General features: G+C 43.9%; 12 protein-coding genes, 1 long non-coding RNA gene, 1 other non-coding gene and 1 pseudogene across 17 annotated transcripts; 8 read left to right on the top strand and 7 right to left on the bottom strand.

Annotated features, from left to right (window-relative positions):
- Positions 1-30,961: 30,961 nt before the first annotated feature.
- On the bottom strand, positions 30,962-31,639 carry LOC136355406 (uncharacterized). Its single transcript, XM_066307964.1, has one exon. It carries the CDS (start codon positions 31,637-31,639, stop codon positions 30,962-30,964), a length of 678 nt encoding a protein of 225 aa, XP_066164061.1.
- A 994-nt stretch (positions 31,640-32,633) lies between these two features.
- Positions 32,634-32,740, top strand: LOC112937671 (small nucleolar RNA R71). The gene has a single exon (XR_003240334.1). It is a non-coding gene; the product is annotated as a small nucleolar RNA R71 (small nucleolar RNA).
- A 2,236-nt stretch (positions 32,741-34,976) lies between these two features.
- LOC9272094 (uncharacterized) lies at positions 34,977-35,792 on the bottom strand. Its single transcript, XM_015788889.3, has one exon. The coding sequence runs from the start codon at positions 35,667-35,669 to the stop codon at positions 35,187-35,189; it is 483 nt and encodes a 160-aa protein (XP_015644375.1). The 5' UTR covers positions 35,670-35,792; the 3' UTR covers positions 34,977-35,186.
- A 4,131-nt stretch (positions 35,793-39,923) lies between these two features.
- On the top strand, positions 39,924-42,859 carry LOC4324455 (uncharacterized). The gene is made up of 6 exons (XM_015772533.3): positions 39,924-40,044; positions 40,157-40,371; positions 40,632-40,691; positions 40,774-41,010; positions 41,129-41,310; positions 42,025-42,859. The coding sequence occupies exons 2-6, from the start codon at positions 40,203-40,205 to the stop codon at positions 42,559-42,561; spliced, it is 1,185 nt and encodes a 394-aa protein (XP_015628019.1). The 5' UTR covers positions 39,924-40,044; positions 40,157-40,202; the 3' UTR covers positions 42,562-42,859.
- Positions 42,860-48,910: 6,051 nt separating this feature from the next.
- On the top strand, positions 48,911-52,686 carry LOC107276616 (uncharacterized; annotated as a pseudogene).
- Positions 52,687-57,069: 4,383 nt separating this feature from the next.
- LOC107277967 (putative pentatricopeptide repeat-containing protein At5g09950) lies at positions 57,070-62,339 on the top strand. 2 transcript variants are annotated; one of them, XM_015766800.3, is made up of 2 exons: positions 57,070-60,396; positions 61,796-62,339. In XM_015766800.3, exon 1 carries the CDS (start codon positions 57,099-57,101, stop codon positions 60,285-60,287), a length of 3,189 nt encoding a protein of 1,062 aa, XP_015622286.1. In that variant the 5' UTR covers positions 57,070-57,098; the 3' UTR covers positions 60,288-60,396; positions 61,796-62,339. The 2 variants fall into 2 exon arrangements, with proteins under 2 accessions (XP_015622286.1, XP_015622285.1); XM_015766799.3 differs by having other exon boundaries at positions 57,070-60,417.
- LOC4324453 (light-harvesting complex-like protein OHP2, chloroplastic) lies at positions 61,107-62,369 on the bottom strand. Its single transcript, XM_015766802.3, has 2 exons — positions 61,818-62,369; positions 61,107-61,316 (listed from the first exon to the last, which is right to left on the bottom strand). The coding sequence occupies exons 1-2, from the start codon at positions 62,273-62,275 to the stop codon at positions 61,202-61,204; spliced, it is 573 nt and encodes a 190-aa protein (XP_015622288.1). The 5' UTR covers positions 62,276-62,369; the 3' UTR covers positions 61,107-61,201.
- A 1,259-nt stretch (positions 62,370-63,628) lies between these two features.
- Positions 63,629-65,956, bottom strand: LOC4324452 (uncharacterized). The gene is made up of 3 exons (XM_015767527.3): positions 65,710-65,956; positions 64,468-65,089; positions 63,629-64,127 (listed from the first exon to the last, which is right to left on the bottom strand). Exons 2-3 carry the CDS (start codon positions 65,010-65,012, stop codon positions 64,058-64,060), a joined length of 615 nt encoding a protein of 204 aa, XP_015623013.1. The 5' UTR covers positions 65,013-65,089; positions 65,710-65,956; the 3' UTR covers positions 63,629-64,057.
- Positions 65,957-67,668: 1,712 nt separating this feature from the next.
- On the top strand, positions 67,669-69,988 carry LOC4324451 (uncharacterized). Its single transcript, XM_015766975.3, has 3 exons — positions 67,669-68,011; positions 68,748-68,828; positions 69,272-69,988. The coding sequence occupies exons 1-3, from the start codon at positions 67,850-67,852 to the stop codon at positions 69,629-69,631; spliced, it is 603 nt and encodes a 200-aa protein (XP_015622461.1). The 5' UTR covers positions 67,669-67,849; the 3' UTR covers positions 69,632-69,988.
- A 1,880-nt stretch (positions 69,989-71,868) lies between these two features.
- On the top strand, positions 71,869-73,488 carry LOC4324450 (pentatricopeptide repeat-containing protein At4g02750). The gene has a single exon (XM_015782975.3). It carries the CDS (start codon positions 71,869-71,871, stop codon positions 73,486-73,488), a length of 1,620 nt encoding a protein of 539 aa, XP_015638461.1.
- An 814-nt stretch (positions 73,489-74,302) lies between these two features.
- Positions 74,303-77,777, bottom strand: LOC4324449 (single myb histone 2). Its single transcript, XM_015757571.3, has 6 exons — positions 77,330-77,777; positions 76,475-76,707; positions 75,408-75,492; positions 75,115-75,198; positions 74,705-75,037; positions 74,303-74,617 (listed from the first exon to the last, which is right to left on the bottom strand). Exons 1-6 carry the CDS (start codon positions 77,477-77,479, stop codon positions 74,600-74,602), a joined length of 903 nt encoding a protein of 300 aa, XP_015613057.1. The 5' UTR covers positions 77,480-77,777; the 3' UTR covers positions 74,303-74,599.
- A 354-nt stretch (positions 77,778-78,131) lies between these two features.
- On the bottom strand, positions 78,132-79,463 carry LOC4324448 (uncharacterized). 2 transcript variants are annotated; one of them, XM_026026795.2, is made up of 4 exons: positions 79,446-79,463; positions 79,110-79,319; positions 78,659-79,005; positions 78,132-78,553 (listed from the first exon to the last, which is right to left on the bottom strand). In XM_026026795.2, the coding sequence occupies exons 2-4, from the start codon at positions 79,290-79,292 to the stop codon at positions 78,259-78,261; spliced, it is 825 nt and encodes a 274-aa protein (XP_025882580.1). In that variant the 5' UTR covers positions 79,293-79,319; positions 79,446-79,463; the 3' UTR covers positions 78,132-78,258. The 2 variants fall into 2 exon arrangements, with proteins under 2 accessions (XP_025882580.1, XP_015613063.1); XM_015757577.3 differs by lacking the exon at positions 79,446-79,463 and having other exon boundaries at positions 79,110-79,411.
- Positions 79,464-80,251: 788 nt separating this feature from the next.
- On the bottom strand, positions 80,252-82,654 carry LOC9267489 (uncharacterized). The gene is made up of 2 exons (XM_015757597.3): positions 82,438-82,654; positions 80,252-80,567 (listed from the first exon to the last, which is right to left on the bottom strand). The coding sequence occupies exons 1-2, from the start codon at positions 82,558-82,560 to the stop codon at positions 80,457-80,459; spliced, it is 234 nt and encodes a 77-aa protein (XP_015613083.1). The 5' UTR covers positions 82,561-82,654; the 3' UTR covers positions 80,252-80,456.
- A 209-nt stretch (positions 82,655-82,863) lies between these two features.
- Positions 82,864-86,009, top strand: LOC4324446 (protein PIGMENT DEFECTIVE 338, chloroplastic). 2 transcript variants are annotated; one of them, XR_001540309.3, is made up of 8 exons: positions 82,864-83,513; positions 83,657-83,731; positions 83,836-83,907; positions 84,085-84,165; positions 84,622-84,719; positions 84,875-85,000; positions 85,116-85,207; positions 85,318-86,009. XR_001540309.3 is itself a non-coding variant. In XM_015757558.3 (8 exons), exons 1-8 carry the CDS (start codon positions 82,905-82,907, stop codon positions 85,522-85,524), a joined length of 1,317 nt encoding a protein of 438 aa, XP_015613044.1. In that variant the 5' UTR covers positions 82,864-82,904; the 3' UTR covers positions 85,525-86,009. The 2 variants fall into 2 exon arrangements, 1 of the variants encoding a protein (XP_015613044.1); XM_015757558.3 differs by having other exon boundaries at positions 85,159-85,207.
- Positions 86,010-88,345: 2,336 nt separating this feature from the next.
- Positions 88,346-89,185, top strand: LOC136354964 (uncharacterized). The gene is made up of 2 exons (XR_010738908.1): positions 88,346-88,623; positions 88,752-89,185. It is a non-coding gene; the product is annotated as an uncharacterized lncRNA (long non-coding RNA).
- The last annotated feature ends 17,163 nt before the right edge of the window (positions 89,186-106,348 follow it).

Here is a 106,348-nt window from a genome sequence, read left to right as displayed (position 1 = left end):
GTGTTTGTTAGATGCGTCTGCTATGTCAGGAATCAAGACCACCACTACAGATTTTTTAAGTAGTAGAGATTTATTAAATTTATCTTGCAGAGACACTCTTTTGGCACTTTAAAATTTCAATCTCTATAGAGACACTTATAGAAATTTTAATCTAAGCTGATTAACTAGATAAAAGTAACATTGGGCTCATATGTAAGAGTGTAACATGAGGTTGAGATGGTAAGACCATTCTAGTTAAAAATGGTATATTCAAGATGCCTTGAGTTCAAAGATTGGCAGTTGCAAGGAAAGTGATATTGTTTTTTTTATTATTTTTTTACATTGGTTTGATATGGTTCTGGTAGGTTAATGCCTTTAGAAAATGCCTATACTCCCTTATAGACATAAAAAATTCCTATATGAATGTGCTAGAAAGCATAGAGATATTTTCTAAAGTATCTGTCACGCCCAGAAATTTAGCCCAAAATTTTCAGACTATTTTGTGTATTAAATCTCTATCCGGGAATCAAGTCAGGGTACACAAAACGACAAATTAATATACATATACAAACGAAAATAAAGCGTAAATTATTTACAGACAAGGCACTTAGTCCTCACACCGAAAAGAAAGCAGCAGCAACCGAAAAATACGATCCTAGCGGGGCTTCAGCTCCACCCCACATCAAAAACTCAACTGAGGTATAAGCCTTGGTCCTCTAACTTCGTCTTCAGCTCAGAAGCACTACACTTCTGAAAAGGGAGAATAATAGCAAGGTTGAGTACAACCACCGTACTCAACAAGTCGCACCAATGATGTAGACGTGCAATGGGAGTCAAGGACGGTTTTATAAAGGCGGTTTGTAAATATTTTGTAGCTGGAAACAGTAAAACAATTGGTTAATTAAGACAAGATTATATATCCACTGAACAAGGCTACACCACGTTGAACATGCCAACCAAACCACCTGAACCACATCAGTTCATTATGTCAAGTTAATTAATAGAGTGGGACTAATCACGGTGAAGCTAGTTGATTGCCCATAACCGCGGACACGGCTATTCGAATAATTTTACTTTGATCAAAGGTGTACAATTGTACCTACAAGACATAGCCCCACGACATGTTTCCGTGCGCCGACATGTCAGCAGGATACACCGGAAAGAGACTGTGATAAGACCCTTCGCATAACCCCCTTTAACCAAGTGTACCACACCTCAGATTTCGCCCCCACTCCTCAGCAGGCAGCGGGCAACCCTTTCTTGTGCCTAGGTGAATCCGGCAGCCGTATAGGCCGTCACAGGGCCCATCCAAACTCCATCACGCTCGCCCTTGCCTGGAAATTTACACTACAAGCCTAGCCGTTGCCCACGCTAGCTTGTGGTAAGCACGGTAGTTCTTCGAGGGTTTCCCGCGAACCGATCCTTAATTGCCATGGGTGCGACTAGCAAAACCATGCACCCATAGCCCACCATTAAGCCACATTTTAGTTGGATAATTATGACAAAAAAAACATGGCCAGATGTCTCGAGCTCACAGCTCATCAAGATGCTAAGTGTAAATAATGTAATTATCCCATTATGTGAGCTAGTGGTAATTAAGCATGACTAAGCATACATAAATGATTCTTGCATACATAATTGACCATATTTATCATTTAAACTACTTACTGTCGACATTAATACGATGAAAAAAAAATTAGAAAAAACAAAATCTAAAAATAGCCAAAAAGGGTACGGTCAGAAACGGTACCCCTTATACGGAAGCAGCGCTCGGTTGATTGGGAATTTCCGTGACTGTTTTCACCCCTACGGTCAGACCATCGGGTCAGTCGGTCTGACAACCGCAACACCTGCGGTCTGACCGGCGGCACCCAGTCGGTCTGACCGCTAGGGTCAGCCGAAAACACCAAATTCACAAAATCAACCGTCTATTAAACTCCAAAATATCATCAACAAACAACCAATATTTTCATCACAAAATCTAAATTAGCTCCTTGATTTTACATTTTGCACGAGTGGATGTTGGTATTTCTTAACGACATTACTAAAAATATAATTCCCAGCAATGGCGCATAAATACTTCTGGTATATTATGGTTACAGAGTTCATCTGCAAGCGCACGGATATACCATTGTAGCATTTCACCCGAGAGTATTCCAAGTGTATCGTATTTATTTTATCCCCTGGGAAGATCATACAGAGAGAACTTGAGTAATAATTTATTTTACTTATGATAATCATATTCTAAGCAGGGGTTAAAATAATCCAAGGGTAGAGTGACACACAAGCATTAACTACTCATTCTCATAATATATCATCTAAGCTATGTGGAAAGAAAAGATAAAGAAAATATATTCTTATACTTCTAATATACATAGTATACATACTGTCGGTGACATGGGACCGGGAGTATCATGACTTAGAGACTTGAGGCAGACACGATCACCCACGTGGCCTAACCCCCTCGGGGGGGGGGGGTCGGGCCCGAGGGTGATACGGCCGCCCTTCTCTTTGTCTCCCCGAGGGGTCGGACCGCTCCCGTCTCGGCCCCGAGGGCCGAGGCGCCCCGACCCCTTGTGGGTTTTGCGCCGCGTATATGGGGTAGGTGAGCATAGCGGGGCTCACCTAACCGCATTTATTGCGGTTTGGACGAGCGCGTCACGCCACATGTAGCGCAGTATGGCACGCTCGTTTATCCGGTCTGTGACCGGTCACAGATCGGTCAGATTGCGGGTTAGGTGGCAACAGGCGATCTGACACACGCCTCGCCCCGTCCCGTCAGGATGAGAGTCTCTAGGCACTCGTCCCTAGCCGGAGCCAGCGTGCTAGCTCCTGGAGATGGCACGTTGGTCCTGGTCAGATATATGCCAGGCTTTATCCCAACCTTTATAAGCAAGACGTTGTATGAAGAAGGGCGAACATGCAGATTGCTAAACTGACACGTGGTGGACAAAGGTGTCCGGTCTGTGACTGGTCTGACACTGGTTATGTCGCCGGAAGACAACCGTGTTCCCACGTTGCACCTGCTTCCGGCGGAGTGGAGGTAGGTATGGGCCGTCCCATCAGAAGGGTCACTCGGGCAGCAGCCGTTGCAAATCTCCGCCCATTTATGAAGAGATGACAGGGTGATCCCCGAGGTCAGACGAACGAGGACGCGTGGCCACACTCAAAAACAGGCAGTGTTTCAGCTTCCAAAAGAAGGCAAGCCAAGTTTTACTATAGATAGGATGGGCCCCCACCCAAAAAAGGAGAGAGGGAGAAGTGGTGCATGTGGTATCCCCTTGAGATATAAAAGGAGGACCTTGCCCACTTAAGAGGGGAGGCTGGAAGGGGGGAGGATCTGGAGAGGAGATCCCACGAGAGAAAAAAAAAAGGAGAAGAGGGTTTTTAGAATAAGAGCTCTCTGGCTCTCCAGCTCTTTGTAGCTTCTTCATACACAGATCCACTAGAACACAGGAGTAGGGTATTACGCTTCTCAGCGGCCCGAACCTGTATACATCGCCCGTGTCTTGTGCTTTTTCCATTCTCGCGAACTTTCCACAGACTAGGAGCTTAGAATCTCACCCAGGGCCCCCGGCCGAACCGGCAAAGGGGGGCCTGCGCGGTCTCCCGGTGAGGAGCCCCACGCTCCGTCATCTGGCGCGCCAGGTAGGGGACTCTGCGTGTGTTTTTCTAAGCTCTCGCATTCTTTCGTGTGCGCCAAGCTTTTCCTGTTCAGCCCAATGGCTGAACAAGCAAAGGCGCACAACCTCTCTCCGAGTGTTAGCGGTGACGACGGGGAGCCGAACCCACGCCGTCGAGCTCGTACTCCACCGCCCCCTCCACGCCAAAGTCCTAGGCGGGAGGAGGCGCTCGAGAGGGTCGAAGGATCCGCGACTTCGACATCCACGGGTGATGGGGAAGGGCGGCGAGATGGGGAGCGTCGCCTCCTCGTCTACGGCGACGGCAGCACGCCCCAGGGCGCGCTCCAAGCTGCGGGCGCGCTCCTACGTCACCCGCCCATTGTCCCTGACCCAGAGTCTCCAGCCCAACGTTGGCTGGACGACGTGGCCAACTTGGTCATGACGGCACGGCAGCGCCTAGATGCTGGTGGGCGGTCCTCCGCCACCAAGACCTCTGGTACTGCTACCACCGGCTCCGCGTCGTCAAGACGGAGGGCGCGGCGAGCGGCGGCCGCTGTTCGCCATTCGGCCGCCACTCCTTCGTCAGCGCCTCCGACCCGGGAAGATCTGCGTGGGGGGCCGGATGCCTGCATCAGTATCGAGCGCCGGCGTAATGGCCGACGTGCTGCCCACGCAACGGAGGGCGCCTCCTCGTCCGGAGTGTCACCTCAACACGGACGCGGGGATCAGCCCTCCGTGCCCCCGGTTGGTGGTGTCGGCTGTAGAGCCTTTGTGGCGAGCCTTCGGAACGTCCGTTGGCCCCCAAGGTTCCGGCCCACCATCGCCGAAAAATATGACGGGAGCGTCAACCCCGCCGAGTTTCTCCAGGTCTACACGACCGGGATCGAGGCCGCCGGGGGTGACGACAGGGTCATGGCGAATTTCTTTCCCATGGCCCTGAAGGGACAGGCGCGGGGTTGGCTAATGAACTTGCCACCCGCGTCCGTCCACTCTTGGGAGGACTTGTGCCAACAGTTCACCATGAACTTTCAAGGCACATATCCACGTCCAGGTGAGGAAGCGGACTTGCACGCAGTACAGCGAAGGGATGATGAGTCACTTCGCTCATACATTCAGCGGTTCTGTCAAGTCCGCAACACCATACCATGCATCCTTGCACACGCGGTGATCTACGCGTTTAGGGGGGTGTGCGGCACAACCGCATGCTCGAAAAGATCGCCTCCAAGGAGCCCCAGACTACCGCGGAGCTTTTTCAGCTCGCGGACCGAGTGGCTCGTAAGGAGGAGTCATGGACCTGGAACCCCTCCGGTTCCGGTGTGGCAGCTTCGGCCGCCCCCGGATCCGCTGCTCGGACAGGGCGGCGTGACAGGAGGAGGAAGAAAAGGTCAGCCCATTCCGACGACGAGGGTCATGTCCTCGCCGTCGAGGGTGCTTCGCGGGCCACCCGAAAGGGGAGGCCTGCGAGCGACAAAAAGGAGGCCAGCGCTCCCAGCAGGGAGCGCCCAACCGGCAAGTGGTGCACCGTCCACAACACCTCCCTTCACGACCTCGCGGACTGCCGTGCAGTCAAAAGTTTGGCTGAGCGGACGAGGAAGTGGGAGGAGGAGAGGAGGCAGGAGCGCCGAGAGGGCAAGTCCCCGGCGGTTCCTTCCGGCAATCGGCGAAGAGAGGCCAAACAGAAGGCCCCCGCCGAGGACATCGATGACGGCGATGATGACCTGGGTTTCCAAGAGCCTGGGGCCACCATTGCCACTGTCGATGGGGGAGCGTGTGCTCACGTTTCTCGCCGGAGCCTCAAGGCCATGAAGCGAGAGCTTCTGGCCGCGGCCCCTACTCATGAGGCGACGCGCCGGGCGCGGTGGTCGGAGGTTGCCCTCACCTTCGACCAGACCGACCACCCACCGTGCGTTGCCCGGGGAGGACAGGTTGCAATGGTGGTTTCCCCCACTGTTTGCAACGTGAAGCTGGGGCGTGTCCTCATTGATGGGGGAGCAGCCCTCAACATCCTTTCCCCCGCAGCCTTTGACGCCATCAAGGCCCCGGGGATGGTGCTCCGGCCGTCCCAACCGATTATCGGTGTGACGCCGGGGCACACTTGGCCGCTAGGTCATATCGACCTCCCGGTCACCTTCGGTGGATCCGCCAACTTCCGCACGGAACGGGTAAACTTTGATGTGGCGGACCTCAGTCTGCCCTACAACGCGGTCCTAGGGAGGCCCGCGTTGGTGAAGTTCATGGCGGCGGTCCATTACGCCTACCTCCAGATGAAGATGCCGGGCCCCGGTGGCCCCATCTCTGTCCATGGCGACCTCAAAGTCGCGCTCGCTTGTATGGAGCAGCGCGCGGACCACCTCGCCGCTGCGTCCAAGCCCGAGGGTGGCGACGAGAGGCTTGGCACCTCCGTCCCCGCCGCCCCGAGGCAGCGGATAGTCACGTGCGACGAGGTCCCGGTCAAGGAGGTTGCCCTGGGCGACGGCCCGTCCAAGACCACACGAATCGGTGGTCTTCTGGATGGCAAATAGGAAGACGCGCTCGTCTCCTTCCTGCGGGCAAACGCTGACGTCTTCGCATGGAGACCGGCGGATATGCCCGGGGTCCCTAGGGAGGTGATTGAGCACCGTCTCGCCGTGCGGCCGGGCGCAAAGCCGGTCCGGCAGAAAGTGCGCCAGCAGGCCCCGGAACGTCAAGCTTTCATCCGTGAGGAGGTGGCGCGACTTCTGGAGGCCGGATTCATCCGCGAGGTCATCCATCCGGAGTGGCTGGCGAACCTGGTGGTCGTTCCCAAGGCGAACGGCAAGCTTCGGATGTGCATCGACTACACCGACCTTAACAAGGCATGTCCTAAGGACCCTTACCCCCTTCCTCGCATAGATCAGATTGTCGACTCCACAGCGGCGTGCGACCTTTTGTGTTTTCTAGATGCATACTCTGGTTACCATCAGATTCGCATGGCTAGGGAGGATGAGGAAAAAACTGCGTTCATTACCCCCATAGGAACTTATTGTTATACGACAATGTCATTCGGGTTAAAGAATGCAGGTCCTACTTTTCAACGTACTACTCGAATTTCTTTGGGTAGCCAAATAGGACGTAATGTTGAGGCTTATGTCGATGACTTGGTTGTGAAGACCCGCGACCGAGAAACTTTACTTTCAGATCTGGCGGAAACTTTCGAGAGTCTCCGCTCTACCTGCATAAAGCTGAACCCCGATAAGTGCGTGTTCGGTGTACCTGCGGGCAAGCTTCTCGGGTTCTTGGTCTCTGCCCGAGGCATTGAGGCCAACCCCGAGAAGATACGAGCTATAGAACGGATGCGCCCCCCCAGCAAGCTTAGGGATGTGCAATGCGTCACCGGTTGCATGGCCGCCCTAAGTCGGTTCATATCGAGGCTGGGAGAGAAGGCGCTACCCTTATTTAAGCTCCTCAAACGCTCCGGGCCGTTTACCTGGACGGAGGAAGCTGAACGTGCCCTCACTCAGTTGAAGGCGTATCTTAGCTCTCCCCCAGTTCTGGTCGCCCCGGAGCCAGGTGAACCCTTGCTACTCTACTTAGCGGTGACCCCGCAGGTAGTTAGTGCGGCGTTAGTTGTGGAGCGCGATGAGGACAACCCTCATTCCGCGCATCCCCACCCTGTGTTGGCTTGGCCCGGGAGAGAGCAGGGAGGAGAGGCTCCCGAGCCGAACGGTGGCCCAAGGCCCCCGACGACCGGAGCTGGCCCTCTGCCCGCTTGTCAGACGGTGCCAGGTGCCCCCGACCCCCAGGATGGCCCGGGGGCCACTGCGGGAAAGCCGCACCTATCGCCCTCTGACCCCGAGGTTAACCCTGTGCCGACTCGACCCGGGAGAGAGCAGGGAGAAGAGGCCCCCGAGCCGAACGGTGGCCTAAGGCTCCCGATGACCGGGGTTGACCCTTTGCCCGCTTGTCCGACGACGCCAGGAGCCCCCGACCCCCAGGACGGCCCTAAGGCCACTGTGGGAAGGCCGCACCTGTCGTCCTCCGACCCCGAGGTCATCAGCACAGAAGACAAGTGCGCCCCGCGAGGCCGCTTGGACGAAGAGCGCCCCAGGGATGCGGCCCCTGGCGAAGAGGATCGGCCACACCGAAAGGTGCAGCGGCCCGTCTACTTTGTTAGTGAGGCCCTCCGGGACGCCAAGACCCGATACCCTCAGGCCCAGAAGATGCTTTACACTATTCTGATGGCTTCGAGGAAACTGCGCCATTATTTCCAGGCGCATCGGGTCACGGTGGTTACGTCTTACCCCCTCGCCCAAATCTTGCATAATCGAGAGGGTACAGGACGGGTGGTGAAATGGACAATTGAACTTTCTGAGTTCGATTTGCACTTTGAACCACGTCACGCTATCAAGAGCCAGGCCCTCGCCGATTTTGTGGCAGAGTGGACCCCGGCTCCCGAGCCCGTCTCAGTCCCCGAGGCCAGCTCGGGCCCCTCGCAGCTGCCCCACACCGCCCACTGGGTGATGTAGTTCGACGGCTCCCTGTCTCTTCAGGGCGCCGGTGCGGGGGTCATATTGACCTCGCCGAGCGGAGACGTCCTCAGATACCTGGTTCGCCTTGACTTTCGGGCGACCAATAATATGGCAGAGTACGAGGGACTCCTTGCGGGACTTAGGGTGGCAGCTGGACTGGGGATCCGCCGCCTCCTGGTGTTAGGCGACTCCCAGCTAGTGGTTAACCAGGTCTGTAAGGAATACCGGTGCTCTGACCCGCAGATGGATGCTTACGTACGCCAAGTACGGCGTATGGAGCGCCATTTCGACGGGATAGAGCTTCGGCACGTGCCCAGACGGGATAACACGATTGCCGATGAACTCTCACGGCTCGCTTCCTCGCGAGCCCAGACCCCACCGGGCGCCTTTGAAGAAAGGCTTGCCCAGCCGTCGGCGCGACCTGACCCCTTAGGGGAGACGGACGCACCTGACCGGCCCCCGAGGCCCGTCGGAGTCCAGGCCTCGGGACCCGAGGGGAGCGCTCCCAGCTCCCTTAGATTGATTGCTTGGATCGTTGAGATCCAAGCATACCTCACAGATAAGACTCTACCCGAGGACCGCGAAGGAAGTGAACGCGTCCAGCGCATCTCCAAACGCTACGTGCTGATAGAAGGGACCCTCTATCGGCGCGCGGCTAACGGAATCCTCCTGAAGTGCATTCCTCGGGAACAAGGCGTCGAGCTTCTTGTTGATATCCATGAAGGCGAATGCGGAGCCCACTCCGCCTCGCGCACCTTGGTTGGCAAAGCCTTTCGTTAAGGTTTCTATTGGCCAACAGCTCTCAATGATGCGGTCGACCTGGTCCGGCGATGCAGAGCGTGTCAGTTCCACGCCAAGCAAATCCATTAGCCGGCCCAGGCACTGCAGATCATACCACTTTCATGGCCGTTTGCTGTCTGGGGGCTCGATATCTTGGGACCGTTTAGGCGGGCCCCGGGCGGGTTTGAGTATCTGTATGTCGCGATCGACAAGTTCACTAAGTGGCCCGAGGCTTATCCGGTCGTCAAGATCGATAAGCACTCCGCACTTAAATTCATTAAGGGCATCACAGCCCGGTTTGGGGTGCCTAACCGTATTATTACGGATAACGGCACCCAATTCACTAGTGAGCTTTTCGGTGACTACTGCGAAGACATGGGCATTAAACTCTGCTTCGCCTCACCCGCCCACCCCAGAAGCAATGGCCAAGTGGAGCGCGCCAATGCGGAAATCCTCAAAGGCCTTAAAACCAAGACCTTCAACATCCTCAAGAAGCACGGCGATTCGTGGATCGAGGAGTTGCCAGCAGTGCTCTGGGCAAACCGAACCACACCAAGCCGAGCAACCGGGGAAACGCCTTTCTTCCTCGTCTACGGCGCGGAGGCGGTTCTCCCATCCGAGCTCACCCTGAAGTCCCCTCGGACCACCATGTACTGTGAGGCTGATCAAGATCAGCTTCGCAGAGATGACCTCGACTACTTGGAAGAGCGAAGGCGGCGCGCGGCCCTCCGAGCCGCACGCTCCCAGCAGAGCCTGCGGCGCTACCATCAGCGCCACGTCCGGGCACGATCACTCTGCGTCGACGACCTCGTCCTACGCCGCGTCCAAACGCGTGCTGGATTGAGCAAGCTCTCACCAATATGGGAGGGTCCGTATCGTGTGATCGGCGTCCCCCGGCCGGGCTCCGTTCGGCTGGCCACAGGCGACGGCACAGAGCTGCCTAACCCGTGGAACATCGAACACCTTCGTCGCTTCTACCCCTAATGGAGTTTGGGTGTCAGGTTTCGGGCTCGGGCCAACCCCGCACCCCCTTCAAGCGTGCAGGGTTGGCCGGGGGCTACCACATATGCATATTTTTTCTTCTATCTGTATTTCAATAAAAGCATTTTCGATTTCCTAAAGGCTGTATCTGTGCTGTTGTTTCCTTTTGAAAAATCTTGACTTGAAATAGGTCACTTGTGCTCAATCCTGCCCTCGGGGGCTCGGGTCGGCTAAAATCGCCAAAAGGGGCCCAGAACCGAGCCGTGCCCCGGGGCGTGGTGAACTCCGGGGGGGAATCGGCAAAAACCCACAATCGGGTCACCCATAACCCTCGGTCACCACGCTCCCGGCCTGGCCAGTCTCGACACGTGGATCTCCCAGGCACTAGCCCCGACCCGCGCCTTTTGAGGACTGGGACCTGGGCATGAGCCCTTAATCAAGTGAAGACATAAAAGGACCACGGCACAGATCATCCTCATCTCATACACACAGCAAAATGAAATTGACACAGAAATTTCTTTATTTTGATTGCAGATTAAGTTAATCTATACAAAAAGGAGGCCCGAAGGCCTTGGAAGAAAGAAAAGAAGAAAAAACTGAGGATTGGCGGGGGCCTGGGGGCTCACTCCGATGCACTCGGGTCGCCAGCCTCGTCGCCACTGTCGCCCACACCGCCGTCATCGCCCTCCTCGTCGGAGTTGAGGGCGAACGCGAGCCGAGGGGCCGAACCCTCGAAGCTGTGGACGATATGGTCGGCGGCATCCCGGACCTGCGCGCGCGCCGTCCTCGGTCCCGGGAGGGAACTCGTCCAGCGCCGTCCATGGGGAGAAGTCGGGGTCCCTGGCCTGGTAACTCGCCAGTACGAGCTCCACCGCTCCTCGGGCGAGGTCCCTCGAGGATGACTTAATCGTCCCCTCGAGCTCCTCGGGGAGCCGCTGGAGAGTCCCGGCCATCTCCGAGAGGCGCTGGGCGAGGCCCCCCTGGTTGGCGGCGTACTTCACAGTCCGCCCGCCCCAGAGACCCGCCTGCCGCCCGGCGCGGTCTAAACGGGACACGGCGTCGCAAAGCATGCTGGGCCCTATCTCGCCTGCCAGGCGAAGGGCCTCGACCTCCCCGGTGGATGAATCCAGCGCGCCCTGCAGATCCGCGATGGTGTGTTCGGCAGCTGCGAGGCGGGCGGCTAAGTCGCTGTCGCCCGTGGCCGCCCCGCCGCTACGCGCCCTTGCATCCAGCTCCCTTGCCTGCGCCTCGAGTTCAGCGGCCCGCTGGTTCAGTGCGGCCCTCTCGGCGCGGGCACTTTCCAGATTGCGACGCGCTTGTTCCTCTTGCGCAGCTTCGCGGAGGGACGCGCTCTCCGCTAGCCTCTGTGCTGCGGCCTCGGCCTCCTCGAGGGCTCACTCCCGCTCGGTGAGCGTATCCTCGCGGAGGCGGAGTGCGGACTCTTCTTCGGCACAGGCGGCTTCGTGCACCGCCAGTGTGACCTCCCGAATAGCAATGGCGGCCTCGCGGTCCGCCAAGTCCCTCTCCACGACGCAGGCACGCTCTTCCAGCGCCATGGCACGGGCCTCAAGGGTTTCTTCGCGCCGCCGGGATGCCACCTCGGTCTCCGCCGCCCGCCGTTCTCGGGCAGCGGCAGCGTCAAGGACCCCCCGGGCGGCGTCGAGCTTCTTCCCTAGCTCCGCCTCCCAGCTCCCGTATTGAAGGCGGAGGTCGTCCTGCGCCTCGTTCATCACGGTAGTGGCGATGAGGGCAGCCCCCCTCTCCTCCTCCACCTTCCTGGCGATCTCCCCCAGCATCTTCCGACGGGCTTCGAGCTCTGAGACGTGCCGGCGGTGTGCCTTGCGGCCCACCTCCACCATGGCCTCCACCGAGCGACGCCCCTCTTCGACACGTGCCCATGCGGCGTCGAGCTCCACCCGCTCTGCTTGCAAGGCCTCCATCTGGGCACTTAACCCGTCCAACACCGTGGTGTTAGCGACGGCCAGGGCCTGCAGAAGAGGCTCTGCGCTCAGTGGGGCAGCGGAAGGCGTGGGGGAGAGCCGCCTCGGTGAGGATGCTGCGCGGCTCGGCCCGCCGATGGACGTGCCGGACTCAGGGATGTCCCCCGGACCTGGCTTGTCCTGAGCGTCGCCCGAGGGAGTGGGCCCAAGCGATGCGCCCGCGGCCTCGTCGCGAGCTGCCTCGGAAGTCGTCGCCGCCTCGGCCTGGCGAAGTCTGGCCTCCTCCCGAGCGGCTTCTTCAGCTTGGCGAGCTCGGACGGCCACCTGGGCGGCCTCCTCGGCTTCCCGTAGGCGATCCGCGGCTTCTCGCCGGTCAGATTCCCGCCTCCGAGCCTCCATGGTCGCCGCATTCTCGGCCTCAGATTGGCCGGACTTGAATTGGCAAGAAGGACGCGACGGGATCTCGCTGAAGCAGAAGAAAAGCCAGAAGACAAACAAGATGGGTGAATGAAAACTTGTGTTGGAAGAATGAATACAGCCACAATGGGCGTGGGACGAACCTGCGAGGGGGTCGGTTAAACGACCACCTTGGAGGGGAAATGAGGTTTCCCCGGGATGGTTCTGTCCCCCCATCTTGTGGAGCCGTTTCTTCTTCCGCTCCCCCTCGGGCTGCGGCGTCGGCGCGGCCCCCTCCGGGCGCCTGCTGCTGACACGCGCCGCCCCGCCCCCTCAGGGAGGAGATGGGGAGGAAGTACCCTCTTGCTTCCTCTTCCCTCGGGCGTCGGCAGGGCGGCTGCCCCCCGAGCCCCCATCACGGGGCCCGGAAGCACAACCCCCTCCTGGGGTAGATTGATCTCCCTTGCGGCTCCTGCTCGCACCATCATGGCCCTTAGGAGCTCGTTCCTCTGAGGCCCCGACCGCCATCATGATGGACAGGATGTTGGCGCGATCTGGATCGCTGCAGAGGGGGAGGACTCCATGGGGGATGAGGGATGCCTCCGCGGAGCTGAGATTCAGCACCCGTTGGATCATTACCTTGAAGTCTTCGGGGACCCAGTCCCATTTGACCCCCCGGTGGGTCCTCATACAGTCCTCGGACCCGGTGTACTCCCAGGCGCCCCGGGCGCGCCGCTGGAGTGGCGCGATCCGGCGACGAAGATAGTCGCCGAACACCATGGCCCCTGTGAGCCCCTGGGATCGCAGGCCCGCCAGGCGGTCGAGGACGGCGTCGTAGCCATCTCCCAGATCTACCGGCGCCCGCCAGTTGGAGGCCTGCGCTGGAGGCTGGCTCGGAAGTCGGAGGCGCGCTTCGTCGGCGAGGGGGGTGTAGAACCAGTCGCTCTTCCAGTCATCCCACTTCTTGCGGAGGACGCAGGGAATGTAGCGGTTCAGCACCGGCCCCCGCGGCTGGAAGTAGCAACCACCAACCACCGACGGCGGCGACACCGGCTGTACGGTGAAGAACCACCGGAACAGCCGAAGGGATGGGCGCACCCCGATGAACATCTCGCACAGGTGCGCGAAGATGGCCAATGTCATTACCGCGTTGGGGGTGAGGTGCGCCATCTGGAGATCGTAAAACTCCAGAACATCCATGAAGAAAGAAGAAAATGGCGAAACCAGCCCTGCCATAGCAAAAGGGAGGAAGAAGACGGACCGCCCCGGGTAGCGTGGCGCCGGGCATCCCTCGCCCAGCGAGACTATCTCCCGGCCGGTGGCAGATTCCGGCATGAAGCGGCGCGGCAGCCCGGCCTGTCTCTCGCTCACGATGCGGGAAGGCGGCAGCACGCTACCGTCAAGCGGAGCGGAGCCCCGTGCCATGACGCCGGAAGAAGAGATGTTTGAGAGCGAGCGCGTGTGGCGAAGGTAGGGCACAGGAAACAAGGAGTTAGGGCGCAAGCGGCGAAGACAAGGGGAATAATGGCGAGAGGAAGGAAGCAAATCTCTTCCTCGGCGACTTTATACCCTTGCCAACGCTGTGCCCGGCTCCTCGTTTCTCGCGCCCACTATCTTGCCCCCTCGTTTCTCGCGCCCACGCTTCCACTAATCCCATTCGCCCGTTTGCGGTGCATGAGGTGGATATGCGGCTGTGGCAGTCGAGATGGAACATATCGTGCGCGCGTTAATTACGCTCGCCGACCGAAGCGCCATCACCATATCTCCAGGAAAAACGAACCGGCTTGTCCCGATTTTTAGACCGGCCCCACCTGTCACCAGGCCTTAGGAAGTGGCGTCACGCCCGACCGCTTCCCTCGAGGAGGGCGATCGCCCTGGCATAACGCCGGGGGCTACTGTCGGTGACATGGGACCGGGAGTATCATGACTTAGAGACTTGAGGCAGACACGATCACCCACGTGGCCTAACCCCCTCGGGGAGGGGGTCGGGCCCGAGGGTGATACGGCCGCCCTTCTCTTTGTCTCCCCGAGGGGTCGGACCGCTCCCGTCTCGGCCCCGAGGGCCGAGGCGCCCCGACCCCTTGTGGGTTTTGCGCCGCGTATATGGGGTAGGTGAGCATAGCGGGGCTCACCTAACCGCATTTATTGCGGTTTGGACGAGCGCGTCACGCCACATGTAGCGCAGTATGGCACGCTCGTTTATCCGGTCTGTGACCGGTCACAGATCGGTCAGATTGCGGGTTAGGTGGCAACAGGCGATCTGACACACGCCTCGCCCCGTCCCGTCAGGATGAGAGTCTCTAGGCACTCGTCCCTAGCCGGAGCCAGCGTGCTAGCTCCTGGAGATGGCACGTTGGTCCTGGTCAGATATATGCCAGGCTTTATCCCAACCTTTATAAGCAAGACGTTGTATGAAGAAGGGCGAACATGCAGATTGCTAAACTGACATGTGGTGGACAAAGGTGACCGGTCTGTGACTGGTCTGACACTGGTTATGTCGCCGGAAGACAACCGTGTTCCCACGTTGCACCTGCTTCCGGCGGAGTGGAGGTAGGTATGGGCCGTCCCATCAGAAGGGTCACTCGGGCAGCAGCCGTTACAAATCTCCGCCCATTTATGAAGAGATGACAGGGTGATCCCCGAGGTCAGACGAACGAGGACGCGTGGCCACACTCAAAAACAGGCAGTGTTTCAGCTTCCAAAAGAAGGCAAGCCAAGTTTTACTATAGATAGGATGGGCCCCCACCCAAAAAAGGAGAGAGGGAGAAGTGGTGCATGTGGTATCCCCTTGAGATATAAAAGGAGGACCTTGCCCACTTAAGAGGGGAGGCTGGAAGGGGGGAGGATCTGGAGAGGAGATCCCAGGAGAGAAAAAAAAAGGAGAAGAGGGTTTTTAGAATAAGAGCTCTCTGGCTCTCCAGCTCTTTGTAGCTTCTTCATACACAGATCCACTAGAACACAGGAGTAGGGTATTACGCTTCTCAGCGGCCCGAACCTGTATACATCGCCCGTGTCTTGTGCTTTTTCCATTCTCGCAAACTTTCCACAGACTAGAAGCTTAGAATCTCAACCAGGGCCCCCGGCCGAACCGGCAAAGGGGGGCTTGCGCGGTCTCCCGGTGAGGAGCCCCACGCTCCGTCACATATATACATTCTAGTTAACTGATATACTAGCTAATACCCTCTATCCGATGCCCTCCTGGTACTTCGAGAAGCCACCCTTAACTGTTGAGTTCCTTATGATAGCCCGTCATGACCATACAACCGGGGCTAAATACGGAGGAATACCCTCCCCAGGGAATTAACTTAGGACTATATACCGGCGCAGAGGAATACCCGTACTGAGCTGTCACCATCAGCGGCCCACCTTTCATCTGCAATATATAACTCCAAATAATGATATCCCGTAATCTAGACATCACGTCTAAACTACCAGTGTAGACCCCTGATTTTGGAAATCGGAAATCTTCTGTGTTTATCCGTACCAATCCCTGGATCAGTAGTTGGTACACACATACATAGTTGGATCACAACATATCACGAATGAATTCAGGCTAAAAGAGTTAAATACTTACATTAGGGCCAGGTAGGCCAACAACTATCAGAGAACAACAGCGGAAGACAAAATATTATAAGGGCCCGGTTAACATGCCACAGGCAGTCGACTGGGGAACGAGACCTAGAACAAGACCGCACTCCGATCATCTTGTTGGATACGCAAGCGTACCGACAAGGGCTTCTCTTCAACACTCTCCTAAAAGATATATAAATAGCAAGGGTGAGTACCAACCGTACTCAGCAAGCCACCACAACAACAATGCGTATGATAGAAGGTATTTCAAGGAATGGCTTCAGGTTCTTTTGCATAAAGCTAGTTTTGCAATTCTTTTCACAAGCCTAAGACCTAGCATAGACTGATCAAGTTTTAATACCAGTGTTCACATTAAACAACGACGGTTTTGTCCACCATCCATTGTGATCTCCAGGACAGCTTCCCGTCATTAAGTCGTCATGGTTTTCTGAGGACGTCCACCTTCCCTCCTCTCAGGAAGTGGCTCCATCAGCATAAAATTCATCATGCAATATCCCATCCCACACAAGTTAAGAATTTTGAGTCTAGCCAAGTGTAATACACGTCCCGGTGCTCAATAACCGCGAGCACGGCTATTCGAATAGATTTGGTTTACTCACACTGTAGTGGATGTACACTTTACCCGCACTCCGCGACTGCTCAACGCATGAGCCTCGTCCCAACACATGAGACGCGTCACGGCAAAGCTTTTCGATAACCTCGCATTGGCAGTACCTGCTCCATGAACTTTACATCCTCATGCACTCTAGGCGTACACGGTTTCTAGCAGTGAGAGGAGTTCTGGCGCACCCGGGAAGGGAAAAACACACACATTCCTACGTTGCTTCTTGTCGTTGAACCCAGTCCATCATGATTGTTCTCTTATGGGTATCCTCATGTAGTATTGCCAAGCCAGCCTCTGACCATCCAGAACGGGCATCCGCCATCTACCTGGCCACCTGAACCGGGCATCCGCCAGCAGACTGCTTGCCGCATCACACACCTAGAGAAAACCACTATGCATGGATACTGCCTCCGCGCAGCTATCTACTCCGCTAGGTCTATACCCATACGAGAAGTGCGGTTGTACGGGGGTCGTTTCATGCTTAACTTCATGGCTCTGTCCTTAACTGACCACGGACGGCACTAGCCTTTTCCGGACACCACCCAAATCCTCCAGCCGCCCTAGTCGAAAATAGTTGTTTCACTTTATTTTCCTTTCACAAATCATGTCATCAATATCATGGCAATGTGGCGCTCATGTCTCCACATGCAGCATCTCAATTACCTTCCCAAGGTAATTGCCCAAGCATAAAGCATTTTGATATATATGAGTATGCATGATTCTAGAGTAGCATTTCTAAGCATTTGTCATAGTTGACTAGGGACTCATACGTAATCATGGTTACAAGGGAATAAGGGTAAACAATAATCAAGGCATGGCATATTCACAATTAGGATGTTCATCATTGCATGCAATTTTATTTGTAAACAAAAATAATTTCGCAATTGGGATCAACATGTTCAAGAAATAGTGATGACTTGCCTGCTCAGAATAGTCCTTATTCTTGATACAATCTTGATCAACCTTCACCTCCTGTAAGTTGCAGACGTTGCCTCACGACTAACCGATACACAAGGTCTATAATACGCGAGAAAAACCAATATTCAAACAACAATCAAATATGCACAACAAAATGTACTATTCGTGTTTGCTAATGGATTCCAATCATGCTAAGGGCTAAAGTTTCTTAATCTTTCTATTGTCATCGTGGTCTATTTAGGAGTTAACCAACTTAGCGTTTATGATATACATATATATTTGGCTAATCGGTGGTTTAGTCTATCAAATGGCTATGGAAGGATTATGGCTATATATGTATCTATCTAAATAGCACGATTTCATACCAGAGGTTCTGTTGTTAGATGGATTTAGGATCAATCAAATAATGAATCATTTGTATTATTATTTTATTGATGGAGGCGTTACTTTGATTATGAACATATTTTACTTGTCACAATAAATTACAAAAGGTTAATAATTATCCATGCTTTGTATGTTAGAGTTGTTTAGGTTAATCATATTATGGTTACAGATTATCCCATCACATAATTTTACAATGAATAATCCTAATTTTCAGTTGAACTATAATTATAATTATATGAGGTCAAGATTTATAACTAGTATTTATCTAATATACATGTTTGTCATATACTCCCCCTAATTTAATATATGCAACACGCAAATTAATACTATACCGTACAACTATAATGGGATGTATAGTATATGTGTAAGCAACAATATCTTATTATTGGATCATATATTTGAGTAGTTGCTTTTTACTATAAGCTATACAATACATGTTGATTTTAAGATGGCTCGGTTTGGTTAACTAATGGATGTCAACCGAATATATATATATATATATATTCTACTTCACATGACATTGTATCGACTAACTTTTAAGTGGTCCAGCTCTGTGATTATTCTCCTAAACAAGTTAAAGATTCATCTATGTGTTTTTATATTTTAGTTACAAAATATGAGGCTAAATTTTATGTAAATAATTTATAAGTCATGGATTTAGTTATATTTGGACATAGACCAGTAGATGGCACTAATATTTTCCTATACACCCATTAATTTGAAGGATTGATTATAACTAATTTATGTGGTTGCTACAGTGGCAAAGCATATTAAAGATAATTATGCTATTGTACAATATCCATTTTTATTTATTGGCACACTATTTAGGCTAACTATCATCTAATCATTTGATATTAATTAATTTATAATTATAAATATATTTTAGTAAATAGTGAATTATATACCATTGGAAAGCTTATGATTTTAGATGAATTTAGGTTCAAGTTTCACTTAAATCGGAGCTAAGATGAATAAGTTATGCTAGTGTAAAGTTCAAATTTGAATTAATTCTAATAATTGCGAAACAGTACTGTTCCTAATTCATTTATTTTTATTCCATAATTTACATTGACTGACCTGTGGGACCGGCCTGCCATGGACACAACATATATAAGTGAATTTTTATAGATTTTAATCATAGGGACCCCACATGTAAGGGACTTAACTAATAAAGATCAATGGGAGGATTATTATTTACTAATCACGTGGGGCCACTCTAACCTCCCTTCTCTATTCTCTTTTCTCTCTCTCTTCTCTGTTTTCTCCTCTCTCTCTCGGCTCTCTGCCTACTCGGGGTGGCAACGGCGACCGAACGAGGGGGAGGGCGGCGGCTTACCGGCGGCGGCGGCGGCGACGGCGGCGTAAGGCGGAGCGTCGCACGGCGCGGCGCGGCGGCACCGAGGGCGGCGGCGCGACGGCGCGAAGGCGGCTGCGCGGCGACACGAAGGCGGCGGCGCGGTGGAGGAGAAGGGGAAAATGGGGAAAGAGGAGGTGGGGTAGTGTGGGGTGGAATGGCGACCGGGGGGATTTATAGGGCGCGGGGAGGGGTGGCCGGCCCTAAAACGTCGACGGGATGGCGCGGCGGCGCGAGGCTCGGGGCGACGGCGACGTGCGGCGGTGGGACGGCGCGGCGCAACGGCGACAGTGCGCGGCGCGGGCGGGGCTTGAGGCGCTGATGGCGACGGCGTGGTAGCGGCACGGGGCTCGGGGCGCGGCAGTGGCTCAGGGCGACGGCGACGGGACGGCCGCGCGGCGGGGCGCAGGCGCGCGGCGGCGAGAGTACGGGCGCGCGGCGACGCGGCGAGGGTCACGCCGACGGGTGACAGCGACGCGCGCGGCGCGGCACGGGGCGCGACGCGATGCGACGCGCGCAGGGCTAGGCACGGCGCGGCAGCACGGGGCTCGGGGCTTGAAGGCGCGGTAGCGCGACGGCGACGGCTCGCGGTGCGTGGCGATGGCGCGCGGCGCGGCAGCGGGGACGGGACGCGACGGCGACGGCGCGTGGCGCGGCAGGGCAGGGGCGCGGGGCCGACGGGGCATGTGCGCGGCGACGGGACGTCGCACGGCGATGGACAGCACGACAGCCGCGGCGATGCGACGTTAGCGCGGCGCGGCGTGGTGACGGCGACGGTGCAGCAGCGGCGGCAGCGGCGTGGCGCGCGCGGGGCGCAAGGCAGCGGCGCAGCGCAAGCAGGGGCGACGCGGGGCTCGAGGGGGAGCGCGAGGAGGGGGAAGGGCTAGGGGACCACATCAAACACCTAGGCCATAATGAACAGTGACTTTTTCCTATTTATTCAATTTTGGGGCCTATTTCCTATTAAAACTTGTCCCATAAATTCTAGATTCCACACAAATGGAGTTTACCCAATATATGTTTTAATTTAGATGAAAGTTGACCAAATTTTAATATTACCCATATTTTATTTATATATCACACAAATGATTTCTTTTTATATTCTTGGCCCTAAAGTGAACTTATATATTTTTGAAGACTTTGGGGGTAATATTCTGTTTAATATAATGATGTGTCCTTAATTATACAATGGTAGATTGGTCGAGTCTATTTGTATAGCAATACATTTTACACAGATAGGTTTAATCCATTTATTCTATAAATAGTAATTTGAGACTCGGTACAATATTAATCTAATTGTTTAATTAAAACTCTCATAATTTTATTTATTTATAAAGCTTATTTTATTTATATAACCATTATTTTATATGAGTGATTTTCATGTTATGAGGAGCTTGATAAGGTGTTTCAAATATTAATTATATATTCTAGTGAGATACTCTATTATAGATGGGGCCATTGATGTGATCATCATTTCATGTGTACTTATATTTCATGTGAGATTGGATTCAAGTGAATTATATTCAACCATGTTGTTTCCTTTTGTTAAATATGAAATCAGGCTATCAACATGGTTTGATTATTTAATATTTGATTTGTGATTTATACTACAGGGTTTAATAATTAACTTGTACTTTATTTGGCTTGGCTTTCATGTGCATAAATATTTATGGGATTGATAATAAATACCGTATCGTTGTAAATCGTAATTATTGCTCGGGTGTAAATCTTTAGATTGATTTTTCCATTGTGTCGATTTATGGTTTGGCAAGCAATAACAACCATAACATCCAACATGATGCAAAAAGTTTTAAAAAGTTCAAAATTTTAGTGATTTTTAATGTTGGGAATTTTCAGGATGTTACAACTTGATACTACTCTAATATTATCGTCATGACATAGAGTAATTGCATAAGCAAACACTATACCCGCACCAAAGCATCTCCCAGATAAGCTAGCCGTATATTCAGTATAACATGAACATAATGTAAAGTAGGTACTCATTTACTCAGAAAGTATTTCAATACCATAAATGTATTTAGAAGAGTATCTATCTATCTATCTATTATATTATTAAAACAGCTTTGAAAGGAGGCACCACGTTCGTCGTGGGGGCTAGAAATTCCCACATTAATCAGAGAAAAAGAAAAAAAAGGAAAAGGAGAGTCCAAGTAGAAATAAAATTTAAAAATAGCTTAAATTCGGAATTAAAATTTTACCCGTTAGATTATAGTGGGTCCGAATTATAATGGTATAGATTAATTGATATAGTTGTATACAAGATACAATTATATCTACATAAATAGAACTTAAGAGTTGTTTGTCTATTAAAGCTAAAAGTTGTATAAAATCCAAATACACTTCTACGTATAAGGTTCCTATAAAAATAAAATTTTTCAGAGGCATGCAGCCTTGCGGAATTGAAATCAAACATGATATAGGATCTATACGTATGTAACGGACTCAATATGAATTATTGTCTAATTTCTGTTAGCCAAAAGAAGTTCCGTATGAATTAGATTATACATATTTACTTTTATAAGTCAAGCACGTATCACAACAATATTCAGGCTTTGATATGGACGGAAACAGATCAACAAATATTAGGGGGACGAAAGCTGCAGCAGCAGGTTAAGCAACATTAAAAAAAGATTTCCGTAAAAAAAGGAAAAAAAGATTTCTGTACCAAAAAAACAAGCGCTAAAAATTTTAGGAATTACTAACTAGCAGCCTCCGATAAAAAAAAGTGCGAAAAAAGGGTTTCCGCCTTCCGTAAAAAAGAAAAAAAATAGTGTGAACAAAATGTCCAATTCTAAACAAAAAAATCCCGTCCTCCGTGCCCAAAAAAAAAACAAGCGCGAATTTTTTTTTCTATCCGATTAAAAAAAGTGCGTTCCCGTTTTCCTTAAAAAGGAAAAAAGTAGTGAGAAAAAAAGATTTCTGTCCGATTCTTAAAAAAAAAATAGTACGTATAAACCGGTCCTCCCGAAAAACCTCCGTGCCCGAAAAAAAAACAAGCGCGAACAAAGGTTCCCGTTTTCCTTAAAAAAAGAAAAAAAAATAGTGAGAAAAAAGGTTAATGGAAGAAAAAGTTTTCGTGAAACGTTCCAAAAAGAAAAATCTGATTCCATAAAAACCGATGCTTTTCCAAAAATTCCTTCAAAAAAAGAGGCTGATGGGAAAAAAACGAAGAGTCCATAAAAAAAATCCAATACGAGATTAGTAAAAGTTAGGAATAAAAAAAATCAAAATTAGAAAAAAAGAAAAGAAAAGAATAGTTAAGTAGAATACAATTTAAAATTAAATATAATCAGTATTGAAATAAGAGTACATATCAGAACCCAATAGTAGATGAATTAAATTCGGAATAGAAAATAATAAAATCTAAAATTAGGCAAATGAAAAAGAGAGTTAAAGTAGGAATACAATTTTGAAACAGCTGATGAAAATAAAAAAATAAAAATAACAAAAGAATACAATAAGAAAAATAAAATAAATTCTGAAATTGGTGATAAAAAAGTAAAGACTATTGAAAGAAAAGACCATCTAAAACATATGATGAGATTAATTAAGTAACAGGCCTATAGAGGAGGAGAGTGGTGGCGGTTGATGGGACATCTAAAAACTATTAATAAATCACCAAATAAAATCCTAATGACTATTAAAAGGAAGGACGACGGGCATGTCGTGAAGTAATCGGTCAAGGCGGTTGGCGGGACTTCTAGAAAGTAAAAAAATAAACCCCAATGAAAATCATATTTGATTTTTAAAATCTCAATTACAAAAAAAATGAGAGGCAGCGGGCGGGTCGTATAGGAGTACAATGGCAGAGCCGCTGATGGTTGGTGGGTCTTGTAGAAAGTAAAAAAATGAATTCCAACGATAGTTATGTTCGATTTTACAATCCCAATGAGAATAAAAAGTATGCGGCGGACGGGTCGTAGAGGACTACAGTGGCACCGTTTGACGGGATTTCTATAAATTGATTTTAAAATCTCAATGACAGTAAAGAAGGGCGGCAGCGGGCGAGCCGCAGAAGAGTATAGTGACAAAGTTGCTGACGTTTTGGCGGAATTCTAGAATGTAAAAAAATAAACCTAAACGATAATTATGTTCGATTTTTAAAATAATACTCCCCCCATCCCATTTTAAATGCAGACATAGTTTTCCGCACCTAATTTTAACCGTCTATCTTATTTGACAATTTTTTTAAAAAAAATTAAAAACATTAGTCACGAGTAAAGTACTATTCATGTTTTATCATCTCATAATAACAAAAATACTAATTATAAAAAAATCAAATAAGACGGACGATCAAAGTTGGGCGCGAAAACTTATGGTTGCAATTAAAATGGGACGGAGGGAGTAATGACAATAAAGAGAAGATGCAGTGGACGGTCATAAAGGAGTATAATTGAAGCGTTTGACGGGACTTCTAAAAATTACAAAAAAGAAGCCCAACTGGACAATAAACTCTAAAAGCTATAATTTTTAATTCAATTTTTAAAGGTTTCAAGAAGAATGAATAGAAACAATGGTGAATCGAGCAAGCTAATAAAGAATAATATGACAGAAGTAAACGGTAGCAACTAGTGTGACTTTTAAAAGCTATAAAATTATAAACACGAGGATGATAAGGTTTGGTCTTCCAAAATCTTAAGACAACGAGATAACTATTTATGAATTTTTAAGTAAAATCATGTTAAAAAATATAATTTTATATGGGTGCTAGCCGCGCAATTACGCGGGCCACCCAGCTAGTTCTAGTAAAAGTACAAAGCTTACAAAAGAGAAGAGAAAAGCTACTAGAGCCATACCCGAACTCTTCCGAAGACTTTCGAAGTCCTGATTTCTACTCTATTCCTATTCCACCAGCTAGATAGTACTAAACTAAACTTGAGAGAAATGAGAGAGCTATTGCTTGAGGTGTGTGAGTGAAGTGAGAAGGTGAAGTCCTTATATAGAGGTAGTTATGACGGTTGTGGAAGGGGAATTGTCCAAAGTGCCCTCCAACCATCATTGGGATGCAATCCTGGACGTCCACGCCGAACCCTGCATCCAACGGTGCCAGGATGGGTTTGGCCGAACCATGGGCTGGGCCTTCCCGGCCCATCTTCGGCTGGTGGCCTCCTCTATTGCTTCACTTTGTAAACTTGTGAATTTTGGCCCAATTCATCGTGTCAATTCTGAGTTCTTGGCCCATTTATACATAAGTCTGGTTCTCGACATCATACAATTGATTTATCATCTGAGTTAATGTCGATTCTCCTCCATTCTCTGCAAAAGGTTAGTATACCTAATACTAGTGGAATATTATTATTCTAACAGATATATGCATTGCAAGCATCACTAGTTCTCCTCTATTTTAGTAATATTGACGGTCGAAACTGATCGATAACGACCGTCAATAAAACCCCCCAAGCTTGAACCTTTGCTCTTCCCGAGTGAAGGACGAAAGGAAACAAAGACTTGGTTGTTGATCATGAGTTGCTACTATGCTGCATATCTCAAAGATACAGGTGCAAGGTATATGTACTCTCTCTCATATTAAATAATCTTTGGCACGGTGGCTTACCCTTACCCCTGATTCCCACGAGACACTGCTTTTTCTTGCCTTGAGCGGTTGAAAGACAGAACAGTAATTAGAGCACCAATCACCCAATCTTTATTTATCTCTTATTCCGGAAGTTTTCAAATGATTTTGCAAAAGAAAGCCGAGTTCCTCAAATGATTCACTCAGTCTCTCCAAGTGTATCAAAATGAATTCCTCACCAATTGTAGCCTTTTTGATTCCTACTCTGATGTAATACCCCGAGATTCAAATTAGTGTATTTTGGGAAATATTAAAATAAATGTGCAAAAGTTTAACTTTTAAACCGTTGCTCGAATAGGCGATCCGAAACCGTGGATGCGTAGAGCTCGCTGAGTAGTGCAAAATATACTGTAAGTTTATAGTAATCGGAGTCCGAACGAAGTCCCGGGGATCGATTTAATGTGGGCCGTTCGATCTTTATTAGCATCTCTATTTAATCAACAGAAAAAAAAGAGAAAAAAAAAGTAACGCTAGCCCAAGCCGCCTCCGTCCCTGCGCTTGTGTCGCCGCTGCTGCTCCTTGTCAACGGCGCCGCTTCTACGCCGCCGCCGCTACAGCCGTGGCGGCCACCACAACCATCATCTTCCGTCGCCACCGGTGAATCCTTTCCATTTCTCTTCTTCCCGGTGAGGTCTTGCTGCTACCGATCTGAACTAGGCTGCTGCTCTGTTTGCTTCTGCTTGTTGCTGCACCAGGGAAGAAGAGAAGAACAGGAAGGAGAGAAGGACAAATTTGGGGAATTTGGTGGATATTTCTAAATTCTTTGTTTTGCCTACAAATTAGTACTGCTAGATAATCCGTTTTAATCCCTAGTTTTGTTTCTAATTTATTTATAAGACGATCCGTTTCCGGTAGCTCGAATTTATTTTACCGGCCGCTAGGCAGAAAACTTATTTTTAAATCTGGTAATTATTCGTAGAGATTCAAGTTTGGTGACCTAAATAAGATTTGTGGTATTCACTGTTATCTTTCCAACGCCGCTGGTTTCGTTCGATTCCGATAAACGGTTCAGGAGAAACAGTAGAAACAGTGCTGCTGACCGGGTCCGAACGGGTACAGTTTAACGTTTTGCTTGATCTGGGATTTATAAATGCAAAATCAGTTATTCCGCTCAACATGAAAGTTGTAGATTATTTTCTGTAGATGCCTGAAATGCTATTATTTGCTAGATTCTATTAGATGGTTTATGAGTTACGCATAAAACAGTAATGGAACTACTATAGGTTGTTTAATACCAATCGGTAAAAGTTTATTATATGTTCTGGGTTTCGATTTTAGTAAATATACCTTGTATCTATCATCAGTTGAATATAGTGGTTTATTCGTAGTTTTGCTCCATAGGTGTGGAGAGATCTTGTGTGGAGGGAGGGTGGTTCGTCGGGTTAACGTCAAGGTTAAAGGCAAGTGCATGACGAACTAATTGTGTGATTCATGGATTGTTTGCTCTATCTATTTATTTTCGATATATTTCTATGTGACATGTGACTGCTTATATTCATATTGTTGTTCACGCCATTTAGGTTTTCATGCTTATCCTATGTTTACAACGTTATTCTTGTTTCAATATTCCGGATTCTGGTTCTGGGTAAATAATTCAAGTTCCATGCTTGCCATGGATGTGCAATATGGTTTCAATTTGGTTCTTTGATTCTGGTTTTCAATTATTCAAGGACCATGCGTAGTTATGGAAGTGCAATTTGGATCTTTATTCATGTTCCTGTGAGTAAGCGCTGATCACGCTTACTCGGCTTTGCCGGCAAATGTTAGGATGTATTCACTATTGTCCAGGATGGAATCTACTATTTCAATTCATGCCTGCCCGGGATGGGAACTATTATTTTCTTTGACTTGGTGTTTGAAATTGTGTTTCTTATCAAAGAAAGAAAGTTTTCTGTTCGCACTCTATTGCTAATGATGTGTATATGTGCTTTCTAGTTCCATACTGTACTTGCTGAGTATTTCCGTACTCTCTTGTGTTTATTTGGTTTTTAGGTACACATTGAGATCGGCATGCATGGGCGGGAAGTAGCACCCTTATATACACATTTTTCTGCACACTACCAAACTATATTGCCTAGGTCCATAATGATACTTAAACTATATCATGGTTCGGTCTCGTAATAATCTTTTAGATATCTTTTAGTTTCTTTCTATGGGCTATATGGATGGATCACATTGTGGGAATGATATTATTATTAGTTCAATTTATAACTGTTTGTCGTGGATGTCCACATTTACAGGGGAGACTTTACTGAAATTTCTAATAATTTTGGGAGTTAGTGGTTTTGAGTGTATTTTAGTGTGGCACTCCAGGTACGTGGCTACCTGAGGCGTTACGGTTGGTATCGGAGTGGACGGTAGGTCCATGGGAAGTAAATATGACAACTTAAAATATTGATATATGCTCTTCTACGAATAAGATCTGATTGTATATTACGTAAAGCTAGGAGGTATAATTTTTTTTTTCAGTTTTGGTTCGTTGGTACGGTGTATAGTGTGGAGATTAACGTTTGCGCATAACTATATTCGGCAAGCTATAAGGGAGAACAACATGGAGTTGCTAATAAAGATCGAACTACCCACATTAAATCGATCCCCGGGACTTCGTTCGGACTCCGATTACTATAAACTTATAGTATATTTTGCACTACTCGGCGAGCTCTACGCATCCACGGTTTCGGATCGCCTATTCGAGCAACGGTTTAAAAGTTAAACTTTTGCACATTTATTTTAATATTTCCCAAAATACACTAATTCGAATCTCGGGGTATCCCTTACCCCTGATTCCCACGAGACACTACTTTTCCTTGCCTTGAGCGGTTGAAAGACAGAACAGTAATTAGAGCACAAATCACCCAGTTTTTATTCAACTCTTATTCCGGAAGTTTTCAAATGATTTTGCAAAAGAAAATCAAGTTCCTCAAATGATTCACTCAGTCTCTCCAAGTGTATCAAAATGAATTCCTCACCAATTGTTGCCTTTTTTATTCCTACTCTATGGTTTTAATATGTAGAGCTCGGTAGGGTTCAAACATGGCATACTTGCATTCACATTTATTACTAAGTCAAAAACTTAGACTAAAGCATATAACTAAACATACTCAAGATCAATATCATGCAAAAAAAATGTGTGTGGTATATGGTGGAAATGATATATGAAGAATAACAAAAATGCTTCTCCTTTGTGCTTACTTTCTTCTCCCAAAAATCCTTTTTTTATTGATTAGGAGAGGGCATGGCTACATCTTTTTTTTTCAACATCATGCTCATGCTTGATGGAGCATAACTTTTTTTTTTCATAACCATGCCTTTCCCTCCCCCTTTTTTTCAAAAGGATTTTTCTTTTTAGGAGAAGAAAGCACATGAAAGCATGGAGAATTTATTTTGGTGGTAAAATGGAAATGGAATGGAATATTGCTTAGCTCCCAGTGTAGGAGTTTGGCATGTGCATATATGTGGATGTATGATCTTGATCATAGAGCATGAGAAGTATCTACACAAGTCACAAGAGTTTGACAGAGTTCAATGGAATGACAGGTAACCAAAATGTATATGGTTTAATCATGATAGCACATTTTTGGCTCTAGTAGGAATTTATATCAAATGAGGAACTTTCAATTTTATCATTTTGAAAAACAAAACATCCGGAATTCAAGTCAAACTAGTATCAGGATCATAGCAACTCATATTTATTATCTCATATCTCGCAACAACCTAGACTTAGATCAGCAAGTGCAGCTAATTTACCTCAGATTCCCGGATAATTGTTGGCTACTTTTATTTGACCTTTGAGAGAGCACTTACCAAGAACCCACATATAAGAGATATAAAACAGAGCAACTATTCATCATTTCAACAAAGAGAGCTAGCTTGTCTTACCTAGCATGACTCAAATCTATCATATCTTTTTTTGGTATTTTCTATTTTACAAATTTTTATGCTGTTTTCATTTTTATAAGATGCAATTGGAAAGCAAATATGCAATTTGGAAAGGGAAATATGCAATGTGATAGAAGTTACCTCAGTGGGGGGAAGAGATGTCTTCCCCCCAAGCTTGGCTTTCGCTCAGGGTCCTTGATAAGGATTGAACCCCTGAAAGCGGAAGTACGCTTGAAGGTCATCGTGCTGTTGCTGCATCATGTTGTTGAAGTTGGCGAACTGCGCATCAGCAGATTGTTGTCATTCTTGCGTTTGAGCTATGTGTTCCGTGAGGTTGTACTGGATCTCTCCCGTCTGCATATCAAGGGTGTCCATTCTCTTAGTGATTTCACCTAAGTCCCAATGAGAGGAACTTGAGTGCCGTTCACTTGGAGATGGAGGCACACCACTTGATCTGGAGGGTTGGTTGTCCCCCCATTGGATGTCATGAGGCGCACGCCACCAGTCCTCACTGGCGCTTGCCCAGGTTGAGACTCCGATACTATGACGTGGAGCTTGGGTCCATCCGGGTGCGTCCTCAGTTGGCTCCCAACCTGCCTCATACATCTGCACGGGTGTTGAGGATGATAAACTTTCTCGTTCATTTCTTGTCATGTCGTGCGTCTCCCTGTATGCTCCACCTGCACGAGATTCTTCTATGGTTTGTAGGGGAATGGTTAGTTCACGGCAATTGTACAAATGATACCCTGCATTTGGCAACGGGATTTCATTTGTACAACTGGAGAAAAAATAATCAAAGATCCATCTACTCCATGTTTCAGAATATGCCCTTGCACTAGATATGTCTCATCAATACACGGACGAGCGGCTGAGATAAAAGCAATTTGGTCGCTATCGACCCCTAGCCCTTTTGCTATCCGAGTAATCAGAGAAGTGCACTCAACAGGAGTAGAGAACTTTATACTTTCTAACCATTGTCTTATCATACATTTCACAGGAGTAATTTTGATCTTTCTAACCATGGCAAACATGATAATCAATTCATCTCCCATAATGGGCCTCAGATCACGTCTAAGCAATTCATTTGTGCATGAGCCTAAGTGTAGGATTATGGATATCATTCGTTCTAGGTTTCTTGCAAATTGGAGCACCAGAAATATCTTCCCAAAACCTATTTTTCTTGAACCCAGAAATTCCTTTCTGGAGATTGATTTTACAGGAATCTTGAAAACCAAGAAGTGTACTTAAGCCTTTCCATGTAAGTGTAAACTCTTCACGGAAAAAATGAAAGGAAATTCCATCTTCTATTTCTTTCAAAGTGCACAGAAAATGCAAAGTAAGCAGGAGAGAACCAGGCTCATCTACCACAGCAAATCTCTGCCAACCAACAGCTTTACAAAATAGTACGTAATTCAGCATCCATACCTATCTTTTTTAGCAGCTTCGGTGAGTATTCTCGCGTGTGAGCATACTCCCGGTCGCTCAGCATGTAGTAGGCTTGTCTCTCCCGATCACTGACAAGGTCAAGGTCGGTGTCGTTCAGGAGTCGTCGCGGAGCTTCGGCGTCTTCCATCAAGACATCTGCTGATGAACGAGTACTAGACTCGTCATGACAACTTGATGAAGAGCCGGACCTCTTGAACAGACGAGACAGTCGCCTCCTCATTTTGCACAATGGAGCAAGAACGGACTAACTCGACGGAGGTTAGGAATGACAAGAATTTCACCCGCCGGTTAGTTTCACCAAAGCAACTTGTATATATGCAACTAATTGTTTGAATTTGAGGGAAACTATCAAAGCTTGAATGAACTTGAGAGCAAACTTTGGAGAGGGAATGAAAATGTGTTGAAATGGGGTGGAATTCCCTCTCTCGGCCGGTTGGCTTAAGTAGTGCACCCACAACGGTCAAAACCGACCTATGGGGCCCACTAGCCGTTGCCTCAAAGAAGGAGGCAGCCGACCGTTGGCCTGGCCAGTTCAACCGAACCAGTGGGTTCGGCCGAACCCACGGTGGGCCCAACCGGCCCCACTTTCGGCCGTTGGGTTCCAACGGTCAGTGTGGTCATGGCACATCGGATTTTCACTGAAAATTTTATTTTGGTTTGCTCTAAAAATTTTATTTAAAGAATTTCCTCAGAATTAAAAAAAAACCTAAATGCAATTTTGAAATTCAAACATGTGATGATGCAAAAATTCAAATTGTTGAAAGCAAATATACGGATACATACCAATTTACCTATTGGCGAAGGTCGCGTCATTTAAAATCCGACGTGCAAGACTGTACCTCCATCTAGTTCAGTTTGCGGATTTTCTACCCGTCTCCGGAGATGATGGAGCGGGCGTCTTTGGCTTCTCCCTCCACACCTTCTTTGGTTTTGGTGCGGACAGCGGCTTCTTCTGAGCTGGCTGCTCTAGCTTCTTGGCTGGTATGGGTTGTTTTACCAATGTCTTCTAATAACAGTTCCTGGGCATCATTGTTTCCTTCTCCAGGAAATTCTGCATGAATTTCACCAGGCTGTCCATTTTGGGTGGCTCCACTTCGACCTCTTGAATATTCTGTGGGTTTGGCCCGTACTTTATTTTGACCATGGAGCATTGTTCCGTCCTCGGTTGAAACTCAAACTTCTCTTCCTTGTCGTTGATGTGGAAACGGATACTCCCCGTTCCCACATCAATGTTGGCTCCCATGGTGCTAAGGAACGGGCGCCCCAGGATGAGCGGCGTCTCTTTTCCTGTGTCCATGTCCAGCACCGCGAAGTCAACCGGGATAAAGAAATCCCGTGTCTTAACTGACACATCCTCCGCTATCCCTGCCGGGTAACGGACTAACGAATCAGCCAGTTGAAGGCGCATTGTTGTTGGTAACAACACCGTGAAGTTGAGCTTGTCGAAGACGTCTTTTGGCATGACGCTGACACTGGCTCCAAGGTCGCACAAGGCCTGGTCGAACTGTTGTGCCCCTATCAAGCAGGTGATCATAGGACACCCCGCATCTTTCTTCTTCTCCGGGAGCTTGTGGAGTATTACGTTGCTGCATTGTTCCGTCAGCTTGACCACCTCCGTTGTTGGGAGCGGTCTCTTGCTGTTGAGTATGTCCTTGAGATAACGGGCGTATGTTGGCTCTTGCATGGCGTCTAACAATGGCACGTTGATGTGGATCTTCTGGATTACTTCAACAAAACGAGCGAATTGCTCGTCCGCTGACGGTTTCCTACTCCGTTGAGGGAACGGCAGCAACCGTGTGTCGCAGTACTCCTGCGGTACTGTCTTTTCTGGCTAAACCTCCTTCTCAGCCGAGTCACTAGATGACGCTTCTTTGGTTATCCCATTAGTTTCTGCAGGGTTAGGATACGGCGGATCACGAGTGGACTTACCTCCCCTCGTCGTGATCGCCTTGACATTTTCAGTGGAGGAGTCAGGTTGCCCCAGGATCCTCCCAGTTTCATTTGCATGGACTAAGGATGCCAATTGAGCTAGCTGGGTTTCAATCATTTTATTAAAGCTCAGCTAATTTTGAAAAGCAGAAGCAAAGCCATCTAACTTGACATTTATGTTTTCTAGGACATTGTCATTGGCCGCAAGCTTTTTGCTTATCGCATCGGTGGTTTTAGCTTGTGCAAAAACGAGATCCTTCAAGGAGGGCTGGTTAGAAAAATTACCATTGTTGTTACCTCCTTGATAATATGGGCGTGGTTGGTTCCACCCCTGACCTCCTTGTGGACGATGCCCGTTGTTGTTGTTGTTTCCCATGTACATCGCCTCCTCACGGGTTTCCGGGCAGTCATTCCCAGAATGACCCGTGTTGTCGCAGACTTCACATGTGACGTGAGAGTCCAAGGCCTTGACGGTGCCTTGTGGCCGTTTCTCGTGGTCGTCCAATCACTTCATGAGGAGGTCCAGCTTGGTAGCAAGTAACTCCATCTCCTTGACGGTATGCATGCCTCGCTGACGGGTCTGGAGTCGTTCCTCGCTCCAACCCATATTGGAGACCTATTTCTCTATTAGATCAACGGCTCCTTGAACCGTTTTAGAGAAGAACGCTCCTCCAGCTGCCGCGTCCAGGTGATCGCGGGACATCGGGGTGAGTCCATTATAAAAGTTCTGCAGGATCAACCAGTCGTCCATCCCATGATGAGGACAGGCGGCTACGTACTCCTGCAGTCGTTCCCATGCTTCCGGAATAGACTCATCCCTTGTCTGCTGGAAACTTGAAATCCTTCCACAAAGGGCATTGGTTTTGCCCATCGGGAAGAATTTCGAGAGGAATGTCGTAGAGTATTTGTCCCAGGTATTGACAGCAGCACAGTTGGCATAGAACCACTGCTTCGCTCTCCCGAGAAGGGAGAATGGAAACAGTCGCAGCCTGACGGCGTCGGGACTAACGCCTTTGATAGTGTACGTGCTACAGATCTCCAGGAACTGTTGTAGATGAGCATTGGCATCCTCATTAGGCTTGCCACAGAACGGGCTAGCCTGCGCCATTGTGATGAGGCTGAACTTCAAGTTGAAATCCACGTCCCCTATGTTGACCTACGGCCCAATGGCCACATTGTCAGCAGAGGGAGCAGCGAACTCGCAGAGAGTCTTGTTAGCCATAGTCTTGAAGGTCGGTGGCACTGGTACGGCTGGTTTCTCTGTCGGTAGAGTTTTCTGCGGAGCAGCAACTCATGGCCTAACGCTCCGGAAGAAAGCTTCTGGATTTTCTTTGAAGTTTTCCGGCAAGTTGAAACCAGTCATGCACTACCCTATTTTCACAACAAAAGTGAAAACAACCAAGGTTAGCTTACAAAAGAAAATGATTATACAGAGGCAAATATAAAATATTAGTTCAAGTAGTCTCTATTATGAATCTTCCCCGACAACAGCGAGAGAAATACTTGTTGGTATTTCTTAACGACATTACTAGAAATATAATTCCCAGCAATTAATGGCGCAGAAATACTTCTGGTATATTATGGTTACAGAGTTCATCCGCAAGCGCATGGATATACCATTGTAGCATTTCACCCGAGAGTATTCCAAGGGTATTGTATTTATTTTATCCCGTGGGAAGATCATGTAGAGAGAACTTGAGTAATAATTTATATATTACTTGTGATAATCATATTCTAAGCAGGGGTTAAGATAATCCAAGGGTAGAGTGACACACAAGCATTAACTACTCATTCTCATAATATATCATCTAAGCTAAGTGGAAAGAAAAGAGAAAGAAAATCTATTCTTATACTTCTAATATACATAGTATACATACATTCTAGTTAACCGATATACTAGCTAATACCCTTTATCCGATGCCCTCCTGGTACTTCGAGAAGCTATCTCTGACTGTCGAGTTCCTTACGACAGCCCGTCATGGCCATACAACCGGGGCTAAATACGGAGGAATACCCTCCCGAGGGAATACCCTCCAACCGTCATTTGGATGCAATCCTGGACGTCCACGCTGAACCCTGCATCCAACGGTGCCAGGATGGGTTCGGCCGAACCATGGGCTGGGCCTTCCCGGCCCATCTTCGGCTGGCGGCCTCCTCTATTGCTTCACTTTGTAGACTCGTGAATTTTGGCCCAATTCATCGTGTCAATTCTAAGTTCTTGGCCTATTCATTCATAAGTCTAGTTCTCGACATCGTCCGATTGATTTATCGTCTAAGTTGATGTCGATTCTCCTTCACTTTATTGTCATTCTCTGCAAAAGGTTAGTATACCTATTACTAGTGGAATATTATTATTCTAACAGATATATGCATTGCAAGCATCACTAGTTCTCCTCTATTTTAGTAATATTGACGGTCGAAACTGATCAATAATGACAGTCAATAGTGGATATCATGGATGCCATAGATACTTGAATTTTGCTTTCGAGGCTTTCATGTTGGTGTTATGACATCTTAAACTTGGTTAAATGTTGTCAAAGATAGCACAATTTGACTTTTATTAAAGAGTAAATTTCACAAAACTACAGGTATTTTGCACAATTTATCACAAAACTACAGATTTAAGAGCTTGTTTCACAAAACTACATATTTAGTGTCTATTTTTATCACAAAACTATAGGTACTTTGTATAATCTATCACAAAACTACATATTTAAGAACTTGTTTCATAAAACTATAGATTTAGTGTATTCGTTTGTCCCATAACTACACATTTAGTGTCTTCTTTTATTATAAAACTACATGTTTAGTGTCTTCATTATCACAAAACTACAAGTTTTAACAATGCTAAAACATGTAGTTTTGTGATAATGAAGACACTGAACTTGTAGTTTTGTGATAAATGAAGATATTAAATCTGTAGTTTTGTGAAACAAGTTCTTAAATCTGTAGTTTTGTGAAATAAGTTCTTAAATATGTAGTTTTGTGATAGAATGTGCAAAATATATGCAGTTTTATGAAATTTACTCTTAAAGTTAAATTTACCTACTTGTCTTAAATTAATGTACTATCACGATTTTAGTATGCTTGTGTATATTATTTTTTATTTTTTGTGATCTTGCAAATAATCCCTCGTTTCCGTATTTTCCTTTTTTCCCCTGAATTTACTCTTTTATGCTTTTTTACGTTTTATATAATTTGCATGGAATTTCCGTAAGCCTTTTCCATTCTATCTTGTTTAAATAGATACTTCTGTGTTTTTTCTGTTGTTTTTAATGTTTTTGTTAATTTTTCAGAGTTCTCTACTTATCTTTCTGGCTCCCTACGAAACTCCCCCTCCCCATGTTTCCAAAGTAAGGACGGGGTAAACTTCGTAGTAGGGAAGCTGACCGTCCCCGCCCCCTAGCGGAAAAACTCCCCCGTTCCCTGTCCCTATCCCCGCACACGGGGCGTGGTTTTCTCCCGTCCCCGTCCCCGTGCGGGTACTGGACACCCGCTGGGTTCCTCACCCCCGACGGTGAGAAGGAGAAGCGTCTGCCATGCTGAGAGGTAGCGTCAGTGTGGTGCGAGGAGTAGTCGAGCAGAGGCGGCGTGATGCGGAGAGGCGGCGGTAGCGCATGCGGAGGAGCAAAGCATCGGCGGGGAGATGGCGACGAAACCAAGCGCTGTCGCGCGGCGCGGAGGCGGCAACGGCAGGAGCTGCAGCGTGGATGTGATGACGGCGAAGCACCACAGAGCTGGTTGATCCACGCGGCGTTGCCCAGCGTGGTTGATTCGAGAGGCATCACCTGATCACCGGCGGTCGGCGGAGCATGGCTGATCTGCGCAGCGCAGCGTAGAGGCGTCGTCGTCTCGCTGCTTCGATTGGATCTGAGTCGTCGTCGTCGATGTGGAATCCTTATCCACTCGACCACTCCACCGTCCTGTGTGAGCAGACATATACGAGCTGGACTAGCTCTAGCTAGAGACAAAACCCATCAGCCCATGGCATGTTAAGTGTTCTCACTGTGTCATATATGGACATTCGATGTTGGGCTAGCTGGGCTTTTGTTGCCTGTGGGCTGTACACATGCTATGCTCGGGGCCCCATGGGGAAGAGCTTGTGAACACCCCCGAACCCGGCCCACCCGATGGGGAGGAAATTTAGCCGTTATCAGCCCCATGGGGGATAACATGCACCCACTTACAGCCCCTAATAGAGTTTTTCCCCAACGGGTTTCGGGGTACGGTCCCCATTACCATCCCTACTTCGTAGGAAGAAAATTACACGGGATCGAAGTCTTACACCTCGTCCGAAGGACTTGTCCCTCTACTTGACACTTGTCTTGCACCATTGCACGAATCCTTGAGTAGGCTAACTCCCTTGTCTCTCCAAGGGTGTGTTTGCAAGAGCAAGTTCCCAACACTTCCCTCTCGTTTTCCTCGTGTACGCTTTTCAAACTACTATAAACGGTTCGTTTTTTGAAATAAGTTTCTATACAAAAGTTGTTTAAAAAATCATATTAATCTTTTTTTAAAAAAAATTGCTAGTACTTAATTAATCACGTGTTAATGGACCGCTCCGTTTTCCGTGGATAGGAGATGGTTCCCAACACCCACCTCCAAACATAGTCCCCATCCGGTTCCTCTTCTCGGTGAGCTCGCGTCCGACCAGCAGCCATGGAGCTCACGGCCGGCTGCCACTGTCACCGGAATCAAGCGGCATCCGCAATGTGTTCCAGGAACTAAGTATTCCCTCCGTCCCAAAATATAATAATTTTTAGCATAGTGCCAAGACTATTAAAATAAAAAACACTAATCATATAAATGTTACTAGATTTATCATTAAACAAACTATCAATAACACGCAACTCTTTTTATTTAAAACATCATACTTTTATAGATGTCATTAGTCACAATAGTATCTCAAAGACCGTGTCGAAGTCTAAAAATGCTTATATTTTGGGACGGAGGGAGTAGCATCCAAACTTGCACACGAGTAGGGGGTGGATATCGAGCTGGCTCGGCTCGCTCTAACTCGTTAGGATAACAGCTGGCTCGGCTCGGCTCGCTTCTCAGCGCGAGCCAACACACTGGACAAAAGAAACTTGCGATGCAACTACAGATTATACAACCAAAATGTCCAAGAATGCAATTGTATCTTCGTATCAAACCAAGAAATCACGTGCTAGCTCAAGTCAACAAATGCATCATTATTCATGGTAGCTCCACCTTTAACAAATCATAAACTCGTTTGCTGGTGGCAATATACAAGATCGAGCACCCACCTGAATCCATCGCCCTGTGCCGGCAACCTCCTAGCAAGCAGCAACGGCGAGGATTGGCGGCTCGTTGCAGCGCTCCATCTCTATCAACTCCTCCTGCCCGGCCATGACACTAGGGGTGAAAACGGTACGGAAACTTTCCGGATTCCGGACCTATTTTTGAAAACGGAATATGCCGGTCGGAATTTTTCGGAAACGGAAACGAATTCGGAAATATTTTCTCAGAAACGGAATCGGAAATGATAAGGGCAGTTTCCGTCGGAACTCGGAATCGGTCGGAAACTTTCCGGAAATTTTCTCGGAATTTCCGGAAATTTCCTCGGAATTACCAGAAATTTTGTGACTGAAATACCCTTGATTCTTTTTTAAGCACTAAATAGTGAATACCATGGTGTTTGGCTGTTATTTTTTTAAAAAAATATTTGTTATGCAAATCTAAAATTACATAAGAATATTTTTTTGTGCTACATTGGGATTTATCAATAACATTACTCTTTTAAACATAGATAATTTATTCAATTGGATTTATTAGTTTGAGGGGCTTTTTATTCCGATAAATTTTCGTTACCGTATTCGTGCCGGTTCGTTTTCGCTCCGTTTCCGATTTCGATAATATTCGATTCCGTTTTCGTATCCGGGGTTTCCGATTCTGATTTCGATTCCAAAAAAATATGAAAACGAAAATGATAAAGATGGTTTCCGTCCGTTTCCGTACCGTTTTCACCCCTACATGACACCACTCGACCAAGCCAAGAACAGGAGAGACGTGTGCAGGTGGTCGATGCGCTTGAGGTGTCGGCGCAGCCGCCGTCGCCGCCAGACCTCAAGGAGGTGTGCCGGATGGAGGGAGCGTGACGCGAGGACGCGAGGCACGGCAACAAGGCAGGGCGGCGCGCGGCAGAAGGAAGATCGATCTGGATTGGGAATTTGGGAATTTGGGATGAGGGGAAAGAGGAAGATGAGAGCTACACTGACCAGATAGGGTTCTGGTCTTTCCCTTTTGACTGTTTTCTTCTTTGGGCCTACCGTGTTTCCTTCATATGGGCCTTGGCCTGCAAACTTGTCTGCCTATGCTTCCAGCTTGTTTAAGCTCGTGAGCGTCTCGCGAGCCGGCTCAAGCTGGCTCGTTAGCTCGGCTCGTTTCAAAAAGATATCGAACCGAGTTGGCCACGAGCCGAGCGAGCTAACGAGCCACGAGTTTTTCGTCCAGCCATACACACGAGGCACTCATCAAGAATAGAACAGTCATTTTTGTAATCCTGGAAGCAGGAAGCTGGAAGATTCATCGGCAAACAGAAATCCTGGAAAGCTCAATCAACTTCAACCACCAGAGCAGTGCAGTGCACCATACAGACTAAAAGCGAAGGAAAGAAAATTCTAATGACTGAACAATTTCACTGAGGCAAACTGTTTGCGATTCATGGAGATGGATTCGATCTAATCGATAACGCAGCTTCTTCCAACCCAAAGATTTTCCTCGCGGCAGGTCGGGAGCGCGAATTTGACTCCAATTTCCGGCTGTCATGAGCTTGATGCGGCTTGACGCCGCAGGGCGCGGGCGCGCGGCGCTCGCCGCACGGTGCTCGGGCTTGACCTTGACGCCTCGCCGAGGATACGAAGATAAATGGGAATTGGAGAGACGAGGGAGAGAGAGGCTATTTTGAGATTCGTGCGGGACAGGTGTCGTGTAGAGGAATAAAGTCCTTCCGATGAGGGTAGGACTTCAGTCCTTGGCAATTTTCTTCCAACTTCAGAGCTAAGGTCGTGTTTAGTTTACCCTCGACTACCCCAAACTTCCAACTTTCCATCACATCACGTCACATCCAAAACTTTCCTACACACATAAACTCTCAACTTTTTTTCAAACTACCAACTTTCCTCAAACTTTCAACTTTTTTCAGGAACTAAACACAACCTGAGAAAGAAAGGACGGGGTATGTCACCTCAAAAAATTCTTTTGCAGGAATTTTTCCTAGGGATTTTCTCCCCCTTCCTTCCAAAGGAGCCCTTTAGGCCATCCTCAATCCAAAAATTATCAAGAAATTATTAAGTAATTTTCATACTTATCATGTTCACTATGCATAGAAACCATGTATACAATGAATGGTGTCTTCAAATTAAATTCTTATCCATTCATCTCTCTCCTTTTATTCACAAGGTTCTTGTGTAGAAATAGTTTCTTGCATGAGAAATGATTTCTTCATTTTTTTTTACCTCTCTTCTCGTTAATTCTTTTACCACATAAGATTTTTTTTTACTTATGTGATAATGTATTTTAATGCTATCGACATTGGATGATACGGAGGGTTGGGAATGACCATATGTTTTTTCATCTAAGGCCTTGTTTAGATTTAAACTTTTTTCTTCAAACTTCCAATTTTTCCGTCACATCGAACTTCCCTACACACACAAACTTTCATTTTTTTCATTACATTGTTCCAATTCCTTCAAATTTCTAATTTTGGTGTGGAACTAAACACAGCATAAGGGTCGATTTTGAATAGGATCTATTAACCATAAAATAAAAACAAACACATTTCGCATCTCTCAAAACAAAATGAGGTCCCTAGATGGAATGATGGGCTAGGCAAGTACCCCCTCCGTAAAAAAAAAAAAAAGCCAGGAGGAGTAGGAATAGACCTGGTTGCATTTAGCTTGGGAGTTGGGCAATAGACCTAGTCGATGGGCTGGATGTGGGACTGAGCGTTGGGCCGGGGCCCATTACCAGGCCTGCCCATTGCCTACATGCCTAGTACTCCCCAGCGAGGTGGAGGTGATTTAGGGTTCCAGGCCGCCGCCCTCCGCCAGCAGTTCCCTGACCGGCGCCGCGACTTCTCCGGGCCAGTGGAACGAAGTTGCCGCATCGGCGTCCCCTGCATCCCACCGCATCGAGAAGGTAAATCCATGGATTTGGATGACGGATCTGTGGTTGCGCCTCCCATTTTTCTTTCAAGATGAGTTGCGAGCTGTGTGCCAAAGAAGCCCATCATCGTCTCCATATCGCACAGGGACAGGGTTGCTGAGAGCAGCAGCGCCACCAGCCCAACCGTGGTGATGGCTTCGTCGCCGGAGAAGAAGGATCCTCCTAGTTGTGGCTCTCGGGATTCCCAGCCCATCCCTTGCACGGACGATCCCCCCTTGTCTGAATCCCCAACGACGGACCTAGGCTGCCACGATCCGCGCGACGAGGACGCCGACCACCCGGCACCACCCATGGGCAAAGGTGCATCCTCAATCCTCCTCTTGCTTTCATGTATGCATTTCCTTATACGATATCGATCGTCATTCGTCACCCAAGGCACTAATTCAGACTGCAAATTCAGACTTTTGTCCCATCACACTTTTTTGTTTTTCAATTCTAAAACACCACATTGGTTGTGTGCCTCTCCGTAGAGGCCAGAGATGTAAACCATTTCTATTATCTGAAAAATTCAGATTCAGATGACGTCTTTGCCTCAGCCAACTCACACAATATGTTGATAGGTGACATCGACGAGGATAGTGATGATGATGGTTACGCAGACGAGGAGACAACTTGCCCAGGTAACACTACTAATAATCCAGTAGAGAGCTTCGATTCCAGATTAAAAGACGAACAGATACTATCGCTATTTTAATTTCTCAGGGCAGAACTTCACGAAGGAGCAGGCAAAGGAAATAATTCGCAAGTGGCTAGAAACATACGACAAGAGGAATAGAGAATTCATGGTGGCGTGCGAGGAGTTCCAAAAGCAGGGAGGGGATGAGACGAGTGCTTCTTGTCCAGTATTTCCTTTGAAACCGCTCCCGGAGACAACAGATTTCTGTACCACCAAGAGTTTGTGCTATCACCGTGAATACAAGACCAATGATACTTCTGAGAGTAAGTGCTTGTCGATTCCTATTATAAAGGATTCAATAGTTATTAATATTGTGTGCTACCAAATTACCAAAATGTATTTGTAAAGTAACGACTTTTCTTTTCTTTTAAATGTTTGTAGCTGCATCTACTATTGGGTGGCTTGAACCCAAGGAGATGCTCCAGATCTTCTCTTTGAGGTTGTCCAGCTCCATGTCCTATCCTATTAGTGTTTACGGAATCTTTGCAGTACGTGATTACTTGGACCCTTTGAGGAATTATGTCTTCAACCGTACCAGAGATGATCCTGTCATAGTTGAACAGGTAAATACAGTCTATTTTTGGAAGTTAAGTTATATATCTTGGCTGAAAAAGATACCCTAATATGCCTATATATATTATATATATGAATGCTAATAAGATTTTTTTTTCTTGGATAGGCTGAATGTAGTGTGTTAGCAGATACATATTGTTGACAATTGGTTTTATGGTTCTTAAAGGCATCTTTTGTATGGTTTATCGTTAGCACTGTTTCAAAATATATTTTTGTTTCTTTCAGTGCTCCATTTTGATATAAGTGCATCACTGTTCGCTGCAACTGTAGTACATTCTCCTGTCATCCCTTATATTTTGGTTACAATGGGTCTATTGTTAAGTCTTTTGGAAGTATTTTGGTGTAAAGATTTTCTAGTGTGTTAATTAAGAGGTATATATATACCTCTAACACTAAGAGGTCTATATCAGTAGTGCTCAATATCTCATTGTTACGATATCTCATTATATATGATGTGCATTTTTGTATTTCATTTTCTGATTGTACTAACACGCTGATGGTGTCCGCAAAAATATTTAACTGTGTATATACCATCGAGTTTGTGCAAAATTTGCATGCCATTCTATTTATTTATTAGTATGCATGTCCAGTTGAGTTTATTCTATTAGAATACTTTTAAAATATGTATTTGTATGTTCTAATTAACACACTTAAAATTGCTTAAGCTCTAGCTTTGGATTCTAACAAGTCCTTTTAAATTGTAGGATTCCTTCACATTACCTCTTTGCAGCCCTTGTCGAGGAATGTATGTAGTAGAATATGCATTGTTTGAGGTTGATCTTTGGGTGAAAATGGAAGGTGGAGTATCTAATGACAAGCAATTAGTATCCGCGTATGTCGAGATTTTTGCCCGTGGCGTGTTTAATAAGGAGATAAGGGGGCGGATATTAAGCGACCATTGCTATCTGGACATACACTATATGTATCTTTCACAGAGTATTGAAGCTGTCATACAAGTATCCACAGAGATTGACAGTAACGATCCTCGTCATGTGAGATTCACTGCATTTTGTAGTGGCTTTGACCGTGAGATTTTGCTGTTCAATGGGAAATTCTGCAAGGACAAGTCTTTCCAGCACATTGTGGCAATGAAGTCCAAGGGAAAACTGGTTGTTCACTTGGAGTTTGAGGGATCCCTGTTTTGCTGGACTTTTAACAATGGTGAGCTTGGAGCTGTTAATTCTCCCGATGATTCAGTCCTGAAGCAATTTCATGTCAGGGTGTTGTTTTCTCCAAAATAATGTGTACCAGCCTATAATAGCTTCTTTGGGTGAAGGAGAGGAAGTAAATCAGTATAAAAAGCTTGATACAATGTAGTGCTTGTGTTAAGATGCTTATCTGGGTAATAAACTAGACCAGTACTTGCATTCAGATTTGCAAATTGCATCCAGGGCCGAGATTGTTGGAGGCACTGTTCACAAGGAGGCTTAATCTTTGAAACCTGGATGGGATGTCCATCCATCATTGTGCTCTAGCCTCTAATCCAAACATTGATGGATTGTACACAATTTGTGCTTTATGGGCTTAATTTTACCTCCATTCTCTCGCCCACTAGGGAATATTTCTGGTGAATAGTGTTAGGTCCTCTTTGTTAAAGCTTAGACTTATTGACTTAGGTTTTAAAGTTATCTTTTTTTTATATATATTATATAAGCCGGTGAATTTAAAGTTTTAAGTTTAATGCTGGAGTCATGTCTCCGTCTCAAATAAGCCAAAACGTTTCTCCAACCTAGCTCCTGGATTATGGATTAACACTGTATAGCTCATGACTTTAGAAAAGCCAAACAAAAAAGATCATAAGCTAAGCTTATAAGCCTAAACAAAAGAGGGTCTACTATGGTCCTTGAACTTTTGCTTCGGGATGAATTTACCCCTGACGTGAGCTAGTTTCCAAAGAACTCCATATAAAATTTGTTATATACTCCGTACTAGCTTTCTATTGGTTCCTGGATCGACCTAAAGCGTCATATGGACTTTGGCATGCTATCCTTATATGCAAGATCAATATTAATATGTTAATTTTACCCTTATATGTAGCACAGAGAAACAGAAAGAAAAATCAAAGGCAAAGGCAAACCAGAAAAAAATTACGGATCAGACTGATCATGTACGTATGCTTTGGTTGGATGCATAAATAAAATAGTCACTCTCTACAGATTGATAATACTTATCATTTTTGAACAATCCAAATTGATAATACTTATCATTTTGATTGTCAAACTTTAAAACTTTGACTATAATTACATCTAAAATATTTGTATAAATTGGTCTTAAAAATATTTTGATAAAATCATATATTTATTGATATTTCCATATATATTATAATAAAAAGTCATACTCACAATTGTTTTTAAAGATGGTGTATCTATTCATCTATCTATTATATTATTAAAATAGTTTTGAAAAGAGGCACCACGTTCGCTGTGGGGGCAAGAAATTCCCACATTAATCAGAGAAAAAGAAAAGAAGAGTCCAAGTAGAAATACAATTCACAAATAGCTGAAATTCATAATTAAAAATAAGCAATATTGAAATAAGTGTCCATATAAGAACCCAATACGAGATTAATCAAAATTCGAAATAAAAATAAAATAAAATCTAAAATTAGAAAATAAAAGGAGAGCCTAGGTAGGAATATAATTTAAAAATAATTGAAATTCGGAATTAAAAATAAGGAATATTAAGAGAAGAGTTTATATAAGAACACAATACGAGATTAGTTAATATTCGGAATACAAATGAAAATGAAATCCGAAATTAGCAAAAAGAAAAGAAGAGTTCAAGTAGGAATATAATTTAAAATTAACTGAAATTCGAAATTAAAAATAAGCAATATTGAAAGAAGAATCCATATAAGAACCCAATACAAGATTAATTAAAATTCAGATAAAAAATAAAACAATATCCAAAATTAGAAAAATTAAAAGAGAGTTCAGGTAGGAATACAATTTTGAAACAACTAAAATTCAAAAATAAAAAATAAAAATATTAAAAGAACACTATACGGTATTAATTAAAATTTGAAAAAAAATTCTGAAATTACAAAAAGAAAAAAAATTCAATTAGGAATACAATTAATAAATAACTAAAGTTGGTGATAAAAAAAAGGCTATTGAAAAAAAAAGACCATCTAAAACACATGATGAGGTAAATTAAGGGCGTGTTTGCTTGCTGCCCTCAGATTCGCGCCTGGCTCAGGCGTCAATCTCAGGCGTCCGATTTCGGTCGCCTGCGGTCGGATCGACCTGCCTGAGCAACGGTCTCCAGGCGAGGGCAGCAACCAAACAGCCCCTAAGTAACAAGCCTATAAAAGAGTAGAGTAGTGGCGGTTGATACGACATATAAAAATTGCTAGTAAAACACCGAATAGAATGCTAATGATGATTAAAAGGAGGGACGACAGGCATGCCATGAAGCAAACGGGCAAGGCGGTTGCCGGGACTTCTAAAAAGTAAAAAAAATAAATCCCATTTATAATCATATTCTATTTTTAAAATCTCAATGATAATAAAAAGGAGAAGCGGCGGATGGGGTGTATAGGAGTATAGTTGCAGAGCCGCCGACTGTTGGCAGGACTTCTATAAAATAAAAAATGAATTCCAACGATAGTTATGTTCGATTTTTAAAATCCCAATGACAATAAAGAGTATGCGGCGGATGGGTCGTAGAGGAGTATAGTATATTAGTATCATCGTTTGACGTGACTTCTAAAAAATATAAAAAATAAAACCCAACAAGATAATAAACTCTAAAACTACAGGTCCAATTTTAAAGGTTCGAAACTTCTAACAAGTAAAAAAACCAAATGATAATCATCTTCAATTTTAAAATCTCAATGACAATAAAGAAGGGAGACATCGGGCGAGCCATAAAGGAGTACAATGGGAAAGCCGCTGGCAGTTTAGCGGGACTTGTAGAAAGTAAAAAATGAACTCGAACGATAATTATGTTCGATTTGTAAAATCCCAATGATAATAAAGTGAAAATACAATGTACGGGCCTTAGAGGAGTATAATGGCACCGTTTGACAGGACTTCCAGAATTATAAAAACGAAACCCAACGAGACAATAAACTCAAAAAACTATAAGATCTAATTTTCAAAGGTTTCAAGGAAAATGAATAGAAATAGTGGTAGACCGAGCAAGCAAATAAAGAAGGATATGACAGAAGTAAGGGGTAGTAGCTGGTGTGACTTTTAAGAACTATATAATTAGAAATACGGAGATGATACGAGAATAGCTATTTGTCGAGGAATGATCCTCTCTAGCGGGTGATCGTGAGATCCCCCTTTTGTGAGTTCGGCCGGGGGAAAAGGTGCGCTTGACGAGATCGTTTATCCGCCCTGAGTGCTTCGAGATCGTGCACGAGTGTCAAGATTATACAGGTTCGGGCCGCTATGGAGCGTAATACCCTACTCCTATGGATGGGATTTATGGTTGAGTGTTACAAAGGTTCCTAAACTCCGGAGAGCAGTCTCGCTCTTCTTCTCCTAGGGTTTAGGCCTACTGGGAGTCATCCCCCTTTCTCGGTGGGTAAGGTCCTCCTTTTATAGTTCAAGAGGATACCACATGCACCGCTTCTACCTACTCTATCACGGGAGGGGGACCCACTCTACTCAGACCGGACCACGGTCTGTGCCTTCGCCCGGAAGCTAAGCGGCCGTCCGTCCTCGAGTGGGACCCAGCGCCACCTCCCGCCTGACACGGGGGACAGCCCTGTCATTCCCTCTTAAATGAACGAAGACTTGTGGCGGTCCTTCTCACGTGGAGGGAGTTCTGGATGATGCTTTGATGGGACGGGGCATACCTGCCTCCACTCCGCCGGGTACAGGGGCGAACGTGGGGGCACGGCTGCCCGTCCGACCGGACGTGACCAGCGACAGGCCGGTCACAGTCTGGTCACGCCTGATTGACGTGGGTCAATCGGGCCGCACCGCACGTCCGCCCTTACCGCATTAAATGCGGTGAGGGACGGTTGGGGCGCCGCGCATTGATGGCGGTTCAGCCTGAGTCTCCTCCCCGCGCGCTCCCCTCGCCACATGGTAGCTGGGCGAGGGCCTCGGGGCGAGGCAGCGCGAGGGCCCAAGGGGCGTGACGTGGCACCCCGAGGCCCCCTGGCTGCCTTTGCGTCTTCCAAGGTGTGGGGGAAGGGCTAGGCTGTAGGGCCACGTGGCTGGATGGGAAGGTAACTCCCCCGTACTTCGCACACCCCCGGGCCCATATCACCGACACTATTTAATAAATTTTAAGTAAAATCATACTGAAAAATATATGATTTTGTTTAGGTGCTAGCCGCGCAATTGCGGGGGCCACCCATCTAGTTTTATTTTATTTATTTATTTTTACTGGGCCACCTACATGATTAGGCCCATAGTTGAAATAGCCCGCCACGTATAAAAGTAGGGGCGCAGGTGAGGTGAGCAAACGAGATTATTGTGCTCGCTTATTTTCTTTTTTTTCCCGCTCGCTGTTGATAGGTATGTTGTCTACACTATTATGACCCGAACATATTATATTGTTAGGGGACTAGTGGATGGTATACACGAGTAGTACTCCCTTAGTTACTTTTTTAGTTTTCTTAATGACATCATGTAACACCCTGAAAATTCGACTAAATAAAATGAAACCCGAAATTAAGTACTTTCAAAAACTTTTAAATAAATTGCATTATGCTGATGTTATTGGTTCTTTTATTGTGCATTGTGTTAACTAAAATAGAACATAATGGATAAATAAATTTTTGAGTGAAAATAAATATTATACCAATTATTAAATACGGTAAAATATAAACATACATGGATCTAGGGCAATATAAATATTGAATAATATTTAATTTGGGGAAATCACATTTGATTCTTAAATTAGTCACTCAAATGCTTTTGGGTGAATACAACAAATTTTCTCAAATTATAAATCAACCAAAACCCTAAAATGGGGGAAAATAGAGAAATTAGAAATGTATATAATAAAAATAAAAATATGTCCAATATTAAATTTGAATACAAGTTACATTTGAATAACTTAGAGTTTGTGTATTTTACATTGTGGCAAAATAGGAGGCAGTAGTTTATTTAGTTTTTAGAAGAGTGATCCTCAAAATTAGCCACGTAAGCGCCACATCATCCAAAACCACCATCTAAACCACCGAGGGACCTCATCAGCACCGGTTTCGATAGTTGAGGGACCCGTTGTATCTGGTTTTCGTTGACAAGTCAAGGGACCTCAGATGAACTTATTCCATCTAAATAAGGTCCCAAGACTTAGTCAGGCTGAGTGATGGACATGGGCCCATTACCAGGCCTAGCCATTGCCCAGAATTAAATTTGAAAATATAATGTTCATTCATTTTTTTTCCCAGGAATATTCGGGATGCAAAATTTTTTACAGAAATATAACGTCGGTCTCGCTCAACCATTGCGCGAAAGTGACGTGGGAATGATGCTGCGGGCGGTACGCGCGGTAGAGGCGCGAGACTGCGCGGTTTCGCGGAATGGAAGAGTGAGACCGAATGGTCTCGCAAAATCAAACAGCGACATTGTCCAACGGCTCGATTTGATTAGTGATTAATTACTTAATTAATAATTAACTAATAATAATTAGCGATTAATTATCCTAATTGAACCGGTATCGCTCCGCGAGACGTCCCTTTCAATCCACTCAGTCTCGCTATTCCAATCCGTGAGACCGCGCGGTCTTGCGCCGCTGCCGTACGATACCGCCTGCGACGTCATTCCCACGTCACTTTCGCGTAACAGTTGTGCGAGACCGACGGTATATTTCTGTAAAAAAAATTTGCATCCTAAATATTCGTGAGGAAAAATCGAATGAACATTATATTTTCAAATTTAATTCCCGGGAGTACCTATGCGTATTTTGAAAGATTTGTATGATCATATCACACATATTTTTAATATTTGGATTAAAATTCAATAGACACAGTAAAAGGCAAAAAGCAGATAAGAAACACCATAATGGACACTAAATTATCATTTTAAGAAAATGACCAAATCCAATATAAATTTCAAAACTTACATACGAAGATTAAAAAATTACACTGTAACTTACGAAAGTTACAATGTAAGTTTCATAAATTACACTGTAACTTACAAGAAAATACACCGTAAATTTGAGTGAGAAGAAAATACAATGTTGGCTTGTTTGGTAACTTGAGGGAAGGGGATTGAGAGTTTACACGAGGGAATTTATAATGAGATTAAGATGGGAATTTGATTTTTAATCCCAATGTCTTGTTTGGTGGATGTGATGGAAATTGACAGGGAGTTTAGTTGGAGATTAGCTCATTAATAAAAACGGATGGCTGAGATTTGCTTAGACAAAGTAAAGGAGGAATTTCCTCCCAATTACCTGCCCCTACCCAGGTATTGAAAAGGAGGGAGTTTCTTCCTCAACTCCCCATCCCAATCCCACCAAAATTCACATGTGTCTCAACCAAACAAAACACTTAATAGCCTCATCCCTCTAAACTCCCAATCCATCTTAAAAACTACCTCCAACCAAACGGGCCGTGTAAATTTGAGTGAGAAAATCGAGTGGGAGATAAAAAAATATTTGAAGTGAGATATAGCAAAATCGTTGCCTACATGCCTACTCCCCATTCCCCAGCGTTAGGGTTCCAGGCCGCGACTTCTCCGGGCCAGTGGAACGAAGTTGCCGCATCAATCGACAAGGTAAATCCATGGATTTGGATGATGGATCTGTGGTTTCGCCTCCCATTTCTCCTTCCTCTCTTTCAACATGATTTGCGAAGCTCATCAGTCGTCATCGTCTCCATATATATCGCACAGGTTGTTGAGATGAGAGCAGCAGCGCCACCAGCGGACCCAACCGTGGTGATGGCTTCGTCGTCGCCGGAGAAGAAGCATCCACCTGGTTGTGGCTCTCGGGACTCCCAGCCCATCGCTTGCACGGACGATCCCCCCTTGTCTGAATCCCCAACGACGGACCTAGGCTGCCACGATCCGCGCGAGGAGGACGCCGACCACCCGGCACCACCCATGGGCAGAGGTGTATCCTCAATCCTCTTGCTTTCATGTATGCTGTGTATGCATTTCCTTATACGATATCGATCATCACCCAATGCACTAATTCAGACTGCATTCAGATTCCGACTTTTGTCCCATTGCTCTTTTTTTAATTTTCAAAAAACACCACATTGGCTGTGTACCTTTCGGTAGAGGCCGGAGATATAAATCATTTTAATTATCTGGAAAATTCAGATTCAGACGACATCTTTGCCTCAACCAACTCAGACAATATGAATATGTTGATCGGTGACATCGACGAGGATAGTGATGATGATGGTTACGTAGACGAGGAGACAACTTGCCCAGGTAACATTACTAATAATCTCAATAGAGAGCTTCGATTCCAGATTAAAAGATGAACAGATACTATCGCTACATTAATTTCTCAGGGCAGAACTTCACGAAGGAGCAGGAAAAGGAAATAATGCGCAAGTGGCTGGAAACATACGACAAGAAGAATAGAGAATTCATGGTGGCGTGCGAGGAGTTCCAAAAGCAGGGAGGAGATGAGACGAGTGCTTCTCGTCCGGTATTTCCTTTTAAACCGCTCCCCGAGACAACAGATTTTTGTATCACCAAGAGTTTATGCTATCACCGTGAATACAAGACCAATGATACTTCTGAGAGTAAGTGTGTTTGTCTAAAGGATTCATTAGTTATTAATAATATTGTGTGCTACCAAAGTATCAATATGTATTTGTAATGACTTATCTTTTCTTTTAATTGTTTGTAGCTGCATCCACTATTGGGTGGCGTGAACCCAAGGAGATGCTCCAGATCTTCTCAAAGAAGTTGTCCAGCTCCATGTCCTATCCTATTAGTGTTTACGGAATCTTTGCAGTACGTGATTACTTGGACCCTTTGCGGAATTATGTCTTCAACCGTACCAGAGATGATCCTGTCATAGTTGAACAGGTAAATACAGTCTGTTTTTAGAAGTTAAGTTATATATCTTGGCTGAAAAAGATACCCTAATATGCCTATATATATTATATATATGAATGCTAATAAGATTTTTGTTTTTCTTGGATAGGCTGAATGTAGTGTGTTACCAGATACATATTTTGACAATTTGTTTTATTTTCTTAAAGACATCTTTTGTATGGTCTATCGTTAGCATTGTTTCAAAATATATTTTTGTTTCTTTCAGTGCTACATTTTGGTATAAGTGCATCACTGTTCGCTGCAACTGTAGTACATTCTCCTGTCATCCCTTATATTTTGGTTACAATTGATCTATTGTTAAGTCTTTTGGAAGTATTTTGATGTAGAGATTTTCTAGTGTGTTAATTAAGAGGTATATATAACACTATGAGATCTATATCAGTAGTGCTCATTATGTCACAGTTACTATATCAGAATTTTTATTATACATGATGCACATTTTTGTATTTCTTTTTGTGATTGTACTAACATGCTGATGGTGTCCGCAAAAATATTAAACTTTGTATATACCATCAAGTTTGTGCAAAATTTCGGAAATGTTGCGCGCCGGGCGCCCGACGGCAGAAGAAAAAATCGGGCGCCCGCGCCTCCCGCCGTGCCTACTAGTATAATGCTAAGCATTTTAAATAGCTTTAAAACGATTTTTCTTCTAAACTAATTATCCAATTTATGATCCGATCATGTTGTTGTATTTATTGTAATTAAATCTTTACAAAGATCACACATGATTATATTTCGATAAAAAAATATTTTAGCTTTTTTATTGATATTTTTTGAATGTTGCATATAATCTCTTTTGATGCTTCAACCAGTAGTTTTACGATGTTTCAGCTAGTGTGCTCGAGATGTTTCACTATATACGGATCAAATGTTGCAGTGGATTTTGATATTATGGAATACGCCGTTGCAACAAATCATGCGCATATTATGGAAACCCTCTATTAAGGGAATCCGTTTCATTTTTTGTTCCACGAAAAATGTTTCACCTAGTGTACTCGTGATGTTTCACTATGTATAGATTAAATATTGCAGTAAATTGAAACATTCTTTCGTTATTTGCTGAAACATTATTTTTATATAAGGTGAAACAGTACCCGATTTAAACGATTGAAACATTTTTGATCTAACTGAAACAATTCCGATATACTTGGTGGAACAACGTGCAACATATAAAAATAATTCAATAATAATTTAATTTTTTTCATCGAAATATATCCATGTGTGGTCTTGTTTTAAAGATTTAATTGCAACGAATTTAATGATGCAATCGGATCATGATTTGGATAAATAAATTAAAAGAAAAAATACTTTAAAATTTGCTTACAAAACATTAACCACCCCTACCACACATGCAATTCTGCATGCATGCATGCAGGCATGCATATAGCTCGGGAGAAGTAGCATGCATGCATGTAGGAGAAGTTGCATGTAGTAGTGGCTGCGCGCTATCAATGGTTAGGATTTAATCCCTTGATCCGATGGCTGCGGCGGGTTTCCTATTTTTTTTGCTCCTGGATTGGACGCCCGATCCGTAGTTCTCTCCGCAAAATTTGCATACCATCCTATTTATTTATTAGTATGCATATCCAGTTGAGTTTATTCTATTAGAATACTTTTAAAATATGTATTTATATGTTCTAATTAACACACTTAAAATTGCTTAAGCTCCAGCTTTGGGTTCTAACGAGTCCTTTTAAATTATAGGATCCCTTCACATTACCTCTTTGCAGCCCTTGTCGAGGAATGTATGTGATAGAATATGCATTGATTGAGGTTGATCTTTGGGTGAAATGGAAGGTGGAGTATCTAATGACAAGCAATTACTATCCGCGTATGTCGAGATTTTTGCCCGTGGCGTGTTTAATAAGGAGATGAGTGGGCGGATATTAAGTGACCATTGCTATCTGGACACACACTACATGTATCTTTCACGGAGTATTGAAGCTGTCATACAAGTATCCACAGAGATTGACAGTAACGATCCTCGCCATGTGAAATTCACTGCTTTCTGTAGTGGTTTTGACAATGAGATTTTGCTGTTCAATGGGAAATTCTGTAAGGACAAGTCTTTCGAGCACATTGTGGCAATGAAGTCCAAGGGAAAACTGGTTGTTCGCTTGGAGTTTGAGGGATCCCTGTTTTGCTGGACTTTTAACGATGGTGATCTTGGAGCTGTTAATTCTCCCGATGATTCAGTCCTGAAGCAATTTCATGTCAGGGTGGTCTTTTCTCCAAAACAATGTGTACCACCAACCTACAATAGCTTCTTTTTGTGGAGAAGAAGCAAATCAGTACAAAAGGCTTGATACAATGTAGCACTTGTGTTAAGATGCTTATCTGGGTAATAAACTACTACACCCGTGCTTGATGTGACCAGTGCTATGCTTGGTTCAATGTCAGCTGTAGTTTCTGCCACAGAAAGAACATTAAGCAATAAAGTTTCTGGTCCACTCGAGCAAGGAAGATCTTCATCAACATGTTTCCAGCTTGGAGCTATGCAAGTGTCAATTTGCTGATCAAGAATATATTTCTTGCACGTAGAGTTATTCAGATTCCTGCTTTATTTAGTTGAGTCGTTAGCGGCAACATTAGCAAGTAATTAGTATTTTTACTTGACTAGAAAATATGCCTGTGCGTTGCAAGGGTAAATGCTATTTTAATCTTATTATTGTTATACGGTTTAATTAAGGTAAGTTCACTACGGAATACGCTTGAATATATATTCTTTTAGAAAATCAATCATGAACTATAATTAGGAGTCCGATCATCTCAAGTTAGCATTCGAGTTTTTTTAAAGAGATTTCTTATACGACTCTTTATGCATTTCCAAAAGTGAACGAACTTAAAATCTGACTCAAATATAAATATGTATTTAATAAAACGAGCAAACTTAAAAATTGACTTATACACGGATGACGTACCAAAGTATCGATAAAAACATTTTCAATTTTTATAATAGTAGAGATTAGCCTGTTGTGTATTCGTCTAAGTTAGTATGGCCTGTGGGCCTGCATGTTAATTAGTTGGCCCGTGTGCTTGATTGGAGTTGGCCTGTGCGCCGTCATATATATGTGTGTCTAGCAAATTAGCACTACTAGAAAAATCATTTTTTAGGTGGCCAAAAATCATTTTTTCAAGCGGGGGAATGGTCCATCTGTATACAAACGATTTTCGATGGCGGCCTAGTCACCCACCTATGAAAATCTTCTCAACGAACAAAAAAAAATCGCCGCCACCCCCACCTGTGCTCCTACCCACCTCCGGCCGATCTAGGGTTAGGATTTTGGGAGGGAAAGAGAGATGAAGGATAGGTGAGGGGAAGCACGACCGCTGCAAGGCCGCCACCGACGCTAGTGGTGGGGGCGCTGCTGCCGCCACTGCCCTCCCCCGGCCTCCCTCCGGCCGGATCTGAGAGGGAGGGGAACCGCCGCCACCGCCGCTGCCCTCCCCCGGCCTCCCTCCGGCCGGATCTGAGAGGGAGGGGAACCGCCGCCGCCGCCACTGCCCTCCCCCGGCCTCCCTTTGACTAGATCTGGGAGGGAGGGGAACCACCGCCGCCCTCCCCCCTCCCCCCTCCCCCCTTCGGCCAGATCTGGGAGGGAAGGGAGGGGAGCCGCTCTGAGTGCCGCCGCCCCCACGCATCACCGTCACCGACCCTGCGTGTCGCCCTGGCCGTCCCCGCCACTGAGGGAGAGGGAGAGGATAGCTGAGGGCTGCCAAGGGAGAGGAGAGGTGAGGGAGAAGAAAGGAGATAGGACTTAGGAAAAAAAATTAGCGATGTGGCTCCTATTTATATGCCACGTCAATTTTCGCAGTCCGCCTACAAAAAATAAAGGGTATTTTTGCAGGCATACCGCTTAAGTGGTCCGCTTGCGAAAATAGAGTTTTGCAGGCGGACAACCATCTCATCCCACGGTTGTCATTTTCGCAAGCGGTCATTTAGCTCCGAGAAACCTACCCGCCTGGAAAAAAAATGACATCGTCGGGAAAAAATGGTTTTTCTAGTAGAGTAGGTCTAGGAAAAAGATTGGTTTTTATGTGAGTTCGAGTCGAGCGATGGCGATCCCATCTTTTTTATATGCTATTGAAGATTGCTGAGAAATGTCACGTGCACTTGGCATGTTATCCTGGTATGCAAGATCAATATTAATGGAGGATCTCCTGGGGATGTTCTTAAATGCAACGTAGAAGTAGAACTGTTGGCCATATGCTTTTAATTGTATAGACGCAATATCAAGTTTAAAGTATGATTTTTTGTACAGCGGGAGGTGCACCTGCTAGTATTTCTTTTTTTCTTTTTTGACTGAAAAGTTATAGATGGCTTGAGAAGTATATGTCTGCTTGTGTGAACTGCACTGTACATTGGAATTGGTGTTCAGAAGACTTCTTGTTGTGTTGATAGGACGACAAGAATGTTAAAAGAAATGCATGCACTGCTACTTGTTTGATTGGGTTCATACTGTCAATATCATTTTGTTATATCATTTTGATCTAGGTTCAACTTATTTGAACTGCGGATGGTTGAATAAAGTTGTATGATATTCTGGGTTTTTTTAGTTTTTTAATTAATTTCTTGAGTTTCTATGAATTTTATGGAATTTTCTATGAATTTTCAGAAGTTTTTGTCGTTCTCATAAAATTTTCTTATGGTTTTTAAGGTTTGTTTTTGAACTATCTTATTTTTCTTATACTCATTATAGATTTTTATTATTTTTAAGCACATATGTTTTCTTTTTCCTACTATCTCTTTGTCCATTCCAAGTCCCAAATTGTATATGGGTTTTTTCCTCCCGTGGGAGTAGGTTCCCCTAGGTGTGGGGTGTCTCACAGGGAAAATCCCCTTGGGGGACTATTTTCTCGGGTTTCTTCTCCCGAACTTTCAGACTAGCTGGCTCAATCCCCTCCAATTCCTTTTTCACAGAGATAAATCAAACAAGATATAAGAAGAGTGGGAACTAAAAGGCGTAGGAGTGCGAGAATGAGATTGCCTGTGCATTAACCTTTTGGCTAATTGGCTTGCTTCGATTGTTTTGACATCCTACCCCATTTTTATTGACTCGTATAATGCCACGTGTTATGCTAACAAGTATTCCCTCCGTCAAAAACAAACCAAGCACATATGTGATATATCTATCCAGATTCATTGTATTAGGATATGTCACATCTATGTCTTAGGTTCTTTTTTTATATATACAGAGGGATAGGGTTGAAACTGGTTCGGATAGTTTCTGTCCGTCCGGACCATTTTTCAGATTTGGATAGTTTCGGTTGGAACTATCCGGAAATTCTCGGATTCGGAAACGAATTCGAATTTTTTTTCTCGGAAACGAAAATGAATACAGTAAGGGTACTATCTGTTAGAATCGGAAAACGGTCGGAAACTATCCGGAATTTTTTTCGAATATCTGCAGACATTGAGCAAATTTTAGAAAAAAAATACGTATATATACATAACTTTTTGGCAAATTTTAATACATGAGACCCAAAATTTGTGTAATTTGCTGATAGACATCGAAAAAACGTGTCATGGCTGAAAGACATTCTAAAAAACTGGTAATTTGCTAGATGACACTTTTGGCTCAATTGAAGAGATGGATTCCAAAAAAGACGAGAATGCCCCTTTGACCACATGCTTCAAACATGGTGTTAGAGTAAAAATTTGGAGATTATGCAACCCTACATTTGCCATAGCCCAAAGTACATCACTAGCATACACCATATTTCATTTTCATTCTAGTCTCGGCTCAAAAAGCTTTTGACCCTAGGGTCATTATTGTCTTTTTGAAAAATTTCTCTCTCCGATTAAGTTGGAAGTGTCCTCCAGCAAATTTCCATTTTTAGAGTGTCTTTCAGCCGCAACACGTTTTCACGATGTCTATCAACAAATTATACAAATTTTGGCTGTCATGTAGCAAATTTTGTCTAACTTTTTCATACAGAATCAAATGAAGACAAACTTTATATCAACATTGTAGAGCTTGATGAGATCTACAACTTTCTTATTGACTATTTTATTATTTGGGTTCATTTAAGGGTCTAAATATTCATTATAATATACCATATTATTTTTTACAAAATCTCAGATCTACAATTCAAACGACATCTGATGGAGATGTGTTCCATATCAAAGTTGTAGAGCTCAACGGGATCTACCACTTTGTAGTTTATAGCATTTGTATTTGAAAGCATTTAAAGTATAAAACAAACATTACAAGTTTCGAAGATGTGAAATAAAATAAATAACATCTCCAGTTTATACAATGGTAAGTAATTAAGTTATACATCTAGTAAAAGGTATTGGGAATAGAAAATGATAATTATTTTTTGCATATGGATCTCTTAGAGGAACAACCATGAAAATCGATTTTCACATATGGTTGTGGGACCATCTACAAAATTGACGATATAAATGTTGGAGATGTTAAACTAAAATAATAAGCGATATCTCTTCCTTGATCAAGAAACTCAATTTGAGGGGTTTTTTATATACCGGCAAATATTCACTACCGTATTCATTCCATCTCGTATTCGCTCCGTATCTGTATTCGATAATATTCAATTTTATTTCCGTATCCGAGTTTTCGATTCCGATTCCGATTCCGAAAAAAAATATGAAAACGAATATGATAAAGCTAGTTTCTGTTCGTTTCCGATCAGTTTTCATTCCTTGGGAGTGTCCATTCTTCACCGTCGCGGAGATAAAAGGAAAAAAAAAAGAGGGAAAGTGGAAACGCCTTCGGGGAATACGCTTCCCTTTCCATTCTGCGTTCTCTCCACCGAAAACCCCCATGCACCGCAAGCTCCCGCCATTACCTCCCCTCACACTCCGCCGCTCCTCCTCCTCCTCCTCCTCCGCCGCCGCCGCGGCCTCTCCTCCACCGCCGCCACCTCGCCGTCTCCCTCCTCCGGTTCCGCTCCGTGACCTCCTCGCCCACCGCCTCCCGCCCACGCCCACGCCGGACCGGCCTCCCCTCTCGCGGCCGCATCCTCACGCCGACGTCCTCCTCCGCGGCCGACGCCCGGGCTGCGACGCCTCGCCGGAGAGCCTCCACCTCGAGGTCGTCAAGAGGGGCCTCACCCATGACCTCTTCCTCGCCAACCACCTCGTCAACTCGTACGCCAAGGGCGCGCGCCTGGACGCCGCGCGCAGGGTGTTCGACGGAATGCCGGGCCGGAACGCCGTTTCTTGGACCTGCCTCATCTCCGGGCACGTGCTGTCCGGGCTCCCCGAGGATGCCTTCCCGCTGTTCCGCGCCATGCTGCGGGAGGGGCCGGGGTGCAGGCCTACGTCGTTCACCTTTGGCAGCGTGCTCCGGGCGTGCCAGGATTCCGGGCCGGACCGGCTGGGCTTCGCCGTGCAGGTCCATGGGTTGGTCTCTAAGACAGAGTTCACTTCAAACACCACGGTGTGCAATGCCCTGATCTCTATGTATGGCAGTTGCTCCGTTGGTCCGCCGATCCTGGCACAGCGTGTGTTTGATACCACTCCAGTCAGGGACTTGATCACATGGAACGCCTTGATGTCTGTGTATGCAAAGAGAGGGGATGCAATTTGTACGTTTACTCTGTTCAGGGCTATGCAGTATGATGATTCGGGGATCGAGTTGAGGCCGACAGAGCATACTTTTGGGAGCTTAATCACCGCGACATATCTTTCCTCATGCAGCTTGGGCCTGCTTGATCAATTGTTTGTGAGGGTGCTCAAATCTGGCTGCTCAAGTGACCTGTATGTGGGCAGTGCTTTAGTAAGTGCATTTGCGAGACATGGCATGCTTGATGAAGCAAAGGACATTTATCTCGGTCTGAAAGAGAGAAATGCAGTTACTTTGAATGGTCTGATAGCTGGTTTGGTCAAGCAGCAACATGGTGAAGCGGCAGCAGAGATTTTCATGGGAGCAAGGGATTCCGCTGCTGTCAACGTGGATACATATGTTGTGTTGCTTAGTGCAATAGCTGAGTTTTCTACAGCAGAACAAGGGTTGAGGAAAGGTAGGGAAGTCCATGCACATGTGCTCAGAGCTGGACATATTTATAGGAAAATTGCAGTTAGTAATGGTCTAGTTAATATGTATGCCAAGTGTGGTGCCATTGATAAAGCATGTAGAGTTTTTCAGCTGATGGAAGCAAGGGATCGGATTTCATGGAATACCATTATCACTGCTCTTGATCAAAATGGATACTGTGAAGCAGCAATGATGAATTACTGTTTAATGAGACAAAATAGTATAGGTCCATCAAACTTTGCAGCAATTAGTGGCTTAAGTTCCTGTGCTGGTTTGGGACTTTTAGCTGCAGGCCAACAATTGCACTGTGATGCTGTAAAATGGGGACTATATTTAGATACCTCTGTTTCAAATGCTCTTGTTAAAATGTATGGAGAATGTGGGCGGATGTCAGAATGCTGGGAAATTTTCAACTCTATGTCTGCACATGATGTAGTTTCTTGGAATTCTATCATGGGTGTTATGGCGAGTTCACAAGCACCTATTACTGAATCTGTACAAGTTTTCTCCAATATGATGAAGAGTGGTTTGGTCCCAAACAAAGTGACGTTTGTTAACTTTCTAGCTGCTTTGACTCCATTATCTGTTCTTGAACTTGGAAAGCAGATTCATTCTGTCATGCTGAAGCATGGAGTTACAGAAGATAATGCAGTAGATAATGCACTCATGTCATGCTATGCAAAGTCAGGAGATGTGGATTCCTGTGAGCGGCTGTTTTCTAGAATGTCTGGCAGACGGGATGCTATCTCATGGAATTCAATGATTTCAGGGTACATCTACAATGGACATCTGCAGGAAGCTATGGACTGTGTTTGTCTTATGATGCATAGTGAACAAATGATGGATCACTGCACCTTCTCCATTGTACTGAATGCATGTGCTTCTGTGGCAGCATTGGAGCGTGGAATGGAGATGCATGCTTTTGGTTTAAGGTCACACTTGGAATCAGATGTTGTGGTCGAGAGTGCTCTTGTTGATATGTACTCCAAGTGTGGAAGGATAGACTATGCTTCAAAGGTATTTCATTCCATGAGTCAGAAAAATGAGTTCTCATGGAACTCCATGATTTCTGGTTATGCGAGACATGGTCTCGGAAGGAAAGCTTTGGAGATATTTGAGGAAATGCAAGAGAGCGGAGAAAGTCCAGACCATGTCACGTTTGTGAGTGTTTTGTCTGCCTGTAGTCACGCTGGTTTAGTTGAAAGAGGCCTTGACTACTTTGAATTGATGGAGGATTATGGTATATTACCTCGGATTGAGCATTATTCTTGTGTTATAGACCTTCTTGGTCGAGCTGGGGAGCTTGATAAGATACAGGAGTACATGAAAAGAATGCCAATGAAACCAAATACTCTCATATGGAGGACGGTATTAGTTGCTTGTCAACAATCAAAACACAGGGCTAAGATAGATCTGGGGACAGAAGCTTCAAGGATGCTTTTGGAATTAGAACCTCAAAATCCTGTAAATTATGTTCTTTCATCTAAGTTTCATGCAGCAATAGGAAGGTGGGAAGACACAGCCAAAGCCCGGGCTGCAATGAAGGGAGCAGCAGTGAAAAAAGAGGCCGGTCGCAGTTGGGTAACCTTAACTGATGGAGTTCATACCTTCATTGCTGGTGACAGGTCACATCCAAACACCAAAGAAATCTATGAGAAGCTCAACTTTTTGATTCAGAAGATAAGGAATGCAGGTTATGTTCCACTGACAGAATATGTTTTACATGATCTTGAAGAAGAGAACAAAGAAGAACTGCTAAGATATCACAGTGAAAAGCTTGCGGTTGCTTTTGTTCTGACTCGTTCCTCCTCAGGTGGCCCCATAAGGATCATGAAGAACCTTCGGGTTTGCGGAGATTGCCATACAGCTTTCAGATACATTTCTCAGATTGTTGGTCGGCAAATCATTTTAAGGGATTCAATCCGATTTCATCATTTCAAGGATGGGAAATGTTCTTGTGGGGACTACTGGTAACTTGTTTATACTGCTGGTACCAGGAACAGGCTTTTCCTAACTACACAAATTTGAGGTTTGGGTACTTGATTACTAGGTACATGGTTTTCCTGGACTTTTCATATTTGAGGTGAATATCACTTCTCACCAGGTACCTATCATCCCTTAACCGTTGGGTACTAATAGTTCATTTCCCTTTCTCCGAGTAAGTTGCTAATGGTTCTCTACCTGATGAATACTTTAACCTAATAAATAGTGTTCACTTGACTTCGATTTATACCGAGTGTCAAATATGAATACTGACATTGTTGGTGTGGTTTGCTGTGATATGCGACTCAGAGCTTTAGAGGTCTAGTAATTATGGCTAGAATCTATGCTAGTCTAGAGTCATTATCTTCCCGTAGCAACCCAGAGAAGACTATTTGTGAGACATCAATGACCTGTGTGAATAGCTAGTTTTAGTTAGGCTGCTCGTCACCAGGCCACCAATTTTGTAGGCATGATTATGTGTTTAGTACATTATGGTTTGGATGTGTCAATTGTACCATTTTAATAATTCAATTTCTTACTTTAGAAATGATCATCTAACTTAATAAAAACCAGGCTCATTTCAGATTCAGCTGTCGTCACATGAGTATTTGGCAAAAGTTATAGTTCAATTTGAACCTTTTACGCATTAGTCTAGGCAAGCTCTTTAGAATTTATGTAGACCTTAATCAAATAACCAGTTTATACTTATCCATGAGAAAAACTCAAGTAGATAAGCAAAGAAGAAAAACTGAAAAGTGGATTTGACATTCATCAAAAACTGACAGGCCATCACAAATGCAGTCAAGTATATAGCAATGTGCAAGATTGATCTTTCTATATGTCGGATAAAAGAAGATACATTGTACTTCATGCTTATACAGAACAATAACGTCAAACATCCGCGATCAGTCCAAATCCACAATCCCAAAATTGGAGAGAAGGATCTTCACTTGTTGAACAAAATCCGAGCCGGTTGCGTACTCTGTTAGCATCCCTACTGCAAACCCAAACATAGCCCATCTGCGAGATTTTGATGATCAGAATCACCATTAGTAAACAAGCAAATCTTACCCTATTCAACAAAACACCGAACCTAAGTCTAGGTCACCCTGCTTTTATTTATTTGTTGCAACATTTTGGTCAAGCTGGCACACTCGACATGTTTTACCAGTTGTAGTTATGAGTGATTACACAAGAGGAAATTGATATGACGGTTTGCAGTAGCCATACTAGGGCTAGTTCTTACCCACTTTGAAACATGTTAGAAACAAATCAAACTCAAGACTTATGGGCTATGGCTATTTGAGCGCATGCTGTTTGTGACAACCTAACATCACGATCATTCTGTATTTCCGTCTCACCAATTTGCAGCTAAGTAGGTCAACAGGTATTCCTGTTTCATGAACTGATTACTCGATTTCATCGCCTAATTTCTAACAATCATGCAGATAATCAAGAGAATTTTTTTCATTGACAAATTTGTTCCTGAATCTTTTCAGGGGGGGAGCAGGGCAAACGTACCTTCCATTGGAAATCTCATTCTTGCCCAAGAACCCAAAGAAGGGACCCTGGTCAGCCTCGTCCAGCTTCTTCTGCTTGAAGTAATCCTGCAGATCCTTGGCCACCTTCCTCTGGTACTCCAACGTCACGGCCCCCGCCGCCGCGGGCGCCGCCACAGCCACCGGCGCCGCGGCCTGCTTCGGCTCAGGATCCTGCGACGGCGGCGGCGACGACGAAGGCGCAGCCGGCTTCACCGGGGTGGGCGGCTGGGACAGCGTCGGAGGTGTGGACAGAGTCGGCGTCTTGGGCGGCGGCGACAGCGGCGGCGCGGCGGGTCTCCTGGGCGCCCCCTCCGCCTTGGAGCTCCTGATCACGGCGAACGACGACCGGCATGCCCGGTGGCGAGGAGGCGAGACCGCGACGGCCGCGACGCCTCCCACCTTCACCTTGATGGAAGGGATGGAGGGAGCCAGAGACATTGCTTCTTGTCTGCAAGGGAGAGAGGAGGGGCTTCCCCTTGCTTTGTTCTTGGAAGGAAGGAAATGGAGGGAAGGAAATGCGTGGAGAAGGTTTGGACACACGCACGCGGCCCCGGTGTGGATAAGAGTGTGTGGTGGTGCCCAACTGCCAAGCGAGAAGCGAGTCTCCAAACAGAGGTGGTGCAAGGCAGCCAACGCCTCAGCTGAGCTGCAAAGTTTGGGGTTGTGTATGATGGCGAGTTTGTTTGGGTTGTGACTTGTGAGGCTTTCAGGGACTCGACATGGGCGCAGCACGTTCAGACATTCTGCTCCATCCGATTGTCCCTGTCAGCCCGTGCGAACTTGTCATCTGATCTGCATACTATACTGGAAGTGATGTGTGTGGGGGTTGGGGTGTTGATTTTGCATGGGCTAATGCTTCCTTCGTCCTAAACTATAAGCCGTAATCAATTATTGAACCATTTTAAAAAAAGGTTATTTTATAAAATTTACCATAGTATTTTTTTATACTCCTGCTCCCATTTGCTTGTCACCATTAACTTTGACTAACAATAACTTATAAATTATCGGTATATATTTTGTTAAAAGAGAATCGTACGATTATATTTTACATGCAGCATACTTCGGTGATATGCCATATTTCAAATATATACAAATTTGTTGCCAAAAAAGTGGGGTTGGTCAAAATATAAACATGAAGGAAAAGTGTCTGATAATGGAGGAAGTATATGCGCCACCTGGTATGCGAGTGGAATTCAGTTTGGGCTCTAGCCTTTTTGCAAGTGAAAAAAATTGCAGTCAGTATGTATCCTGAGAGACTGTCAATTTTGTCCTTTCTTTTGGCCAATTTTTTTTATGTTTACCTTCACTTGGTGTTGTGCACTTGTGTCTGTGTAGAGCGTGCATGTTCTTTTCACCAAGTACTTCGTATAAGTGGTTCTTGACTAATGTACTTATTAGTAAAAATGACTCGTTTAAGTTTAGCTAGTTGAGGAACACCTCAATCTATTGTTGGAGCACATAATTTATCCAAATTGCTAGAGACCAACGCTCTTTTTCTAGGGCCTTTTCCCCCCGCTTTCTGAAGAATGAATATTCGCATGGCACATAATGGGTAACGCTGTAATTATTTTCGAAGTGGAGCCATGGAGCCACGTTTTCGCTGCTCCACCTCGACAGTACAAATTTTTGGAGCGATTCATCCCGCTCCGCTCCAATTTTTGGTTAAGCTCCAGCTTTAGGTAGATTGGATCTAGGAGCTGAAGTTATACCAAACAGGCCCAACATAACCAAAAGTACATGATCCTTCTTTACAATGGCATCACTCAGCCATCAAGGCATTAACATAACAACTTGAACAAAAAATGTCAACAAATCCATCAATTAACATGTGAGAGAAGCAAAACAATATAGTAGAGATCCAACATCCCTTACAACACTAACTGGACAGACTTGTACGGAAATAGTACATTGGAACTTGAGAGCACCAAAGTGAAGGGAAAGAAAGGCGAAAACAAGAAATTGAGCAGTTAAGATCTTGATATGGTACAGTGGGGAATCAAAACTGTAACCCTAACGTGTGCAGATTAGCTAAACACAACCACCATGTCACCAGCAAATAATTCAGCAAAAGGCATAAGATCAACCATGACTCCTTGTCTTGAATCCACAGGTATCTTACCCTGATCGATGAGAAATCACCAGCGCAAGCATATCTAGCCAGCAAAACTTCAGCTACACGAGAAGCATCGATTCCATTGCCGCAATGTACAGGCATTAAACCTACTGAATCACACACTCACATTTCCTGAAACCCTCATTTTCCGTATCATCGTCTGACAAACCTTCATCACTGTTGAAATAATCACCAAAAGATCAGACAGTGTTACAGCTATAACAAACCATAAGTACAAAAACATCGTAATAAAGTAATATACGTTGAAGGTTAACTAACAAGCCTAAAGATGTTGCAGCGATGAAGAGAGATTGTAAAAGTAGCCCAAAGTTTCAATAAGCACATAAACAATCAGCATTAATTAACATGAGGGGACTAGTCTGATGTATGAATAAGTGAGTGCAAATCATGTTCCTCCGCAGAACAAAAAAAAAGGTGAGTGCAAATCATGAACTCAATAAATTTTCTGCAAATACACCTGACATAAGGGGAGGGGGATAGGATTTTCATACTGTACCTAGCTTCAAATTCCCTTATCTCAAAAAGCTCTTTTCCACACGTATCAGTCCATTGAACTTTTCTTCGTTCCATGCCAGATTTCAAGGTTTGGACCTCTTCCAGTGACTCTCGTGGCTCTTCACCTTCACTTACCACTATACAGTGCTCTAAGGAATCCCTTCTTGAGTTGCTCTTAAGGCAACCTTTTTTCTCATTTCCAGTTAACGAACCATTAGTTCCTTCGTTTGCTGAAGCAGACGACTCTTCTGACGAACTCCCTGATGTATTGCCTGAACTCAGTTTTGGAGGAGACGCCCCCTCAAGCCCAGCAGCTGCACGGCCAAAGCAGATAAACGGGGCACATTTACCAGGAGCTTGGTCTTTCCTGGAAGCCAGATGATACACCTGCTCAGCTTCCCGGTCGACTAGTCGGTACTGATTCCACGGGGATACCTTGACAGGCTTCTCTTCATCTTTCCTCCCAAGAAGCAGAAGGGCAAGGCCATGGCTGTACCCTGAAGCCGACGACGAGAAAAAGCCCCCTCCTTCCACAGCCAGCAGCATTTTCACTGCTCATCAAGGAACCATAAGCTACAATATCGTGGTCTGCTTGAGGCACCTCCTCTTCATCATCTAGCACACTACACAGCAAATGAAAGCAAAAGCAAAAATCAGATTCATCCCCTCACAAAACTCACAAATTTGCAATCAATATAAATATATATATAGGCTCCACTATCCTACAGAATCACAGTAATTGAGACTAAGAGATAGATTAGCTCCACAGCTCTCTTTTGTCAAATGGCTAATGGCATCTACCATCTGATCTCGGTAGCGAGCAATTAAAGAAACGGCCTACATTTGTTCATAGACATCTTTAACTCAACTAGGTCTTCGCTCTCCAACCAAGGCCCCTATCAATTATTGACTGCTAGCACAGTCAACAAAAGGTTTCCAATCATATCTACAGTTTCCATCTTTAGTCGAGCCAATAATTGCTGGCCTGAAAAGAACTAGTTACTGCCTAAACAGCATCACACGCCCACAAAGTTCCCCCCCCCCCCAAATCGAATCGAAATCCGGAGACAAACTGCTATCAACGAAACCGGATGCGTTAATCGGGGCAAAAGAAAAAAAAAACATCACAGGTCCGGACGGATCTCCAATCTACGGCGGGTGACGAAGTGGCGGCGGCGGCGAAGAAGAAGAAGAGGAGGGATGGGAGGGAGAAGAGAGAGCGAGAAGAAGAGAATGCGTATACCTTCAGCTTGATCCGAGTCGAGGATTGGGTGTGGGGGGAGAGGCAGGCTAAAGTCGCCCCCCTCCTAGAGACCAGCTTCGCGCGCGCGCGCGACGGGGAAGGAAGGAGGGGAGGGGAGGTGGAATGCGCTGTGGGGTGGCTCCGGGGGGGGGCCTGCTTCGCCGGAGTCCGGCGGTGGGATGGCGGCGGCTGCGGCGGCGGCGCAGATCGGGAGAGAGAAGGTTGGCGAGAGAGAGTGGGGAGGTGTGGGAAAGAAGGAAGGAAGGAAGGAGAGAAAGGGGGGGGCGCGGGGGCATTTTGGTCGTTCGCCATTTTCTTCACAGACTTTTTAAAAATTCCTGACGCCCACTGTACTGCACTCTCTCCTTTTCCGTCCAAAGCGGGTGGGTGATCATAGCCTCATAGGTAAGGGTAAAACGGACATTTCTTAAGTTCTAACTCAGAGGGGTTTCTCCTAAGTAAAATTGAATTGATGTGGTTTTGATTTAAGAGAAAATCCATAAAATGTCATCGACTAATCCTAGAAATGCCATCAATAAGCGCAACTTCCCGAAAATACCATTGTACAAGCCTTTTTCTCCCAGAAATGCCATCGCCGTCAGCCTACCGTTCATTCAACACCGTTACAACCATAAATTTGACCAAATTACCCTCAGTTCAAAATATATCCTCCCAATCCACGGTAAAAGAAAAAAAATGGCGCAACGGTCGCGCGCGAGAGCGCGAGGGTCACAGGCGCCGGCGCGAGGGCTGCATGAGCCGACAGCGAAGGGAGAAGCACCACGCCCGCACGCCGGGACGACCACCTGCACGCCCGCAGCGCCGGCCATCCACCTCGTAGCCGATCCAGTCGGGCACCGCACCTCCATGGCCGTAGCCTTCGTCGACGGCAAGCACCACCATTCTTGGAACAAGGAAGAAGAAGAACAAAACGATAAAAAAAAAGAAAAAGAAAGAAAAATCAAAAGCAGCACGCGTCGCGCCATCGGGATACCGCGCTCGCGCCGCCAGGCTGCCGCAAACTCGCTCGGCTATCGTGCCATGCGCCTATGCCACGCGGTGCCCGCGCCGGAGCACGGTCTCCATCGCCTGCGCTTGCGCCTGACCGCCGCGTGACGACATGTTGTCACCGCATGGTCGCGCCCCACCACGCCTCATCACGACTGTGCCTCCATCGTCGCCGACCGCGTGCCGCTATCAACCGGCCGGGCCAACGATGGCATCTTCCCGGCGTCGATGGAGGGGCGGAACAGCGCCCGCACCGCACGAGAGAAGGCGGCGAGCGGCGACGCGCCTGGCGGCTGGAGGACTGGCGGTGCACGGCGGCGCCCCGCTGGCTCCCGGCGGACTAGCGGACGGCGGTGGTGGCTGGCACGGGCGTGCGGCCGTGCAGGTGGAGAACTGGAGACTGGATATGGAGGATTTGGGATTTTGGGTGGAGGATTTGGAATTTGACCGGTTGACTTAGGGTTAGATTTTATATATGCTTGTTAAATGGGCTTTAGTATTATGGGCCAAAACGTCTAAAAAGTCTAAAATTAGTCCTATATGCAGTAAAGTCGAGTCACCGTGGGGGTGAGGACGGGGAATAGTTCACCGTCCCAGCCCCCGTCATCCTTGATGGTGAGAGGTTTGTAACCATTTCATTCTCCATGGTGAATACATATTAACCATTCCCGTCACACCTAATAGGTGAATTCACCGCGGGAAAAGGTAAACAGGGCCCTATTACCATCTCTATATGTGACTCATAATAGTGTAAAAGCTCATCAGGTCTTGGGTCATGGGGTACCATCTCTACTGCTGCCCCCCTCCACACCATCATCACGCGTCAGTGTGTCACGTGACTCACCACCTCCTCCACACCAAACCCAATCCCAAAAAGCCAAAAAAAAAAAAACCCCAAAACTCCTCCCGAATTTGACCAAAAAACAGCCAAAAACGCCACACGATTCATTTGAAAAGGGCACGCACCCCTCGTATACACCCACCCGTGGAAAATTAGAGAGAGAAGAGAGAAGACGAGGGGGAAAAAAATCACAAGAGAGGAGGAGAAAAAAAAATCGCAGCAGCAAACCCTCCTCCTCCGCCATCCGCCGCCTTCCCTCCTCCCCCACGATCTCCGGCGGCGGCGGCGGCGATGGCCCGGAAGAGGAAGACGGACGCGGCGCCGCGGCTGGACGAGGCCGACCGGACGCTCTACTCCACCTTCTGCGGCGCCGCCAACTCCCTCTCCCAGCTCTACACCCAGGCCATGGCCCAGCAGAAGCTCTCCTTCCAGGCCGGCGAGCGCCACTCCCTCGTCCGTACACCTCCCTCCCTCCCTCCCTTTCCCCCCATCTCCCCCTCCACCTCTCGCGGTTCGGTCGTCGGGAATTCGATTGGTTCCTTGGCTTCCGCCTCCGCGTCATGTTATTATTATTATTATTATTATTATTATTATTATTATTATTATTATTATTATTATTATTATTATTATTATTATTATTATTATTATTATTGTTGTTGTTGTTGTTTCTGCTGTATGGATGAATGGTGGAGCGTGGAGCTTTGACGATGGTGGTGGGAGAGATTTGATTAATTCATTCGTTCACTCATACATCGTCATTCGGAATCTTATGGTGGATAAGTTCGTCTGATGTGCTATATCACTAGTAAAGGATGCAATGTAGGAATCGTTTGGAGATGTCTAGGGTGTATCTTTTTTTTGTCCTGATGGAAATTGGGTGGCTTTGCTTCGACGATATAATCCTAATCAAGAGTAGTATAGTATAAACTTTTTGTTTGGTTCATCCTTTATAGGTAGATGGTGAGGATATCTACAAGATAGATAAACAAAAACTTCACATTGAACTTGGTAACAACCTTTTGGGACTCGTATTTGTTGGTCATAGAACATGATAAGATTTCTCTTCTATCTACGACGCCATAACCAGTTAAAGCATTGTCAAGTGCTTGTCTAGTCGAACTTAAAGTTGCTGTCATGGGATAAATTGCATGAAAATGTACTTTTGTTGATTTCATTTTTAATTGTGCAGGAAAAACTCCACCAGTGGATATTGAGAAAGCATGAGGAAGAGTCGAGGCTCACGGCGGCTGATATAATGTCTCATATCCAGGTTCAACCTTGAATTTCCTTACCTTATGGTTCTGCCTTGTTTTCTATTAATAACTTGAGTATGAACTAGCTTAGAAATGCAGATTGTATCATCCATCTCAAACTTTAACAGATAGTTTTCTTTCCCGTGAAAAAAAAATTACTTCTTTTATCTTTTGGAAGCGAGTTTCAGGCAACTGTTTGTGCATTGTCATCCAAAACTAAAACAAGTTTTTCTAACTTACAACCCATGCTTCACAGAATAAAATTTTATGAAATATGCCTCTCATTACCATGAGATGGGAGATATCAGAGTTTGATGGGAATCAAGTTGTGTTCCATCAAACTTTGTGAAGCATGAACTTGATAGCCAGAATGTTTTGATAGCTTTCCTGTCTAATATGTCTTGCATCTGTTTCGAACTTTGTTTTAGTCACTGATATACACATTTTTCATCTTTGACAGCATGAGTTGGATTATGGAGGTAATGATCCACATGTTTCCCCCAGAGTACATCAGCATAGTGCAAATCCGTTTGCAAACTCAAGCATCCAACCCTCAGCTGGTTCCTATGGTCAAGCAACAGTAGGATTTGCGCCTAGACCCAGCATCAGTGATCAGTCAAAGAATACAATTTTCTCAAATGCTTTATCAAGCCCGGTCCGTCGGAGCCTTCAGAGCTATCATTTAACCCAAGGATCTGGTAATGGAGGCCGGAATGCAGAAACAAACTCTGCAGGACAGAATAGGGAGACCAACTCTGGAGGCTCCAATGACACCTCAATGGACATGGTTTCGGACAGCGCTGGTAACGAATACTACTGAAGTGGATTGTGGTGAGAAGGAATACTACTGAAGTGGATTGTGGTGAGATGAATACTACTGAACTGGATTGTGGTGAGATGCTGCATGCAAAACCAGGCAGCAACACAATACCAGTGTTGTCTCCTGTTGCTGTATGTTATGTATTTTCCTAAAACCTTATCATCTGTGCGGCCTTGTAGTCACAGATGAAATGGTTCTCTTTAAGGCTTTTAAGCTTTTGTATTTTCTATTTTTGTTGAAGCCTGATTGGAGAGAAATCAAGTTGTTCGTGGGTTCCATCAGGAATACTTTATATCCAACTGTGTTCGTGACTTCGTGTTAAAGATTTTGAATGTAAATGAAAATTGCATTGTGATATACTGATAGCCGGTTGATGCAAGTATTCTGTAAAGCATGGAGACCTGGAGAGAGGAAGCTGTGCTTGGCCATCAAAGCCGAAAAGGGTAGGGAAAAAAAAGAAAGGAAAATGCCACCCAACTTTGGTAAGGGTCATTCTACCGTAGCACCAAAAAAAAAAAAAAGTTCAACCAACGTCTATCAATAAGGGTATTGATTGTTGTGCCTAACTTATAAGCCCTAACCAAAATTTAAAATTTAAATTTTAATTTTAAGTTGATTTTAAAGGTCTTTATTGTGGTCTGTTTTCCAATATTTTATTTAAAATTGTTAAGAACATATAAAAGGTTTATCGTAATTTTTTTTCTACTGATAAGCCGTATCAGCGTAAGCAAAACGATGAGGTGTTTTTTGTTTGTTGCCTTATTCTGTCACGCATAGTTTGTTAGATAGTCATTTGCTTCACTGCTACACAAATTTATCTCACCTTTTTGTACATTGGATTCACAAAGAACTCATTTTATTTAACTAACCGTATCACAAGGGCCAAAATTTAATTGTCACACTTTTCTACTCCCTCCGTTTCTAAATGTTTGACACTGTTGATTTTTTACCACATGTTTGATCATTCGTCTTATTCAAAAAATTTTGTGAAATATGTAAAACTATATGTATACATGAAAGTATATTTAACAATGAATCAAATGGTAGGAAAATAATTAATAATTATTTTTTTAATAAGACGAATGGTCAAACATATTTTAAAAAGATAACGGTGTCAAATATTAAGAAACGGAGGGAGATACACCTTGCCAAAAGATCCTCGTGGCCAAATAAAACAGCTACTTTGTCCCAAAATATAATAACTTTTAGCACTTAGGATTTGTGTTAAAATATAACAACTTCTCCTCTAACATTTCCTTCCCAACCAATCACAACCCTTCACCATTCACTTTTCCTACCTACCTACACTTCTTAACCAATCACAACTCATTTCTATTTAATTCTACCTATGTTGTGAATGGTGAAACTCTAAAATTGTCCAACTCTAAAATTCTATTTTTTGGGACGGAGGGAGTACTAAATACTTGTAACTGACCATTCCAATACATTTCTATTTAATTCTACTTACGTTCTTGATAGCCGTGTCCAACTCTAAAATTCTATTTTTTGGGACGGAGGGAGTACTAAATACTCCTACTGATCATTCCAATAATATGATATGCTTTTTTTTGACACGATGTCAATGGAATAGTGGTAATAGCCCAGTAGTCTTGTAATTTAGGGTTTACACATGGATGTAGGATCTATAGATACATTATTGCTGTGAATTTATGAATTAATTAAATATTTTGTTAAATAAATTTAATAAATAGCCTAGAACAAGTAATTTAAGCAATTAGGTACTACCCCCGTTCCAAAACAAATTCATTTTTCACCGATCCCACACATAACAATACAAAACCAAATCTAGAATATCCACACTATCAAATTTCAATACAATCATTTTTTATTTTATCTACTCTCAATACATTTATTTCTTACTTTCACAAACTCTGATATAATGATTACTCTAAAATGGACTTATTTCGGAACAAAAGGGCGGGGTCAAAAATAAAAACTTAGTACGAAACGGAGTGAGTAGAGGATTTTTTTTTTTCTTTTGAGATAACGTATTTTATAAACGTCCAGCAAGTAATCTGTAACAATAATCCCATGAAACAGGATACTCTCGCATGTGTAAAATATGATAACTCGAAGGGTTCATATGTAAAATAACACATATCAATGTCGTTTCCCCAGTCCCCATCGCCGATGATACCTCTCAAATCTTCATCCCCTCGGCCAGCAGGAGTGGCCAACACGCAGGAGCGCCTCGTCGGCGGCGGCGGCGGCGGAGTATGGCGGCGCGGCCGATCGCCAAGGCGGCCCACGAGCTTCCGTCGCTGTACCGTTTGGCCCTGAAAACCCCAGAGATCTTGGTGGGGGCGGGGAAATCCGGGCAGGCGGACAACGAGGCCCTCGACCTGTTCGACGGAATGCCCCCGAAGAACCAGGTCGCCTGGAATAAGGCGCTGGGCATGCTCGTCGGCGCAGGGCGCATAGAGCGGGCGCTCTCGTTTTTCCACGAGATGCCCGGGAAGAACGCCGCCTCGTACGCCACCATGATCGGGGGCCTCTCCCGCGCCGGGGCGGCCTCCGTGGCGCGCCGCCTCTTCGACGACCTGCCGCTGGGAAAGCACAACGTGTTCACCTGGACGGCCATGGTGTCCTGCCATGTCCGGAACGGGGAGCCCCGCGAGGCGGTCCAGCTGTTCGCGGCGCTCTACGGCGAGCTCTACGAACGCGGGGTGCTGCCCAACGCGCACACGCTCAGCTCGTTGCTCAAGGCCTGCGTGGCTCTCCAGTCGCTCGCCATGGCAACGCAGCTCCATGCCCTGGCACTCAAGCTCCTGGAGGAGGAGAATACAGATAACACCTTTGTGTGGAACGGTTTGATCGACGTGCACGCCAAGGTCGGCGCGTTGTGTGACGCCGAGAAGGTGTTCGACGGGATTCGCTTCAAGGATGCAAGTTCTTGGACCATCATGATGGATGGATACTCGCGGCACAAGCTCATCGACAAGGCTCTATATCTCTTCAGATCGATGAAGAACAAGGACGCCTTCACATGGAACGTCATCATATCCTGTTTGTGGCAGAACCGCCGAGGAGAAGACGCGCTCCGCCTCTTCATCGATCTGCTGAGGTTGGGTGATCGCGACAATGGCGGCGCTAAGCCGGACGCATCAATCTACACGACGGTCCTGCACATCTGCTCGGTGCTGTCCCTGCTCACCCTGGGGAGGCAAGTCCACGCGCGCGCCGTCAAGAGCGGCCTCTCGCGCAGCCATGTCTTCGTCGGCAACTCCCTGATGAACATGTACAGCTGCTCCGGCTCGACAGCCGATCTGGAGAAGGTGTTCGACGAGATGGCGGCGCGCGACGTCGTGTCGTGGAACACCGCGATACAGGGGCTCGGCCAGAACGGCCGCGGGAGGCGAGCGCTGGCGTTCGCGGAGCGCGCGCTGGCGCTGGGGCTCTACAACGGCAGCACCTTCGTCGCCATCCTGGCGTCGTGCAGCCACGCCGAGCTGGTCGCCGAGGGGATGGCCTACTTCGACGCCATGGAGGTCGAGTACGGGGTGGAGCGCGCGTTCGAGCACTACGTCGGCGCCATCGATCTCCTCGGCCGCGCGGGGCGGCTGCGGGACGCGCACGGCCTGCTCCTCGGCATGCCGTTCGCGCCCAGCGCGCTGGCGTGGACGACGCTCCTGCACTGCTGCCTGGCTCACAAGAACTGCTCTATCGGGAGCGTCGCGGCGAGGGAGCTCAGAGCGCTGCAGCCCGACGGCGGCGGCTGGAACTACGAGAGATTGCTGCGAGGCTGCGGCGGCAGCGGCGGCGGCGGCGGAGGAGGTGGGGAAGCCGGAGGCGGGAAGAGCTCTGAACACTTACCAGGATGCAGCTGGGTCGTCTGAAACTCTGAATTCATCAGAAAGTTCAGCTTTCGCAGGGCATGGTTAACGCGAGCTACAACTTGAGGTTGGATTCGCGATGCTGATCCAATAAGGAAAAGGTGATTTGAAGGAAAAAAATAGTCCCATGCTGATACAACAAGGGAACAAGAGAGATTGATTTGAATGAAAAAGCAACAAGAGAGATGATTTGAAGGAAAAAGTAGTCGGTGAATGTTCCATGGTGAGGTGAATTCAGAACGAGAATGGCATTGAAGCATCAGCCCCTCATCAGATGGGAATGGAATACGTGGTCCTTAGAAGCCTGAAGGATGGATGGGAGACACATGCAGTGGAAGAATCTGTAAGCAATGACATTCCTTCCCTTCCTGTGGCATAGAACGTAGATTTATTTATACCTTCAAAATCAAATGTTAGGCAGACATCCTGTGGCAGATCCTAGATTTATCTATACCTTCAAAATCAAATGCTAGGCAGACAGATGAAGAGTAATTTTTAGGCGTCAAGATGTACACGTGTGGCATGTCTCCAAAATGCAACCTATCGAGTGCATTTTACTGTCAAATAGTGACTAGTTCAAATTCTTATACCCAATGTTGGAATCCAACAAGAACAGAGAGTACAATGACTGCAGCATGTGCTAATTAGTTGTAATGTAATGCTAAAACACCACCACCAACTTGTCATATTAAAGCCATGTCCATAAATTAGCACAGCTCATACGACATGTCTTTCCAACTACAATTCTACTATTTCATGACTTCGCTTGACCAAAGGGAAAAGGCTAATTACAAAAGCAATACAAAACGGGGGGAAATTCAGACTAAATTCTCATTCGCCCTTGTTATTGGAGTTGTTGATTGTCTTAACATAGCACAAACACCAGTCACGTGATATATGTATCTAATTGGATACCACTGGATGACATCAACTCAAATATGAGTAGTTAGGGTTCAGGATCAGAGCAAAATGTTGAAAACCCCCCTCACTAAAGCATCTTGATCTATAAGGCTATACAAGAATCTCATCTATCAACAAAAGCTTTGTAGCAGAACACCAGCGTTGTCTTGACAAGTTTCACTGGCTGAAACCCAATCTGAATCCGTAGAGAAGATCAGCAAGCTCGAAGCATCTGCATTTATCAAGTGCAGTGAGCGGCATTATTAGCTGCAGGCAGTGCTCACCACAATTATGTTGACAAAGAATGTGTTCAGTATACCGCAGAAGCATGATTTCTGTTTTGCATCGTGGTCACAACAGCATCAAGAAAAGCCTTTGCAGCGTCAGCCTCGGCTTCTGCGGCCTCTGCAGCCCTTGCTGCTTCTTCAGCTTCAGCAATGGCTGCTTCTGCCTCGGCAACTGCCCTAGCAGCAAATGATGCTGCCTCTTCCTTACTCATGCTTTTCATCTTATCAAGTTCAGCATCCACTTGCGGCTTACTCAGCTGTCTAACATTATTATTTTCTATGTTCATTTCTCCAGTGGAATACACCTTGATGCTCTTTCCACCTGAAGAGTTCGAACTTGGTGCAATCCTGTACTTTTGATTCACCTACAACCAATAAACCACAGTTAAAATAGTACCCAACTTAATGTGTACTTTTTGTATATAGACAGCATGAGAGAAACCTTGATTAATTTTCCAGTAGCAACCAATGCTTTCAATTTTGTAGAAAGTAATCGTTGAAAATCTTCAGGTGGCCAGTATTGCTCCTGAGCATACACACGAATCTCTTTAGAATCATACGTGAAATCAGTAATGAAGAGTATATCTGTTCTAAAAGAAAAATGGTAGTAATGCCTCATATCCTCATAGCAAGAATCAAATGAACAGAAACTCTCGAAGACAATTGATATGCGGCAAAATAATGAACAATACTGGTAAGGTAATAAATAGAACATGGGATTTTCATAGGGAACACCTCAATGTATGAAGAAATCGTTGTTCTATTAGACCCAGACGGTTCCTTAAGCTTCTTTATAGCTTCTAAAATAAGGTCATCAAGCCTGCAAAAGGATATTAATACAAAATAAAAAACATTTAGAAAGCTCTGATGAGAAGCAGTAGTGAAATACGATGAATAAAACAATGTGAGTCTAAGTTATTTGGAACAGACGTATTACTCAATTTTGTATCAAAGAAAAACTCAGAGAGTCATAAGTATACAAACAATTATGTAATTGCTGCAAGAATATCATGAAGAAAGCAAACAAAACTAATTAATGACTACTTTTTTAGAAAATTGAGAGGTTGGTTTCAAATCTACTTCGGCATCATGCCAGCATATAAAGGACAAATAAACTGCTATGCAGTATTGAATATGAATCTAAGATATGAGCACACGTAAAGTTAAATAATGACCTAAATATAGGTTTCCTAAACATGCTCAACTGCAATATATTGCCGTTATGTGAGTCATGTAGACACAGTAAAATTATATATCTTAGCTTATTTTAATCTACATTAACTTATTATTGCTTTTGCTAGAACTTGGAAACACAACAGTCCAACAATACCAACTGCAATGCGAGGGATAATCCGACTTCCATGTGAACATGGATTCATATTTGCACGGTATTTATGCTGACCATTTAGGTTTCCTTTCTTTCCATGTAAAAATCATTCTTATAACTGCAATACCATCAATTTGGTAACAATAGAAGAAAAATATGAGTTTTTACAGATGCAACACAGAAGGATTTATATCAAGATTTGCCATGTTAGATCACATATGAAACACTAAAGCAGTTTTCTGCAAAGCACGCGAGCTACACTAGTATGATTTGAAACAATGTGAAATTATAATGGCTAACCAATTTAGAACTGCCAGCAAATCACACTTATGAAGATCCTACCATGCAAATAGCAATTAACATTCCATGACACTGGCATGAAATATGGCCAAACCAAACCAAACCTGGACACCAAGAACCACACAAGTAAAGAACAGAGTTGAATTGCAACTGTGGCATATTGCTACACACTAACCTAGCAACTGATTTCTCTTTCTCTGGAGTACTCTCAAGTTGCATGGGCTCAACAACCACTGCCAACGGTTGTGCATCAATGATTGCATTATCATCAATGTCAGGGTTCTTTTCGTCGGCATCCATCGGTTCAGCAAGGGCCTTAGGCCCTCGCTTGCCTCCCTTCAAAGCTACCCTTGCCCTCTCTCTTGACCCATATCCTCCAGCAGTGACACTCAAGTTGCGCCACTTATCCTACAAAAACCAAACCATAACAATCACAATAAGAATTATTTGTACTCAAAGTGACACGTCGAAACAAAGTTTCTGGAACTCAATACAATGGTCTAAAACAATTAGCATCAAATCAACTACAGAATTGTTGCTAACAAGGTAGCTCTAGAAAACTTGAGCAATATCCCTCCAGACACATTTCAAGTTCATATCAACACTCATAGCTATCTGTTTCCCAACGAAGATCATAAAATTCTAATGGAAGAGACTTCCCAAGTAATCACCTCAAACCTAACAGAAAATGCCTTTATCTTCATATAGAGAAAATGCCTTTATGTGCAACGATACTATTTATAAACATCAAGTTAAAAATCACCCTCTCCTCCATTGAATAGTAGAGAGATTACTCCTCTAGTCATGTTAATCTGTCCAAAACAGTAGAAGATATATCAACTAGTCCATCAATTCACCCAATATCATCGGAAACCCCTCTAAATTCTGACCTAAAACTACCAGGGGAAGCAACGCCCACCATCCGATCGCCAAAAGACAAAAACAAAAGTCGTGGTACTAATCATCCTAAGCATCAACCAAACCAGTTCACGCGAAATTTTAGGGCCGATCCGATCGGCGGGCAACGCACCTTGAGGTCAACATTGGATCTCAGCCGCAGGAGCGCGGTGAATTCCGGGTCGCGGAGGATGGTCCTCCACTTCCCCGTCCCGTGCTTCGCCACGCCGGCCTTGAGCGCGGCCTCCTCCTCCGCCGTCCACCTCTGCTTCGGCGCCCCCATCTCCCGCCCGCTCACGCGCTCTCCCCCGCCGCCACGCCCCCCTCCTCACGCGACAAGAAGAAATTACAACCAAACAAGGTGGGATGGTCGGCGCGGCGCCGCCTTCGATCGAGGCGGCCCTGATCGGAGACAAGAGAAGGGGAAATTCGACCCCGCGGCGAGATCGGGCGGGGCGATCCGGGGCGGAGGAGGAGGGTGGCGTCAGGGGGAGATCGGGGCGCGGGGAATTCGAGGAGGATTGCCTCGGAGATCGGGAGGAGGAGGAGGGGTTCTAGGCGAGTGAGGCATGAGATGAGGCGGAGGAGGAGGAGGAAGAGGAGGCCATGGGAGGCGGAGGTTATAAACGGAAGGGGAGGGGATTAATTTCGCAGACGCGTACGTGTACGGGTTGAGATTTGTTTCCTCGGAGCGGGCCCACCTTACAGGCTCTTTTTGGGCTTTTTATGGGCCCACAGTTCTGGGCCTCCCAGGGCTTGTATAGGTTTCTGTTCGGCAGCAATAACAAATTAACAAGCTGCAGCTGTTGTGGCTGCTGCACCACGAATTCACTGCAAGCTGCAGCAGTTCACAAATTCTTCTCCTTCTATCTTCTTTTTTTTTTTCAAATTCCTTTTGTGATCTTTCGGACGACGTAAAAAAACGAGGGGCTGACTTGGGATGAATAGCCTTTCACGTAATACTCTCCATCTAAACAAAACAAACAGTATAGGAGTACAATACACCATTTTTCACATGAGCATTCGACTCCATATATACTTCCCACACAGTCACTCGCTCGATCAAGCAGGGTCGTCGGCCCTGACGGTGCCGGCAAGCAGGAACGCCTTGAAGGTGACCTTGCGGACCAGCGACGCGCCACCCCACTCTTCCTCCAGCCGCCTCACCACGCGCTCGTCCAGCAGGTCCACGCCCCGCTGCCTCGCCGTCGCCACCGCCGACCACGACCTCAGCATTCGGACGAGGCCCGGGAACGCCATCTCGTGCTCCATGTCGAAGCCCGCCGGCTCGCCCTCCTTCCCGAGGCCGACGCCGTCGAACGGGAACGGCAGGTCCCGGTACCCGTCGATCACGTACCTGCAAGAGCAGCATGTCAAGCTTTCTTTTCGCCATGGATGGTGCTTGCTTGCAATTGCAAGATTGTAAAATTGCAATGTGTGCTGTGCCCAAGTGGTAATGTACCGAGCTCTGGAGTCCCAGTAGGGCAGGGTGGTGTGGAGGAAGCGGGACATCATGTCCTCCACGGGGCTGACGCGGTAGTTGTACCCCCAGACCGCGATCACGCCGCCGGGCTTCCGCAGGAGCCGCCGCGCGGCGCCGTAGAACGCCGGGAGGTCGAACCAGTGCGCCGCCTCGGCCACCGTGATGAGGTCGACGCAGCCCTCGCCGCCGAGCGCCGCGACGAGGTCGTCGTCGTCGGCACCGGCGTCGGGGGTGTGGAGGTACCGGACCTTCGGGTGCGGCACGGCGCGCCGCAGCTGCTCCGCGCTCACGTCCGTCGCCACCACGCTGTCGTAGTGCTCCGCGACCTTGCAAACAGCAACCCGGATGGGATGCCGGTAAATGTCAACGTTAGGTAGGCACAGGCTTTGTGAAGGCATCCTAGAGAAAGCTGGAGAATTGGAGTGCTTACGCCGATGGCGGCCTGGCCATTGCCGGTGCCGACGTCCCAGGCGACGCGGTGGTGGGCGGTGAGCGACGCGAGCTTGACGAACAGGTCCTTGGGGTAGACCGGCCGCGCCGCGGCGTACTCGGCAGCCTGCCTGGTGAACAGCCCAGCCATCCGGTCTTGGATCTTCGATCTGGGACCGAGCATCTCTGCTTGGTACTCCTATTGTGATATCTGCAAAGGACCAAACACAGGTGAGGAAAAAAAAGCATAAACAAGATGACAACATCACCAATTCACTGTGTTGTCCACTTGATCGAAAAACAATTGTCTAAAGACGAATGGATCATGGATGATGACATGGCTGATGAAATCACTCTGGTTGTCACTGTCTCTTGCCTCTGAAGTCCTGTGATCCTGTATGAAGTCTTTGCCTCTGGAGTGTCCTGTAATGGTTAGCATTTACAAGGTGGATGGTGTTAGGTCTATGAATTAGTAGTCAAACACCTATCCAAACCTAGATGAGATAAATGGTGTTAGGTCTATGAATTAGTAGTCAAACACCTATCCAAACCTAAATGAGATAAGAAAATATAGAGATTTATATTCAACCGCACCTGTAAATGTCAAGGCAGAGACTTCAGGTAAGTTTGCACTATGGATGGCATCTCACCAGATGACAGAATAGGTTTGCATACAATAATCATGAAGCCCTTGAAGACAATTTCATCCTATGACCATTGCCAACCACCAAGATGATCAGTTGATGCCCTCCACCATGCTGCTGGCATAGTGACATCGATGTTGCAGCAGCCACCCACCCAAAAGCTGGATACTAACACAGGTTTCATCAGAAACAGTAAGACATTAACTCTATATGATCGGCGGTAACTGGCTGTTAAAAGATATAATCACGCTGAAAAAAGCGACTTGCAATTATCAATTTCACCTGTAAAAGAAAATACTGATGGGACACAAAGCTCATGGCAACACCCACTATATGCTCAGCAGTCACCAATGCATGAGTAAAGTCCACACTCCACAGGATAAACAGGGAAACTCTCAAAAATGACATACAGACTAACAGGCGTGGAGGGTCTTAGTTACAGCAAACGAGATGGAAAAAAAAAAAGGAATTCAGATCACACACATCTGAGAGCATAAAATAATAATAAGAAAAGCTGGCTGGTTAGCCACCAAAATTGATTTATTTGATCTGTGTCCATTTCATGTAGATGAACTGTGCAACAGTGTAACACAGCTCCAATTGAGGGTTTATAGCAATTTCAACAACAAAATGGTACATCTTAAATGCTGCATCTACACATGCAGCAGACAAAAACACCCAACCCAACTAGCAGAACGCCAGAACTAATCAGACACCGCTTTAGTATCTCCCAATTCATTTCTGCTTTCCAACGCTGAGACCCGCTGATTTAGGGATTCATAGTGCTTTTCAGAAGTTTCCTTGATGTCCTCCACCTGCAAGTATATCAAAGCTTAGCTATTGTTCAAATGCTTTCTGTTTGTTCAGATAAAAAAGAGTAGATTATACTTTGCACTCGGTAGAGTTATCTTGTTTCACTTTGCACTATGTTCAATGTATAATTTCACTATACAGCATACACCAAAAGTATATTGAAGTAAGTTTCACTTTACACTAGATTGTAGCATATAATTGAAGGAAAATATTGTAAAATATGAGTGAAACTTATAAATTTTAAACCATGTTTCATGAAGTTTCATTCAGATTTTATGAAATTTCATGATTTTTTTTACAGGTTTGATGATGTATCTTTTTAAGTGAAACTTATTTCAATACACCCGGGTGTAAAGTGAAAGTATGTGCTAAACTTGGTGCAAAGTGAAACATGATGTGTTCTATCTAGCGCAGAATGCAATTTACTCTAAAAATGTGTTCTGCTAAAGTACCCATATATCGTTCAAAGTCCAATTCCTCACAAGCAGCAACACAGTTATAAAGGAACAGATAGTGAATTCATCGTATGAATGCGACATTATGAACAATGGAACTAGAAACATCAACAGAAGCAGGACCATCCCCCCAGAATAAAGTCCACAAACCATGACCAATTTGTTAGGCTGCCAGCTGCGTATGATACAGGGTTAGGAGATGGATTAGATCTTTAATATGGCAGGTGCCAATGGCTTAAGAAGGGACAGTTTAATCCAAAAAGCTTCCTAAACCGCTTAACATAGGAATAAAGTTATCCACCACTTGTTCTACTGCTAATCCAATTAACCGACCAATTTAGCCAAACAACAGTGTGTTAATTAGGTTAGTTGCCAAACACAAAAATCTAGGTTAAACGAACCCAGCTGAGTTAAGGTTAGCTAACATAGTTATTTTAACACCTAATGAACCACAACCAAGAGCAAACACAGAAGTCAAGGTTCAGTTGCCATTGCCAAACTAAAGTAGAGCCTTGTCATGAGTTCCCTCTGTGGAGCTAACCCTTGTTACAATTCATAGCACCCCACACGATAAGTTTTTTCAATTAACAGATGCAATGCACCAACTCATATAATGGTTTGAGCAACATATATGGTGTTACAATCAGAAATCAGATTATGCAAACATTAGCATAGTAAAATGTTATGTTCCACATAATAGTGCACTGAATTGCTTGCACCAACTGTACCCCATACGGAATCATTGTTGTTGATGAAATTTAGAAAACATAATGCCTGGCTAAGTAGTGAAACAATATCACAATAACAACAACATTATAAAAGAACAAGTGTACACTATATAGCTTAGCTACATTGCAATATAAAGAACATAGACCATAACCTAACATAAATTGTACAGTAAATGTGAAATCTTCAGAGCAAAATGCGGATATCTCACTTGTTCCAAAAGAAGGGAACGAAAATCTATTGGATATTACTCTTCCAAGGCGCCAACTACGGATACTAACATGAAACTATGATAATCCATCCATTACATTCCATAGCAACTTTTTTATGATCTCCCTCAAATTAACTTCCTCAGAAGCCTACACAATTTCCTCTAGCTCGTGGATATAGTCATACAAAATTACAGACAAATCATGGCACAAACCCTCACCATTTTACCATGCTCGCAATTCGTTCATCCCGATTATTGAGTACCAGTAAAAGTGTCGCATTTTGGTCAAGGGCTACGGGAGAAGAAGCACAAGAAAACCTAATTGTTACTACCATTTACCAAACCTACCACAACTGGCACTACCAGATCGCCGTTCGTGGCCATGCCATCGGCAAACCTAACCGGAGTCGTGGAATCGAAATGGGGATCGATTAACTCGCTAGCGGCTAGAGGAGGTGCGACATCGGATCGGCCCCTCACCTGGCGGGCGATGGCGGCGCGCGCGAGGAGGTGGTCCTTGTAGATGAAGAAGAACCCCGCCGCCGACGCCGTCGCCGTGCCGACCAGGAACGACGACAGCCGCACCCTCCACAGGTACCCCATCCCCCTCCCCTCCCCTCCCCCCTCTTCTCTCTCTCCTCGCCGCCTTTGCTCGCCGGAGACGGAGACGGAGACGACGCGCAGACGCCCACGGATTGAGGAGATTCGCCTCCGCCTCCTCCTTCCTTTTGATGGGTCTGGGCTTCAAGCCGATCCTGATGGGCCGCAGAAAATCCGGCCCAGCTTTGTGCTGACACTGACATGCGGGGCCCGGACCCACATGTCAGCGAGTGATGGGGACGTGTTTGGGAATTTTTTGGATGAAAATGATATTATTATTAATTATTAATAATAATCGGATAAAGTAACCTCCTCGACGCTGCGACGGCCGCTCACCACTGGCGAAGATGCCGCCGTCGATGGCGGTGGCGGCGGCGGCGGCGGCGCCACGCAGTCTCCTCTTCCCCGTCTCGCCTTCACCCTCGCAGCCGCGGCGTGTGCCAGCCTTGGCAAGGGCTGGACGGAGCCAGAGGCGGCATGCGGCGCTGGCGAGGCCCGCTCGCCGCCACCTCGACGACGCGATGTCCGCCGGGTTCGTCCGCAGCCTCAACGCCCCGCCTGACGAGGACGGCGCGAGATCCGGCGGGAGGTACGACCCCAGGCCGGGGGACTTCGCCGTCGGGGTGGTGGTCTCCGGCACCGAGGCCCGCCTCGACGTCGCCGTGGGCGCCGACCGCCTCGCCACGCTCCTCGCCAAGGAGCTCCTCCCGCTCTACCGCGCCGACCTCCCGGCCTTCGCTGAGGCGGCTCCGCCTCGGCCGGGGAGCGTGGGTGCCGTGGCGAGCCCCGCCGCGGGCGAGGGGGACCGGAAGCCGGGGGAGCGCGGCGGGGGCAGGACGCTGGTGCCGCCCGGCACGGTGGTGTTCGCGGAGGTGCTCGGCCGCACGCTGAGCGGCCGGCCGCTGCTGTCGGCGAGGCGACTCTTCCGCCGCCTCGCATGGCACCGCGCCAGGCAGGTTGAGTCATCGTCACTGTACCCCTTCTTCCATTCGACATTGCTGTTGCTGAGTTCAAATCTCCGCAGCATACATGTACACGGCTCTGGGAAATTATTGGGGATTGCAAACCGATGCGGTAATTTGTATGTTTTGTCAGGCAGGTTATGCAGCTTGACGAGCCAATTGAGGTCAAAATTTACGAGTGGAACACCGGGGGCCTCCTCACAAGAATTGAGGCAAGGACGGGATGCCTTTGTTGCTGACTTGCTCTCTCTAATCTTCAAGAGACGTGGTGTTTTCGTTTGAGCAAACTAACTTTTATATCGACTTCATTTTTCAGGGGCTGAGAGCATTCCTTCCTAAGTTTGAGCTCATGGACAGGATAAATACGTTCACAGACTTGAAAAACAAAGTAAATGAACTTACGACGGTTTACTGCTCGTCAATGTGCAAAATGTTATTACCTTCTAATGCTTTGTTACTATGCATTACTCATACATGAAATGCTGCATGCCTGCATGGTGTATTAAGTTAAACTCACACATCTTAGTTTGTCTGGGTTGAAGTAACCGATTGCTTGTTCTCGCAGGTTGGTTGCAGCATACGTGTGTGCATTACAAGGCTTGATGAAGAAACTAATGACCTGATAATTAGTGAAAAGAAAGCATGGGTCAGTGCCCTGGCATATTATCTATATGTTCTGTTTGTAACTGTACAGATATAAATCTGTATTTTTTTTGTTATAAGTACTAGGGTACTACATATTAGAAATTAGGTACGATCTAATATGGTGGCACAAATTAAATCTTGAGTATAGAAAGTACCTGGTGTGCTTCACTACTCCATTGCCCTTGACCAATTGAAACTCTGCCTGGTGCCATTGTTCTGTCACCAATTATCATGTCCAATCAATTTCGTAAGATTTCATTTTCAATGCTGAAATCAGTTCCACGTGCTCTGAACTTTCATGCCCCCTGAAACATTGATTAGTTTTCCTGTTATATGTATTGCATAAATGAATACAGCAAGGTTGTTTCCTTCTTATTGCAAATGCTACTAGCATAGTCAGAGATATAGCAACAAGATACTTGGATATATACCAATATATTCAACTCTTGATCATCAGGAAATGACATATCTTAAAGAAGGAACTCTTCTTCAAGGGATCGTTCACAAGATTTTTCCGTATGGTGCTCAGGTTAGAATAGCTGGGACAAACAGAAGGTATGCATGGGGCCTTCACAATGCAGTTTGTGTAGCCCTTTTTATATTTGATGCATCATTTATTCGATGGACTATAATAAGAAAAATCATCTTCTTTTATTTTGCTAAAATGGTACGGAAAGAAAATAATATTGTATTCAATTACTCATATGCAGTGGATTGTTGCATATTTCAAATATTAGTCGAGGGCGTGTCTTGTCAGTAAGTGACATCCTAAAGATAGATGAGGAGGTAAAAGTTCTGGTGGTCAAGTCAAATGTTCCAGATAAAATCGCGCTTAGGTAATCACTGACTCACTTTGTATTGGATCTATTCTGTTGTCAGTTAACATAAAAATTGTTCTGATTGTCCCAGTTTACTGAATACTCTGTTACATTGAGGTTTGTTTTTCATCAGTTATGGTAGAATACTGAATTGAAGTTTGATTTTGCTACAACAGCATATCTGACCTCGAAAGTACACCTGGTCTATTCCTTTCAGAAAAAGCGGTAAGATATTGATTTGAAGTTTGATCTTGTTCTATACTCAATATCTTCTATAACAAATTTTACCTCGTATTTGCATTTCTCAGTACCTTTTTGTCTTGTGCTGTTTTCAGAGAGTGTTCTCAGAAGCTGAGGAAATGGCAGAGAGGTACCGGGAGCAGCTTCCAGCTGACTCTAAGAACGCTAAATTAGATGCTGACCTTCCAGGAGGAACAATTCCATTTGATGATGAAGCTACATTATACGCAAACTGGAAATGGTTTAAATTTTTGGAAGATGGCAAACTAGGTGCTGTAACAACAGAACACAATGGCAGCTGATGCAGCTTTCAGGGATTACATGTTGTGAGAACAATCTGGTTGCTGGCTTGCTGCTGAAGAAAAATAGCATATATAAGCAGCTTAGCATGAAGCATATGAAGTTGAACCTTCATTGGATGACCTGGAGAAATAATGGTTCTTGGTGAGAGCACAGCACTTTCCAAAGCAAAGAACCAGCATTAACGGTTCTACGAGTAGCAACATGCAGCTCCATCTGGCAACTGCATCAACAAAAGAAGCAGCAACAAAATTTCTTTGTCGGCGTATGCCGTACTCCTATCAGCAAAGAGGAACTTCTTTGTGAGCCTGTCGTTCCTTGGAAAATTTTGATGCGCTGTGGACCGAAAATGACACATTTTGTGAATGTTTAATCCATTAGTCCAAGTAGCTCCGTGGAGAAAACATCACATTTGATAGCATCCACTATTTGTACAACTTGAGTTCACTTGTATTTACTATTTCAATGGAAACAAGCAACTCAACTACCTGAACGTGCAGCAGTAGTCTCTGAATCTTTGTTCAGATTTGTTATTCAGTTCCAGAAGATCAGTTTTGCTGATTTTAGGCCTTTTAACTGTGTGACCCTTTTCTCTTCAATCTTTGCTCATTTTTACTCCGGTAACAGTTGGAGCTGAGTGAGTATTTTTACTTTTAGTACTAGTATATTTTTGGAGTGTTTTATTTTGTTAATACTGCGTATTTGCCTTTAGGTTCCTTTATATATGAGCACTAGGAATTTATGATACTAGTACTATACTAGGAGTATCTCTAAAACAATAACATTCTGAGATAACTATAGATAGATACTCGTTCAGGTTTGTCTTTAGAAGTTGGATTTTTGAAAGACAAGGAAGTACATGCAATCCTTTACGGTTTTGTTTTGCACAGAGATTGATTTATAGAAACAGGTAGGAGTAACATGTTTGTATTTTTTTTTCCCTCTGCAAAACAGCTACTACTACAATGGTGTAGAAGTATTCGGAACTAGTATACGGGAAATACTACTACTACAGCTCAACGTAGGAGTACTTGCATCTGCTAGAGCCAATTGCTCTGTCAGGACTCAGGAACCCAGGCTGTCAGTGACCGGAGTAAAAGTCTGGCCGTCGTTTAAAACCCTAGATTGATCGCTCTCTAGTTCCATCAGTCAGATGCAGCAGGACGAAGACAGAGCACTGTGAGATTGGGGAATGTTCCCATGGATTGCTTGCTGCCGTGATCCGACTCGCTCCCAGGATTTTCTGCACCATCTTGCCAAAACGAAGAAATGGGTAAAACTTTTATACTACTGTACTCATATTTCTTTTGTTATTAACGGTTTACTAGTAAAAGATAAGACTACAAAATAAACGACCACGGAAAAGGTACTAAGACCAACCACAGTCTATAATCATACATAATTAATTTTTAAATTTTAAATTACAGTTGCCGCTTATAAAGACATACTCTCTCCATAAAAAAACAATCTAACGTTGAATGAGATATTGGGTTTATTTAGTTTGATACCAATTTATTATTCTATCAAAATTTTAGTAACTTCAATAGTAGCAAGTACATGTTTGATTTGCTACCAAATTTTACCCTCCATAGTTCAAATTGAATACTACCCAAAATTTAGTAGTGTTAAAATTTACCAACGTTTTAGTACCACCAAGATTTTGGTAGGACAAAAATTGGCTCTAAACCAAACATGCCCATTTTCTAGTACACGTCTACTATAAAACATCTCATCCAATTCTAGATTAGTTTTATTTGTGGGATAGAAAGAATAAAGGATAACCTGAAAATCTATGGAGAAAATGAACGAAGTAAGCAAAATTTATATAAATAAAATTTTTATATTGATATGCTTAGTAAGTTAACAGGTACGGAGTAGTGAAACTTAAAATAAACTACTAGTATCAGGTATTACCAATGTACAGGGCAAAGTGATCCATATAGATAGGATCTACGTAAATAGTTTTTACCTATAGAAATCTCTACAATTTATATAGATACAAAGTATCATTAGGAGAAGAGAGAGCAGTAAAGATAAATAATACTCCCTCCGTTTCGAAATGTTTGACACCGTTGACTTTTTAGCACATGTTTGACCGTTCGTCTTATTCAAAAACTTTTGTGAAATATGTAAAACTATATGCCTACATAAAAATATATTTAACAATGAATTAAATGATAGAAAAAGAATTAATAATTACTTAATTTTTTTTTAATAAGACGAGCGGTCAAACATGTGCTAAAAAGTCAATGGCGTCAAATATTTCGAAACGGATGGAGTATAATTTATTCCATATGGGTAGTCCATATGCATATGTGTATCTTTTATTATCTTTTCTATATGGACTAGTTGCACAATGGTAATAGGTGGCTGAATAGAATATTCTATTGCTTATGGGCTACTTTTACACTGATCACAATTTTTTTAAAAAATATACTACTATGGTTGTGTTTAGATTTCAACTTTTTTTTATTCAAACTTTCAACTTTTCCATCACATCGAATATTTGAACACATGTATAGAGTATCAAATGTGGACAAAAAGACAAACTAATTGCACAATCCGATTGCAAATCGCGAGACGAATCTTTTGAGCTTAATTATGTCATACCCACATGTGCTAATGACTGATTAATTAGGCTCAAAAGATTCGTCTCGCAGTTTACAGTTGGAATCTATAATTTATTTTATTATTAGTCTATGTTTAATACTTTAAATATTTAAATATTTGTTCGTATACGTTAAAAAAATTGTGGCGAGCAACTAAACACGGCCTATAACTTAAAGTTAAATTTTGAAGGCGACTGACAATGGAGCTGACAAATCTTTGGTACTTAGGATGGGATCTTTGCTTTAAGCCCCAGCCAAATTGGTGGATCATCCTGACGTCGTTCTTCTCGATCCAGGTGCGTTTGGATCTCGCAGATCCACCGGCAGGATGCAGCCACGGCCATGGCCAAGGAATGGAACCCCAGCTGACTCGCAGTAGAACAGCGGCCACCAGGGAGGCAGGTGGAGCTACGACCACGCTAGCTAAGCTAGGAGCCTGACGACGCCACGCCGGAGAAGAAGAAGATCTCGCTTGCATCTGCAACCCCCCAGGTCGGCAGAATTGCAGGCTAGCCTAACCTACTCATGCGATCAAATCATCCTTTTATTATTATTATTATCCAGCGATTTACTACGACTCCATCTACTGCTCTGCATCTGCTCATCTATCCATCGTTCAGTTCATCAGGGTGTCGAGTTCCAACGCAGCAGCCAAGCCATGCATCCATCCATGCTTGCACAGTGGCATGTAGTACAGATGTACTACTCCTCCTGTTGAAGAGACAAGCACAGAGGAGAGCAAAATTTTTCGATGCTTCCCAAAGCAAATCTAATGATTACGCCTTTGGCTTCCTCTTGTCCGATCTAGATCTCGATCTCTTCCACGCGCACATACTAGCAGCACAAGTATAGCTCTGCCTGTAGCTGCAACAGGCAGGATTCAATGCGAAAAGATCGCGCCACAGTTGCATGCATATACTGTACGAGCAAGCTGCAAGCAGTGTACTACTCCAGTAGCGTATTGTTGTACAGAGAGCACGGTCATTTTTCTTCTGTCTTCTGATGGTTGCTTGTCTGCCGGGCGATTGTTCAGACATTTCTTCAGTCGAGCAAACGGATTGATTTTGTTCGTATGTTTTAGTTCACGTTAAAACGAGAAGTTTGATTGAAATTGAAATGATATGAGGAAAAAATTAAAAATTTATGTGTGTAGAAAAATTTTGATGTGATAAAAAAGTTAAAAGTTTAAAGAAAAAGTTGGAACTAAACCAGGCCTCAGTGTCAAGAGGAGTGCTCCACTAATGTCTGTTTCTTTGGCATTTGGAGTACCTTTGCATTGCTCTGCTATACTACTTCCTCCATCTAAAAAATATTAACTTAGTATAGAATGTGCAAATTCATTATTTTAAAATATATCACACTCATGCTAAAATAACTTGATTTTACACCCACCCATGATATAAAACAAATAAACAAATTAATGCAAATCATCCACCACTTTATTTAGTATAATTGTATTTATCCACATTTTTACAAACTTTAATACAATAATTGCTTAAATAATATGGTGCATATTTGTTGATTCTTTTTTAGACAGAGAAAGTATAGTACCACCTTCATGCTAAAATAACTTCGTTTTTCATCCATTCCATGATATAAAACAAATAAACAAATTAATGCAATCGTCCACCACTTTATTTAGTCTCATCGTATCTATCCACATTTTTACAAACTTTAATACAATGATTGCTAAAGTTAAAATTATTTTGGGATAAATAATATGGTGAAAGATAAAATTATTTAATGACGGAGTATGCTTTTAGACATAATAGCACTCTTTAAGGGACATAATGAGTAGAAAATACAGTACTAGTACTATGGCCCTGTTCGTTTGCTAAGCTTTTCAAAACTCAATTAGTATATGATTAATTAAATATTACTAGTATAAATTTTTAAAAAATACTTTTTTATTTTTGAAAGAAACATTTATATAAAAAGTTTTTTACAACACACATCATTTAAAAGTTTTAGCGTGATAAAAAACCAAAAAAAATATAATTTGGCCTGAAGAAAAGAACTAGTCATAAAATACAAAAAGATGTTCAGATTGTAGACAAAATAAACCTTACCAAATATCAAAATTTGATAATTTAGTAATATTGCCAAAATTTTGACATGATTTCTTATGTATTTACCAAAGTTTAGAAAAAAAATAAATGATACACATATTTAACAACTCTATAAAAAATAGTATGACTTAAAATGACATCAAAATCTGAATAGACCCAAACAAAACATTCAGGCATTATAGCCGGTGTGGGCTGTCTCCGATCAACCATACCCCACACCGGACGTTACAACGAATTGGGGTACAGTTTACTGTTCGGCGTGTCCCCAGTACTCCTATGCCACATCGATCGAAAGCGAAGAAGAAAGAAAGAAAGAGAAAGAAAGATTAAAAAAAATAACAGAGAGATGAGACAAGAAAAACAAAACAGAGCGTGATGGAAAAAAGACGAGGAAGCGAGGAGGAAGATACACACAGCAGCAACGCTGTATTGCAGCACTAGCAACAGTGCAGCGACAACACCAACAACGACGAGCAGTACATCAGTCAATTCACCGAAAAGAGAAAGAAAAGAGAGAGAGAGAAAGAAAGGCAGAGGGGACGAGGGGGCAAGCTGATTTCGCGATGTCGGAGCAGAGCATGGAGTACTCGTACTCCCCCTCCTCATTACTACATGTGTTTTAGCAGGTTTTCTGGTAGTTATAATTTTTCTCAGAATTAAAAGTTATCTAAAATAATTTAGCTTTTCATCCCTATTCTAAATGACTAAATCTACATAGGTTGTATTTAGTTCACACTAAAGTTTAGAAGTTTGGTTAAAATGTGTGTATGAAAGTATTGATGTGATCGAAAATTGAAAGTTTCGAAAAAAAACTTTAGAACTAAACAGGGCCATAGGGAGAGATTGGTAAACCGGCTACAACGGCTGCAGCTACGGCTGTGCACAGTGAGTGCAGCACTGTTCGTGCCAGTTGCTGCGCAGCTACAAAAATAGTAGGCGAACATGTCCATAATTCAGAAAACAAACAAGTAAAACCATACTAGAATAGTTATTTTTCTATAATACCAGTTAGCTGCCTTTTAAAATCTTAGCTCTTCAAAAAGTACCTATTACCCTCTCTATCATAGAATAGTTGTTCTTCTAGAATTTAAAATGTTTCAAAATACTTAGTTACTCTAAAATACTATTTGTCCCATCCATCACCCATTTAAATTTATCCTTGTTATACCCTCTAACTACCACTCCACTCAAGTACTTTTTTAAAAAAATATTAAACTATGCTAAAATATCTAAAATTATAAGTATTTGGATTAATTTGATTCGTACCATTACAAATTTCATTTTAAATAAATGAGATTAATATCCGTCTACTTGTAATCATGCCACCTGAATACACACAAAATTAGAACCATGACATCATCACGATTTTTATCTTCCCCCATCTGCATGTGGGACCCACCCGTTAGATTCAACTTCTTCTATTCACCCTTCCTTATCTTCTTCATTCCCCATCTCGCCGCCACCGCCGGCGCTGCTAGAGCAATCCCCCCGGCCGATCATGTTCCCCCATTCTCTTCCCCATCTCTCTCCACCTATTCTCTAGTGCTCAGAGGGACGATGCTAGATCTGGGGCAAGGACAGCACGGAGCTCGGCAAGCGTGGATGCCACGACGGACCTCGTTACATTCTCGAGCGCACGGACAGGAAGCACGTGTGGCTTATCCTTGCTGAGTACGAGAGCAGGAGTAAGGGAGGAGCAGCGGCCACGAACATCACGATGTCAGAGAAAGGGATTCCGACGTGAGCAAGGAGAAAGGAAATGTCGATGAAGCACCCATAGCCCCTTGTCGTCCTCATCCATGGCCGGGTGAACGAGCAACGCATATTCGTTGTCCTCGTGCACGCGGCCGCATAGTTGTAGCCCCTCGCCGTTGTCGCCGATGTCCTCGAGCATGCGACTGGTAGGACAAGCAGCCCATCTTCGCTGAGCGCGAGCAATCCTTTCATTGCAGAGAAACGGGCACAATGAAAACACTAATGGGTACGCGGCCTCGCGGCGAGGGCAACACCGTTGAGCTCACAGTGGGCATGCGGCCGGCGCGATGAGGGTGACGCTGCAAAGGAGTGGACGACGAGAGTGCGGGATGGAGCACGAACACGTAGCGGCTACACAGCCTAGCATGTGTCCAATGTGGAGCAACGTGCAAGCTGCTTGGAGGTTCAGGCGTTACGCTGGTGGGCGAGCACGGCGCTGTCGTTATGGGCTTTGCCAACACTTCTGATTCATCACAATGCAATAAGATGAGAAGAGAGAAGAAAAAAAATGGATCGAATATATGACGACAGTGACATGATTCTAATTTTATAAAATTTCAGTGACACGGTTACTAATATGTAAGTTGCGGTATTATTTATCTGAAATAAAATATTTGCAATGGTATGGATCGAATTAGCTTAAAAATATTTTTAGTGACACGGTTACGAATGTACGAATTGTAATATTATTTATCTCAAATAAAATATCTATAATAATATGGATCGAATTAGTCATAAATATCTACGACCACCAAACCAAATCGTGCGGAACAGTGAGTTCCTTTCCTCCTTTCCTTTCTTCGGAGGGGGAGAAAACCCTTTGTTGGCGATTGTGGTTATCCGCTGGCTCTCTCGTCACACCCTCCCATGGCCCATCCCTCCCTCCCGCCATCAACGGCCCTCGCGCCATCAAATCCGACGGCCCACCGCGCGCGACGGGAGGAGTCTCCCCTCCGCGAGTCGCGGGCCGACACGTGCGTTTATTCATCACCGGCCAAGCAAAGGAAGGAGGCACATATAAACGTGCGCGTACCACAACTGCATGTGGGATGGACGCGACGGCGACGGCGACCTCCTCCGCGTCGTGGCGGCGTCCGGTCGGTGACGTCACCAACCCCCGGCCCAGGCGGAACGGAACACCACCCAACAACGTACTCCTAGTCTCCTACTCAACCAACCCGCAATGCTGCGTGGTTACGGGCACGAGTACGACTCGACTGCTCGACCCTTCTTCACTTAGAAAAAAAAAAAACGAAAAAGAAAACGTCAGATCAGATCCATATTGCTGTTCTACGGAGTGTGCTCTCCTTTTGCACCTCCTTTGAAACCGATGATATCTTCATACTCCTATGTGCATGAAATTTTTATGGAGCAATTCATCTCGCTTGAACTGAACATCGAAATTGCCAAAAACACGTATGTAAAAATTTAGGCATAAATTATTATTAGAGCATCACCAACGGTCCTTGTATTTCATCCCTAAAACCCCAATTTTAAGAATTTTAATTTAGTGAAAAAGGCACTCCAACAAATCATCTACTTCCTTGTATGTTTTGTTTTTTCGAAGTTTCTCCCCCAAAATATTTGCTCTGTTGATATGCGGGAGGAAGCAACGTCCTCTCCCACTCCCACCTTCATCGTTCTCCTTCCCACGCGTAGGAGATCGGCGTGGTTTTCTTTTGTAGAGATTAGTTATTTTATGAAAACGAAAATTCTGTTGGTGGTTTAACATAATGGCTCAGTTTTATTTTATTTTTTTTAAAAAGAAGGTTTTATTATGTAGAGATAAGTTATTTTGCTTTCTATTTTCAGTTTAGGAAAAAAAGCAAATTTTTAATGGAGATTATACGTCATCTTTGGTGATGCTAATTGCTAATATCCCACACGAAGTATTATTCGTATTTGACCAGACGATGGAGGGCCTACAACTTTGTAATCTGTATACACACGAAAAGAAAACGAAAAAGAAAAAAGAATTGTCTGCTCCACTTATCCAGCTTTTAGCTCTTGTGTGCTCTCATGCAACGGAAGGTTCGCGCCGCACATGAAAGCTAAAAAAATGCAAAGCGAGCGAGCGACAGTTGGATCTCGCGCAGCTGAAATGTCGACACATCATCACTGCCGTCCACGACTCCATGACTCCACACCCCAAATACTCCACTCCTAAAATGTTCTCATTTCTCATAGTACCAACAAAATAAAAATCGTACGCGACGTGTACACATTGTGTCGACACTGAGTACTGTGTAAAATCTCCCGCGACAGCGACGTCGTTCAAACTCATAGCCTCATCCTCTCCTCTATTTATACTTATCAGCCAAAATTTAAATTTTTAATTTTTAATTTAAAGTTGATTTTTAGATTTTTTTTATCGCATTTTATTTTCAGTTTTTCTTTTAAATCGTTATTAAGAACACGTATAAAAAAATTTATTAACAAATTATTTTTTATTTATAAATACGTCGTTCCGCCTTTCCCTCGAATATGCCCAAACATGGGATGTCAAATTCGCCCCGCGACCCGCATGGACAAACTAAATTAGGGCAATCAAACCTCACTAATCTGCATGGGTCTCTCTCTTTCTCGTGTTAATTTACTATACTTAATTACTTTGATTAGTTCAGGAGGTTGGCGACAATGACGTCACTGCATGGACGAACTAAGCCCCCTTGTTCAACGTAATTGTATATCCATTTGCCAATCAAATCATCCACATTATTCCCTGACAAAGTGGTGGCGTTTAAACAAAACACACCGAGGCCGGACAAATTAACCTGCCAAGTGTGCCACGTGGACGACGCCGATTGGCGCTGACGTATGCATTAGACGGGAGACTAAATTATTTACTAATTACTGTCACGCCATGACCAGATTTCCCTCTGTTTTTTCTTTTCTTAAAAAAGGTTTACGTGAGCTTAATCTGACGACGGAACTGATATACCGGTCAAAGTAACATCTGTATACGCATGCATGTCCATCTCTTTTTACCTCATGATACTCCAGATCTTCCACGGTAATTACTAAACTAGTACCGTACTAAGATAAGATTAATCGGTGAAGCGGATTTCATCTCAATATAGTAATTCCAGAAAGATTTGTCACAGATACGCCATCGATCTGAATTCAGGTAATTGTCTGAACAAGTGAAGAATCGGTTTGTCTGAATATTAATTTCAGATGGATTTTTTTTCTTTCTGTAGCTCGGTCAGAGACATGAGCGAATTCAGGTAATTACGCGTAAGAGCCGCAGCTACGTGTTGGATTAACAACTAAGGCTAAGCTTAGCTCAGTGCCAACTAAGCGAGCAATGAGCTGGCTTTGCTGATGTATACTCCATATATCTACTCTTTTTAGCTTTTTTTTTATTCCTTTTCCTTTTCGCTTGATCCTGACCGGCATGTTGATTAGAGAGTCGTCATGCTCTCATGTCTTCTCACGCTTTTTTGGGGTTTGAAAAACAGGGCAATGGTGGTAAGAACAGTTTTCAAATGGATTTGATATGGCATCGACCAGATGACATTGAAATAATTTGGACAACTTGTGTGCCGGTGGAAAAGGAAAAGAATTTGGACAAATTCCCGGCCGGTGAAAAAATGGACAAATTCTACGATGATCTTTCTGTGTAAGAAATGATCTGGATCAACTATAGTACTACCTCCGTTTCGGGTTATAAGACTTTCTAGCATATATACCTAGATTCATTAACATCTATATGAATATGAACAATGCTAGAAAATCTTATAATATGAAACAGAGGAAGTAATTGTTAGGTCGTAAGGAAAGCTTCTATTAATTTTCATCCATAGGCGTTCGTGAAAAAAATATTAATTTTCATTCATAGAAGATGTTCTTTAAAATATAACGAGAATCTTACAGTGGTGGAGGCAACTACTCCCTCCATCCCATAAAAAAACAATACTTATACAAAATATGATACATTGAGGTCCCCTTAAATCATAAGAATGGAAAAACGGAGGAATAAAAAAAACACAATTTTGATATAAATGCAAATGTAAAAAAAATGAAAAACATAGGAATGATCGTTCGATTGAACAACATGAAAAACATAGAAATTGAATGAGAGAGATATATTTAAAGGAATTTTTCTAAGAGATTAGACCTCCTAACTTTACTCCAAAATCTTTATAGGATTAGCCATTCCATATGAATTTTAAAGGATATGTTAGGATTCAATCCTTTGTTTCAAAAGGCTATAGGAACTTTTTTTCCATAGAATTGAAATCCCCAAAATTTCTATATTTTTCTACAAATCAAAAGGCCTTGAGAATGTGTTATATTTCATATTATGTTTGTTTTTTTTTGACAAAAGGAGTACTCTCTACGTTCGAATTATTTATTAGTTTAACTTTGTCCTAAGTTAAATGTGTTGTTAATTTTAACCATTATTTTTTAATTTGTATAGTTTACCATTATAAGATTTATATTTTTTATTCACCATGATAAATACTCCATAACACATAATTCACATATCGTTAAACTATATAAATGTTAAAAAATTGATGGTCAAATTAGAAACTTTTACTTAGGACAAAATTAAAATGACGAGTAACTTAAACCAGCGGGAGTAGCTCGATCGGTTCATCAAGAGTACATATGTACCGTCAATTTTTTTTCAGAGGACTAAGTAATATACCTTTACTAACATGCACATAATATACAGTTTATACTTCAATACTACACCGTCCAAGGGTGTGAAAGATGTATTTATATCATAAAATTTGAACTTTCATTTTCATTTGAACTAGCATGTTATAATTTGTTACTTACGCTATTCTTTTCCTAGACATGCCTCTAAGTTCAAAGCTTAACCCCCATTAGGAAAAATTCTAGCTACGCTCACGGGAATATTATGCTTCATTCTGATTCCACGGTTACACCGTCTAACACAATTAGTCTACCAACTAAATAAACCATAAACAACACTTAAATTGCAGGGACCTGTTCTAAACGGAGATTTGCCCTTATCCAGCTCTGAATAATCAGCCACAAAACCACTGAAGAGAAACCTGGCAAATACCTTTTCTTTTTATTCTGTCCTTTTCACTTTGATACTTACCCGCACATGTTTAATTTGAGAGTTGTCATGCTTCAGCGTCTTCTCACGCGTTTTTTAAAGATAATTTTAGCTTTCCCGATACCTTCAGATACAATATTTTCCAGTATAAACCTTAATACCTTCAAGTTCTAGGTACCAAAAATTTGTTACTTTCTCAACGATTATAAAAAATGGGTTGAAAGACAGGGCAATGGTAAGAACAATTTTCAAATGGATTTGAAATGGCATCAACCAGATGATATTGGAAGAATTTATACAACTTCTGGGCCAGTGAAAAAAGAAAATAATTTGGACAAACTCTCGACCGGTGAAAAAACAAATGGACGAATTCTACGATGATCTTTCTGTGTAATAGAAATTATCTAGGTCAACCATAATTGTTATTAGCTTGTAAAGAAGGCTGCTATTAATTTTCATGGTGATACAAATATACAGGGAAAGACGTTCTCTGAAATACAACGAGAATCTCACAATGGTGGAGGCAGCTGCTCTTCCCGTTTAAATTATTTGTCATTTTAGTTTTACTGTAAGTTAAACATTTTTCACTTTAGGCACTGATTGTTTTAAAGATCTATATTTTTAGATTCACTATGAGAAATACTCACATATATATAATTTACATGTCGTCAAACTATTTCTGTGAATTGATTGTCAAAGTTAAAATGTTTAAATTAGGACAAAGGTAAATCAGTAATTAATTTGAAATGGAGAGATTAGTTTGGATTTTTATGGGTACATTTATACCCTCGATTTCTTTTTTACAGAAGACTAAGTATAATTGACCATTACTAATATATATTTTTTTAAGAACTAGACAGTATAACGTAGACACTCACAACACACGCACACTCACCCCTATGAATTATATGTACACAATTTATACTTCAATACTACACCGTCCAAGGGAATGAAAGATCCATTTATATTATAATATTTGAACTAGTATGTTACTAATTTGTTACCTAACGCTGTTTTTTCCCTAACCATGCCTCTAAGTTCAAAGCCTAATCCCCATTAGGAAAATTCTGGCTCTTCATTCTGATTCCATGCTTACACCGTCCAACAACAATTAGTTCACCAATTAATAAAACCATAAACAACACTTAAATTGCAGGGACCTGTTCTAAAAGGAGATCTGCCCTTATCCATCTCTGAATAATCAGCCAACAAAAACATTGGAGATCAGAAACCTAATGCTATATACTCCCTGCTCTTTTGACCAGTATTAGTACAGGAGGGGATCAGAGTACAATCTCAGATCTCCTGATGGATTTAGTCGGTGGCCGGAGTTGGACGAACACTTCCCCATTAATCAAAGTGTAATGGCTACTGCTCACATTAGCTAGCACAGGAATCTTTGCCTCAAATGGAGAAGCAACCCCAATTAAAGAAGAGGAAAATGAGATGATGTGCAGTAGAGACAGAGTTAACACCCGGCCACATATATGTATGCTTCTTCCATGCTACCAACCCAAAGAAAAAGCCATAATCAATATACATCATCATCATCACCATGAATAAACTTAACACTGAAAATTAGTAATAATAATGATAATTAATCTATGCAAAGTTCAGTTCAGATTTCAGATCGGTACTACTAGTAGTAGTACAGCCCTTTGAATAGTGTGCACATGCTTGGGGTGCAAGACTGTCTCATGGATACACAGCTACATATTCTATGTGCCTCCAATTACTAAAAAAATGTGGCTCATTTCCTGGACTACTAGATCGTAATGGATGATGTCGTGTGACCCATTTGCACAAATTGTTTTTTTTCTTTTCGTTTTTTTAATCTCTTTCTGTGTCCCTCTTTAGACAGTTGCACAAAGAAAGATTCAGAGGAGGCCTATTATAATTGCAGAAAACGGCCAAGTGTTGTAATTCCCTCTGTGATGATCCTATCAACCAATGGCAAGTAGTAGCTAGCTCATGCACAAATAATTATGCTGATTTTGCAATTAATTAATGTGGAGAGGGCCTGAGCCATTAAGGAATAATGAGAGGATGAGAGTATCTAATGGGCATGTGAGTGAGATATATAATAGATAAGAAAACCCTGCTTACTTTTCGGTGACAGATGGTAGGGTGCAAAAGAATATTTGAGCTGATGCTCCTCGAGGAAAATTAACAAAACTAAACATGGAATTAATTTTTTTTTGCTAAGTAAACTCTCTAGAACAAAATGTACAGAGCGACGCGTAGGCTGCTGTTCTGCCACTTATAAATTGATTATTTGTAATCAGGGCACATATATATGCAGATACTGGTAAGGTGACGACTGTCAGTTTGATCTTACAAAAGACCTGAAGATCTGGCACCAAAAGGAAGGCAATGAGCTAGCTAGGTCAGCAGGGCCAGTAGGCCACGTTTTGGAGCATGGAAATTATTCCATTGGAAGTAATTCAAATTGTTGCCCTAGTAGAAATTTTCAATTTGTTTCATATTCAGACAGGCTAGCAGGTGCCATCCTCATGGTAAAAGAATATTCAGATAAATTTTGCAGTAATTATGTCTTCTATACAGCAGATATACATTGAAATAGATATATATATTGTGAAACGAAGAAAGTAATTGCAAGTTGTAGATGTACTAAGGCTATGTTCGGTACTGGAGGATGGAAACCTATCTTCTCTGCACGGAAAATGGAGTAGACAATTAGCGCGTGATTAATTAAGTATTAGCTTTTTTTTTCAAAAATAGATTTAAGTTTTAAGCAACTTTCGTATAGATATTTTTTTTTAAAAAAAATACATCGTTTAGCAGTTTGAAAAGCGTGCGTGTCGAAAACGAGATGGGGAGTTGGGAACTCCCTTAGAAATTGTCTACTGCAACAATTAGCGTGGGTTCAACATTTTTCTTGACTTAATGAGTTCAAGTACCGGGAATGCCTTAAAAACACTACTCTCTCCATCCCAAAATATAACAACTTTTAGCCTCCAGGATTTATCCCAAAATATAATAACTTTTCCACCAATATTCTCTTTTCAACCAATCACAACTTTCTACCATTCACTTTTCCCACCTACCTACACTATTCATCCAATCGCAACCCTCCACCACTTACTTCTACCTACTTTCTTAATAACCGTGTCCAATTATAAAACTTGTTATATTCTGAGAAGGCGGGAGTAATAGTTACAAATAATATTTCCATTAGGAAGCAACTATTCACGTGAATATTCTTTTCGTGTTCCAAATATTCTAAAATTGATTTTTTTAAAGATAAACCTCCAAAGCTTTATTTTTCAGGACAACCTTGCCATGCAGCAACTGAAAATAAAATCTGGTGGATATGGGGCAAACCCTGCGTATGGATGAGGAAGGGATCCGACGGTTGGCATATGCGGATCTAGCGGGTGGTCCCGGGACAAAAAAAAATCATAGCTCAATACATACATATATAAATATATATATATATATATATATATATATATATATATATATATATACATATGTATGTATATACATATATATATACATACATATATATATATATATATATATATATATATATATATATATATATATATATATATATATATATATATATATATATATATATATATATATATATATATATATATATATATATATATATATACATACATACATATATATATATATACATACATACATATATATATATATACATACATACATATATATACATACATATATATATACATACATATATATATATATATATATATATATACATATACATACATATATATATATATATGTATATATGTATATGTATATGTATATATATGTATATGTGTGTATATGTATATGTATATATGTATACGTGTGTATATATATATATATATAGACACACAGATGTGAAAAAAACTTTTGAAAAAAAACCTTGTTTTTAATATATTATGGTGCATATTTGATCCATTTATATTTTTAACTTTATTATATTTAGGATAATTAAAAAATAATATAAGTTGGACCACCCATATAAAAATCCTAGATACGATCCAGGTTCACTCTAAGCAATCTCTATGTTTGGCTCACAATGGTAGGCTCCTTCGCTCCTAGAAGTTGTTCCTCTTCGTTGTTCTCCTCCACCCCCCTTGCTATCCCGCTGCCACCTCCTCTCTCATCCGTTGCTGGGGGAGGACTGCACATCCATATTGCTGCCATCTTTCTTGATTTGGATAAGCTGTAATGCTTATTACCCCAAAACAATAATTTATAGTTAAAACTACTATATATGTGTTTTTATTGACTTAAAATACAATGGTTATGAATAAAGTACAATAAAATACATCCAAATTTAAGTTCCAAGTTTAAACTTTTTCTACAAGCTGAAGAGCAAAATGAGGGAGTTAATTTGCTTCTCAACGAAATCCGTCGCAAGGTTGTGGGTGTGTGCAAACTACATATGCATTAAATATGTAGTGAAATCATAAAAACTACCGTGAAATGTAAAAAATAGACGTTTAAGGTTTGTACACGTCACCCATAATAGTAAAATTTTAACTCATGCTTAAATTAGGAGTAATTTTTTTTACTTTGGACGACATGGTCAAATCTCACACGTTCATTTTTTAATCCAGCGGTAGTTTTTACATTTTTACAGTATATATTGTTTGCACTTTATATTTTCACAGGCGGTGGAGCGGTAAGGTTTTTTTAGCATGAGAAGCAGATGCAATAGTAAAACTTATATTTCTAACAAAGCTTTTAAAAAGTAACTAAAAAATCATTTCAGGTGTTACTCCATTTTCCAACCACACCAGCAATTAATCCAGGGCCCAACTAGGCAGCGCTTGCCCAAAATTAATGCACATGCAATGCGAGGAGAGCATACTCCTACACACATCCATCCATATGCCCTTTGCTCGCGGGCAATACTACTAGCAATTGATCGTTTTGATTAATGGCCCATGATGATACGATTTGACCGCTCCCTCCTCCGATACCATATCTGATTCCAGCACGAGACCGATAGATACGAATACGATTTGACCGCCCAGCCCAGTCCATCCATCCATGGACAGTGCAGATGGTGATATGCATAATGCGTCGTTGTCGTCGCGATGAATTAAATTGTTGGCAACAACCACAAAAAAAAGCAAAGCGAAGCAAAGCAGCAGCACATTGTCCATGGCTGCCGCGTGCTGCAAATCCCCAGCCACAGCCCTACTAATATCTCGCCATTAATTCGGCATTCCGGCGTCGTCACCCAGCAACAGCAACACGACGTGGCTGAGAAGAGAACGCGATGTAGATGCAATGCAAATGCGATTCGCACTCACGACGGCAATAAATTTCGATCACCCGTTTGACTGGGATAAGATGATTTGCCCGAGGAGGGAGGGCGAACGAACCGTGTGTGGTCTTCATTCCCCCTGTTCCATCTCTTTTTTTTTTCCAGTTAATTTTTCTCCAAATGACAGATTTGGTTTGGACTATCAAGGAGGAGCTTAGCATACTCCGGAATCGATTAGGAGGAAATGAGAAAGAATTACATTTAACAGATTTTAGAAGGGATTTTATATCAAATGTTAAATGTGTAGTCCTTTATTTTTATTACATAGCGGGACACAGACGCACATACACATCACTGTACACGTGCATCAAATTATTTTCTTGGAACACGGTATGGATGCAACCACTCGGAAACACGCGGACACACTCACTTCTATAAATGTGTACTCTTATGGGCACTTTAAAAACTCATAAGTAATATCTTAAGATTGATGAAGTTTTTACGTGCGTAAATGTACTAAACTCCAGTAAGAGTATGTGTTTTTTCAATTTTGATATGAAATGAATTGATGGAAGGGAAACTGGGTCTGAGTATAAGCCCAAGGATGAAATTAAGACGGACCAAAAATGATTTCATTTTTTATTAAAAAAAGAAAGCATATTGAATTCAAGTTGTTTATTGCTCTGAATATAAGGGCATCACCATTCACCAATATACATGACAAAAGTGGTCCATATAAATAGGATCTACATAAATAGATTTTAACTATAGCAATCTTCACAATGTATATATACATGATAACATTAGGAAAAGAGACATAAATAGAGATAGATAATAGTATAATTTATCCCATATAAGTAATCCATATGTATATGGGTACCTTTTGATAATTTATTTATGAGGACTACTTGCACAACAATACAAGGTGACTGAATAGAATATTATATTACATATGGACTACTTTTGCATCTATTTTAGATGCCCTAAGCGTGGGAGTAACTGGTTGGAAATTACTATATGGAGTATATCAATTGAGGAAACGTACTTCCAATATTGAACTCTAAATAGTTCATAAATAATCGAAAATTTTGCCATCATCCCATGCGTGTAACACGATAAGCGATTTGCCATTATCCTACTATGACTTACAAGCTCAGAAACATGTGGCCATGGTGGCAAGGTGTACGATGTGAATGTCTTGGTCAGCCTTATTGTTGACATCAACAGCCTTACCCTTGTCGAAGGGTATCCAGGAAGACGATCGAATGAGTGTTGAAAAAATTGATATCTCGGTTTGAAAAACCGGGAGGAGATCGTGCTACACCGTTTTTCCACCCGTTGTCTACGCGAAATCACAGCGATCTAATTTGTTTTAATTCCCGATTAACTACGCGTTATGATCGGTGGCGCCCAATTTATTTCCTTTTGAGTCGCCCCCGATTCCCTGCAGTGTTAAATATAAAAGGGGAGGCCGGCCCAAGAGCGGATGGCGATCTCTCTTGGTCTCAATCTCCCTGACAGCCAAACCCTAAACCCGATCAACATAGGCGATGGAGGGAAAACGTGTGGCGGTTCCGGGCCAGTGTAGGTGGCGACCGGAAGGCCGCCGCTACCCCGCAAGTGATCGACGACAACCCCTTCGGGATCAAGCCGGTGTTCTCACTGCTACGATTATTTCCCATATGCCGACGATTACCGGAGCAGTTCGAGGGACTTCATCCTCTACTTCCACTCCGGTTGATGGTATTGCAGAAGGAACAATGAGAATCGCATCAACGGCTTCAAACAACGGCCAGTAACCCTAAAATTTCCGTACTAGGGTGATCATGTTTAGGCTAAGCACTCATGTTAGTAGATTATAGATTCTACAATGATAATTCCATAAGATTTTCTACAAAACAAAACTAGTTATGCGAAAAGTATTGTAAAATTACTAGACGTTCCAAAGGAGCTAGAGCCACGATACGCTCGTGAGATCAAGGAAAAGCACGACACTTGTGCCATAAACAAGAAGAAACTCACTTAGGGATTATTTGGAACAAGGAAATTTTCTTAGAAAACCTGTAAGACTGAAACCCTCTAATAATTTTTTTTGAGCAAATTTCACATAACTACAGGTATTTTGCATAATTTATCACAAAACTACAGATTTAAGAGCTTGTTTCATAAAACTACAAATTTAGTGCCTCTGTTTATCCCAAAACCATAGGTACTTAGTACAATCTATCACAAAACTACATATTTAAGAACTTATTCCATAAAACTATAGATTTAGCGTATTCGTTTATCACAGAACTACAAATTTAGTGTATTCATTTATCACAGAACTACACATGTAGTGTATTCGGTTATCACATAACTACACATTTAGTGTTTTCATTTACCACAAAACTACAGGTTTTAACAAATGCTAAAGCATATAGTTTTGTGATAATAAAGACACTAAGCATGTAGTTTTATGATAAATGAAGATATTAAATCTGTAGTTTTATGAAACAAGGTTCTTGAATATGTAGTTTTGTGATATATTGTGCAAAGTACCTGCATTTTTGTGATAAACGAAGACAATAAATCTATAGTTTTGTGAAACAAGTTCTTAAACTTGTAATTTTGTGAAATAGAAAGATCTGGAGGGAAAATTTCCATAGAAATACTATATTCCCTTCACTTTTTGGAAGATTTAAAACATGATCTCAAACATATTGGTTTTTATTTTCTTTGAAAAGTCTAATGCAACTCTTTTTTAATCTCTCCTCAAACCTATTCTTATTTTTTCTATAAAATTCCTGTCGATTTCCCGTGGAGTATCCAAAGTTCCAAAATACCTAGTTGACAAATTCATATATTTTCTGTAGGGTTGTAGTTGACATGGCAATCAAATCCTTCGGTTTTCCTTTGTAATAAGGGAATTGCTTCGATTTCTTGTTTCTATGTTTTTTTATATCCAGGGTTTACCTTACCGTTTTACAGGAGGTTATCGTCTCCCTGCGGTAATTGGTAACCGCCGAAAACCATGTGAATTTCGTCTTAAAAAATTTGAATTAAAAATTTTGGCGGTTTCACGGTTACCATGCGGTTTGTCGCGGTCATCGCATGGTTTGACGCGGTAACGCGATATTTGCACGCTAAACGCGATATTTGCAGAAAGCATGAAAAAAAAATGAAAAGAAGCTAAAAAAAAGAAAAATCACTTAAATGTGTGTAGAAATTGGGGAAGGATATATAGGACACTTCAAATCTAGCTTGTGGATGTAAAATACAAAAATGAAGCCCAATACATTTTTTCTTTTTTCTATTTCCTAAACAATTATCGGTTTTGCCCTCATATTTGATATTATCTTACTCTTTTTCAAAAATTTTCTTCACCATCTACCATTAAAAATCAAGAACTACATCCATGATTTTTTTTATTTTTTTCCAAAAATTTGAATTTGCTCAAAATTTCTCAAACCCTAACCACCGGTAACCGACCCCCTCCCCGGCAGTAAGCGCAATAACCGCACGATAACGTGAACCTTGCTATCATCTCGACACATCATAGTGAAAATAAATTTCAGCATATGGACTTTTAACCTTATTATGCCTCGTGCCACAGTCTAGGGTGCTCAAAGTCTGGGTCCATCCTTTTCGGAGAATTAGGTTTTTCCCAAATAAGGGTGAAAACGGATTAGATTATATCGATCCAATTTGCTCTGAATCCGTTCAAAACGAGGATAAGGTATGGGTTTTTAGAAATCCGGCTGATATGAATGCGAATGCGAATGCGAATGGTATGGTGTGGATTCAGATTTGGATGTGGTATCTATAAAATCTGGCGGATATGGATTATATGATATTTCTATTGGATTATCTAGATAATCTGAAATTATCAACCCATATAATCACTCTATCTATTGCATATAACATGAGTCGACCCATTTTAATGACCTATATTATCAATTAACCTAATGGTCTGTTTGGTTGGGGGAGTGTTTAGGAGGCATTGGGAATTTAGAGGGATGAAGCTGTTAACTGTTTTATTTGGTTGGAAGACATGTGAATTTTGGTGGGATGTGGATGGGGAATTGAGGAATACCTGGGTACTGGGTGGTA

The sequence above is a fragment of the Oryza sativa genome, chromosome 1 (assembly GCF_034140825.1).
Source record: "Oryza sativa Japonica Group chromosome 1, ASM3414082v1".
Taxonomy (NCBI): Eukaryota; Viridiplantae; Streptophyta; class Magnoliopsida; order Poales; family Poaceae; genus Oryza; species Oryza sativa.
The sequence above is the reverse complement of the archived record's forward strand: the minus strand, read 5'-3'. Positions and strand labels throughout refer to the sequence as shown.

Bases quoted from the DNA above. Each gene is read 5' to 3' on its own strand.
- LOC136355406 (XM_066307964.1), bottom strand. From the start codon at position 31,639: ATGCAAGAGCCAACATACGCCCGTTATCTCAAGGACATACTCAACAGC.
- LOC9272094 (XM_015788889.3), bottom strand. From the start codon at position 35,669: ATGCCTCTCGAATCAACCACGCTGGGCAACGCCGCGTGGATCAACCAG.
- LOC4324455 (XM_015772533.3), top strand. From the start codon at position 40,203: ATGGCTTCGTCGCCGGAGAAGAAGGATCCTCCTAGTTGTGGCTCTCGG. The intron at 41,011-41,128 runs GTAAGTGCTTGT...AAATGTTTGTAG, and splicing joins GACCAATGATACTTCTGAGA to CTGCATCTACTATTGGGTGG. The intron at 41,311-42,024 runs GTAAATACAGTC...TTTAAATTGTAG, and splicing joins ATCCTGTCATAGTTGAACAG to GATTCCTTCACATTACCTCT.
- LOC107277967 (XM_015766800.3), top strand. From the start codon at position 57,099: ATGCACCGCAAGCTCCCGCCATTACCTCCCCTCACACTCCGCCGCTCC.
- LOC4324453 (XM_015766802.3), bottom strand. From the start codon at position 62,275: ATGTCTCTGGCTCCCTCCATCCCTTCCATCAAGGTGAAGGTGGGAGGC. The intron at 61,317-61,817 runs GTACGTTTGCCC...AAAATCTCGCAG, and splicing joins AATGAGATTTCCAATGGAAG to ATGGGCTATGTTTGGGTTTG.
- LOC4324452 (XM_015767527.3), bottom strand. From the start codon at position 65,012: ATGCTGCTGGCTGTGGAAGGAGGGGGCTTTTTCTCGTCGTCGGCTTCA. The intron at 64,128-64,467 runs GTACAGTATGAA...TTATTTCAACAG, and splicing joins ATAAGGGAATTTGAAGCTAG to TGATGAAGGTTTGTCAGACG.
- LOC4324451 (XM_015766975.3), top strand. From the start codon at position 67,850: ATGGCCCGGAAGAGGAAGACGGACGCGGCGCCGCGGCTGGACGAGGCC. The intron at 68,012-68,747 runs GTCCGTACACCT...TTAATTGTGCAG, and splicing joins CCGGCGAGCGCCACTCCCTC to GAAAAACTCCACCAGTGGAT. The intron at 68,829-69,271 runs GTTCAACCTTGA...CATCTTTGACAG, and splicing joins ATATAATGTCTCATATCCAG to CATGAGTTGGATTATGGAGG.
- LOC4324450 (XM_015782975.3), top strand. From the start codon at position 71,869: ATGGCGGCGCGGCCGATCGCCAAGGCGGCCCACGAGCTTCCGTCGCTG.
- LOC4324449 (XM_015757571.3), bottom strand. From the start codon at position 77,479: ATGGGGGCGCCGAAGCAGAGGTGGACGGCGGAGGAGGAGGCCGCGCTC. The intron at 76,708-77,329 runs GTGCGTTGCCCG...TGGTTTTTGTAG, and splicing joins GATCCAATGTTGACCTCAAG to GATAAGTGGCGCAACTTGAG. The intron at 75,199-75,407 runs GTGTTCCCTATG...GTGTATGCTCAG, and splicing joins CGATTTCTTCATACATTGAG to GAGCAATACTGGCCACCTGA.
- LOC4324448 (XM_026026795.2), bottom strand. From the start codon at position 79,292: ATGCTCGGTCCCAGATCGAAGATCCAAGACCGGATGGCTGGGCTGTTC. The intron at 79,006-79,109 runs GTAAGCACTCCA...GCTGTTTGCAAG, and splicing joins ATGGCCAGGCCGCCATCGGC to GTCGCGGAGCACTACGACAG. The intron at 78,554-78,658 runs GTACATTACCAC...CTGCTCTTGCAG, and splicing joins TACTGGGACTCCAGAGCTCG to GTACGTGATCGACGGGTACC.
- LOC9267489 (XM_015757597.3), bottom strand. From the start codon at position 82,560: ATGGGGTACCTGTGGAGGGTGCGGCTGTCGTCGTTCCTGGTCGGCACG. The intron at 80,568-82,437 runs GTGAGGGGCCGA...ATATACTTGCAG, and splicing joins GCGCCGCCATCGCCCGCCAG to GTGGAGGACATCAAGGAAAC.
- LOC4324446 (XM_015757558.3), top strand. From the start codon at position 82,905: ATGCCGCCGTCGATGGCGGTGGCGGCGGCGGCGGCGGCGCCACGCAGT. The intron at 84,720-84,874 runs GTATGCATGGGG...ACTCATATGCAG, and splicing joins ATAGCTGGGACAAACAGAAG to TGGATTGTTGCATATTTCAA. The intron at 85,001-85,158 runs GTAATCACTGAC...TTGCTACAACAG, and splicing joins CCAGATAAAATCGCGCTTAG to CATATCTGACCTCGAAAGTA.